At 41.9% G+C, this 121,896-nt stretch overlaps 3 protein-coding genes across 8 annotated transcripts; 2 read left to right on the top strand and 1 right to left on the bottom strand.

Moving 5' to 3' along the window:
- The first annotated feature begins 1,127 nt into the window (after positions 1-1,127).
- Positions 1,128-37,723, top strand: Prkaa1 (protein kinase AMP-activated catalytic subunit alpha 1). Of its 4 annotated transcripts, none has more exons than XM_038323565.1 (9): positions 1,128-1,254; positions 20,256-20,397; positions 22,361-22,454; positions 26,343-26,487; positions 27,481-27,568; positions 29,697-29,921; positions 31,508-31,994; positions 32,092-32,218; positions 34,416-37,723. In XM_038323565.1, exons 1-9 carry the CDS (start codon positions 1,128-1,130, stop codon positions 34,658-34,660), a joined length of 1,680 nt encoding a protein of 559 aa, XP_038179493.1. In that variant the 3' UTR covers positions 34,661-37,723. The 4 variants fall into 4 exon arrangements, with proteins under 4 accessions (XP_038179493.1, XP_038179495.1, XP_038179494.1 ...); XM_038323567.1 differs by lacking the exon at positions 1,128-1,254 and adding an exon at positions 11,777-11,886; XM_038323566.1 differs by lacking the exon at positions 1,128-1,254 and adding an exon at positions 11,806-11,938.
- A 3,482-nt stretch (positions 37,724-41,205) lies between these two features.
- On the top strand, positions 41,206-85,691 carry Ttc33 (tetratricopeptide repeat domain 33). Of its 2 annotated transcripts, none has more exons than XM_038322940.2 (5): positions 41,206-41,419; positions 45,252-45,473; positions 73,111-73,192; positions 77,557-77,688; positions 80,880-85,691. In XM_038322940.2, the coding sequence occupies exons 2-5, from the start codon at positions 45,253-45,255 to the stop codon at positions 81,231-81,233; spliced, it is 789 nt and encodes a 262-aa protein (XP_038178868.1). In that variant the 5' UTR covers positions 41,206-41,419; position 45,252; the 3' UTR covers positions 81,234-85,691. The 2 variants fall into 2 exon arrangements, with proteins under 2 accessions (XP_038178868.1, XP_038178869.1); XM_038322941.2 differs by having other exon boundaries at positions 41,419-41,536.
- A 6,945-nt stretch (positions 85,692-92,636) lies between these two features.
- Ptger4 (prostaglandin E receptor 4) lies at positions 92,637-103,411 on the bottom strand. Of its 2 annotated transcripts, XM_038323192.1 has the most exons (3): positions 102,907-103,411; positions 101,531-102,453; positions 92,637-94,411 (listed from the first exon to the last, which is right to left on the bottom strand). In XM_038323192.1, the coding sequence occupies exons 2-3, from the start codon at positions 102,404-102,406 to the stop codon at positions 93,821-93,823; spliced, it is 1,467 nt and encodes a 488-aa protein (XP_038179120.1). In that variant the 5' UTR covers positions 102,407-102,453; positions 102,907-103,411; the 3' UTR covers positions 92,637-93,820. The 2 variants fall into 2 exon arrangements, with proteins under 2 accessions (XP_038179120.1, XP_038179119.1); XM_038323191.1 differs by lacking the exon at positions 102,907-103,411 and having other exon boundaries at positions 101,531-102,579.
- Between the last annotated feature and the right edge of the window lie 18,485 nt (positions 103,412-121,896).

Here is a 121,896-nt window from a genome sequence, read left to right as displayed (position 1 = left end):
AGTGCTTTCCTTGGAACAAAGCAGTACTTAATGTCACTTTGATGTCTGAAGCTAGAAGATGAGGAAACTAGGAGACCTGGCAATTTTCATCCCGAAGAAAAATGGCTTTTTTAGGTTCTTAAAACAAAACAAAACAAAACAAAAAAATCCCTTCATGAAGACTGACCATTTTGTCCACTGAGATCGACAGAAATTGAAACTGCAAAACTGAAGGAGGCATACACATTTTAAAAAAAATGATAATGCAGTTGATTTTGCCTATTGTGTAACAGACTCATGTGAAATTTCTATTACATTTTCTTTGTAATTTTATGGCTCCGTTTATACCAACAATACAATCTTTTTTTTTTTAGTGCAGTGAAAGTGTACATTTCAGTGATAATGTAAAAATATTAATTTCTCTACACCACACGTTCGGGATAACATCCCTCTTTCCCGTATACACATACACTGGCACACATTCCCAGCCCGCTGCTCGCCACAGGGGAAATCTGAGGGTAGCAAATTTCCTAGGAAGGAAGACTCTCCCGACTGCTTGAGCTGTGCGGTGCCCAATAGTAGTAACCGGCTCAGAGTCTTTTTGTTTTGTTTTGTTTTTTCTTTTCTTTTCTTTTTTAAGCAGTGGTAAGTACTAAAAGTGCAAGTGAAAACACCCTGGGCTTCCAGATGCCACTGAGCTGAGATGAAAACCAAGGTTAGAAGTCAGCGGCAGGGCGGTGTCCCCTGCCATGTTTCAAAGCACACTGCACTGTCCCGGGGCAACGTTTCTGCATTGCCCTCGTGGGAATTACAGGGGGGACTGAACCCTCACCCGCAGACCCTGGAGGGGCCACTGGAGGGGACGCTAGGGAGCCCCCTCCACCCCCCCGCGCGCAGGTGGGCGGGCGGGCGCGCGCAAAGGGATGCGGGGCGCCGAGGCGAGTACCGGCGCCGCTCTCGCCGCCCCGCCGCCCAGCCCGCCAGGGGGAGCGAGTGCGCTCAGCGGACGGCTGCGGGGACTGCGGGGACTGCGCGGGCGGCGGCCGGCGACTGCGCCCCGCCGCGGCGCACCCGCGTCCCCACCCCCTCGGCACCCGCCCGCCCCCGGCGCGGCCCTACCCGCCCCCTCCGCCCCCTCCCGCGGCGCCATGCGCAGACTCAGTTCCTGGAGAAAGATGGCGACGGCCGAGAAGCAGAAGCACGACGGGCGGGTGAAGATCGGCCACTACATCCTGGGGGACACGCTGGGTGTCGGCACCTTCGGCAAAGTGAAGGGTGAGGACGCCCGGGCCGGCGCGGACCCCGCGGACGGAGGGTGACCGTGCCTTTTCGCACTCCGCATCCTCCCCCGCGCCCGCCTTCCGGGTCTCTGGGCTCCGTATCCCCGGTCCCGGCGGCGCTGGGAGCCCAGCCCGAGGCCGCCGCGGGCTGCAGAGCGGTAGGGTCCGCTGCGGTGGGGTGGGGGCGGTCGCCTTGGCGACGGCGCGGCGCCCGAGGGGCGGGGATGTCTCTGGGTTCAACTTTCCCAGGCGAGGGAGTTGGACACTGGGGCGCGAGGGGGCGCCTGGCGGGGACGAGGGGGTCTCATTTCGTTTCCTGCTCCCTTGTGCACCCTTGGTGCCTAGCTAGCCCATCGCGCCTTGCCGGTCCTCGGAGTTGTCGCTGCCTCGCTTTTAAGGAGGTTGTCCACTTAAGTGCTTGTCCAGTTTCCTGAGTCGAAATGTGTTCTCCCCAAAGTAAGGTAGCTGTGGCGAGATCTTTCAGAAATAATAATAATAATAGTGATAACAATAATGATGATGATGACCTTGTAAGGACTACAGATCTCCATTAGGACACTTGATGGATATGCGTGTGAACTGGCGTTGTGTTTTCTGTGCATGGTTTACAGCTGAATTCAGATCCTGTGCTTTAAGTGTTTTCATTTTCGGAAGTTTTGCGATTTCTGAGAGCCATACCTGGTAGGTAGGGCATATGTTACCTCCAGATGGTATTTATTAGCCTATTGATATAGATTCCGTTTATTCTCACAGTATATGTATATTAGTAATTTAGTGCACATCCTTTGGGCTCTGTGTTTGTTTTGGTAGAATCCCGTTACTGTGTTAGCAAAAGTACAAGCATTCTTGTCCACAACAAGCTTGCTCTCTAGCCCCCGGCTAAACAAGGGTAATTCTGATTGCTGCCCTTGTGAGGTGGACCTTTTTCCCCTTTAAAATATTTAAGCTTGCTATTAAGTATTTAGAGGAAGGAAGTTTGGAACTGATAAGAAATAATTATTCTTGCATTGGTTTTGGAGAAATAATACACTATGACCTGCATATGGTAAACTCTTAGTAGATAGTGATTGAATAAAAAGTTCATAGAAACACACAGTGAGCCAACTGAGCTCTGTTCTACCAGAAGGAACAGAAGAACCCTTCCTTCTCTTGCCCTTTCCTAGTCCTAAAACTTGGACGTTGCTGTGTAACACTCAGGGGAGCAAATGCATGAACCTTAGGAAAATCAGTTGCAACAATGTGAGAGAGAGAGCAGGCGAAAGTGTAGGGCAGTAGCAGGAATCATGATGGGTTCATACTAGGCCAGTAATTTGGTTGGTTATCTATCTATCTATCTATCTATCTATCTATCTATCTATCTATCTATCTATCTATCTATCTATCTATCTAGAGTGACTGTTACAGTGCTGCCCAGGCTGGCTTTGAACTTGTCATCCTTTATACATCAGCCTCTTAAGTAGTTGGCATTAGAGGCAGCCCTTACAGGGATCTGTTTACTTTTAGCCAGGCATGGTCCTCGTTAGCCGTTATAAGGTGCTTTTTCGTTTACAAGTGTTGGTAAGAAAATGCCCATCAGTGCTCTGATGGCGATAAGCCCATCTTGGACTCACAACGTTCCTTCTGGGGGTTCTGCTCAGAAGGTGGTGTCCGCAGGTCTCCTGACGCGGACCAGAGTGGGTCAGGCAGATAGGAAAGGAAGAGGTTGTTTTCAGTTTGGGGCTTTGACCTGTGAAGTGACTCGGATTTTCCCTGGAGTGACTCGGCTTTTCCTTAACCTTCACTTCTCCACCCACACAGTCTTCTCTTGAAATCCTATACTGTCAGTCATAAGCCTCCCCAAATACAGAGGGCCAGCATGAGTCAGAGGATCATAGCATCACGGTTATAATTAAACTTGTCCTGAAACCTGCTAGTTGATGTTGGTCTAATTATTCAACCAGTTCATTTTAAAACTGTTAAACAGTTGGGATATGATTTTTTTTGATAGTAATAATAGAAACCCTGATTTTTACTATGGTCCTCTCCATAGCAAGGAATGGCCATATGTCATTTGGTTTATGCATCTGAAACTGAGCCACATCCCAGCCCTAGCAATGTAATTTTGTGACTAAATTGTTAGTGATTATCTTGTTCTGAAAGAAACACTAATTAAAACAATTGGGTTACTTAATGATGACATTTGGAGGGGAAAGGTTAAACAGAAAATGGGGGTTGGGATTGGGCTTGAATTATTATTTTCAAGGTATCTTTTCTTCCCCCTCCGCTTGTCAAAGTGTACTACTCCTTTGCATGTCACCTCCCACCTCCCATGGAACTGTTACAGAAGCATCGATGAACGGAGTGTTTTTGCTACAGTAAAATGGCAGTTGGTGAGAGGTTTTATGGGTGGGATGCGTCTTCAGCAAGTCAGTTATTTCTGCATATGATCTGTTAGGTTGGTGAGTCCTTTCCATTAAACCCTTATTTCAGGTCATAGATACTCTTCTCTTTGAGTCATGAAAATGTCCTCAAGTTAAAAATTATATATATATGTGTGTGTGTGTGTGTCCATTAAACCCTTATTTCAGGTCATAGATACTCTTCTCTTTGAGTCATGAAAATGTCCTCAAGTTAAAAATTATATATATATAATACATATATTATATATATATATATGTATGTGTGTGTATAGTATGTGTACATAAACACCATATATGTGTGGCATGACTTAATCTTTACACTATAAGGTTAGGGCTGAAGAGATGACTCAGAGTTCAATTCCCAGCAGCACATTACAGATGGCTCATAATCATCTGTAATGAGATCTGATGCCCTCTTCTGGCCTGCAGGGTCGCATGCAGGCAGAACACTGTATACATAATAAACAAATACATCTTAAAAAAAAAAGATGAAGAAGAAGAAACTAAGGTTAGGCCCCAAAGGCAAGTTGTAGAGACATACGTGGTGGGACATGCTTGTAATCACAGTACTTGGGAGGCCAAGACAGGAAGGTTGTTATCTTGACAAGATACGGAGTTTGAGTCATGCAGGTGCTAAGGAGATCCTGTTTCTAAAAAAACAAAAACACAAGTTCATGTTGTAGAAGAATATGTATACTCTGATATTTATGTAGGTTAAGAAACATACAAAACACTTGTCTAATGCCAGGACAAAGTAATACTACCCATAGGGGCTGACAGTATGTACTCAGGTTAGCAGAGCAATTGAACTTGTGGGAATTTATTCTGTACGTGTGTGCATGTGCTTGGAACATTGTGTTATTTGTTACAGAATGTGTAATATAGAAGTTTAGAATTAGCTGGGTGTGGCACTCACCGCTAAACCCAGTGCTTGAGAGATACTAGGAGTTGAAGGCTAGCCTCTGCTACATAACAAGTTAAAGATCAGCTTGGGCTGCAAGAGATCTTGCCTCAAAAAAAAATGAACAACAGTTACAACAAAAAGTTTAGAAATGGGACTGGAGAGATGGCTCAGCAGGAAAGAGCCCTGACTGTTCTTCCAGAGGCCCTGAGTTCAATTCCCAGCACCCACATGGTTGCTCACAACCATCTCTCTGTAATGAGATTTGGCTCTCTCTTCTGGCCTGAAGGCACACAAGCAGGCAGAATACTGTATACATCATAAATACATCTTTTAAAAAGTTTAGAAATAACTTTTTATACACATACACACGGACATGCACATATTGGTGTATGTGGAACACTTGTGCCATGGTGCATATGTGGAGTGAGAGAAAAACTTGGGAGTGAATCTTTCTTTCTAGAGTTCTTTCTACCATGTTAGTCCCAGGGATCAGACTCGAGCATTAAGATATCTCCCCGGAACTCAAATTTTCCTCCCTCCCTCTCTCCCTCCCTCCATCTCTCTCTCTCTCTCTCCCTTCTTCCCTCCCTCCCTTCCTCCCTTCTTCCCTCCATCCCCTTTTCTATCCCTCCCTCCTCTCTCTCTCTCTCTCATTTTTTTCAAGACATTGTTTCTCTGTGTAATAGTCCTGGTTGTCCTGGAACTCACTTTGTAGACCAGGATGGCCTTGAACTCACAGAGATCCGCCAGCCTCTGCCTTCAGAGTGCTGGGATTAAAGGCGTGCGCCACCATTGGAACTAACTTTTCTAATAGGTAAATAATTAACTTATTTTCTCCATACACTTAAGGGAGAAGTAAGGAGTTCTGTATAATTTAGAGACGAATTTACCAGATATGCTTTCAGAGCAGAAAGCAATGTTTATGTATAGAAAGCAGAGGCAAATATGCCGCTGCGCATTGGTGCTTCTCTGTGTGTAGTTTGTCTCTGTGCAGATGTGCAGGGAACCGCTGTGGTCCTTGGTCCAGAGACAAGGTAGCCAAGGATGCTGTACTGTTGCACATCCTCTCTTCTTTCGTGCGTGCTCCACAGTCATTTTTTTTTTTTTTTTTTGGTTTTCGAGACAGGGTTTCTCTGTGGCTTTGGAGCCTGTCCTGGAACTAGCTCTTGTAGACCAGGCTGGTCTCGAACTCACAGATCCGCCTGCCTCTGCCTCCCAAGTGCTGGGATTAAAGGCGTGCGCCACCACCGCCCAGCCCACAGTCATTTTTAAATAAATAAAATTTATGATAAGAATGAGATGCTACTGTATTTTTATGGATTTATACTTACATAATAAAAATATGTCAGTGTGTGGGAAATGAACACCAAATTCAGAGTCACCTTGGGGAGAGATGAAAAGCTCTGGGCAGAATCATCTGGAACTTCAAATGTGTCTGTAATGTATTGTTTAAGTGGCTGGTACTTGAGTATTTGGTATGACTCTGAAAAAATAACTTTACTTTTTTATTTATTGTGTGTGTGTGTGTGTGTGTGTGTGTATTTGACACTGTGTAGATATTAGAGGAGAACTTTTTGGAGTTGTTCTGTTTTGCCATCCTGTAGGTCCTATGGCTGGAACTCAGGTTATCAGGCTTCAGGTTTGCCTGGCCCTTGGAAAGTTTTGATATGCCTGAAAAAATTCTTTTAAACTCCCCCCTCGATAGAATGAGGCTGTTTCCGAACACTTTCGGTGGAATTTTTTCTAATTTTAGAAAGGAAACGGAAATGGTTAGGTGACTAGAATGCTTCCGGGGACATTTCTATCTTCATGGCATCTCTTGCCTGCTAAAATCCTTTCTTTAAAAATAGGACCCTGTCTCAAAAACAAACAAAACAATAAATTAAAAAATATGATCTTGTTACACTTCAGCATTCCGGATCTGATTAGATCATTTGTTGGCAGTGTTTTGTAGTTCGAGTTCCCAGTGGAGGGCAGTAACGTAGTTAGCCCGCCTTTAGTTGAGTAACTTGCCGCACTTGGGAGGTAGACCCTATGGATGTGACTACGCCTGTGTTGCTGTTTGCTTCAAAGTAACGTTTTAGCCATGTTGGAAACATAGTAACAGTCTGAAACATACAGATTAAGTGTTGATAAGGGAAGGTGGGCCCCTCAGGGAATATATACTCTTGACAAAGTCCTTTTATTATGTTCGCTGATTGACGAGAACAGCAATTACTTTGACTCTGCCTGAGTTTACTCAATAGGGCATCTTTAGCCCAGTTTTGAGAAAACAGTTCTGATTCTGACTTTATGCCATTTCCCCCTCCCCTCTCAGTAATGGCTGGTAGGCGCCTTCTCATTGCAAGGGTAGGAGAGAGTGGATAGGTCGAAAGACTTGGGTTCAGAAGAGCAGGTGGATTTGGTAAGAATAGCTGTACCCTGACAAATTCCAGACCGGAAGAGGCCCAGTTTGTTCATCCTCAGCTTTGCAGACCTATGGCGAGGCCTAAGAGACTACGTTTTAAAAAGTTTTAGGCTGATGAAATGTTAATGTTGCCAGTCCTATCCAAGGTAAACATTTTTGTGTTCCTGGCATGCCTACTAGGGACTTTGTATTGCTGTAGCTTTAAATGACAGACTTAACTGGGAAGAGGGGAAAGATGAGTAAATTGAAGGAGGTGTCTACATTCTTTTGTTTGTTTGTTTTTTGAGACAGGATTTCTCTGTGGTGTAGCCCTGGCTATCCTGGAATTCGCTGTAGACAAGGCTAGCCTTGAACTATGCAGTCCCATCCTCCTCTGAGCCCTGGGGTGAAAAGTGTGCACCACCACGCCCAGCTGAGTTGAGATAATGCCTGTTCTAAAAGAGAAAATACTTTATGATCATCAGGGTTGAGACATTGCTTGTCTGTCTGTGTGTTTGTGTGTGTCTGTCTGTGTATGTGTGATATGGCTCTTTTTATTTTTTATTTTTGCAGGATCTCTCACCTTAAGTCAAAACATTCATTTAGTTAGTGTAGCTAGGCAGCCAGCTCTGGGGGATCAAAGGGAGATGAAGCAAGAGTAAAAGGACCTACTCCACACACCACTAACTGATGTACAAGTTAAGATCTAGCAAAGGACAGTGTAACCCTCTGCCCTCCCATTCGTCTGATTTTGTTGTACTGACAGCTGCCAGTGATAGACCACGAAGAAGTGAAATGAAAAGGAAGAGGAGGGAAATTCTGTGATTCTTTTTACTAGGGTCACAGCCTTCACATCCAAATCACGTGTCTTAACAGCAGGGATGGGGAATTAGGAGCGTCTCAGTTACTGTTCTGTTGCTGTGCAGAGACACCATGACCAAAGCAACTTACAAGAGAAAGCATTTTTATTGAGTTTTAGAGGGTGCACCCATAACCATGGTAGGGAGCATGGTGGTGGCAGATAGGCAGGCATGGCCCATGAGCCCTTACATCTGATTCATAAGCAGGAGGCAGGGAAGGGGGTGGCAGACAGAGACAAGCAGGCAGGCAGGCAAACAGAGAGACAGATAAACACAGACACACATTGGGCCTTGTGTGCGCTTTTGAAACCTCCAAGCCCACCCTTAGTGACACACGTTTACCAACAACATCTAATCATTTTCAAACAGCACACCATAAACCAAACATTCAAACCTCTACAATGAGATTCCATGTTTGACAGGTTTGTTTTGTTTTTTACTGTAGGGTTTCTCAGAGCCTTGTTAATAAGCATAGAGAGTCTATAGAAGGAAAAAATACACATCCTTTCCTAGGTTTGGGAGATCTTTCTCTGTGGAGGCTCTAGTCCTCTACATATTATGTACATATATTATACATAAAGTGCAGTCTATTTTTTGCTTAAAGAACATGACTTGAGAAAATCAATTTTAGTAGTTTGAGCTGTATGAATTTTTCAGCCAATAGGAAACAAAGCACCAGAAAAGGGGCCATGATAGACTGTGAGGGATGCAGCTTAACTTCAAAAGGAGAAAGACACAGGACCGTCGACAAAATTATCTAGTCATCGGAAGTCCTCTGGCTAACCAGTTCCCGGGAAAGCATTGTGTGAAAGCACATTGTATGTGTTTACCTAAGCTGAACATTTGTGTCCCTGTCCTCATGAATACTATATTCCGCTTTTGAAATCTTGTGCATGTATAGTCCAGTTTAGAAAGCCTTTTAAAAATAGGTCTCTTGTTATTAATGCTATTTTAAAATTTTATTATTTTTCAAATTATGTTTGTCTATATGTATGTGACTGCAGTACCTGAGGAGACCAGAGGTGTGGGATCCCTCTGAAGTTGGAGTGATAGGTTGTTGTATGCCTCCTGATGTAGGTGGTCCTCTGTGCTCTGAACTGCTGAGCCATCCCTCTGTCCCCCTAGTCTCATATAGCTTGGTTTGGCCTTGAACTCCCAATCCTTCTCCCTCCCTTCCAGAATGCTGGCTGCTTTTTAAATTGGTAAGCATGTCTCCTTGCTGGGGCTGCAGTAGCCGTGCTAAAGATTGGTGGCTTAAGAGAAAATTGTTCTCTTTCAGTTTGGAGGTCAGAAGTGTAAAGCCTGGGGTCCCCAGGTCTGTGCTCCCTTTGAAGGTCAGTGGAGAATGTTCCTTTCCTCTTAGCTTCTGCCTGCTGGCTCCTGGTTTTGCTTGGCTCGTGCTAGTGCAATTCCAGCCTGCTGCCACATGGTTAGTCTTGTGTGTGTCCTCCGTTTATGAAAGGAAGTCTGTAGATAATTGTGCTCACCCTGAGTCTAGCATCATACCATTTTGAGACCCTATACTAATTCCATTTGTGAAGAACTATTCCCAAATAAGATAGCTTACCGAGGTTCTAGGTTGAGGCGGATTTCAGCTCACTGTGTTCTCTGTACTGTTTCGTATTTTATTATTATTCATGTGTGTGAGTGCACACAGTCATGTGTGTGTAGGCCAGAGGAGAATGTCAGGTGTTGTCCTCTCTTGTTCTGTTGGTCAAGGTCCCTCCCTAACCTGAAGCTAACTCATTCTTTCAGCTAGGCTAGCTGGCAGCTCCTGGAATCTGCCTGTCTCGGAGTTCCAGACTCTGAGGTTACGGGCATGCATTGCCATCCTTGGCTTTTATGTGGGAGCTGAGAATTTCAACTCAAATCTACTTGCCTTCGAAAGGTCTCTCACAGTTTAAGCTTTCTGCTTTTTCTCTTTTCTTTTAAAGGATTTAATTAGCTTGTTTGTTTGTTTGTTTGTGTATTAATCAGAGACAGGTCTTTCCTAGCTCTGGCTGTCCTGGAACTTTCTATAAAGACCACGTTGGCCTTGGACTCATAGAGATTAAATGGCATTAATTCCAATTCTGGGATTGCAAACTGTGTGCCACCACCCACAGCTTCCTCTTTTTTCTTGACTTAAATTCTGCCTTAATTTTTAAGGTGATTTTGGGAGACTGTTTTAACAAAATGTCTTTACGGTGTATCTCAAGATTTTTAAATTAAAAAAAAAACTAGAATAGAAAGATTTCGAAATTGATAGGAGGCAGGATTTTTGCAGACAAGGCTTGTGTACTAAGATAGGAAAAAGATAAATGAAAGTGAAATTTTAAAATGATTTTTTTAGTATTGAAAAATTCAGTCTTATTTTCAAAACCACTATAAACTGAAGATGCTTCTTTCTGATTGTTCAACTTTTATATGTTTTATTAGAAGGATACATATATATGCATTATACTGTGCAATTTGTTCTGGACCATTTATCTTTTTTTTTTTTTTTTTTTTTCTGATCCATACAATGAAAGTTGAGACCTTTGCTGAGGTAGACTTTGTTTGTTTAGGGAGGCCTAACATTCAATTTTTACAGCCCCATTTTGGCCCAAGAGCTAGTTCAGCAGATGCGCTGTAATAGACTTGAGCCACACAATTGGGCATAGACTTTAAAATGGGTGCTTGCAATTCAAAGCCAGATCCGCCATCACCCCTGGGATGCCTCTTACAAAATCCTTTTAAATTGGTTTATCTAACTTAAAGCATACAACTCTCCAAAAGCCCACGGTTTTTAGATGCATGCTGCTTACGGCACTCCTGCCTCTCTCCCCTTCTCCCTCCCCTTCCCGCTTCTCTCGATTTCTTTTTTCAAAGGTAAATTTTATCATCATTACCATTATTTGGATATGTTTTCACTCTGTAGAGCAGGAGATCTTGAACTCAGAGATCCACATATCCCTGCCTCCTTAGAGGTGGGATTGATGGTGCCATACACCTGACTATTTTTATTATTATCATCATCATTATTATTCCATGTGTTTGCTGGGAATTGGGAATTGAACCTGGGTCCTCTGGAAATGCAGTCTGTACTCTTAACCACTGAACCATCTTTTCAGCCCCAGATCTTTTATTATTTTTAATTGTGTGTGTGTATGTGTGTGCATGTGTATGTGGATCTATGTGTGGGTTTGCACTTATGGGTGCTGGTGCTGTGCATGTGGATCTGTGTGTGGGTTTGCACTTATGGGTGCTGGTGCTGGCGGAAGTCTTGGATCTCTGGAGCTGGAGTTATCGCTAGTTGTGAGCGACCCAGTGTAGCTGCTGGTAGAAGCTGATGTGGGTCCTGGGAACTGAACTCTGATTCTCCGCAAGACCATTCATTGTGAGCTTCTAGCTGCTGAGCTATCTTTCCAACTCCCAGATTTATCTTTTTCTAAGAAATATATTATTATGAGCTGGCAAGATGGCTCTGTAGGTACAAACCCTTCTGCGCACGCTTGGCGGACTTGAGTTCTATCCCTGGACGCTGGGTGGAGGAGAGAGCTGACTCCTGAATGTTAACCTCTGACCTCTTCACGAGTGCTGCGGCACCAGGGTTCCCACGCTCATACATACATACCAGTCATGCAGTAGTAATACATAAAATAGTCTTTAAAACATGCCTGAAGAGTGTTATCACATTTCCTCTCTTAGAAGATGCAAGAAGTTTTTAAACCCAGTCTGAGTTTAGCTTTTGGCTGTCCTCTCGCCAGCTGCGTACCTGTGGATAGGTTATTGTGCCTCTGTTCCCTGCAGAGTGAAGTAACACCAGCCTTCCAAAGTTGGTGAGAGCCAGTTTGTTTGTGTACAAAGTGGATGTGTGGCTGACTAAAAAGGTGTATGACTTCATTGTATTGCACAATACAAACCAACAAGGCTTATATTACAGAAAATGGTATTTGTTTAAGAAGACTGTACTTGTTTAAACTATGGTCAAATGAGCCTGCTTTCTCCCCTCTGGACTGTTCCCATCTGTGGCCATGGAACTGTTTCTGAAAATTTTAGGTAGAAGGTGACATGGTCGTAAGTGTGTAACAGTGAGTGACCTGTTGAATATTAACCGGTGAGGAAATGGGCTGAACTTTGGAATCCAGAAATCTCAGGCTTGGAGTGAGGTGGGTTGGGATGGTGGGATTTAAGCCGATGAGAGGGTTGGTGGCAAAGGCTCTTGTTTAGCCTTGATAAGGATAGGCTGTTGGGTACAGGTGAACAGAAAGCACTAATCAAAGAGCTAAGAACCAAAATGGCTATTTGGGGGTTAAAATGGGTAGTTCAGGGCTGACTGAATAGGGATGGGGACTTGTTTGGGAATAATGGAAATGTATCTCTAAATACTACAATTGTCCCTGGTCCATTACTGTGCGCTAGGCAGTGTGATAGGTACTTCACAATGAGTCCTGTGCCACTGTGGCCACCCTTAGAGAACAGGAGGCTGCATTTACTGCGTTTTAACTTGCCTGCAGCTGGTGTCTGCTAAGTACCTTCAAACAGGAGCAACACCCAGGGCTACAGAATCTGCGCTCTGCGTACACACACTGCCTTCTGGGGTGGGAGGGAAACTGGGTGTGCAATCTGCCCCTGAGGAAGTTTGGATCTGCTAATGTGTAGAGTTGTTGCTTTCTTCTTGGATTTTTTTTAACTGAAAAGAATATAAAACAGTACATTGAAGAACAGTGGCTATAGAATATCTTTCTTATTTTTTCTGTAGCTGGCAGATGTAGAAGTCTGTAACTTTGCTTACTCTTCATTGATAGGAACATTTTTCAGTCTTTCTACAGGAGTCCAATGTATTGGAACAACAACGGATTAAACTGTTTTCTGAATTAACCATTAGGAGGTTTGCAGGCTTTTGTTTTTGTGTAATAAGCTGTAATAAACTGAGAAACATTTACGCGTGTTTTTAGCTTACTTCGTAGTTCAATTTGGAGCACGACATTTTTTCTTTGTAAATACAGTTCATCTCTAACTCTCAGGATACTTCTTTGGTTTTCCTGAGTGCCCTATTGGCTCATCCCGACATCCCCCTTGTTATGATTTATGGCGTGAGTGACCCTGGCGAATCCCATGGCTGGTAAGGGACATACAGGCCATGCAGAGAGCTTGGGTATGGGGAGTTTATTTAGTGGATATTGGAAAGTATAAGTGTATATTGTATATGGCCGGGGCGGGGGTGGGGTGGGGAGGAGAAAGAGAAGGACAGAGAGAAAGGGGCGGGGGCTGGGGGAGCGCAGACTCGGGACCGGACCGGGCGGGCGGGACCGGGAGCTGCCTTGGTGGGCAGAGAGACTGGGAATGGGTGGAGCTTGCCTCTTAAAGGGACAGGATACCCAGGTGACAGGGCAGGCCAGCAAGATCATAACACCCCTCACACGGAAAAGGAACTGTTGTGTTAGTGTTTTGTTAAATAGAGAGAAAAAGCAATCATTACCTTCTCCTTTGCTTACTTTCTGTTTAGTTCACTGATGTGTGTGTGCTGGGAGGGCTGAATGACCTTTCACTTCATGCTCGCCCCTTCCATCCCCCAGTCAGCCCTTCTCAGTTTTTCTTTGAATACAGTTGAATTTATGTGGCCTTTTTTTGCTTCATTTTTTGATATTTAAATAAGTTGCTCAACTCTCTTTTTAATTTATGTGTGTGCACGTGCATACGTGTCTGTGTGTGTGTGTGTGTGTGTGTGTGATATGTGTCACAGAGCATACGTGGAAGTTAGAGAACTGCTTTGTGCACACCCAAAGGAGTCTTTTTCTCCCTTCCCACCTTGTGTGAGAGGTCTGGGGACTGAACTCAGGTCCTCAGGCCTGGAGGGAAGCTCTGTTCACTGAAAACCGTCTTGAGTTGGTTTGGAAGTTAAGAGCTTGGATTCCCACACTTCTGATTGCTTAGGAGTGTGTTGTGATGTGCTTGGCTGGATATGGGCTTCACTCGGTTTGCCATTTTCAGGAGGGGACCTCTAGTGTTTGCGGGTGAAATACTATTCTTTCTCCTTATTACTAAAATTATATAATTCATTCCTATTCCTTGGCTAGAATGTTACCTTTATTCTTGTTAAATTCTTTAATTCTCTGTTTTAGTATCTGGCTGTAATATGTGTCACTGTGTCTTACTGCCTTCCTTTTTTTTCTTTTTTCTTTTTTCTTTCTTTCTTTTTTTTGTGACAGGGTTTCTCTGTAACAGCCCTAGCTGTCTTAGAACTAGCTCTGTAGACCAGGCTAGTCTCGAACTCACAAAGATCCTCCTGTCTCTGCCTCCTCAGTGCTGGAATTAAAGGTGTGTGCCACCACCGCCTGGCATCATAATGCCTTCAAATGACTCGAATCCTTCTGTTGTAGAATTCTCATTGTGCTCTATGTGTCCCTCTATGCTTTAAAAAAGCATGTATGTGTGTGTGAGTCTGTGCTCATATGGGTATGTGCATATATACGTGTGTAAATGTGTATGTGTGTGCATGTGTTTATGTGTGTGTTTATGAGTGTGTGCACCATGTTGTGTTAGTAGAGGTCAGAAGACAACTTTGAGGAGTTGGTTTTTTCCTTCTACTAGGAATTGAACTCAAGTTATCAGACTTGGTAGTATGCAACCTTACCTACTGAGCCATGCTATGCTAGGTTTCTTTCAGCCAGCCTGCCTGCCTGCCTGCCTGCCTGCCCGCCTGTCTGCCTGCCTCACTCCCTCCCTCTCTCCCTCCCTCCCTCCCTCCCTCTTTTTCTTTCTCCTTTTTTTGAGATAGGGTCTTACACATTAGCCTTAGTTGGCCTTGAACTCATGACAGTCCTCCTGTCTCAGCCTTCTAAGCACTGATATTGTAGGCATGAACCACCATATCTGACTTTTCTTTAAGATGTCAGTCTTATATATTACAGGCTGACCTTGACTGTCTATCTATTGATAACCCAGAACTTCTTATTCCCCCTTCCTTGGGCTAGAATTTCAAGGGTGCACCATCACCATCACCAGTGCTGGAGCTCAAACCCTGACTGCACTGTGTAAGCACTGAGTTGACAAGTGTAGCCCTGCTTTGTTGTTTAGAGACAGGTCTTGCTGTGTAGCCCAGACTAGCCTCGAATTCTCGGCAGGCCTTTTGCCTTAGCTCCCTAGTGCTAGGATTATAGGCGTGTGCCACAACTCAGGTTGTTCTTGTGTATGTACAAACATACACACACACACACACACACACAAACACATCCATGTGTTAGGGTTTCAATTGCAGTGAAGAGACACCATGGCCACAGCAGCTTTTGTAAAGGAAAACATTTGATTGGGCTGGCTTATAGTTTCAGAGGTTTAGTCCATTATCATCATGGTGTGACATGGCAGTGTGCAGGAAGGCATGGTGCTGGAGAAGGAGCTGAGAGTTTTACATCTTTATCAATAGGCAACAGGAAGTGAATTGTGTCTCAGGGCATAGCTAGAGCATAGGTGATCTCAAAACACACCCCTACAGTGATACACTTCCTCCAACAAGGCCATGCCTACTTCAACAAAGTCACACCTCCTAATGGTTCCACTCCCTATGAGCTTTGGGGGCCAGTTACATTCAAACTACCACAATACACACACACACACACACACACACATCTGTTTTTAGTTGCAGGTATACATGTATATTTAGGGATGTGTGTGTGTTGTGCAGACTAGGAGTCTACCTACTAGTCTACTAGTCTGTGGTTCCTCTGGCAGTGTCCACCTTGTTTTTGTTTGTTTGTTTGTTTTTGTTTTCCGAGTTTCTCTATAGCTTTGGAGCCTGTCCTGGATCTAGCTCTTGTAGACCAGGCTGGCCTCGAACTCACAGAGATCCGCCTGCCTCTGCCTCCCGAGTGCTGGGATTAAAGGCATGCGCCACCACCGCCCGGCTATTTTCCAGTATTCTTTTCAGGTTTGAGCCTGCCATTGCCCTGCTTTGTCCTGTTTTCCAGTCGTGGCTTAGTTTGATAGCTAATGGAGAAAGGATTCCCATTGGGCCAGAGCTTGTGAATTTGGGGGACAGTTGGACCCGATGAGATTAGGTGTCAATAAACTAGATCTCAGACAGAAAGTACTTCCCAAATTGGGCTATAACAGTTGCTGCACTTAATCACATCTAATTAGGATTCAAGATTGGCAAAAGCCACGTTAGAGATTAGAATGTTCTTGAGTTTGCACTAATTTTAGCATTTTCTTCTTCCTGTAATTTTTCCTTTGTATTTCCATTTTTCTAATATATTTATAATCCTATTTTTAAAAATTGCTTTATTTTTCAGCATTATGACTGCATAAATAATATCTTAGGGTTTTTATTGCTGTCAAGAGACACCCATGACCACGCCACTCTTATAAAGGGAACATCTAATTGGGGTGGCTCGCTTACAGTTTTAGAGGTTCAGTCCATTATCATGGTGGGGAGCATGATGGGAGCATGCAGATACGGTGCTGGAGGAGTAGTTGAGAGTCCTCCATCTTGCAGGCAACAGGAAGTCAACTGAGGCATGGGGTGGTATCCTGAGCATAGGAAACCTCAAAGCCCACCCCCACAGTGACACATAAATAGTAATTGCTAAACCAATACCGTAGCTTGTTTCTTTTTCTTTTCTCTTCTTGGTGTTTTGAGACAGGGTCTCACTATGTAGCTCTTGATGGCCTGGAATTCACTATGTAGACCAAATTGGCCTCGAATCACAGAGATCCACTTTTGTCTGCCTCTTGAATTCTGGGATTAAAGGTACGTGCCATTGTACCTGGCCTCATAGTTCATAGTTCGTTTCTTATAGAACTTTTAATTTTTTTCTGGCTTGAGTTAATGAATTACTTTGTTTTTTTCTGGTTTTCTTTGAAATTAAGGCTATTTTACACGTCTTCTAGTACCTTTATAATAAATCTTTGTCTCAAATAGTATTCCATACTTTTTTTCCTTCCTCCAAGACAAGGTTTTTCTGTGTAACTCTGGCTATCCTAGAACTCGCTTTGTAGACCAGGCTGGTTTTGAACTCAGTGCTACAGCTGCCTCTGCCTCCTGTGTGCTGGGATTAAAAGTGTGAGCCACCACACCTGGCTTTAATAATACCACATTCTCAAAGGTATAGGATTATCATCTCTCTTCCCTCAAAATGACTGTCTTGGGCCCCAGCTGCCTTCTGAATTCGCTGCTGTCTGACATCTGCTCCTTTAGCTTTTCTGTCATCACCATCTGGGAGTTTTCGTAGTTTTCCTCCCGAGTTGCAGTCCTGTTTTTGGGGGGTGGGCTCTTTTGGGGATAGTGCCATTTAAACTGCTCCTGAGCTGTCTTTGTAGCAAAAATAACCTTAAACTCCTCTCTCCTCATATGCTGGCATTACAGGCATGCATGACCACATTGAGACAGTGTTCCATTCTGTAGCCCTTGTCGGCCTGGACCTAGGAGTAATGCTCCCAAGACTAGGAAAGCCAGCATACTCTTAGATCTTCTTCTCTCTGTGTGTGGTGGTTTATTTTTTATTTATTTATTTATATATTTTTTTGAGATAAAGTCCTGGAAATTGCTTTGGCCTCAAACTTAACAGAGATCTGCCTTTCTCTGCCTCCCATGTGCTGGGATTAGAGGTGTGCACAACCAACCACCTGGCTCAGATCTCTTCTTAACTAGATATGAGGTCATTTTTGTTTATTTTTACTCTGATTTCGATAGGATCTATATTCTCCCCTAGGTTCCTGAGAAGGGGCACACACAGATATTAAACTTTTGGAGACTGCCTCAGTAGCAGATTCTGAATTCTTCTATGCCTGTTGACTGCCTGGGTTGGCATAGCATTGGTCAAGATGGACTCCCTTTAAAAACTATTTATTGTTTTTTATGTGCATGGGTATTTTGACAGCATATATATCTGTGCACTATGTGTGTGTTTGTGGTGTCCATGGGGGCCAGAAGAGGTTATTGAATCCCTTGGAACTGGAGTTATGGATGGTTATGGGCAACTATGTGGGTGCTGGGATTCTAACCTGGGTCCTCTAGAAGTGAAGGTGGAACCACTTAGCCATCTCTCCAAATTAAACTCACTTAGTTTTAAATTTCATATTTGAAAATGGGAACTACATGCCATAGAACTAAAACTGAAAGTAGATGGGCTGTTAATAATAGGAGAAGCATATCAATGCCGCAGGGGAGTTTATTTCATTTTGTAGGTGTGCATGTGTGTGTTATATGTGTACATGCCAGGCCAGAGGGTGTGGCATGCTTTATCATTCTCTGACTTTTCTGAAACTGGAACTAGGTAGCTAGTAAGGCCCCGTGGTCCCCGTCTCTGCCCAACTGCTCTTTTACCCCAGTGTTGGGGTTATAGGCATGTATCATGCTACATTCCCCCCCTCCCCGTTTTTTATTTTTTCTTTTCTTTTTTTTAAATTTTCCTGACTGATGTTAGTTTTTTTCATACAATATATTTGTCATATTCTTTTTTTTTTTTCTTTTTTTTTTTTTTTTCTTTTTTTTTTTTTTTTTTTTTTTTTGTCATATTCTTTTTTATTATTATTATGTATACATTGTTCTGCCTGTATTTCTGCCTGCAGGCCAGAAGAGGGCATAAGACCTCATTGCAGATGGTTGTGAACCCCCAAGTGGTTGCTTGGAATTGAACTCAGGACCTGGAAGAACAGTCAGTGTTCTTAACTTGTGAGCCATCTCTTTAGCCCTTCCCCTGGTTTCTCAAGATAGCGTTTGTCTGTGTAACCCTGGCTGTCCTGAAACTCATCCTGTATACCAGGCTCAAACTCAGATATTTTTTGGAATTTAAGGCATGCACCATCATTAAGTTATGATTCATTTTTTAATTTTTTTTATTTTATGTACACTAGTGTCTTGTCTGCATACATGTCTGTATGGGAGTGTTGGGTCCCCTGGAATGGAGTTACAGACACGTGCGAGCTGCCATGTGGTTGCTGGGAGTTGAACTCGAGTCCTCTGGAGGAGCAGTCAGTGCTGTTAAGTGCTGAACCATCTCTCCAGCACCCCCTCCTCTCTTTTAAAGCACGGGCTATGGAAATTGGAACTTAGGCTTCATACTCGTGCACCTCTCACTGACTGGGCCTGCAGGGCACTTTTCTGAGGGAAAGATGGAGCTATTCTATATCATGATTTTTGTTGGTTTATGTTGTTTTGAGACAGTGTCCCCGCGTAGCCCAGGCTTCTCCTAAGCGCTCAGTCCCGCTGCCTCTGCTGTCTGTCTGTTGGCCTAAGCTACCATGTCTGGATCCTTATCGTATGATGTTAATGGTGGCTTTCCAGTTTTTCTATGTGTGAAAAATTGGATTTTTTTTTACTCTTTTTGTTCTTTTTTTTGGGGGGGGGGAGCACCGCCAGCTCCCAAATAAATTACACATGGAAGCTTTATTCTTAGTTTTAAACGTCTAGCCTTTGCTTGGCTTGTCTCTTGCCAGCTTTTCTTTTCTTTTCTTTAGATTTCTTTTATTGCTTTATAAATATTATTCAAAACTTCCACCTCCTCCCATTTCCCTTCTGCTCCCCCACTCACCCTCCCTCCACCCCCTCCAGTCCTAAGAGAGGGCAGGGTACCCTGCCCTGTGGGAGGTCCAAGGCCCTCCCCCCTCCATCCAGGTCTAGGAAGGTGTGCATCCAAACAGACCAGGCTCCCAAAAAGCCAGTTCATGCAGTAGAATCAAAACCCAGTGCCATTATCATTAGCTTCTCAGTCAGCCCCCATTGTCAGCCACATTCAGAGAGTCCAGTTTGATCCCATGCTCGTTCAGTCCCAGTCCAGCTTTGCCAGCTTTTCTTAGACGGTCCCCTCTGCCTTTTCCTGCTGTGCTCTTCCCATGCCCTGCTCCTGCGCATCTCACTCTCACACCGTGGCTGCTGTGTAGCTGGATGGCTGCCCCTGATGCCCTCCTCCTTCCCGGGCTACTTCTTTGAACCTCTCAGATTTCTCCTTTTGTGTATTCTCTCTGCCTGCCAGCCCCTGCTATCCTTTCTCCTGCCTCACTGTTGACTGTTCAGATCTTTATTTGGCCATCAGGTGTTCTAGACAGGCACAGTACCACAGCTTCACAGAATTAAACAAATGGCACCATAAACAGAAGTAACACACCCTGACATGATAGTCGCAAGAGTGAACATCTGTGGAAAGTGCCATACAGAAGATAGTTTGATTTTATATATGCAGTAGTTTTAAAATGAAGAGTAAGTTAAAAGAATTTGAAGAATATGAAGGTATACAGGAAGAGGGAAGAGTTTCTCCCAGCTCTCCTGTAACTGTTCTAGCGTCCCTTCTTCCCAAAGCCATTCTCTGCGAGAGTTCCTGGTGTACTCCTGATTTAACCATCTAAACTTTCAGGGGTGTAATCTGGGGGAGACAAAGAACAAACATGTTCGAGTACTTTCTCAGATTGCTTAGCTTACTAGTATAATAACCCCAGCGTATATCGCCAATGAAACCTGGTGCTAACGTATTAAAATTATTCCTCCTGCAGTGGGCAAACATGAATTGACTGGACATAAAGTCGCTGTGAAGATACTCAACCGGCAGAAGATCCGAAGCCTTGACGTGGTCGGGAAAATCCGCAGAGAAATCCAGAACCTGAAGCTTTTCCGGCACCCTCACATAATTAAACTGTAAGTCCAGCTTGTCAAACCCGGTCCTGCCATCTGCCCATGCCCTTTGTTAACCTGCCCAACCTGGTAAACCAGAGAGAGGCCTGGCCTTCATCCTGTTTCTGAGACTGGAGGTTTCTTTCATATCCAGCCCCGTTGTGTGCCAATTACAAAGTAGGCCCATGTGTTAGTGTGGTTCCTGGCATGTTTAGTCTGCCCCTGTGTTAGCGTGGTTCCTGGCATGTTTAGTCCGCCCATGTGTTAGCGTGGTTCCTGGCATGTTTAGTCCGCCCATGTGTTAGCGTGGTTCCTGGCATGTTTAGTCTGCCCATGTGTTAGCGTGGTTCCTGGCATGTTTAGTCCGCCCATGTGTTAGTGTGGTTCCTGGCATGTTTAGTCCGCCCATGTGTTAGCGTGGTTCCTGGCATGTTTAGTCCGCCCATGTGTTAGCATGGTTCCTGGCATGTTTAGTCCGCCCATGTGTTAGCGTGGTTCCTGGCATGTTTAGTCCGCCCATGTGTTAGCGTGGTTCCTGGCATGTTTAGTCCGCCCATGTGTTAGCGTGGTTCCTACGTGGTTCCTGGCATGTTTAGTCTTCTTCTTCCTGTTCTCTGATAACGCTCTGTGCTTCTGTTTTTATGTAGAGAGCCAACTACTGATTTTTCTAGTAAAAGTTTCTGTAGTAGGAGCTGGGCCCTCTGTTTGGTCTCCAGTTCCACCCAAAGGCCAGAAAGGTGGCAGAAAATTCTTGACCTCCCAGTTTCTAGTTTCCACTTTCCACATTCTGGAATTAGGCTCATGAGCGACTGTGTGCTAGAAATAGTTTGCCCTACCCTGCTTGTGCTTGCTGACACACACATCAGACTGAGGAGCCTAGGATGGCAGGAGGGCACTGGAACTTATTCTTACCTCTGTGTCACCATGTGTGCTATAACTTAAAGTGCTTGGACTTTTCTGTTGAACTGGCCTGCTCAAAAACTGCTTGGTTTCATCTCTTATTTATTAGAGTGTTTTGAAATATCATATCTGCCGACGGCCCTACATGCACATTTCTTGCTTTGCCCTCTGGGCCCTATGCCCACTGCTTACTTTATAATCCTTGTTGGGATGTCCACGAGGCTTCCAGAGGACCTGGTCAAGTCTCATTCTTTATCACCTCCTGGGATCTGCTGGCCTCACCCTTTTCACCATAGTGGCCAATTGCCACTTGCCCCGGGATGAAAACTTAAGAGCATCACGAACAGTCCTGTTTATCCTCTTCACACCATCCCTCCATCTCTTCCTTCAGAGTGGACCTCTGGTGTCTTTCAGTGCTTTGTCGCCATCACATTGGTCTGGACCATCCCCCCTCTCATGGGCTGCTGGAGGAGCTCAGCTTCTTAGCATTCCGTCAGTTCTTCACACCTCTGCCACTTACTCTCTGACTGTGCAGATCATGTGACTGCCAGAATTCAGAACATCCCATAGCTTTTCATCTTTCTTTAAGTAAAAACCCGAAGTCTCTACCTTCCTGGCTTGTGACGTGCTGCATCTTTGGCCTCCAGTGACTGACTCCACGTCCTGTCTCTCTCCCGGCTTGTTGTGCTCTTGCCTTACCATGAGCATGCCAAGCAGGCTCCCACCTGGGCCCTTGCCCATGCTGTCCCCTCTGCCTGGTTCACCTTCCTCCGGGGTAATGCAGGTAATGCAGTCTGCGCCTTCCTTCCTTCAGGCTCTCTGCGGGTGTCCTCTGGCCTTCCTGGAGAGCTCTGTATAGAAGAGTTTGCTTTCCCTCCTCCATCGCATGCTCTGCACTAGGTGATGCTTATTTACTTTGTTTCCTGGCCCCCGGATCAAGAGCATCACAGACACAGGAGGCTGGCTTTGTTCCCACAGCCTTCTGGTTTCTAGCATAGTACCTGGTATATTAGGTGCTTAGTGAATCTTTATTGAATGGATGAATACACATGTTTTAATATTAGTAGATAATGTTTTCTCTCACCAGGTACCAGGTCATCAGTACACCATCTGATATTTTCATGGTGATGGAATATGTCTCAGGAGGAGAGCTATTTGATTATATCTGTAAAAATGGAAGGGTAAGCAGTTCTCATTTCACCCTCTACATATTTGTAACTCCCCTGTACCCCTTATCAGAATGTCAGAAAGCAATTTTCAGAGATCTGTTTAGTAACCAGGTCCTTAATCATATTTGTTTAGAATCATAGGCTACTTAGAGGTAGGAAGAAGGACCTCAGCGATGAGCCCCTGAGCCACTTATACAGACAGACGTGGATACTGAGCCTCCCGGTTAAGTACTTTTTCAAGGTCACATGATTTATTTGTGATAGAGTTTACTTAAATCCCTAAAATTTATAATCCTCAGATTTATTTTTGGGGTATAAAGCTTTTGTTTTTTTGAGACTGGGTCTCACTATGCCACCTTAGCTGGCCTGGAACTCTCTCTGTAGTTCAGGCTGGCTTCCACTGCATAGAGATCTCCTTGCCTCTGCCTCCCTAATACTGGGAATAAAGGTGTGCCCAGCCTATACAAACCCTTTTAATATGCATCTTAAAGCTATAAGTAATCCTTACAAAATATATTAAATACTCAAAGATGTAGGCCTGTTGTTCAGCCCAGCCACATTTAAGTTGCATTCATTCTTTGGTTCTGAACCCTGATGTACCTGGAACAGTAAGAACAGGCTTTGTGGAGGCCTTAGGGATTAGACTTGAAGACGTTAGCGTTGGGAGGAACTTTGGAGACATTTAAGTTATAGATAGGAATACTGAGCTCTGTCCCCTGCCCAAACTTGGCCTCGGGTCATCTGATTTGTACCTTCTAAGAGACCCACCCCTGGCACTGGGCAAAGACCTTCTCTTTGCTCTCAGTCTAAAGTTATATGTGTATTATTCATCATTCATTTTATATAGCGTTTCTCGGTAATCGGAATAGAACTCACTAACCAAGTTAATCTTTACTTACTTCTCAGCACACTTAGTTTCTGTTTAAAGTATTCCCTTTCTCATCCTTCAAGGCCCCACTCCGCTCCCCTAGAGGAATCTTCCTAAAATAATCCCTGCCTTCTCATCTTTTTGTTCTGTTTGTCATTTCAGTCATTTTGTGCTACGTTATGGGGATGCCGTTTTACATTTTGAGTGCTGAATTTTTGGCTGTCGTGTTTCTGTAGTTCAGATATCTGCCTCATTTTCTGAAATTGCCTTTAGACAGCCTTCCTGTCTGGCCTCACAGATGTACCCTTACCAGGTCGAGGAAGACATTTTGATTTTAATTGTCTTTCGGATCCTGAACTGCTGCATTCTTGGTGCTCATTTTATTTGTCTCCCCCCCCCCCCCCCCCCCCCCCCATGACTCTTTCTCAGATCTGGTGATTCTTGGATGTCCTCTTAAATTTCAAAATTTCAGAATGAAGTTCCAAATGCCAAGCTCATATATGTGTGAGATTTATTGATTGGTGGCTTTTCCCATAGGCTAAGTTGTTGGGAGACCTGTTATTTTGGGTAGGGTGAATCGTTTGCTAACAAGCATACGTATTTTTCTTCTTCGTGTGATTTGGTATTTGGTATTTCCCGTTTTGGTGATGGTGGTAGTTCAGCTGTCGGAACTGAGCCAGAGTTGGGGGTCTCTTCTGTTAGTGTGCTGGTTGTCACTTAGTACACATCTTCTTTACGATGCTTTGTTCCTGCCACGGTGTCGAGAACGGTCTGGCTTGGCTCTGCTAGAGAAACCAGAGGTCTCGCTCCCCAGTGGCGGGAGTTTAAAGGTTCTCACTGGGCCCAGCTGCCTTGTTTGTAGCCTACCCTCACTGTGCCTCGGAAGGTCCTGGTACATCTCGTTCCCCAGCTTCTCCAGGATTTCCTATGCACATGTGCTTATTTCTTCCTCTAGACTTTGGGTTTTGCATTTCTCTGTTTGCCTCTGCTGTCCAGGCACTCCTCTCTGTGGCTGCTTGTCTCTTGATCCTTTGTTTTAAGGGCCTGTGTATTGCTATTACATGCACAAAGACTTAGTGCGTGATGTTCGTGAGCTGAAAGATGCTTTGATTCTGCTCATCTCTTTAGTCTCTGCCATTCCTTGTACTATATATTTGTAAATATAGTATGTTTTAACCTTTGTAGCCTTTCTATTTATTTTACTTCTTTTTAAAAATAATTTATTTTTATTTCATGTACATTGATGTACTGCCTGCATGTATGTGTATGCGGGTGTTGGATCCCCTGGAGCTGGAGTTTATAGACAGTTGTGAACTGCCATGTGGGTGCTAGAAATTGAATCTGGAAGAACAGTCAGTGCTATTAACTGCTGAGCCATCTCTCCAGCAACTTATTTTATTTTTTATATTGTCTGTTAGTTAAATTTTCTCTTCTGCTTTCATAAATTTTTAAAATAATCATTGAATGGAACAAATAAAGGCATTAGATTGCAAATATACTAATACATTTTTCTTGGGGGAAGGGTATCTTCTATAGCAGTTTTAATTTTGCATTCCAAGAAATGCTGGTTTATCTTTTCCCCACATTATTGAATTGAATTTCCCCACCATGCATTGAAGGTGTAGATTTCTGGATTTAGAATGCTTGCTCATGAGCTACCACAGGATTGCATGGGAAAGTCCTTGTCTAGGGGACCCGCAGCTTGTTTATTTAGTGTTCTGTCCTGGAGTAGGGATATACCAGTGGTAGTTATCACTTGTTGAGCAAACGTCAGAAAATATGGGGGGGATTTTTGAAGATTATTTTTAAAAGATTATATTTAAAAATATTAATTATAGTGTAAGTTCTTCCCCCCCCCCCCCCCCCCCCCCCCCCCAGTTTTTGGTAAATGTGCAAAAGCAAAAAGTGCTGAGAGTTTTCTTTTGTTTAAGTAAAATATCTTGGGCCTGAAGAGACAATTCAGCAGTCATGAGGGTGAGCTGTTCTTTCAGAGGTCTGGAGTTTGGTTCTTAGTACCCATGTAGGGTGGCTCATAACTGTCTCTAACTCTTGATCCTCAGAATTCTGGCCTCTGTAGATACCCGTATGTAGATGTATTCTCTCTCTCTCTCTCTCATACACATATAATAGTTAAAAAAAATCTTAAATTTCAGAACACAGACTGTGGCTGTTTTGTGATTCATCTAGGGTGCTTGAGTGTTACTTCGTCATAGTCAGAAACAGTAGCCCATCCCAACAGCACTTTCTATATTTTTCTTTCCTTTCTTATCGATTAAATTTGTTCTTGGACGGTTTCGTCCATGTCTTCTGTGCTTTCTGTTTCTCATTCCATGTGCTCTCTTCTCTCCCACTCCTGTCATCCCCTTCCTCCCTACAGGCCCCTTCCTGACTCGCATGATTTGCATGATGTTTTGTGAGTTTGACAAGGACCATTTATTTGACTATGGGTTTGCATTTGTCCTTCGTAGCACATTTTGTATTATTCTGACCTTTTTTTCCCCACTGTTACACTGGTGTATTTTTTTAACTGTCTTTTTTAAAATTTTTTTTTGTCAATTAGAGTAGGGCCTTCCTTTCATTTCTGTATTAGGAATGTCTAACCTGTGTAGCATATTGAATGTGTTCAATACATATTTACTGAAAGAATGAAGGATTAAACATGACTAACTTAGAGTAGAAAGCATGCCTAGTTTCAGGTTGAAGTTGAAACTATTAGGACTAACCCATGAACTACAGAAGAAGACAGTTTTTTTTTTTTGTTTTTTTTTGTGGGTGTGTGTGTGCAGTCTGTGCAGGTGATAGGATCAGAAAGTTGAGCTGCTAATCAGGGTCCCCATAAATGCCTGGCATTTTAAGTTAGTGTTTACCTGTATTACTTCCTCATTTCGAAAGCACCTCATGGGTGAAGTTCATTTAGAAGGGTTCATACTTCGGAAAGTTCTGGCTGGAGAATTATAAGTAGGAAAAGTTTCCATTGAACCTTGCAATATTTAATCTAATGCATAGCTTAAAATACTTTCTATTTTTCCTAGTTGGACGAAAAGGAAAGTCGCCGTCTGTTCCAACAGATCCTTTCTGGTGTGGATTATTGTCACAGGCACATGGTGGTCCACAGGGACTTGAAACCTGAAAACGTCCTGCTTGATGCACACATGAATGCAAAGATAGCTGATTTTGGTAAGCACAGTTTGAATATTCAGTGAGCATGAGTGCTGAGAATCCCATCTTGTAAACAGGCATACAAAAGGGGAAAACAGTAAGTTACTCTCTTCTTCAAAACTGAGTATAAAGCTTTTTATTTTGTGCACATGCACACATGTGCATACGTACATACTCTTGTGTGCACATGTGCATGCATACACACATACACACACACACACACACACACACAGACTCATATACATGTCAAAGGACAGTTTTGGGGGTTGTTTCCGTTCTTCCACCATTGGGTCTTATAGCTTGAACTCAGGTTGTCAGGCTTGGTAGTAAGCACCTTTGCCTGCCTAGCCAGCCATCTTGCCAGCAGTACCATTCAGTTTGTGATAATAAATATTTCAAGTTGTCATTAAAGAAGTTATTATTTGTGAAGAAGGTAGCAGCTTTATTTCTAATATATTCTTTTGGTCAAGTGTGGAGAGAGTAGAAATTACGTGGAATGGACTTATTGAAAAAATTGAAATCTAGAAAGAAGAACTATATGAGGAAACTTTTAAACGTCTAAATACTGGAAAGTTGAATTTCAGATGTGGTCGCACATGCCTATAATTCCAGAATGCCAGAGGTGGAGGCAGGTGGATTCAAGGCCACAGTGGGCTATATAAATGGAAAGAGAATATGGGTTCGGGTGACCACTCTGGGCTTAGGTTTTGTTTTTATAGAACAGAGCAGGACTGGTCAAAATCTTTCTGTTTATCTGAGATTATTTTGCCTAGCCATTACTATATTGAAAGTTAAACATTTCCCATTTATCCTAGCAAGCAACGCCGTCAGTAGTTTACTATGTACTCATGAACCTCTAGTCATTGAAATACATTGTGCATTTGTGTGTAAGGGCAGGCTGTTTGGGAGATAAAGTCTGCGATCATGTTAATACAAACTTAGCTGTGTTGTTCAATGGACTTTCATTTTTGTCCTTGGGGAATCTTGAGTGGCCGTTGTTTGTCTTTTCAGGTCTTTCAAACATGATGTCAGATGGTGAATTTTTAAGGACAAGCTGTGGCTCACCCAATTATGCTGCACCAGAAGTAATTTCAGGAAGGTGTGTTTTATATTATGCTACTTATGATGTATTTGTAGTTGCTTTTTTTTTTTTTTTTAGATTTTGTTAGTCTGAATTGTCGTATTTGATACTAGTGAAGGAAGGGACAGGGTTTTCTTATCTGCAAATTTTGCATTTTAAGACTATACACAAGGAGCTGGAGAGATGGCTCTGTGGTTAAGAGCACTGGCTTCTCTTCTAGAGGACTAGAGTTTAGGTCTCAGCACCCACATTTTGGGTGGATCACAATTGCCTTAACTTACCTCTAGGAGACCCAACACTCTCTTTTGCTTTCTGCAAACAGTGGCATGCATGTGTATATCACTACAGACACACAAACACACACATGAATAAAAAAAGTTTTATAAAAAACATAGCAGATAAATTAGCAAATCCATTTAAAGAGGAAAATGTTGGTTTGCAAGTTATATTAAAATGGTTAGAATGAAATACTTTAATTTTTCTGCTGGAGGGAGAATTTCAAGCAAGTCAGTTGTAAAGGGAGATAGGTAGGTTACTGAAAACCTGACTATCCAACTACTTACTAATGAGAAATGGCTTACTTGGCAAAACAAAACAAAACAAAACAAAACAACAAAAACCAAAAAATGAGCATTCTAAGGGGTCCGTGCTTGTAATTCGAGAGCTTGAGAGGTTGAGATCATTCTGTGGAACCTAAGACACTGTCTCAAAAACAAACAAATCAAACAAACAAACAAAAACCAAAAACACCCAGACAGAAAGCAAAATGGAGTTACAAGTATAATGTAATGTATAGTTTCATAATTATTAAATAAATGCCATCTGTAGAGCAGCTTCATGTTTTATGAGGAAAGAAAGTGTTTTAGGAGATTGAATTAAAGAAGAGGTCCTCCAAAACCAGGAGTCAGACTGGCTGGATGTAGTGCATACCTGTAACCTGAGCACCGCGCATAGGCTGTGACGCAGGACTATATGCATAGACCCTGTGTCAAGGAAAAGCGAGGAGGAGAAAGTCAGATTTATTTGTGTTCAGTCTTAATCTGGATCTGCTAGACACTGAAAGATGAGAATGCTGAACTTGAGTGGGTGGTGGTGGTGCACGCCTTTAATCCCAGCACTTGAGAGGCAGAGGCAGACAGATTTCTGTGAGTTCGAGGCCAGCCTGGTCTACAGAGCGAGTTCCAGGGCAGGCTCCAAAGCTACAGAGAAACCCTGTCTCGAAAAACCAAAAACCAAAACAAAAAAAGTGGTGCCTTATGATCAAGCATACATAAAATGGGCGGTTAGTGTACTCTGTTTGTTGAGTTTGGATTGTCTTTCTTTGAGGTCTGGGTGAATAAGAACACTTACTTTCAATAAAGGGTTTTATTGATATTTATAATAATTTATTTGGTCATTTTAAAGATGTTTTTCACCTGAAGTCAGACTATGAATGGATGAGTCAACTTTTTTTTTTTTGTAGGTAGTTAAGATACTCATCTCCAGAGTGCTTCAGGAAGTTTAGAGAGCTCTGTGAATCTACTTACCGTGGCTACTTCCACAGCCTCGAGCTCTTTGAGCTTTGATGTGAGGGTTTTAGGAGAAATGGGTCAGGAGTCTGTGAGCACAGAATTTAATCTTGGCCCAGGGGGATGGCACAGCTGGTCAGGTGCTTGCTGCCAAGAGTGATGACCTGAGTTTGATCCCTGAAACTTATGTCAAGGTCAAAGGGGTGAACTAACTCCACCAAGTTGTCCTTCCACCTCCACACTCATTACGCACACACAGATATACACATGGCACACACAGGCATGTGTGCATGCACTTATATACATGTACAAAATAAAAGCTATTGAAAAACAGCGTTTTATCTCTGTGGCTCAAATCAACATTGAGCATGATGGTTCAAGTTTTGGCCTTATTGGTGGGATCCTTTGAGGGTCAAGGTAAGGTAGCAAAACAGTTTTTTCCATGGCTCATAATTTACAAACTATCTTCACTTTGAAAGGGTAATACTGATATTTATATCTTTATACATGATGTACAACTATAAACACCATGTTCTGATTACTGATTTCTTTAGAAATTATTTTCTTGTAGTCTTCATAAAATATTTGTGTTTGAAGAGGGTTGATTGTTGATTAATGCAGTTACATCCCCTATTCAGATTGTACGCAGGTCCTGAGGTGGATATCTGGAGCAGTGGGGTCATCCTCTATGCCTTGTTATGTGGAACCCTCCCCTTTGATGATGACCATGTGCCAACTCTGTTTAAGAAGATATGTGACGGGATCTTTTATACCCCGCAGTATTTAAATCCCTCTGTAATCAGCCTTTTGAAGCACATGCTACAGGTAGATGCCATGAAGAGGGCCACAATAAAAGATATCAGGTAATTCTAAGCCAGTGGGCTTTCCTACCGTTTTGAATCTCAAGACATGAGAGAAATTTCATTTTATTAATGATGTATTTTTTTCTAGCAATATGCTTTGAGTCCAGGAAACTGAGTTTTATTGGTAATGTTACATTGTATGTGGTTGAAACTAATAGTTTAAATAAGGCAGAACGGATGGTGACAGATTTGCTTTTCAAGTTGAGGTGAGCCGTTTCTCATGACACTCAGAGTGCGTACTGGAGACTTTGTCCTGCCATCAGTGCTATCTCATCCCCCGCCCCCCTTTATTTTTGTTTTCCTTAATTTGTTGATATCCTGATGACTAGACTACACATTTTTCTGGTACTGGAGGACAAAAGAAAGAAAAATTTTGTGCACATAGGGGTAATAAATGAGAAAGCATTAGGATAACCAGGAAGAGGATTATATGTGTATTTAAGCTTTGTTTCTTTTCATTTACTTCTTATACTAAAAGTCCTGCTGAAGCCAGGTGGTGGTGGCCTACACCTTCAATCTCAGCACTTGGGAGGTGGAGACATGCAGATCTTTGCAAGTTCATGGCCACCCTGATCTACATAGTGAGTTCAGGACAGCTAGGGCTATGTAGAGTAACCCTGTCACAAAAAACCTAAGCCAAACCAAACAAAACCTGCTGAAAAGGAGCTCCCAAGTGGCAGAGGGCATGGCTTTAACTCACACTGTTAAACTGATGCTGTAAAATATCTGTGTGAAAAGTACGTTTGCATGCTTTATGCAGTTTTTCATAATGAAAGTATGAGAGAAAGTGCTGTGAATGTTGGTGCACGCCTGTAATCCCAGTACTTGGAAAGCTCAAGCTGGGATGATAGTGAGTTCGATTCCAGCCTGGGCCACATAGTGAGATTCTGTCTCAAAAACCAGTCTCCAGTTGGAAACAAACATACACCATTAAAATTACAAAACAAACAAACAAAACCTGAGAGAACAAAAGAATGCTTTTATGTCTTTCACTTAGATGATAACCATTATTCTTTTGGGCGTTTTCCTCTGTGTTTTTGTTTTATGAGTTTTAGCATAATTCTTGATATGGTTCCCTATACTTTTACATGTGCAATTAAATAATATAATAGAGAATCATTCAGAGAATGGCCTTTTGAGTCATATGGAACTGGGTTGTGAGGAGGAGGATAGATTTTACATGTATGAATTGCTTAGCATAAAACTAAGTACACAGTAAGAACTCAGGATATTGTGTAGTGTTTTTGTTTCTAAGTTCTTTTCATGTAACATGGAACAGTATAAACAAGAGTATAACAGTGAAGCCACACAACATAATTTCTTTCTGAGCTGAAGAAAACTATTTTGTCATTTGAGTAGACATACCTTTTTACTTGGCTGCATCAGTCCTTCAGAATTAGTGGCAAGCTAGAACCTTTTCTTTAAGTATATACAATAAAGTGTGAGCTGGAAGAGGAAAAGAGTTAAAAGGTGGTAATATAGCGTGGGTATAAGTGTAAATTAATTCATACCCTAAGCTCTTGCAAGGTATTATTTTTATTCTTGGCTTTACTCAAAATCCTCCGCACACCGCTGTTTTCTCTTAGGGAACATGAATGGTTTAAACAGGACCTCCCAAAATATCTGTTTCCTGAGGATCCGTCATACAGTTCAACCATGATTGATGATGAAGCCTTAAAAGAAGTGTGTGAGAAGTTTGAATGCTCAGAAGAGGAGGTTCTCAGCTGCCTGTACAACAGAAATCACCAGGACCCACTGGCGGTTGCCTACCATCTCATAATAGACAACAGGAGAATAATGAACGAAGCCAAAGATTTCTACTTGGCAACAAGCCCCCCTGATTCTTTCCTCGATGATCACCATTTAACTCGGCCGCATCCTGAAAGAGTACCATTCTTGGTTGCTGAAACACCAAGGGCACGGCATACCCTTGATGAATTAAACCCACAGAAATCCAAACACCAAGGTGTACGGAAAGCAAAATGGCATTTGGGAATTAGAAGTCAAAGTCGACCAAATGATATCATGGCAGAAGTTTGTAGAGCAATCAAGCAATTGGATTATGAATGGAAGGTAAGAAGGAAAACATTCTACCTAACACATTTAGACAAAAGTCTTTAATAGAAGAATTGATTTGATGTACTTTGTTTTTGTCCATATCAAATGCTAGGTTGTAAACCCTTATTATTTGCGTGTACGAAGGAAGAATCCTGTGACGAGCACATTTTCCAAAATGAGTCTACAGTTATACCAGGTGGACAGTCGGACTTACTTATTGGATTTCCGTAGTATTGATGGTACGTACACACAGACCCACAGATAGACCTGGTTACCTAATTTGGTTTATAGTCATTTGTTTTGATTTTAATTAAAACTAAGCATGCAAAGTATTAAGTTTCAATATGGCAATACCTTTTCTCCCCCCCCCCCCTCTGCATGTGTGTTTTGGCGCACTCACATGTGTGCATGGGTGGGAGCAGCCCAGCTCAATGCGGGGTACCTTCCTCTATCAGTCTCCATCTTACTTATGAGACAAGGTCTCTTTCCGAAGAGGAAGTGGCCCATTAGGTCAGACTTACTGGCCAGCAAGCCCAGGGATCTTCTCATTTCCAGGCTCCAGTGCCGGGGTTACAGATGTGCACCTCCTGGCCTGACTTTTCCATGGGTGTGGGGATGGGAACTGAGGTCCTGATGCAGTCTAGTGGGCTCTTTATCCAGGGAGCCATCGATCTCCCTGGCCCCCAGTGTGACACTTTCCTCCATAGGCTTTGTTTTTATCCTCTCCCCCACTGCCTTCCCCATCTCAACCTTTGTCTCATGAAGCTTCCTGCCTTTTCCCTGGTAAGTAATAGTAAACGTGACACTGACGATTGTGAGTCCTATTATTGTTCCATGTAGAACAATGTTCTTTAACAGATTATCATTTTGGGGCTAGGGATGTAGTTCAGTAGTGATGTTCTTGCCTTGCATACACAAAACACTGGCTTTAGTCACCATTACCATTTCTCCCAAAGTAGAAAATGATTATTATCTTGTAAACTCTTTAAAAATATACAGTTTAATCCAAAACTGATAATTCTCTTTCATATTTCTGTCACTTTGTAAGGTTCATTTTGTCAACATAAATTTTTTATTTAAAAGTAAATGTTGATGTTATTGTAGTTTTATTTACTATTAAGTACTTTTAAAATTAAATATTAGATTATGGCTATTCTTCCAAATCACTTATACCAGTATCTACCGGAGGATATTTAGAATTATTACTTATAGACTCAAAGACAGCATCTACAGAGTATAAGAAAAACAGATAGATGCTTGAGCTATGATATACACTGACCAACCTGATAGTCTGCTTGTTGATTTATTGATTGGCTTTTTATTTGTTTATTGATTGATTGATTTTTGAGCCAGGGTCTTCTATGTAGGCTGGCCTGGCTTTGAAGAGGTGATCCTCTTTGCTCCATCTCTGAATGCTGGGTTACAGGTGTGCACCATGTACAGATGTCTGAATAGCAAGTCCCTGCCAGCTAACATATACCAATACAGTCTGAGATCAGGCACGTGTGTTATTTGTTTCTCCGTATTTAGATAAATTTTCAGCCTTAGTTATATCAATTCTTGGGCTTGACCAACTGTATGAAATTTACTGTTTCTATATTTGTTATAGTACTTCAGTTCTACTTATATTTTGTTCTCTGTGATTGTTCTTTAATTTCTCTGTGATTTTATTTTTAGCGATACTTTTGTGGTACTAGAGATGAAACCAGGACTTCTCATGAGTTCTAGCTCCAACTCTCTTTTTACTTGTTATTTTAAGGGAAGTCTACCCAGGTTGTCCTTAAACTCCCTAACTTAGGATCATCCTGCTTTTAGTTCCCAAGTAGCTGGGATTGAAGGCCTGTACCAGTAGGCCTGGTCTTTTCTGATTTTGCTTATCTGATTTTGGAATTGTTTCCCTGCTATGCTTTTAAGTGAATATGAGAGACTGCAGTGTACAAAGAAAGCACTGAACTGAAGTTGGGAGGGTGGAGCACCCGAGTGGCTGAAGCTTTCTGCTCATTTGTTTCTTTGAACAAATCACTTGACTGTTCTAGCTTTGTATTATATCAGTATAATAAATGGTTCTTGTGTGAGATGATTTCTGAGATACCTTCTATATTTCAAGTGATTGATTCTGTGGTTTTAATAGAAAAGAATATTACTGCTAGGGGATTTTTATTAAAACCCAGGATATTAGTTTCCTGGCTCTTAATCAGTGTAAAAGTCAAGAGTAGTAGTTTATGTACCTGTGTGGACTGGCCATCATAGGCATTCTTCGTGCTGTGTGTGGAGATGCTGAGTGGCTTAATCCAGGCACACTGCCCACATTTGAAAATGTATTTAAGATAAACGTGCTCCTTGGAGCTGGTCAGTAGTCTCACTTAAAGAATCTGATCCACACTGTTGGAACACTTGAGGGAGAAAGAGTAACATGTTCAAATTCTTTTCCACCAGATGAAATTACAGAAGCCAAATCAGGGACAGCGACTCCACAGAGATCGGGATCCATCAGCAACTACCGATCTTGCCAAAGGAGTGACTCCGATGCTGAGGCTCCAGGAAAACCCTCAGAAGTTTCTCTTACCTCATCTGTGACCTCGCTCGACTCTTCTCCCATTGACTTAGCTCCAAGACCAGGAAGTCACACAATAGAATTTTTTGAGATGTGTGCAAATCTAATTAAAATTCTAGCCCAGTAAACCTAAAACTTTGCTTATTTCTTTGATGCAATAAGCATGCATAATAAATGATAGCCAAACACTTCCACTTACCAAGTTATATATATGTAATTATAACTAAGGATTGGCCTTTTGGAATGCAGTTTGCACAGGGATTGGAAAATGATTGATAATTAAAAGCCTATGTGCAGAAATGAACTGGGACCATTCTGTTGTCCCTTATTCAGTAGGTACATATATCATACTAGACACAGAATGGATTGTAGGATCGGGCTCACTTGATTTTTTGACCATTTTAATTTGGTACAGCAGGGCTGTGCAGGCCATAAATTTACCATAAAAGCCTTCACATATGTTGATGTGGTTCATATTTGCTACATGAATTATTTGCCTAGAATCCCCATAGACCTTAGGTGATTCTGTTTTCTGGGCTCCTTAGCTTCTTAAATATTTACTATTTCCATTTCTAGTAACATTGTGAACTATTTCCGTACCCTTCTTAAAATGCTATTTTGTGTAGTAAGTCATATCAGATATAGACTCAATCTAAAAATTTTCATTAGCTTGTAAGCCTCCAAACCTAAGTTCACTTGTGCAGTTCCCCCTCATGTTTTGTGTATGAAGTGCTGCTTTGGATCCACGAGTCGAGTGCCCATACTGTACTGAATCATGCTTTTGTCACCGTCACAGATTCTTCTGGCTATCATGATGACAGTATTGAATGTCACTTGATTGTGTATTCTTAAAATTGATTTAGTGCATAGAAAGGACGTCTTTTATAAGCTTAGAATGCTTGGATTGGGTTTTTAACCCCTGATTTTATTCTGGGTGTTTTTAAAAAAGAACAATTGAAAGAGTTTAGTGCTCGCACGCAATCTGACTCAGTCCAACAGCCGCTCTTTGGCTGCATTTGCTCTTTAGGTCCATATATGTACAAAAACATAGATATGCATATATCTTTGAATGTATGTATGATTTTATTCTGAACCATTGAGATTTTAAGATATACATACCAGCCCTAAGCACTTAAAGTGCATTTTATGTGGCAAGTCATATCAGATACAGACTCAAAAAATTTTCTTTAGCTTGTAAGCCTCCAAACCCAAGGAATTTATATATTCAGAGGCTCTGAGTCCTAAGTTCACTTCTACAATAACCCCCTAAGCACTCTTAGCATCTTCTAAAAATAATGATATCGTCCTGTAAGGAACTCTTGAATCCATTATAAAATTAGTAATTTCCAGATAGTGCATGGTCTTTCATATTTATCTCTTACCTGTCCAGAATCCCATTTAAGTTATAGTCTGATTTCAGTTGTAGCTCTTTAATCAGGTTAATATTATTTTGAAAAAGTGTAGAAGAAATCAATTCTTCAAAATGGTCAAGTTTATTTCAGGTTTTAATTTTTAAAATATTAGCTGCTAAAGGAGTTTAATCTTTCTTAGATCTTTGATTTATATACCTCCCCATTGAGTGATAGCATAGCATAATAGTTGTAAATGAAGGTTTAAAATTTCATAAGTTTTATGAACTTATATTTGATGAGCTAATTATTCATTTCGTATTGTCCATATTTGGCTTCTTTTAAATTTAAGAAATTGAGTCCGCGGCTCTAGTTCAGTGGCAGTGCTTGCCTGGGGCACACCCAGTTTGTGGGTTTGATTCCAGCAATGCAAAACTACATTTTTCTTTAAACATCAATCATCTTCCCTGTTTCCAGGACAGACTTTTTTTCACTGCATTCATTTAAAGCCCCTCACTCCCCAACTTTGTTGAGCACTTACGTAACCAGATGGCAGTGAATTGGGAGGTCATGATAGCTTGCATAAAAGATGACTCTATAGTTTATGCACTGAATTCTGAACAAAAAATAGGATTCTTTTTGTTCAGGGCTTGTTTTACTCAACTCCAATTTGAATGCTGTATAAAGTAATGGAGACTCCATTTAAATGAGTTCCAAACTGTATTTATACCTGTGTGTGTGTCCTCTGTTTGGGGTTTACTGACGTCACTCGTGCTGTCCGAATGCAGCAGTGTGTTCCCGATGTGAAGGATGGAAGACTGCGTTTTTAAAGTTGCAGATTTGTAAATAGGAGTAAGGAATATCTCTATAAACTGCTGGGGGGGAGGGGCACAAAAGGAGGAACCAATGAATAGGACCTTCTAAAAATTGTTAATTTTGTAAACTTTGCTTCTTTTATAAGTTATTCTGTGATTCCTTTTAGTTACCGAGTTTTATTTTGAAGATATTTAAATATTGCACTTGTATAAATAGTATGATAAATGCAGACTATTGCAGTCATTTTTTTTAAGCTAGGATATTTGAAATGACAACTTTCAGTTAAGTATGTCAAGCTAGCAACAGAATTTTCACAAATGTAGTTTGCAAATTCTTATATTGAACATGTAAGGGGAGTTAACGCAAATGATTTTTAATCCTTTTTTATTATCTTTTCAGCAATTTATATTTTTTGTGATTTTATGCAACCATATTTTTACTTTGTCTTGACAACTGAAAGCTGTATAAGGTTTTGCCAGAAAAGTACTGTATACATAGTTTTAAATATAACAGATTTTGCTGGTATGTAAAAATTTTGCCATTAAAATTGATTTCTCACGAAAGGAACTTTTCTACCAAGTTGGGACATGTGGGAGCTTAATATATCTAATTTAAAATAATTTCACTGAAATAAACACCATTGCTTTTAATTTGATTATATTTTTTCTCAAGATGCTTTTGTAGTATTTTGGAGTTTTAGATAATTTTATATCAATTCTCTCCCTTCCTTACACCATCTTTTGGATCTTTGATATCATTCACAAATGAACTAACATGGCTGGGGTGTGTAAGATCTGTGTTCCAAGCGGCGTCTTGGGAATGAAGGAAAACCATGTCTAAATCTTCTCATTTTCTCCTTCCTCTCCCCCTGTTCATTGTGGGCTCCGACAAGATGAATGAAATCCACCCACAGCCTAGCTGTAAGTTGGTTGTAGGGTGGAGTCAATCTTTGTGCTTTATGTATGACTGCCCAGAGTATCTTGGTTTAGAAAGATGGCATAATAAAGAAAAACATTCATTTTTCACCTGGTATGTCTTTCTTGTTTAATCTAGGTGTGATAGGTGGAGGTTCACTGGTTTGCACACAGCTGAGTATGTGGGCTCCTTCACGTACTGAAATATAAAATAGGGCTTGATTATAGTTTAGTACTCAAAACACTGCTTTTCGTCTCCCGTAAATTTGTTTTGATTTCACCTAGAAATCAACCATCTAAACAAAATACTTAGATGCAAGCAGAAAAGCTGGAGCAGTTGTCACATCCTGCTCACAGACCCTGGGCAGCAATCTGTCACTGCTCGAATACAGTTGCTATTAAATCTAGAACCCATCGTCCGCTTGGGGCTTTTGCTGGGCTGCTGACTTTCTAAATACTCAAGACAGCAAAGCCGCATGGAAGAGTCTTATGAGCAGCAAAGTACTTCTGGAGAACTCATTTCTCTAGGCCTTCTCTACAGATTTGCACAAGAAACTGTCTTGTGGAACAACATCTACTAACACGTCCTAATTACTATGAATAAATAAAGTTCTGCTGTAAATGCCAATAAATAGTAACAAATATTGAGAGGGTGTTTAGTGACTGGGAGGCGGTTGCCAAGCTGTTACGGGAGTAGAGGACATCAAAGTTAAGTCACCCTGAGAGACCTAGAAGGCACAGGGCCTCAAGTACTATTCTTTCACCCAGATGGCCATTGTGAAACCTTCATGACAAACATGACCAAGACTCCAAGATAGAAATCCTGCTCCATCCGTCTTGTTAGGGATGGGTGGAGACATACACATATGCACTAAAGTACAAAAAATGTAAGTGCGGACTTGGTGGGTGTTTAGTGTTTCAGGGCATTCAGTGTTGCAATGAAGGTGACCACGTAACTTCCATCCAGGAGGAACACGTCCCACCACTGTGTCTATTGTGATTAATGAGTGAGGACACAGACCAATTCTGCCCCGTCGTGGGAAGAATACCAGGGCTCGGAAACACTAAAGCCCATCTTAGAGGCTGGCTACCAGCCATGCCCTGGTTATTTTGAGAATACTGGCTTCCTTTACAACTATTGAAAGTGTTAATGAATGTAGTCAAATTATAAATAAAAATTGCATCTGAGACCATTATCTCCACGTCTAGACGTCTTGGGAAGCTGTCAAGATCGTTATAATTTTATCATTGGCACAGACAGTGTTAGCTGTTTTTTATGAAACAAGAGTTCCTTTTCTAAGAAAAAAAATGGAGTGTGTGTGTGTGTGTGTGTGTGTGCATGCCATAGCACAGATACGGAGGCCAGACGACAACTCTCCTTCCACTCAATGCTCTAGGGATGGAACTCGTCATCACGTTCAGCAACAAGCATCACCCGCTGATCATCTCACAAAACCCCTTTGCTCATTTCAAGCAAAGGTCAAATACCCAAGTGTGAATAATCAGTTTGTCAGTGACTCCAAAAAAAAGTTGTGTTCCGCAAGAAAGTAGAACTTCAACTCATAATAGTCTTGAAGAACTGATTTTATTCTTAGTGGTGTGTATGTGATTGTGCGCAGGCACCTGCAGAGGCCACAACACAGTGTTGGGATCCCCTAGGGTGAGCCATCACAGGGTGGTGTTGGGAACTGAACTTGGGTCTCCTGCAAAGCAGGAGCCAGTCAGTGTTGTCAACCGCTGGGCTGTCTTGTCCAGCCTACTCTTCAGTAGCAGCAAAGTACTTGGTCCATCATTCAGAAAGGTCCTTGAGGAAGCCGGGATAATGGGCTTATTAAAGTGAGCCTGAAAGTTGGAGTCTCGCCAGGTACCACAGGCCTCATCTCAAAAGAAAACTGTACCCCACAGTTACGCTGTAGGGGGTGAAAGAGGACTACTGCGTCGCTGCCATTGCGGCTTGGCGTCGTTGCCTTAAACCAATGCAGCATTGCCGTCATCAGGGCACTTTAACAATCCGCCCCAATGTTCCCGTTTGTGAAAAGTGGCAGCATGTAGGAGTGTTGGGGATGGCTGATGGAAGGGTCTTAATTCATATAGGCTAAGAAACACTGGCTTGCATTTGTGAAGTGGTTTTTTGAGACAGGTTTCTCTGTAACAGCCTTGGCTTTCCTGGTACGCATTTTGTAGACCAGGCTGGCCTCGAACTCACAGAGATCCGCCTGTCTCTGCCTCCCAGAGTGCTGGGATTAAAGGTGTGTGCCACCATCGCCCGATATATCTATGTATAAAAAAGATTTTTATTATGGATACAGTATTCCGCCAGTAGGCCAGAAGAGGGCACCAGATCTCATTATGGAGTGTTTTGCCTGCATATTAGCATGGAGGCCAGAGGTGGGGGACAGATCCCTTAGCTGGAGTTATGGTGTGCTGTTTGGTGTTGAGTGTTGAGAACTGAGCCCTCTGCAGGAGCAGCAAGCCTTTACAGCCTTGAGTCAGTGCTTTTGGTGCCAGTGATGGGGGTAGGATTTTTCTTCCAGGGTATGTTTGATATTTCTGAGAGAAACAATTTGTTGGTCCTATTCGTGACTGGGGCATGAGGAGTGTTACTTAATGGCATCTCAGCACCCTAAAATGTTTCTCCCAACAAATAACTGACCGGTAAGAAATGCTACGTGCTGAGGTTGAAAAGGGGTAGTTTCCAAAAATGGGTCTTCCATTGCATAGCGCAGCTATGTGGATAAAAACTTAACGGTTTTCAATTTCCTCAGTATACACCAGTGTTAACATTTGCCTGTAATTTTCTTGTAAGAAATGGCCCAGTGCTACTTGCAGGCTGTGCTGTAGAGTCTCCCTGGAAATGTGCAGTTTAACCTTGGCCCTCCCATCCTGATCAGCTTGCGTCTCAGTTTTCAATTGCTGGGATAAAACACCACGACCAGAGTCTAATTGGGGAGGAGAGGGTTATTTCAGTTTATAGTTCCACATCCTATCACGAAGTCAGGGGCAGGAACTCAAGCAGGGCAGGAACTTGGAGGTAGAAAGGAATTGATGCCCTGGTGGAAGGCTGCGTACTGGTTTGCTCCTCCTGACTTGCTCAGTTTGCTTCCCAATATCAACCAGGAACCACCTGCCCAGAGGATGGTATTGGGAAGCAATGGTACCCTCCCACCCCCCTCCTACTCCTTCCCACCCCTTCCCACACCAATCATTAAGACAATACCCCCACAGATTTACGTAGAGGTCAGTCTTATGGAGGCATTTTCTTTCTTTTTTTTTTCTTTGAGGCATTTTCTTATGAAGATTCCCTCTTCCCAGCCATGTTTAGGTTTGTGTCAAGTTGACAAAAATAAATCAGCGCAGGTCCCTTGAACTTGTTTCTAGCTCAGTTTTTTCCTCTTTTTTCGGGGTCTCACTGGCCCTTACCTGCTAGGCTAAGCCCCTCACCTGATGACTGTGTGTATTGCAAAAGATTACTGCCCGAGCCTCCTGCTCCAAGTCAGCCACTCCCGGCCGCTGCTAGAGGGCGCGCTGGTCTGGTGTCCCTACTACAAATCCCATAGTACTTTGGGCGCCGCAGTGACTTCTGGGATCAGGGGGCTCGTAGAAGGTGCTGGCGGATAAGAAAGTCCTCTTTTCTTCTATCCGCCTTTCTGGGTTGTTCGAACGTCCCCGGACGACTTCATGCGTATTTCATAGAGAATTAAAACGCACAGGCAGGCAAGACCGGTTAGGGGGCCGGTGGGATCATTTCCGCTTCCGGTGCCAAAGGGCACGTGGAATGTAAACACGGGACCACGAAGTGGCTTTCAGGTAACTGGCTGCGAGCGAGTAGGCGGTAGAAGGCAGAGGAGAGGGAAGCGAGGCGAGAGGGTGCTGCGTGCGGGAGAGGGGAGCGAGCGCGGCCCGAGAGGTCCACGGAGCCCGCAGGTTTGCTGCTGTCCCGGGCGCGGGGCGCGGTGGCGGGGCTCGGTGTGCCGGGCCGGCGGCCTGAGGAGCTGCGGCTGCGGGCTCGTTGTTATTGTTCATTCTCCTTTGGTAGCATTTTGAGATAAACCTTGTCCCTTAATTCTTCGCCTCCGAATATGTCTCTTCTGCTCGGTGGGATGCTCTACGTCCCAGCCGGTGTTTTTCCATCCTGGGCGCCGCATCCTCTCACGCAGTCGGTGCATGAAGACGTTTACCCTGTCGCAAGCACCCGGCAGCTTGTGGCTGGGTCAAGAGTCAAGTCTAAGCGATCGCTGTGGGGATCATTGTACATCAATTTAGAACGCAGTTGTCATTGTTTAGAATTTTGATCCCACTCATCATCTTCTGTAGAAAATGTTGACTTTAACACCAGACACGAATCATGAATCAAGGCGAAACCTGTACAGTTGTGATCTACTCACTTGGTTTCTTACATCCTGGTGAAAAAAAGTGTTTAGGATCTTGGCGCCTTTTCCATCCAAGTCCAGATCTACCAAAGCCCCTCCTGTTAGGAGTTTTTAGTGATAAGCTAATTAAAAACACCATCTTAGAGGTACAAGAAACTAGTAGTTTAAAATGGAGACAGTTTAGTTGAGATGTAACTGGCCTGTTATTACAATGCCCCTCATATAGATTGAGTGACTCAGTAGCCTTTATTGTTACACACACACACACACACACACACACACACACACACACACACACACACGAGGGCCCCTCATTCTTTTTCTCCTCATCCTATCTTCAGCTTCTACTAACAGATTTGACCAGTGATTTACAATGAATTTACCTGCAGTAAACACACCAGGTTTCGGTTAATGTTAATATAGCTATTACACTCCCTGGTGCCCCAAATTGGTAATTGGTAAAGTAAGGTCTACTTGGGAACTTGAAACCAGAAAATGTGATCATCTTTGTCATTACTTTTAGGGATAGTCACAAATGCAAGAAAGCGACCACCACCACCACCTCCTCCTCTACTTATATTTTAGTATCTTTTGAAGGCACCCCAAGCATCCATTCCCCCAGGCTGTCTTCACTCTGTGCCTCTGGATTTGTGATCCATAGTAACCATTCTTCTATTTTTAGCCATTTCCTGGTCTGCTCCTGGGATATATAAAGTGATTTTTCAGACAGAGGAAATACATTTCCCCATGACATGATGAAGCCAAGGAGGAAGTTCCCATTGTCCTAATTCTCCAGTGCAGGTTATACTCCACAATGCACTCAGGATTTCCCAAAATTCACTGCTCTGTGGAAAGCACATGGTTTACCTGCATCAGCCCATGTGCTTGGTGATTGCAGTGACCGCATGCATTTTCTCTTGTGTAGTAACAGGTCTGTGGCCCACAAGTTTCTCAGTGCTGATAGTAACTTGGGATTTTGTGTGGGAATGACTTTTTTCCACCCTTATTTTTTCCTCCTCCTTATATTCCACTTCAGTCACGTGCATTAGTAACGGATTCCTTTATACTGCTAGAAACTTACTGTTGCCTGACTTCCTCCCTCTCTTAATACCGATTGTTTGATAATATCAAGACCTCTGAGTTCATTGCTTTTTGTTTGTCTCCAAGGTTACAGATTCATCTAAGAATGGATAGAGTCTTAGACACTCCTGAATATACACAGCATATAAACTACACGTCATATAAGATATACACATTTATTTATCTTGGTTTTTCTTTTTTAAAATTTTTTTCCTTCCTTCCTTCCTTCCTTCCTTCCTTCCTTCCTTCCTTCCTTCCTTCCTTCCTTCCTTTCTTTCTTTCTTTTTTCCATTCAAAAATTTGCACTTCCCCCTCTCCTCCCATTCCCCTCCTGCTCCCCCACTCCCCCTCCTTCTTTCCCCTCCCTCCTTAAGAGAGGGCAGGGAATATCTTGGTTTTTCAAGATAGGATTTTTCTATATAACAGCCCTGCTGCCCTGTGTAGTGATATTTTGTTTGTGTTTTAATAAATAAAGCTTGCTTGAAGATCAGAGTGCAGAGCTAAGCCACTAGAGGCCAGGGAGTGGTGGCACACACCTTTAATCTCAAGACTCAAGGCCACCCTGAGCCATGCAAGATTGAATCTGTCTAAGAAGAGAAATAGAACTCACACAAAGGTGATCCCAGCCTTTGGGATCCCACGCCTTTAATCCCAGCACTAGGGAGGTGGAGACAGGAGTGATACAGCTGGGCAAAGAGAGGTATAGAAGGAGGAGGTAATAGCTCAGTGCAGTCTACTTAGTCTGAGAATCACCCCTTCAGTCTCAGCATTGGTAGATGTAAAAGGTCTCTCTAATGGCTTACTGTTCTGCTTCTCTGATCTTCAGCTTTAGCCTCTATATCTGACTCTGGGTTTTTATTAATTAAGACCAACTAGAATTTGTGCTACAATCCTGGAACTCACTCTGTAGACCAGAGATCCACCTGCTAATGCCCCCCGAGTGCTGGGCTTAAAGGCGTGGGACACCACCACTGGCTCGGATTCTTGTGTATCATAAAGTACATCCGTGTAGCTAGGGAATTACTGGATTTATTAGTTAATCCTGGCAGTGAGTACTGTTGAAGACTTCCAGTATTCATCTTTATTCTATCAGCTGCCCTTTCTTTTCCTTAGCATTAGAACATCATGATAGATTTACAAAGCCTATATATATATATATATATATATATATATATATATATTTTTTTTTTTTTTTTTTTTTTTTTACCCAACAGTTTTGTTGAGTCATTTCCTGTTTATATCTTTAAAAACTATTCTATAGCCAGGTGTAGCGGCACATGTTTGTAGTTTTAGCACATGGGAGGCTGAGACAGGAGGATCATGAATCCAGTGTGAGCTAGGGTTTTTAGTTCTAGGACAGCTGTATTCCGATTCCTGTTTCTGAAACAAAACAAAAAGCACTCAAACCTAGAAAACTTCTGTTAGGGAAGATTTCAATATCTATGAAAGGAGAGGAATGAGCTGTGCTTCTTCTGTGCTTATTTCTCAACTTCATCAGTTACCAATTCAGAGTGATCTTATTTTGCCCACTCCTTGGCATTTCTCACTGTTGATGACTTTGAAATAATTTCTAGGTACCATTCAATTTTATAATAAATACTTTGTTCGTGGTTCTCAAAGGAAAGGGTTTTTTTAAATTCAATCATACTATTAAGACAACTGAAAAATAGGAGTGACTTATTTTGTCCAGCCAGCGTTGTGGTTTATTCTCTCATACATGAACATTCAATGTCGCTTTGTTTCAAGTCGGCAGTGAAAGAAGAAATACACACCAGGTTCAGTTTCCTCTCTTCAGCTCTTAGCCGAAGGGCCGCCGTCCTGCCTTCTCTCTTTCCCATCCCTTTCCCTGTTATTCATTTCCTGAACAGTTCTGTTTGCTTCAGGTTCTGCTTGCCACTGCCACATCTGATGTGTTACTAACCTGCTTCAGTCTGTCGTGGGTTTTGTATAAATTTTCAGAGGCCTATTGGGATCCAGGGTTAGTCTGCAAAAACACACCATTTCCATTAGGAGATGAGGTTAACAGTAGTGCCCAGGTGCCATCTGTGAAGCCTTACACTTGTTGCTGGTTATCCCCTTGATTCATGAGGAGATGCTAGCAAGGCTGTGGTCTCCTTTTGTCAGTCTGTCTCCACCTGGTCATTAGAGTACCTTTGCAGCATTTTAAAGCGGCTTCTGAAATTTTCCAGAATGGCTTCCTTTGGGTGGAAGAGGAAGATTGGTGAGAAGGTATCCAAGGCCACATCGCAGCAGTTTGAAGCTGAAGCTGCCGATGAGAAGGATGCGGCTGAGAACGAGGATGGGAGCTGGGTTCATGCCAGCAAACGGAGGAAGGAAACCCTCCAGGAAGGCTGCAGACTGAAGAGCAAGCAGCTGAAGGACGAAGGCGCTAATCTGGCTGAAAAGAAAAGGTATGCATTTGGATGATGATGATGATGATGATGATGATGATTGGTGGAGCTAGTTTCCTTTTTCTGGTTCATGGTCTCTAATGGAACAAAGAACTATTGTCTTAGAGAGGGTTTCTATTGCTGTGATGAAACACCCTGACCAAAACCAACTTGAGAAGAAAGGGGTTTAGTTCTTCTTTCTCTTCTAGGTAACAGTCTATCATTGAGGAAAGGCAGGGCAGGAACTCCAGCAGACTCCATGGAGGAGAACAGCTTGCTGTCTTTCTCCTCTTGGCTTGCCTTGCCTGCTTTCTTATACCATCCAGGACCACCAGTCTTGGGGTGGCACTACCCACAGTGATCTGGGCCTTCTCATATCAAACATCAATCAAGAATATGTACCACAGGTGCTGGGTGGTGGTGATGCATGCATTTAATTCCAGCACTCGGGAGGCAGAGACAGGTGGATTTCTATGAGTTTGAGGCCAGCCTGGTCTACAGCGTGAGTTCCAGGACAGTCAGGACTGTCCCACAGAGAAACCGTGTCTCGAAAAACAAACAAGGAAGCAAACAAACAAACAAACAAAAATCAGAAAATGTAGCACAGGCTTGCCCACAGGCCAATCTGGTGGGGGCATTTTCTCAATTGAGATGCCTTCTTGCCACATGATTCTGGCTTGTGTTAAGTTGATATAAAACTAGTCAGCACAGCTGTATCTTATAGATTCACGTTTTATATATCTGATTTCATTTTAAAAAAGATGTTTCAGGCTCACTTGCAAAATTCCCATTTTCAAGGAAAATGAGTTTGTAATAGTCACATTAAGATGCATGTACTGCTTTTTCCTCCTTTGTTTTGTCTAGGGGAGTGTTCGTGACGCCTTAGTGCAGTGTGTTGCTCAGTAGGGAAAAAAATGACTGAATTGTCCTTTTGCTTTTTCTTTGCTTTTTTTTTTTTATTTTTTGAGACAAAGTCTTACTGTGTAACTCCCCTGCTCCCCGCATCAGTCTCTGAAGTGCTGGGGTCACAGAGATAATGCAGCCATACTGCTTGCCATTGATTTCTTGTATACTTTTGTAAACGTGGTGAGTACTCAGGAACTTGATTATAGTATCTTTTTAAAAACAATAATTTATTTAAATTTATTATATGTGCATTGTTCTAAAGTTGTCAGATCCCTGGAACCTCATGGGTCCTGGGAATTGAATTTGGGTCCTCCAGAGGAGCAGACAGTGCTCTTAACTGCTGAGCCATCTCTACAGCCCCTGATAATAGCATCTTTTATTTATAGTTTTTCCTTAGCTAAATTACATATTTTTTCCCCTATGTACCTCTTCTCCCTTCCCCCTATTGATTTCTTACCTTTTATCCTCTTTCCTTTGCTTAGAAATTTCAGTGGGAATGAAAATTCCTTCACAAGTCAGTGGAGAAAAGACAAATGTTTCATGGAGTATGTTGGAAAACAAGATCAGAAGAAGATAAAGGTGGACCTTTATTAATAATGCCACATAAGAGACAGGGCCTTGAAAAACTTAAAGTCTAATCAAAAGGAAGATTGTCTTTATTTTTGAGATTAGGCTCCTATAACCCAGGTTGGCCTTGAACTTCTGACCCTCTTCCTGTCTCTATTTCCCAAGTACTGTGATTACAGGTGTGTGCCGTTACATCTCGTTTTCTCTGGTGCTGGCAACGCTAGTCAAGCAGTTTACAAACCAAGCTGCACCAGTAAAGTGTAAATATAAAGCTTACAGGTAATAGGAGAAGCCTCAAGTAGGGAGAATACTTTTAGCAGTGTTTGAGACAGGATGACAAGGTCTTACTTATAGCTTAGGCTGGTTGGGGCTTGTGATCTTGTTTCTCCCTCCTGAGTGCTGGGGTCATAGACAGGTGCCACCATTCACCGAGCCATTACAACTTTTTACTGTGAAAAATGTTCTATCTATATTAAAATTGAAAGAATATTGCAACGCTATATTCTGTTTTCCTAGACAAAACTTTTTATTATCATGTATTAGCTCTACATAATAATGGGTTTCATTATGGCCATATTCTATGTGTATGTAATGTATTGTGGTCCTAGTCACCTCCTGCTAGCCTCTCCTATCCCCTCCACCCCCAGCTCCTGATGATCTCCTTCCCTTTCCCAGGTAGTCCTTACACCCTGATGACCCAGTGAATTTCATTAGGGTTGCCTATAGGTGCATGGGGTAAGTGGTTATTTATAGACATTTGGTTACCTTAGGGTTGCCTATAGGTGCATGGGGTAAGTGGTTATTTATAGACATTTGGTTACCTTAGGGTTGCCTATAGGTGCATGGGGTAAGTGGTTATTTATAGACATTTGGTTACCTTAGGGTTGCCTATAGGTGCATGGGGTAAGTGGTTATTTATAGACATTTGGTTACCTTAGGGTTGCCTATAGGTGCATGGGGTAAGTGGTTATTTATAGGCATTTGGTTACCTTAGTGGCTACACTCCTGATGCAGGCAACCAACTCCCTCCTCTAGCAACCATTAATGACTTGCAGATCTTCAGAAAGTAGGGCCTCATGAGCCCTTCTACTCAAAAATGCTTGATATTTGCTTTAGTACATGCACACACACAAACACACACATGTGTACATGTGTGGACATACACATACAAATAATTATGTATTTAGTTTTTTTTTTAATAATCTTTGAGAGTAAGTTGCAGACACCTTTCATTCAGCACTATTCTCCAAAGAATAAGAATATTCTCCTGCCTGACATGCTATTATCAAATATATGAAGATTAACAATTCTGTAATTTTAGTTTATACTTAGATTTTTCCAACTTCAGGAATTTCTTTTTCTATATATACCTTTAAAACCATGGCTTAAATAGAGTTCATAGATTGTATTTGGTTATTGTGTTTCTTTATTGGTGTCTTTTAATCTATTTGGATCCCTTCCCCTTTTTTATTTTTTATTTTATTTTATTTTTATTTATTTATTATGTATATAATATTCTGTCTGTATGTATGTCTGCAGGCCAAAGAGGGCACCAGACCTCATTACAGATGGTTGTGAGCCACCATGTGGTTACCGGGAATTGAACTCAGGACCTTTGGAAGAGCAGGCAGTGCTCTTAACCACTGAGCCATCTCTCCAGCTCCCCTTCCCCCTTTTTTAAAGGTTTATTTTTATTTTATGTGCATGAGTTTTGCCTGCGTATGTATTTGTATACCAGGTGCATGCCCAGTGTTCATGGAAGCTAGAAGAAAGCACAGGAACTGGAGTAAGAGGCAGTTGTGAGCTGCAGTGTGGGTCCTGGGGACTGAGCCTGCGTTTTCCTCAAGAGTGTCCAGTGCTCTTAACCACTGAGCTTGCTCTCCAGTTCCTCCTTTAATTTTTAAATTTTTTTCTAATTTATTTATTTTTATGTATATGAGTTTTTTTGACCTATTTGTTTGTATCTGTACCACATTTGTACCTAGTGTCCTCAGAGGTTAGAAGAGCATGTTGGATCCCTTGGAACTGGTGTTACAGATGGCTGTGGGCCACCATGTGGGTCCTGAGACCCAAACCTGGGTCTTCTCTAAGAGCACCTCTTAATCTCTGACCTTCTCTCCAGCCTCAGTTTTCCTAGTAATTAAAAAAGTCATTATCCTATTTAATATGTATGGGTGTTTTGCCTGTGTGCATACATGTGTACCTTGTCCCTTCAGAGTCTGGAGGAGAGCACTGGATTCCTTAGAACCGGAGCTGCAGATGGGTGTGAGCCTCCATGTGGGGCCTGAGAAAAGAGCTCTGGTCCTCCGGAAGAGTAGCCAGTGTTTTTAACTGCTGAGCTGTCTCTCTAGTCCCAAGGATCCCTTTCTAACCATCTAAGAGTTTTAAAGAGTAGTTACCAACTTTTCTTTTTTTCTTTTTTTTTTTTTTTAATTTTTTGAGACAGGTTTTCTCTGTAGCTTTGAAGCCTGTCCTGGAACTCGCTTTGTAGATCAGGTTGGTCTCAAACTCACAGAGATCTGCCTGCCTCTACCACCCAAGTAATGGATTAAAGGTATGGTGTGTGCCGCCACCACCCAGCTGACTTTTCTATTTGATTCTTCCCTTGTGTCTGTATTTAATTTATTCCTCCGTCTCACGTACTTTTTGTAAATTGTTAGTTGGATGTAAAGATTTGATGGAGAGTAGTCATTTTTGGTAAACTTTGTGCTGGATACCTCATCCTGTAGGGAGATAAGTAGCTTTAGATGGCCTTCTGTTGGAGCAGCTGTAAGAATGACATTGTGCCTATATCTGTTTGCTTTGAGAACGATTCAGAAATATGTTTAGTTAAAATCTTTTTATTTTGAAGCTGAGGTGGTATCTCAGGTGGTAACTTGCTCGCCATACAAACTTGAAGACTGGAGTTTGATTCCCCAGCACCTACATAAGCAGCTGTTTCGTGAGAGATGAAACATACACAAGCGTGCACACATGCATGCCACACGCGTGAGCCTGCTTCCCTCACCTCAGATCGGGAACCTGAGACAAATCAAAGGACAGATACCACCAAAATCTAGTTTGGTGAACCATGAATTTTATAGGAGTTACTTACAGAAATATGGGTGAGGGGTTACTTACAGAACTAAAGGCAAAATGACTCAAAGAAAGCTGCATCACCAAAGCCCACCCCCGCATGGATGACAGCTCACAAAGCTAGGAAGCTGGAGCCCACTGCACAGTCCACAGGCAGCTCAAAAGTTTGGAGAATGTTTTTCCTAGGGGCCTCTGTTGGTTTAAGCCTCTTCCAGGTAGCTCTGTTGGTGTCTGCTTCCAGGCTGCTGGTCTGGTCTCAGAGTCTTTGCAGACTGACTTGTCTGAGAGGGACTCTCAGCTTTAATTACTTTCTTTGCCAGGAAGAGGCCTTGGGGATCTGGTCAGTTTCAGGGACTTCCTGAGGCTATTTCGAGTGGTTTACCTTCCTGCTTACAGTCCTTCCCTGCAGCATGAAAGGTTTGAATCTTGGAGGAAACTGTCACTCAACAGTCATATGTCCTGGCTTGTACTTTTAATCCTAGTATCGAGGAGGTAGAGATAGAAAGGAAGATCATTGGAGCTTGCTGGCCAGCTGGCCACATCAGTGAAGTCCTAGTGCGAGACCCTGTCCCAGAATTGTGATGGAGGAACAGTATCAGTGCTTGAACCTGTGGCCTCCATGTGCACATACACACATGAGTATACACCCGCACATGAGTCACATGAATACCCCGCTACATACATATAAAGATAAAGAGTTGTTTTCCTTTTTTGTTTTATGGATCAAATCTTGGTCATTTTTCCTTGGTGAAGAAAATACCTTAGAAAACTTAGTGTTATTATTCTGACAACTTTTGATATATTTTCACTTACTGTGATTCTTATAAGATGTATAAGTGACCAGAAGGAGTAATATCTAGTTTTTACTGTATTTATTTTTTGGCCAAGGCCTTTTGCATGCTAAGTTTGTGTTATATCCCTTAACTGTACCTCTACCCCAGGAGTGGTATCTGTGAGATAGAATGCTGCTCATATCACCTCAAGATGTGATAAAGTTCGGCCTGTGTGCTGCTGACTGTATCATCCGTGTGGTGTGAAAAATTTGATCAATCTACTAGGGGTCACACCCTTAAAAAAACCGAGTTATTTCCCAAGCAGATACTAGTTGCCAGTAGCTCCTCAGCTAGGAGGTAGAAATAGGTGACAAGAGATGGGGGAGACAGTTCAGTCAGTAAACACTTAATTCAGTCTGGCTCCCCACTCTTACAGACAGATATGCATGCACAGCCACACACTTTCATGTACATGTATGCACACACGTGTCCACCTCTCCTCTCTGTGTTGGGATTCTGTCTGACATGAGCCTGTGCACGTCGTAAGCATGCTGTCATAACTGCTGTGAGTAGCTACGTGTAGTATTGAGAAGATACTTTGCCTGTAGTCATCTACATACCTTAGACACTTCCTACTCCCTTTCTGCTGAGATCCCGGGCCTTGTTGGGAGCAGGCAAACTACAGGAATGCTTTGATTTTCTTCCTTCTTTTTTCTTAGAACTGGTAAAAGAAATGATTTGAGGTATTTTTGCCAGTTATTTTTATACTAAATGAGTCAACTGAGGCAGTAATATACTAGTTTCTAGGTCTGCTTTTATTTTTGATTCTTGGGGAATCTTTTCCTATATTTTATTAGAAAGCATAAGTCGTGCATCAACTATGTTAGCATCTCAAATTGCTAGGGACAAAAAGGTAGAAATAAATAGCAATCAACATAAATCAGGTTTTTATTTGTTTTTCTATCTTTCTATCATCTGTTTATTTTGAGATGCCCTCACTTTATAAATATAGCTTTAGCTGGCCTGTAACACGCTATGTAGACTGACCTGGCCTCAAAGTCATAGAGATCCACCTGCCTCTGCTTCCCGAGTGCTGGATTAAAAGTGTGTGCCATCATGCCCGGCTTTTTGTTTTTGAGATAAGGTTGCGAACGAGGCAGGATGATCTCACACTCAGGTCAGTTCTCCTCTTGTAGTTCGCAGAGTGCTGGAAATGCAGGTGTGAGCCATCGTGCCTGGCTGACTTCAGTTAAGATCTTAACAGCATAATACTAGCTCGTGATTGTTGTTTGTGGACCATTAGGGATAAAGAGTTTTCTCTCGCAGAACTTCGCAGATTGACCGACCATTGGGTCTTAGAAGAAAACCAGTTTCAAGTTTTTCACATTTATGAAATTGCTTCTACAACATCTATTAAAACATCTTTAGAAATTCCAGTAAACTCCTGTTAAAGTTCATTAACACCACAGTAGTGTGCAGAGGGAAAAGACATTGATTACTGTCAGGACATTCCTGTAGGATTTTCTGAGGTCTCAACGTTAAAGATAAACAAAATAACTCGTGTTTTCTGCTCACATCAGAGCATTGAGTCACATCACTAAAATCAGCCAGGCGGGACGCCTGGTTTTGAATGGAGAACACTTTAGAATCATGAAAGGGCTTTTTGCCTGTTAGCATAATATAGTATAATTTAGAATTATATAGGATAATCTATACATAGCTTTGGAAAATAAGGAGAATTAAGGAAATCTAGTGGAATTAAGTAATTTGGCTCTTCAAAGCCAAGCAAGGATAGAAGTAATGTTTAAAATCCTAAAGCATCCTGAAGTTGTTTAAAAGTAATGTAAGGAGCAGCAGTGAAATTGAAACTTAAAAACAACCACACTACCCAGCATCACTACCCAGCATCTTCCTAGCAAAGCAGCTTTATAATTTTCACTGCCTTACACCACACTTGCCTTGCATTTCTTTGTCGACACAATTTCATGTGTGTGCATACATGTACATGCATATATGTGACTGTGACTGTATATGCATGTTTGTCTGTGTGAGTGTAGAGCCAGACTGAATTAAGGTCCTCCTTCCTGTTCGACAAGCATGTACTGACTGAGCTGAGTCCTCGGCCTCGTCACCGTAGTTCTTCTGTGGTTGTGTGAGGAGCTCTTTTCTCCCCTTTCTGGTGTTTTCCTGCCTTTCAGATTTCTGCCCATGTCTTGTTCAAAGCTCCTTTCTGGTAGGCGGTCTGCTCTGCGGTAGCACCCTGGGCTCCCTCTTCCCCGGCTCCTTGGTAGGCAGCCTGCTCTGTGTAGCGCCCTGAGTACCCCCCCAATATTTTTTTCTCTTTTTGTATTTCTACTGTTTTGAAGTTACTTTAAATACTAAGTTACTTGTTTATATGTCCTTGTGATTTTCTTATGTTTTTTTGAATTCTTTATATTTTCTCACTGAGTTTTATTGAGCATATAGAGTTATCTGAATATATTAATATGGCCTTATTCAAATAGGTTACTATCGTCTCTTCTCTAGTGAAGGCTTTACTCTTTAGTATCTGTCTTTTATGGCTTGTTTGATCTTAACAAGACTACTCTTTTCTGCTTTATTTTTAAATTAATTTCATTTTTAAAATTAATTAATTTTTCCCACTCCGGTTAGTTTCCCCTACCTCCTTCCTCTCCTCCCAGTCCCTCCCTGCAACCTCTCTCCCTCTCCCCATCTACCCCTTCTCCCTTCCCTTCAGAAAAGTGCAGGTCTTCCATGTATATCAACAGCCACAGTTTATTAAGTTGCAGTGAGACTAGGCACCTCATTAATGCTGGACAGGGCAGCCCAGCAGGAGGGAAGGGTCCTAAGAGCAGGCAGCTGAGGTAGAGACAACTTCTGCTCCTTCTGCCAAGAGTCCCACAGGAAGATGAAACCACACAACTGGAAGACATGTGCAGAGGGCCCAGGTCAGTCCCATGCAAGTCCTCTGGTTGATGGTTAAGTCTCTGTGAATCCCCATGAGCCCAGGTCAGTTGACTTTGTGTGTTTTCCTGTGGTGTTCTTGGCTTCTCTGGCTCCCATAATCTTTCATCCCTCTCTCCCACAAGATTTATCAAGGCCCCCCGAATGTTTGGCTGTGGATCTCTGTATCTGTTCCCATCAGTTGCTGGGCGAAGCCTCTCTGATGACAGATCAGGCATGATCTAGGAGTATAATTATTCTAGGAGAATATCATTAGGAATCATTTCATTAAATTTTTTTTCTAGTCATGTTTCGTTCTATCCTAGGTCTCTGAGCTGTCCAGCCTCCAATTCCTAGTTCTCCAGGCATTTTCAAGAGTGGACTACCTCTCATAATGTGGGTTTCAAATTGTACCAGTCATTGGCTGGCCACTCCCATAATTTCTGTACCACCTTTGTTCCAGCGTATCTTGTAGACTGGGCAAATTGTAGGTCAGCGGTTACATATTGTGTCGAGGTCCCAGTCATTTCGCTGGCAGTCTTGCCTGGCTACAGGAGATGACTGGTTCAGGCTCTGTTCCCCCATTGCTAGGGGTCTTAGCTAGGGTCACCCTCATGGATTCCTGGGAGTTTCCATTGCACTAGGTTTCTATCTCACCCCAGAGATGTCCCTGTTGGCAAGACTACTCTTAGATTTATTTTACAATTTGAATTTTTTCTCTGTAGTACTAATGATTCTTCATAATAGAAGACTGAGTTACTTTCTGTTCATCCCCAAGGTAGTTTTTTGCTTTTAAGACAGGCTACTTAGTATAGTGGTTAAGAGTACAGATTTGAAGTCATTTTACCTCTATTCAGATCCTACCCTAATTATCATCTCTTTCTGTATAAACTTTGGGCAGGTCATTAGCTTCTCTGGTAGTTTCTGGTTTCCTCATATATAAATGATGATACATGTCTTAAAGATTATTGAAAAATTACAGAGCAAGTCCATGTAAAGAGAATGTAGCATGTTATGTCACCCCTAAGTAAATGTGTGGTAGAATCTCTGTTTTTATGTTACTGGTTTATATCATACACTGCTAAGCTTTCCAGAAGTTAGTTTCTCCAGATATTTACTTGTAGACTTATTTCTAACTAGGATTTGCCTTCTTAAGCTCCCAACATTTTAAAATTGGTATATAGTTTCAACCACTAGATGGTGATACTTGCGTAGCTAAGTGACTAATTTTTCTTTGTTCTCGTGGCACAGGTGTATATGTGTGTGTGAAGGCCAAGAGTGATTATAATTCACTCTGAACATCATTTAGGAAGGTATAATGACTGAAGTGACTTTGAGTGTTTTCACCACATGATGCATAAGCTCTGATTCCAACCTCAGTGTATTTAAAGTCAGTGATTTTGCTTCACATCTCTAGAAAAAAAGTGGATGTAGTCAGTGTGGTGTGCTTATTTTCCTACTCTCATGTCCTTCAAATATATTGTATCTGTAGAGTATTTGTCTTTACTCTGTTGTAAGGAATACCAAATTCTCATGAGGGATTCATCCCTTCTTGCCTTTGCAGGAACATTTCCCTAAGTATCTCCCAGTGTCTTTGTGTCATCTGTTCCTCCCTTTTATGCCTTCTCTAACTTACTGGCATGCTTTAAAACAAGGCATATTTGATTCCACACGTTCTAGCAATTCTTGGATCACTTTTGCTACAAACGCATTTTCCTGATGTAGTATCCTTTTTGACCATTTAGATTCTGTTCCCATTAATTCACTGAAACAGTCATACATACATACATACAACTGTCATACAGACTGAGCAGGTTATATTTAGAAATACACACACACACACATACATGTATTCATGTAGCAAATAATGAAAAAAGAGCATGAACAAGAAGGCCCATGAAGAGAGCAAGGAGGGGTATATGAGAGGGTTTGGAGGGCAGATAAGGAAGGGAGAAATGATGTAGTTATAATCTCAAGAATAAAAAAAAAAGGTCATCAGTGTTCCTAAGCTCATGGTGGCCTCAGATTCTCCATGTAATGAGGCTGGCCTTGAACTCTTGATCCTTATGCTGTCACATCTTGAGTCCTGGGATTATAGGCATGTGCCATGATGCTTGGTTATTGCTTTTGTTCTTTAAACTTGTGTAGTTTCCTTCATTTAGTGTTTGAATGCTGACAGTATCAAATATGTGTGTCCGTGTTGTCCTCCCATCGGAACCCCAGCTGTTGAAGTGTCTTTGTACCTGCTTGGATATGTAAAATGTATCAGCCTTAACAAAGCAGAGAACAGCTGAGTTTTTACCCAAACATCTGCTGCTTTTTCATGTAGGTGAAAGGCACTTGCATTTTCCCCGGTTGCCTATTATGAGTCAGCTCTCCTGGCTTACTCCCCCTTGTAGAGCTGTTCTGTCCTGCTGGCCTGTAAGTCACTGCTTGCCTGACAGCTCTCTGTTCCTGTAGCCGTGCCTTTCTGGCACTGTTATAGACTAGTGAGCCTCTCACTAGTCCGTAATGTAATGTTGATAGAAAGGCCATCACCCCTTGACACTGACCAGATGAGACTGACTTGGTGAAGTTCTAGAGAGAGTGGTGAAGGATTAAGGCTGTATGGAACAGGCTTTGATTTGTGGGAGAGCAGCATATGAGAAAGAGCCTGTAGATTACCTTCCTTACCCCAATACACGGGCTGCTTCCAAGGCACAGTGAATTCATAGGTGTCTTTGAAGAAGTTTCTCAAAGGAGTGGTCATCTAGTTTATTTGTAGAGCTTTTGGCATCTTCTTGTAGACCTTGTGTTTATCCTTCTTTCCTTTGCCCTGGCCCCCATCTTGCTTACTTGAGATACCAGTTAAGTTAGCCAGCAAGCTTTGACCTCGGACTTTATTCTAGATTCCTTTCTTTCCTTCACTCCTCATGCCCAGCCCAAGTTGAGTTTCCTACACCACATATGCTCTCTTACTCACTTTCAGTTTTCTCTTCAGTTATCCTGGTCCATTTGGTAGTTACCTTGTCACTGAATTTCTTAATAAACCTGCATTGGTTTCCTGATGTCTGGATAAGTTTTTATATCCTAATAAATTATTCCTCTCCCTTGATCTTGACATCTTTTAGAAGTATCAATTATGTCAGTGCTGATAAAGCCTATGAAATCTCCATCACACCTACATTAAATCAACCCTTCCAGCCATAGCCTGTTAGGTGTTTCTGTGATCATGGCTTAACCTACTTCTCTAATATTGCTTTCCTTTCCTTATAATATAACCATACTGGTTTGACTCTTCTGTCCCCTTAACATGGAGTGCTTAGTCCTACCTTGGGTTCTTGCCTTTGTCTGGAGTGGAGTTTCTCCAGATTTTCAGATTGTTGTCCTCTCTTGTCATTTCCGGTCTCAGTTCATATGCATTCCTAAGAAGAATCTCCTGTTCCCCCATTGTCTCATTGTGAGAAGACTCTTGGTTTTAAATCATATATACATTTGGACCTTGTCTTTTTCTCCGTGTCCCCTTCTTCCCATATAGTATTTAGAATGTTCTAGAGGAATAATAGAGACCTTCGTATCTTGTAGAATGCAGCATTCTCAGTATCTAGAATGCTACCTCACCCAGAGAAAATGACCTATAAATATTTATAAAATATGCCATTAACTAAATAGCTCATTAGATTTGAGCGGTAGTAAATTAGAAATGTAATTGGGAGCAAAGGAACTGACCACTGTGACATTTCCATCTGGTGAGTGAGCATGCTAGCTAACTGAGTTGGCTTGGTCACCAGCTGTTCTTTGCTTCGTTGTGGGGCATTATCTCACCCTGCCCTGTGTAATCCCTGAGCTGTTCTCTCTGCTTCCTTCCTTGTGCTGAATTAGTTCCATGCTCTTAAGGCTGCCTTTAAACTGGCTGAATCAGACTTCAGTCATTTATTAACCACAGTGACTTTAAACCAAGTTTTTATCTTTTAATGTTTCCTATCCAACAGCTGCAACAGGGCTGTGTCTTTTCAGTTTGTTCCAGACTGAAGTTGAATTAGGAGATAGGCTACGGGGTTGGGAGAGACCATTGATTGACTTACTAGGTGCCAACTTTCTAATGCTTCCCAAGTGGAGGAACTAAGTGGTGCCACCATTTACCTGTAGGGCAAGGAAGTGAAGCAGAGTGGGAAAAGAGAGTTGGAGGGAGCCCAGCGATCTGTCAGGAGTGAATTACTTTTCATTGCTTGCTTCACTTTAACCACTGGGAGCCAGCTCATTTGCTCTTTAAATATTTGTGTACTTAGGCAAGAAAAGCCTCATCTGGAAGCATTGATTGTATTTTCAAAATAAAAGTGCTGGGTGAGGAGAAGACATGCTTTTCTTTTTGTTTTGCAATTTGTATTCCATACAAATCTGTGAGAGGTGTGTTTGCACATGTACATGTTTCTGTGTGTATGCATGCGTGCATATCTGCCTAGTGCAGTAGAAGGAGTTGTGGTTAGTGTTCTCTGTGTACACATGTGTGCATATCTGCCTAATGCAAAGAGTAAGTAGGAGTTGTGGTTAGTGTTCTCTTAAATTTCTTAGTTTATCTTGCTCTTTGTATATGAACAACTTTCTTGGATGATGATAAGATAAACCATCTTCCTTCTCAGCAGTAGGGTCAGTGACATTTTTGGACAGGACAACCCTCTGTAGTACAGGATTGCTGTTTTCCTTACAGGCTCTGAACATCCTTGGCTCTGTGTGGCTCCTGCCACTAATTCCTTAAACTCATAGTGACAGTTGAAAATACCTCTCTGAATTCCCATAAATGACATTGTGCTGTGTTGTAATAACTGCCTCTAGTTTATTCAGGCAGAGTGTAGAATTTGAAGTAAAAAGAACATTTGGCTAACATGATGAACTTTCATCAGTAGCCAAGCCAGGCAGAGATTGGTGAGCAAACCATTGCTTGTTTTTTTTTTTTTTTTTTTTTTTTTTTTTTTTTTTGTTTTTTCGAGACAGGGTTTCTCTGCAGCTTTTTTAGAGCCTGCCCTGGAACTAGCTCTTGTAGACCAGGCTGGCCTCGAACTCACAGAGATCCGCCTGCCTCTGCCTCCCGAGTGCTGGGATTAAAGGCGTGCGCCACCACCGCCCGGCCATTGCTTATTTTTGAAAGTAGAATGTTTTATTCTGACAGAGCCATGGTCATATTTGCTCATGTCGTGTCTGTGGCTGATTTTATGGCACAACGGTAGAACTGAGTAGTTGTGACAGAAGCTATAGTCTACAAGTCTACAAAGCCCACAAAATGTACAATATTTGCTAGCTAGGGCTGTCGCCGTGTCATCCCTGCTCTAGAGACCAGAGTCCTCCATGGAGCCAAAAGGCTGGAAAGATGCTTGGGTATCCAGGAGCCACGGCCTCTCTGTCACACCTTGTCTCCCGCCCTCCTGCCTTCCTCTTTCCCTTTCTCCTCTTCGCCCTCTGTCTTCTCTTCCTATCCCTAATCTCAGTTCTCCAGTCATAGGAGCCCTTATACTTTCTGTTACTGAAATAATGGGATGGGATAAAGTAAAAATTAAAATTCCTTATTTTATTTCCGGGAAGAACTTGTTTTAACGCCCCCTCATCACTTCCTGTCCTTTGTTACCGTGTGTTCCACGCTTCTCTCCCCTTTAGAAGTCTCACGGGGCAGGTAGGAAAATGGGGTAGATGGAGATGGAGACTGATATTAGTGTCTTCTGTGTGCACAGTAATTTTCTGTGGCTTAAAAGAATAGTGAAAAAAAAAGGAACAAAACACCTACTCAGGCCAGATGTGGTGGCACAGTCAGAAGGAAAAGGCAGGCAGACTTCAGAGTTCAAGGCCAGCTTGGTCTACAAAAGCAAGTTCCAAGCCAGCCAGGGTTAGAGAGTGACGTCCTGACTCAAAACAAACTAAAAATCAAACCTACTCTGATTACCAAATTAATAAAAAAGTATACAGAAGGACTAGAAAAATTGGGAGACATTGTTGAGGTAGTTTTAGAAGGCACTGTGGGTTTGTAAGAGCCACCTTACTTACTCGCTTTGGCAGGTTTCATTAGTGTAGCTTGGGACTGGTCTTGTAGTTGCTCTCAGCCTTTGCTTTGTAAAAGGAGAGTGAGTCATGCCAATTTTTATAGGACTTTGAGTAGTAAAATCAGTTGTATGTTAAATAATTGTATTATCTCAATCCCTTTCCAGAAAGTCATAAAACATAATATACATTAACAAGTAAAAAAAAAACTATAATATACTTTAAAAATGAGTTACTATGGAGTCAGTCAAGTGGTACTCATGGCTGGTGAATTGAGCCACCAGGAAGAGCAGAGTATTTTAATTTACTAGAGACTTCTTTATACATTGATAGATGAAGAGGGGAAAGACAGTTCTGATGTGGTGTTCACTAGGAGCTCTGTGCAAACAAAGACATAATATATGACTGGTTTCAGGGTAAAACTCTAGCTGAGCAGAGCAGAGATGTGGTAGGCTGAATAGACAGAAGATTGGGCAGAATGGAAGTGCAAAAGGAATGGTATTTGCTACCACTGTATCTTAGAACATCTATTGCTGTAGTATTTGTAAGCAAAGGAAGGATTGTTGTGAATTCCAGAGAGGGAACAGAACTTTCAGATTCCAGCTCCTCATGTTGTCAGGAGTTATACACTAACATTGTTTGGAAATGCCTGGGATTACTCAGTCTACCTAAAGAAGCACAAGCACTTAATATTCATGTGATACTTTTTGGGTAAGTCATGAAAACTTAGTGCTTAATGGTACCAACAGAGTATTTGATACTGTATATACCATTTGATACCATATATATGCATCTATCTATGTGTGTGTGTGTGTGTGTGTGTGTGTGTATGACCTCACACAGGTATATATAACCAGAAGTTAGTGCTGTTTCTGGCTTTTGACTGGCTCATGTTTTTTTCCTCTATTTTCCATTTCATACAGTCACATTTCTAATGTTCTGCCAAAATGCACTGTACATTATGTTACATATGGATTTTGTATTGTAAGTTTCTGGATGTAATTTACTAATCTTCTACTTAGGATTTTCATATTCAATAGATGTGAAAGTATTCAGTAATCTTCAGGACAGATTCGCTCTTGTATCAAAAATGCGCCTTCCATCTATTGTTAAATTCTCTAAATGAGCTGAACTGATGGTAGGCTCCATCACTAACCCAGGTTAAAGTTTTTAATTGTGAAATTTAACACTTTAGATTAGGTAGAGGCAGCAGGTTTTTGGCCTGTTCTGTATCATCCCATACTATAACATAAAAACTCTAGACTACTCCCGTATCTACCTTTCTCCTCCAGGAATGATGATCTCTGTTAGGGGAGCTGAGTACCAATGCCACTGCCTGAATAGATTTTTAAAAAAATTTAAATAACATTGTTTTCATTTATTTTACATATTGACCACAGTTTCCCATCCCTCCTAGCCTCTCAGTGTCATCCCCCCCCCCTTCCCATGTACCCTCTTTTCTCTACTCCTCCTTCTCCATTCAGAAAGGGGCATGTCTCTCGTGGACTTGAACAAAGCATGGTGCATCAAGTTGAGGCAGGCCCAAGCTCCTCTCCTTGCATCAAGGCTGGGCAGTGTAATCCAGCAATCTGTTCTCATTGCTAGGAACCTTACAAAGAGACTAAGATACACAACTGTCTCACACATGCAGAGGGCCTAGGTCAGTTTCATGGAGACTCCCTGTTGGTTCAGAGTCCATGAGTTCCCACGAGGATAGGTCAGCTGTCTCTGTGGGTTCCCCCATCATGAGCTCCCTGGCTCTTATATTTCCTCCTCTCTTTCTTCAGCAAGACTTCCAGAGCTCAGCATAATGCTTATCTGTGGATCTCTGCATCTGCTTCCATCAGTTTCTGGATAGAGTATCTCTGATGACAATTAGGGCAGTCACCAGTCTGATTACAGTAGATGGGCCAGTTCAGGCACCCTCTCCACTATTGCTAGGAGTCTTAGCTGGAGTTATCCTTGTGGATTTCCCAGGGGTTTTTCCTGGTGCCAGGTTTCTTCCTAACCCCAAAATGCTACTCTTCCCATGAAGATGTCTCTTTCCTTACTCTCCGTCCTGTCTCCAACCTGCCTCCTGAACCTAACCCCTGCAGACCACTTCCTCAAGTTCCCATCCCTTCATCTGCCTGCCCCCACTCCAAGTTTACCCAGGAGATTGCTTCTGTTTCCCCTTCCAAGAGATATTCAATGCATAGAACAAACACAGAAACAAATTCAGATTTTCAAATTATTCTATAAAGAGAAGTTTCCATAGTGCTATAAGCAGTATTTACCAGAATAATTTTGATAACCATTCAGTTTGTTTATTTATTGTACATGTGCATAGTGGGCACATGCCATTGTTCACATGTGGAGGTCATAGGGAAATCAAACTCAGGTCATTAGGTTTGGGGAAAGTACCTTTATTGCAGAGCCACCTTGCTGGCATGTTCCTAGAATAAATTTGATAAGGGGCTTTTCTAAGGAGAAAGGGATTGAATTTACTCTGGGGAGGGAATGAATTCCATTTATGCTTTGCCCTTTGCATACTTTGTGGTCTTATCATTAAAAGAAGACAAGACAGCTTGCTTATTTTCTTCTTTTATTTGGTCAAAATTATTCTGTGATATTGGTACTAATTTCTGCTGACTTGGTTTTCCTGACATTTATGTGGGAAGTGAATGCTGGCAGTAAATATATTTAATTGTTCCATTATCAGAAGTCAAACTTGGAGGATTGAAACTGCCTTCTCACGTCTCAGAAAAGCCGCCTCTCATAGGTGTAAAGACTAACAGGACTGTGTGGTTATGGTTGTGCTAAAACTCAAGTTTCTTGCACTAGGTAGAAACTGCCATTGCTTTGGGAAATGGCCTCATGCAGTGTTGTGCACACCCTCATGCCATGTCAGCTCTTTCTGCTGATCTCACAGTTAATCTGTCGTAGATGATTTGGTTCTGCCCATACTTAATTAGAAACTACTGAGGGCATATTTACCCATTTGTGTAAATAAGCAGCCTAATTACTGGAAGTGGACTTATGATTAATCTTCTCTAACTGTACAATTTCAGTAAGAGATATCTACTGAAACTCAGAGCAGTTTAGGATTTATTTTAAGACATGTTTATACCTTTTCTTTGCCTAGTAGGACCATCCGAGACCTCTGATGCACTGTCTCAGGTCCAGTTTTCTGTCTCCTATATGCGACTCTCTTATCTGTGTTTTAAATTTACTTACTTACTAATATGTATTTTATTATTTTTAAACAGTATTATTTGCTTTTGAAATTCACATATTATGCATTGTATCATTTCTATCCATTACTTCTACCCTCCACTCCCCCTATTCATCCCACCCCCTTCCACTAAAATGAATTTTAACTGTGGTCCATCCTTGCTAGTGGATAAGCACAGAGAGACAAAAACAGGGAGTCTTCTGATAAGTATATTCTCAGCTGAGGTCAAACAAGGCTATGGTCTACCATTGCTCCAGTTGTTACTGTTGTATTTGGTATCCTCTTTGTGGTATTTAGCACCATTTTTCATAGTTTTATGCTTTTTGTTGATTTATGTGTGTTTACATTCACAAAAAGATGTAGTCCCTGAGTGCTATATTATTTAAGCAGGTTTATTGGATCATATAAAGACACGATATTAAATGGAGGAGCAGGGGTAGGGCTGAGTGAAGAATGCTTGTGAAGGTTTGCAGGTGAGAAGAGCATCAAAGCAAGGGGAAAGGCAGAGTAGTGTCTCGAGACAGCCAGGAGGTCTGCAGGCTGTGAGGATGGCTCGTTACTAAACAAGCTGTTTCCCAGCTCCAGAAATTAGTTTGTTAATGAGAAATTAATGATGCTAGTTTTAACTTAAAATTTAAGCATCTGAAACTTCTATTTCTTTCTATGCTAAAAAGGATTCTTAGTGGATTAACATAATTGTCCTAATTTTATAGTGTGCCTGTAATTGTATGAAAGTATTAATACCAGTATCAACACTAAGACTAAATATAATTTAAGTGCTATTTTTAAATTTCAGGACCTGCATGTTTCTTTCTTTTCATTTTATCTCTACCACTGTGCTTACAACAGGCTGAATTTCATCCTCCTCTCCCGAATAATATCAAACACATTCACAAATATTCATGTCTGCTCTTGCATTCTCTCTTTAGAATATTTTTTGTTCAGATTTTCATATGGCAAGCTAATTTTTGTCTTTCAGCAATGACCCAAATAATACCATTTCAGGCAGGCCTCTTTAAACTACTGAGACAGTGTGGGTTACTTTTAATCTTCTAATTGTCTATGTCTTTTTTACAGCAGTCATATTTATTCAATTACTCATTTGATGTCTGTTTTTTGTATTGGAGTGTAAGCTCTATCAAAGTAGACATTTTGTCTCCTTCATTGCTGTGTGCCCAGCCTGTAGCTCCTAATGTGTGTTGAGTATATATTTGATTGACGTTGTGAATGTGAGGTCACATCAATCTGTTCTGATGATGTTCTTAACAGGATTCACCATGCTTTGTTAGACACAAAGAGTTCTGAAAATTGATTTGGTCAGAAGTTAGAGAAGTAATGTTTTTGGCAGAAAGGTGACTGAGATTTGAGTTTGTTGAACTAGCCAGTCAATAATATCTAGGCTATACAGGCAAGGGTGTCCTGCCATATGTTGGAATCAAAGAAAAAGTCTAGAGTATTCATAGTATAGTTATTCAGGGAAAGAAAAGTCCAGGCAGAGGGAACAACATTAAAAATGCCCTATAGCAGATGTTTGCCTGATGTACCTGAGGAATAGCAGAGTATGACCAAAGTATAATTAAAGTGTATCATGGAAAGGAGTCAGGTCAGAGACAGAAAAGGTCGCCAGGCTTTGTAGGCCTGGTTAAGGATTTGGACCTTGTCTCAGTCACTGTTCTGTTGATTTGAAGAGACACTATGACCAATGCCACTCTGTTGGCAGAAGCCGCTTGTTCGTTCCCAGCTGCCCAGACCACGAAATAGTCACACAGAAACTATGATTTGCAATAATGTTTGGCCAATAACTTAAGTGTATTTCTGGTTTACTCTTGAATCTAAAATTAACCCATTTCTGTTCATCTGTGTATTGCTGTGGGGCTGCGGCTTACCAGCAAGCTTCTGGCATGTCTGTCCCCAGTGGCAGCTACATGGCTTCTCCTGACTCCACCTTCTTTCTCCCAGCATTCAGTTTAATTTTCCCTGCCTAGCTCTATTCTACCCTATCAGAGGTCAAAGCAGTTTCTTTATTCATTAGCCAATAAAAGCAACACATAGACAGAAGGACTTCCCACACCACAGCTCTAATAAGAGAAAGCATTTAATTGGGGACTTCCTTGCAGTATCAGAGGTTTAGTTCATTTTCATCATGTCAGGGAGTATGGCGACATGCAGGTGGGTGCTAGAGAAGTCGCTGAGAGCCACATTCTGTGTGTGAGAGAGAGCACAGTCTTCCTAATCCTTCTCATCTTTTCAAATAGTACCACTCTCTGTGACTAAGCATCCAAATATATGCGCCTTTTGGGGCCATTTTTATTCAGAGCACCACCGGCATTTATTCTCAATAAAGTTGAGAATTATTGGCTTTCTCTTGAGTTTCTCTGCTGTGCCCTACTGCTGCTTAATTTCCCTGTATTTTCAGTTTGCTCCTCCCAGAGTTTTCACTCTCTAGTTTCCTATTTTCAGATTCCACAAAGAAAAATCTGATAGGTTCATGTCAGTTGGACCAGGCCACAGAAACTATACATAGTCAACTAGACATTGGATTGGTTTATTTGGGTTGCCTATTTCCCTTTGTTTCAGTCAGCTATGGCCTGGGTGGAAAAACTTGTGGTCACCTTGCCTTGAAAAAAGGAGTGGTTAAATCCAGTTTTTGATATCTATCAATAAAAGTACGATATATTATATACATTCTAGCATGCTATAGGGAATCATTTTGTGATCTAAAGACATGAAGAAATGTTTCATATGCATATGAGAAGTACAATACATTAAAAGCCCAGATTTGTGATTTATTGTTGGTAAAGGTAGAGCTAGTAGAAAATACTCAGAATTGTGATGACACTTCATAAACTTGGGGTAGAACTGATAGATTGCTCATCCTTCTGTACAGCCCCACAACCATGCTCATATGAGCAGCACTGATTGGACTTAATGGGTTATAAAGAAGAGGAGGTAGAGGAACAAATCAGGAGGGGGGATGTTGGGGGTGAGGAGTGCTGGAAGAAGCAAAGGGAGAGGATATGATCATATGTCATTGCGTACATGGAAGGAATTCTTAAGAAAAAAAGAAAACATAGTAAATACGATATTTACAAAAGATAAAACTGAGGTGAATAATGAAGTTTGAGTAATGAGCCGTAAGATGGCTGTACTGTTTTCACATTATTAGAAAGTAACTCCTAAAGTTTGAGTAGCCTTACACCTAAAATTAAACATAGTGTTCAGGTAGGTGTGTTAAAAGCTATGAAGGAGCTGGACTTGGTGGTACACACCTTCAATCTCAGTACTCAGGAGGTAGAGGAAGGCCTGTGTGAGTTTGTGGCCAGCCTGGTATGTAGTAAGTTCCTATCTTAAAAGCCTTCCAAAAAGCCAGTTCATGGGATACCTTTCTCAACCTTGTTATAGTGGGGAGGGACTTGGTCCTGCCTCAACTTGGTATGTCAGACTTTGTTGATTTCCCCCAGGGAGACCTTACCCTTTCTGGCGAGTGGTGGTGGACTCATTCAACTTATATTCCATTTTTACATCTGTGTCTTCTTGTGTCTCCAGTGTCTTAGAAACGTTCTTAGATAATTGATTAGCAAATTGAATAGATGAGACAAAGCAACTGAAGCAACTGCAGTAGTAGTCAGCACAACAACAAGAGCAGAAATTTCTGCTACAACTAATCCAACAGCGTGTTTCTATCTACCTAAAGCTTTCTTAATTTCTTCAATTGCTTGTAACCCGTTGTCATCAAACCATGGATCATTCACATGCACAGGCAACATTACAAAAGAAGGTTGTTTTAAACCAATACACGGTCATCCACTCCACTTGAGAAATACAATCAGGGCATGATACATTAAACACAATACTATTTATGGAGATTTTTATCTCTTCCACTAAAAGAACATAAGGCATTTTGACATAAGCCAAAACAGTTCCTTTTGGGGGGCAAACAGATTTTGTGGAACTGGATTGTCCTGCCACTGTTCCCATGGCAGCAGCAAGTTTTCAAACATAAGTCTGTGAAATTTTGTATTGGAATACCAGATTCTACCTGACAGTTCTCGATTCCAAGATTCTGCTGCAGATAAAGGATAAGAGTCACTACAATCTTAATTTCCAGACCTGTCAAGAGTGTACTGAGCTGTCCTTTAATGGGATAATACAAGTACATTGTCTCCACAACAGAGTTCTGTTAGACTCTTGCAATTCCTTTGTGTGTGGAGGAAATCGGGTGAAGTATCATTTACCCAGTTACCTTGAGGAAGTAATAACTTGGTGTAATATGTACATTGTTTATCATGTCCCATTATTAGTTTTGGAAGCACTCCAAGGCCACCTCTCTAAAGCAACATTCTTCACAAAACATACAGGAATTCCTTTGCCATACCCAACATAAAATTTTCAGGTAATCTGGAACTCTTGTGTGTCAGGTCGATCTAAAAGTTGTGTTATCATTGACTCGACCACAGTCTCTTTTCCTTCCCAAACAGCAGGATGTAAACTAGGTGGATCAGGAACATAGGCCCAGTAGGTCTCACTCTTGTTGAAAGGAGCAGCGGGGCTGCATCCCGCCACCCGGCTAGCTTTACATATGAAATAATTACACAGAAACTGTATTCTTTTAAACACTGCCTGGCCCATTAGTTTCAGCCTCTTATTGGTTAATTCTCACATCTTCCTTTAACCCATATCTAATAATCTGTGTAACACCACAAAGTGGTGTCTTACCAGGAAAGATTCAGCATGTCTGACCTGATGGCTGGCTTCATCGCATCTGGCATCTCTCTGAGGAGAGGCACGGCGGTCTGCCTAATTTAAGAGAGGCGTGGCATCTGACTGAGCCATCTACCTCACTTCCTTCTTCCTGTTCTGTCTACTCCACCCACCTAAGGGCCGGTCTATCAGATGGGCCAGGCAGTTTCTTTATTAATTATCCAATGAAATCATCAGATAGATAGAAGACACACCTACATCAAATGACAAAAGTCAACCAGAATTAACATGGCTAAATCTCCAACATTTTTTATAGTTTCCCTTTAAGTTTAGCCTCGCACATAGAGGAATTCCTTTTCCTGTATCATTTCAGTGTCGTTTGTCCCCTCGTCCTTCAGACAACATACAAAATCTCCATCAATGTCTCCTCGTGATTTCTTCCGTTGTCCAGAACATTGCATAGATATATTTCAAACAAGAGCCAAAATATATAATATATATGTATGTATGAATCACAATAAGAATAACTTGAATTTGCATTAACTCATAAAAACCTGCACCAATGTGAGACTTTTGAAACTAGAAACAGTTTCCTTTATCTTAATCAATAATAATTTGTACCCAATTTCCTTTAAAGATGATAAGTATTTGTAACCCATTTGATCTAAACAATTAAAACCCATATATTTTTCTTTTCCTGTGGGAAAAAAGCATAATAATGCATAAACATAATGCATCTTTAACATTTACTTTAAAATCAGTGCTTTCCAGAGTACACAGGTTGGTATAATTCAACATTTTTCAAGCAGTGTCAGGACACAGAAGGGTTAAGAAGGGAAACTGCTGGCCTGCAGAAGAGATCTTTAGTGTTAGCACAGTGAAGAAGAACGTGGCTTAGGAAAGAAAAGAGGGGGAGCAGCATTGGAGGGCACAGAGTGTGTCCTTGGCAGCCAGTATTCCTTAAAAATTTTTTTTTTTTTTTTTACTTCTCTGGCCACAATCTCAGATTCTCTGTTTCACATTCGTGCAGTTTTTCAACTTGTTCAAGCAGTCAATTTCCTGCTGCACAATTCGCACGAGCATGTGGTATCTTCTCTGCCCACCTGAGCATGTGCACCCCCCGCCCTCTGCAGGAGCTGCTGACTGGCTGTGGACCAGAGAACAACAGAGGGAGGTGGCCTTTGCCATGCCTCTCCTTAGAGAAGTTTTTCTTTCTGGACCCAAAGTCCTGGAACTGATGAATAAAAATGTATAGGGGACAAGAGGCAGAGGCTACCTGCCTCATCTCCAGGATAACAAAGAAGGTCAGTAGACAACAACAGACAGTAATGACAGACAGACAGGTACCAGTACCACTTAAACTTTTCAAAGAAATGAACACATAAAACAGCAACGTAGTAACAGTCAAAACACAGACCAAGACAAAGAGCGTTCATTCATTCACCCAAACCTTTTTAAATCTCTAGACTCATGCTCCCTTCTGCAGGGAACTAGAGGCACACATCCTTTACACATATCAAAAACTGAAACAATTGCTGTGTTCTTTCTTAGTACCCTTGACCTTTAAAATATCTTTAAGTAAATATACAAATTCTAAAAATCTACACAGTTGTTGATGCAGTCTGACTTCCTATCTTGATGTTCCTGGGTTTGTTGTCAGCAGTATACCTTCTACTAGAGTGTTTTTTTCACATGGGCTAAATCAGAAGTCTCTCACAGCCCTCAAGGTTATTGGAAAAAGTAGAGCAGGCAAGCTTGAACCCTAATAAAGAAGCTGCTTTGGCCTGTGGCAGGGCAGAATAGAGCCAGGTGGGGAAAACTAAACGGAATGCAAAGAGAAAGAAGTCGGAGTCATGGAGACACCGTGTAGCTGCCGAAGAAGGATGCTGGAACCTTACCGTTAGGCCACAGCCTTGTGGTGATGCATAGATGAATAGAAATGGGTTAATAAAGTTGTAAAGGTTAGTTAATAAGAAGTCTGAGCTAATAGGCCAAAGCAGTTTCTTTATTAACCAATGGTAATAAAGCATATTCACAGCATACAGAGAGAATCCCACATGACCTGGGATCTGCACAATGTGGAGGACTCCCTCCCTTGTTCCCCTGGGGGCTTCCTGTTCTCTACTTAGCCTTATCTGGAGGAGTTCTCCAGGCCTGGATACCTGACTTATCTCCAGGATGCCTTTTTTTAAAAAAAAATTTATTTATTTATTTTTGTTTTTTGAGACAGAGTTTCTCTGTGTATCTGTGGCTGTCCTGGAACTCTTTCTGTAGGCCAGGTTGGCCTCGAACTCACAGAGATTCTCCTGCCTCTGCTTCCTTGACTGCTGGGATTAAAAGCATGCTCCACCACCTGGCTCAGGATGACTCTTGACACAGTTCCCTCAAATGCTTTCCCCCCTGCTGCTCACATGGTAATTAAGTGATGTGCACTAGCTGTTTTCATAAGGCCGTGCTGCCTCTAATCCAGCTATATGACAGGAGCGTGCCACCTAATGCAAATTAGGGTTTGCCCCAGCTACTACCCAGATCCTATATATCCCCTATTCTCTGGAATAAATTTGAGCTGGCTCACTAAAGCTGTCTCCCGGAGAGCTTTCTCAGTGGTGTTCACAGGCTGTGTAAAGCTCTGTCACAGCTTCTAACCCTTTGTCCTCATGGACTGGTGACCAACAGACTGTGAGGAAAAAGGGAGCTCCACAACCTTTAATGACTATATAGGCAAACTCTGTAAAGCACACTCCCCAGGTGTACTCTGCTTTGTCAGGTTGGTGTGAGTAACTTGCCGATTGCCTAGACTGGCCAGTAAGTCCAAGGCATTCTCCTGCACACCACTAATGTGACAGGCTTGCTGCCATGCTTGTTTTTATATGTGGAACTGAACTCTGATCCTCATGCTTTGGCAGCAAGCACTTTGCTGATGAGGTCATATCCCCAATCTCTGATTTGGATTTTTATATATAGTATACTTTGCTTAATGTAGTGGACTTGTTCTGAGATGTGTATCATTAGGCAGCTTAATTGTGTGTACACAGTAGAGTATACTTAGAAAAACTTAAAGGCTACTCAAAAAGGATGCCTAGTGAGGAAATAGGATCAAGTTGTGGCTTAGCATTTGGCTCTGATGTTAGAATCGTTGCTTTCACATCCTGCTTCATGTAGCTGCAGTGTTATCTACCTTTGGCAAATTAGCTTCCCTTTTAATCTTCAGCTTTCTTATTTATAAAATGGAGATAATAATTAATGCCGCCTGGGGTTCTGGTGAGGGTCAAGTAAAATAATGAGTGTAAAGTAACTGGCATTGTGGTCAGTGCTTAGAGACTGTTAGCCTTTGGTAGTGTATAATTGATAATTAACTAATCACTGTCTTTTCCAAGTAGTATGATGTGAAAATGAGAAATATATTTCAAGCCAATGTAATTATGCATGTAAATAAAAATAATTAGGATAAAAATAAAAAACCTGAGTGGTTTAGGACGTCTCTTGATGTGGCTTTTGATATTGTCAGGAGACTCAGTGATAACGAAGAGTGTGCAGTTTTGCTTTGGGTGTAATGTATAGTGATCTCTTACAGTAAGCTTGTTCTCTGAAGTACTCTAAAATAGCAGTAACACTGTGTGGGGTAGATGGGAGGTGAGTGAGTCTGGAAGAATGCTTACTGAGTACGCATGGGGACCCAGTCCAGATCTCCAGCACTCACCTGACTGACATGATGATGTGTACCTGGAACCCCAGCATTGTTGGCTGAAAGATAGTGGATCCCAGGAGCTCCCTGGCCAGCTAATGTGATAGAAATGGGATGTTTCAGGTTCAGAAAGGACCTAGCTCAAATGAAGAAGGCAGGAGCAATAAAGGAGGATACCTTCCTATGACCTCCACACACATCAACACTTGCATACATCATCCATCCATCCATCCATCCATCCATCCATCCATCCAATCAATAACAGTTATCATTGAGTATTGTTCATACAGAACACATATGAGGAAATGAAGGGTCTGGAAAACAAGTAGCAAGAAATGATTTAAGAGAATTTAGTGCATGATAATGCTGACTGTGGCGTACATTGTCAGTGATTCACAGCCCTGGGTTGCAGACAGGTGCAGGTGGTTGGAAATAGGAATAGTGCTCAACAGCATTGCCTAGGGAGCAGGAAGGTAGCGCCACAGTGGCAGGAGTGTGCAGCTGGGACTCCTCATGTCGCATGTCCTGGTAGAAGAGGATAAAGGGTTGTGTACTTTGTTTTGGGTCAGCCCCTAGTGATCTATTTCTTAAAGGTTCCACAACTTTAGTGCAACCATCTGGACTAAGTGTTCATATAGACACCTTTAAGGGACATAACACATTCAAACCACAGCATACTAGAAGTCAGTCATCTGCGTATTATTTTGGGTGCATTTCACCCATCTATTAAGCTTGCCATATATGTATATTTATGAACAAAAATAGATAATTGTCCTTTCCATGACCAAAAGCAATTTGGGGAGGAAAAGGTTTATTTTACATTTCCACATCAGTGTTTGTCATTGAAGCTTCAGGGCAGGAGCTGATGCAGAGGCCATGCAGGGGTGCTGCTTACTGGCCTGCTCAGCCTGCTTTCTTACAGAACCCAGGACTACCACCCCAGAAGTGGCCTCACCCACAATGCTCTTGACTCTCCCCCAACAACCATTAATTAAGAAAATGCCCTACAGGTTTGCTTACCTACAATTCAGTTATATGGAGGCATTTGCTCAGTTAAGGTTTCTTTTTCTCAGATGAATTTAGATATGTCGAATTGTCATAAAACGAGCCAGGACAGACTGCCATCTCTATCAAGTAGATTTCTGTAGGAGAACTTAGGCATGGTTGCAGATATTTAAGACAAATTAGTTAGAGTACAGATGCCATCAGTGAAGTTAAATAAAAAAAGACATTTTGGTAGTGATTTCTCAGCTCACAAAGCTCTTTTAAAATGTATTTTTATTATTACTATTAATTATGTGTTTATACCTGCTATGGTGTGTGTGTAGGTCAGAGGACAAGTTCGTAGAGTTAGTTTTTTTTTTTTTTAACCTTTATGTGGGATACAGGGATTGAACTCAGGGGCTAGGCTTTACCCCCTGAGCCATCTTGCTAGCCTGGGCTCCAAAATCTTAGAGATTTGTAAGATCTCTTATTTATATTTTGTCCTTTTCTCTTGTTTCTTTTTCCCTTCATTTCTTTAATTTGCCTAAGTTTTTTTTAACAGTATTATCAATTTCTAAATAGGAAATTTTCTTAGTAATTATTTCAAGTTCCCAGTTTTCAAATTTAACATGTACTCTCAAAGATTTAGTTAAAATGTGAAATTAAAAAAATTTGGGTGGTGGTGGTTGAGGCCAGCTTGATCTCAAGAGCAAGTTCCAGGACAGGCTCCAAAGCTACAGAGAAACCCTGTCTTGAAAAACAAAATGAGTCAAGGTGATATGAATGCCACGTTAACAATTACAGGTACCAGGAGGCCATCCAGAAGTGGGACGAAGCACTGCAGCTGACCCCAGATGATGCCACCCTTTATGAGATGAAATCACAGGTACCAACCATAAGGAATTTGATTTTACTGTATAATTAGGCTGTGTTTGTTTGGCGAGCAATGATAAACAAATATGTCTGCTCTCGTTTCTCTCAATACAATTTATTTTTAAAAATATTACTTAAAATGTTGTTTATAAAGCTAGAAATGCATTTGCTTTTACAGTGAGGTCAACTGTTATTTCAACTTAGCTTTGAGAAGATATAACATGGATAAAATTATTAGTACATTTTTTTAAATACATGACAAGTTTCTACTTTGGTTGTAAATTAATTGTCTACCAGTAGCTAATTTTTTTCACAATGAGGATGCATTGTATTTGGAATATGTGTGTGTGTGTGTGTATACACATATAACACACATATACATACATATAGGTATATGCATACACATATGTATATATGTATTTAAGTGGTATGGATCTGCTGCTCCAGCATACCTAGAGCTACTCCTTGTGGAGCTTGTACTAGTCACTCAGTGAAGATGTTTGAGGAAACCCAGAACCTAGACCTAAGTCTAACAAATGGAGGAGGAGAGGTTGAAACTGCCTTTCATGTACAAATTGCCCATCTAATGTCACTTGATTATCAATAATTTCTACTTAAACAGATCTTTTTTGGGGCATTCATTTCAGATTTATTAGATGCTTTGTATAAATCAAATTTGAGAGCATAAAAGAGCCTAGTAAATAAAACTATGGGAAAGAGTTCCTTGTCAATTCTTATTCCTAACAAACAGGATCAAACCCTCACTATTGCAGATACTGGAATTAGAATGATCAATGTTGACTTGATCAACTACTTTGGTAAAGTTACCAAAAGTACATTTGTGAAAGCCTTTATGGGTGCTTTGCAGGCCAGTGCAGATACTTTTGTGATTGGTCAGTTTGGTTTTGGTTTTTACTGTGTATTTCATTTGCTCAGAAAGTGACTGTGGTCACCAAGCATGTAATGGTGAGCAGCATGCCTGGGAATCTTTAGCGGAGTGTGACAGTAAAGACTGTCACAGGGGACCTGTGAGCCTTGGAGCAAAGACTACCCTATCTCTGAAAGAAGACCAAACAGTTCTCAGAGGAAAGAGTAATAAAAGAGATTATGAAGAAGTGTTCCCGGTTTATTGGCTAACCCATTGCTCTCTTTGTGGAAGAGTATGGTGAAGAAGTCATTGATTATAAGGCTGAGGACAAGAAGCCTGGTGACAGACCTTCCTTAAATAGAAGTTGTTCATGCAGGAGAAGGAGGAGGAGGGGATAGAGAGGGGTGGGAGTGAGGAGGAGGGGATAGAGAGGGGGTGGGAATGAGGAGAAGGGAGGGGACGGAGAATAGTGACCAGTAAAAGAAGATTAAGGAAAGGTTCATCGATCAAGAAGCACTCAACCAAGCAAATCCTATTTGGACCAGAAATCCTGCTGACATTATTAATGAGGGGCATGAAGGTTTATAAGAGCTTGACCAGTGATTGGGATGCACACTTGGCAGTGAAGCACTTTTCTGTTGAAGGACTTTTGGAATTCTAAGTGCATATTTTTTGTCTTGAGACATGTTTCTTTTGATCTATTTGAAAACAGGGGGAAAAAGCATAACATTAAATTGTGTATATGCTATTTCCATCATGTCTATCTTTTATAAAGAGTAAATAATTCCAGAGTATCTGATTGTCATTACAGGACTGGCAGACTCTAAATAGGGAGATATTACAACTGTGGTAAGTTGTAACAAAGCAAAACTTGAATGTTATCAAAAAGAATTGCTCAAAAATTGCTTAGAATTGCTCAGTGACCTGGCAGAAGATAAAACTTTTATGAATAGTTCTTGAAAAATATAACTTAGAAATCATTGAAGACTCAGAATTGTAAGAGGCTTTCAGAACTGTTACAGTGCTCCACATCTGCCCTGGGGGTGAGGTCGTTTTCCTAGGATGGCCATAGTACCAGCAGTACCAGCATAAAGGAAAACTGGAAAGGCATCTGTTTTGGCACAGGTGAGACCAAGTACTTTGTAACTACTTGACCTTGGTGAAACGTCTCCAAAAGCTTAGAGAACTGGTTTAGAACTGCAGCAGCTGATAAAGCCCATTGATAAGGGCTGCATCCAACAGCTGAAGTGATTAGAGCAGGGGAGCTTAGTGTCAGTCACCAAAGAGGGAGGGAGCCAGAAGATGAAGAAGAGCGAAAGAAAGAAAAAAAAAAAATAAAAGAGGAGGAAAAGTCAAAATTTCTACTAAATTATGGAAAGACATTTTGGAGATAAAGGTAGAAAAGGCAGTCATATCAAACTTACTGGTAACTTCCCCAGGCTGTATGTCACAACCACATATGAATGGACAGCAAACATTAAAGAGGACAGCCTTAAGAGACAAATCAACGGTGAGTTACATGGCAGCAATGACACCTGTGGGTGCACCCTGACCACTCCATTCCTGAAAAGCAGGAGGTGGAGGCTGACAAGAATGACCCATCTCTGAAGTGTCTGGTCATCTTGCTGCATGAAACTGTACTTCTGGCTTCTGCTTTCAGTCTGGAAAGTCTCCAGACACATGCTAACAGGATTCGGAGGATGACCAAACTGGGTCTAAGATGACCCTGCTGCTGTAACTGAAGAGATGCCACCCTGGGAGGAGAAGGGGGAGGGCAACTTCGTCAGAAGGAACATGTAGCTACATCTTCAATACTCACCTTCTTTTCTTCTGTTTTACAGGGGTTTTTGGTTTATTTTTGTTAATATTTAAAATAATCGTTGTGACATGATAACTAGGGAAGATAAGGGTTCTTTCTCCTTAGGTATTAAAGGAAAGTTAGCAATACCTTTTCTGGTTTCACCTTGGCTTATTTGAACAGGTTAGTGGAACATTTGTTATTGGAAGTAGGATAACCTGTTTCATGGTCGATAGCAAGCTGAATTCCTAGACCGAATCTCGCCACTGAAGTGTTCTGAGATAAATTTATCTTGATGTTTAAAAGAAATTTTAAAATGCCTTGAGTTCATCTTCTAGGATCCCCTTTTCAACATTTCCATCCCCTCTAGTTATTTCTGCATGCACCAATCTTACATAATTCAGTATGTAAGCTAAATCAACTTGATAGGAGGAATTCCCCACAGGGCTTGTTGCCCAAAAGAAGTACTGAGAAACAAGGCATTAAACCTCCCTAGGTCTCATAAAGCCAACCCAACAGTAACTAAGTAAGGCTTATGGATGGAAGTGGAGTTCCCAAGTCACATCTGCCTAAGAGGTAAATACAGATGAGATGAAAAGAAACTAAATTGCATAGATCTGCGCAAAAAGGCTGCGAAAGATGTGATTACCAGTTAAGAAACTGGCATTTGTATTAAATATGCATTTCTAGTACTTAGTGGCGACTCTCTATATAGAGAGCCTCTGAGCACCTGAACTAGTTATCTAAGGAATACTGACTGTCTCAGACAGCCGGGTGTGGTGGCACATGTTGCCATCCCAGCACTCTGGGAGACTAAGGCAAGGAGAGTCAGGAGTGCCAGGAGCTTGAGCTCCATAGGGAAACTCTCAAAATTAAAGCAGCAAAACAGCCTCTAAAAATGACTGCAGTTCAGCCTTGATGTATATTAACAAGTATTTTTAACACATAATACTCCAAAATGAAGGTCATATGCTTTAATAGCTTTATTTTATTGAGGAAGAACACAAATAAATTAGTTCCACTGAAGCAGGTTCCTTAAAGCCCTTCATTTGAAAGCTTTCACATTCAGAGCTAAAATATGTGCAGGTTAGGGGAAGATTCATGGGAACTATATGAAGAGTTTAATTTAGAACCTTTTAGAATGATGTTCGTGTCAAGAATGTTCCAAAATGTTCATGGACTCAAAAGATACAAATGAAGTACAACTGTTTCCAATGGGCGTTTGGGTCTCTAGTTCTGTGAATTTTCTGATATGTGTGGCTTAAAAGCCCAGTTGTGAGGCCTGCAGGGTGTTAATTCTCACAGCAGGTAAACTGTTATTGTTGGATGACTGGTTGAACGAATTAATTTATCTAGGTTTAACAGTAAGACTTGTGTGCTTCCTAAAAAAATTATACTGTACTAGAATAAATGAAAGCTGGCCTTCAGACAGCCTTGGGCTGCTGTGGCTGGAGCACAACCACTGGGTTTCCATCAGATGGACATAGAGACACTTTATATTTTCACTTATTTGGGGAGTAAAAAAAGGTCCAGAATTTCTGATACTGAATGTAAATTAGGGGATAAAATCCATGGAAATGCTGTATGCCGGATTAAAATATATTTTGTAAAGGAAAATCATTGCTTGCATATAATTACCTACCAGTAGTTTGCTAGTTTATACTGCATAAGCTCATGACAGGTTTTGTTTCTTTTTCTTTTTGGCACATAGGTCCTGATGTCCCTTCATGAAATGTTTCCAGCAGTACATGCAGCCGAAATGGCTGTCAAGCGTAACCCACATTCATGGGAGTCTTGGCAGACTTTAGGTCGTGCTCAGCTTGGATTAGGAGAGATAGTCCTGGTAAAGAAATTTAATTGTTATAATGCTCAGATTTAATTATATTTTGATTTTTAGAAAAAGTTTCTTCTATATGCATGTTGTATATTGGGTATACCCTTTACTGCCTCATCTTGTGTTCCTGTGTTCTCTCTATCCCCTTTTTTCTCAATTATCCCACCCTGTTAGTCCACATTGTTCCTCTACATAAATTTGCTTTTATTTCCATTTAATATATACATAGATTGTTTTATGTGACTTTATAAAATCTAGGACCAATAGGTGACAGAAAACATATATTTGTCTTTCTGAGACTGACTTAATGTCCTGAATATGACTGTCTCTAGTCACATTCATCTTCCTAAAAACAATATAACTTCATTCTTTATAGCTAAAAAATGCATTTTATATGTATACCCACCACATTTTCATTTCTTATTGTATACCTGGGCTGTTTCCTACTTAGCTCTTGTGAAAATTGTGCATAAATATCAATGCGTAAGTATCTCTGCAATGTGTCTATTTGGTGTCCTTTGAGTAAATACCCAGGAGTGCTGTAGTGGGATCAAAATTGGGTCAAATAATAGATCAGTTTCTAGTTTGTTTTTCCCCTTAAAACCCCTCTATGCTTTTCATGAAAGATTCTCACTGAGTTTTGATTTGTGTTCTCTGATAGCTAACGAGGCTGAACATTCTCTCATGTTTATATTGGCCGTTTGTATTTAATCTTTTTCTAATTTGACATTTTAAAAATAATTGTGATTACATCATTTTCCTTTTTTCTTTCTTTCCTCCAACCCTTCCTATATCCCTCCACTTGCTCCGTCTCAAATTCATGACCTCTTCTTTGTTGTTGTATCTGTGTGTGTATGTGTGCTTATTATATGTGAATTCACAAGTACATAAATATAATCTGCTCAGTCCGTTTAGTATTAATTGTGTGGTGTGATTTCAAGGCTGACCAGTTGGTATCAGATAGCCAGTTAGGGAGTTTATTTCTGGGGATGACTATGCCTCCCTCTTTCAGGATTCCTTATTCGCCTGTAGTTCTTTTTCTAGTGGTGGAGCCCTGTGAGAATGACCCCTTCCATGTTACCATGTCTGTTGGTGTTGTACTTGGTCTTGTTTAGGCATCCATATTGCTGAGTTATGATGGATGAAGCTTTTCTATCTTTTCTAGGAAATACAGTCTCACAGCATTTTTCCTAGTTCTATGACCCTTAGTCTTTTGTTCCTTTCTTCTTGATGGCCCTTGGGCCTTAGTTTCAGAAGTTGTGTTGTGGCTATGTACTGGGGCCGGGAACCTCATGATCAGTTGTTCCTTGCGTTTTGACCAGTTGTGGTTTTCTGTAATGGTCTCCCTGTGTTGCAGAGAAGTTTCTTTGATGAATGGTGAGAACTACACTTATCTGTGGGCAAAAGAATAAGCATTTAAAGTGCAGTTATAAATGGCGTTGATTTATTAAAGTAGTAGTAGTGGTTCTCCTCTAAGATCTATGACTCATTAGCTCCAGGAAGTTGGCTAGTACCACTACCAGGCCTTTTCCTTGCTGTTGAGCTGACCTTAAATCCTATTAGATAGCTATTGGTTACCACCAAGATATGAGGTGCGCCCTTAGGGTGCAGTATTTTGCCATGATGGTGCTTGTTCTTGTTCAGAGGCATCACAGCTAGATAGGACTTTTGGTTGCTTCCCTTCCTTAACACGTTATTTAGTGCCTTGTGGTGCTATGAAAGCTTATCCTCAGGGAGCAGACTTTGGAGTCAGATCTAGCTCAGATCTTGAGTCCTGTATCTGGAGTGCATGATTTCTCAGCAATAGTGACTTAACATTACACCTCTGAGGGGCAACCAGAGGCAACATCAATAGCCTATAATGTCTTAGGAGTCTCTAGGATTACCCTGACCAACACCTCATGCCCAGTACTGGAGTTTCTCTTACAGTCTGTGACTCTTGTAGGGAGCATTATTAGTCTGAATGGCATAATACTCTTTAAGCCATATATGTGTATATGTGTATTATATATACTAATATGCCTTATTTATATTTGTTGTTGATTTCATATATTGCAGCTTTTTGGAGCTTATTAGTCTTCACAGTTTTTTTTTTTTTTTTTGATTGAGATTCACTATTTTGTCCAGGCTAGCCTTGTCCTCGTTGGTGCAAGTCGTCCTCCTGTTTTAGTTTCCTGAGTAAGCTAGGACTCAGGCACCTGTCCCTGTGAATGGCAGTTCTGATAATTACCTTCTGGCAGTTCTGATAGTTTTCTTGTGGAGTCTTTCTATAAGTAAGATAATGTCATCTGCAAATGGGGTTAATTTTACTTCTTTCTTTCCATTTTGATGATTTATATATATTTTCCTAATTTTCTGGCTTAATTTAAAGTTCAGTTTTGAACATAAATGGGAAGGGCATACCAACTTGTCTAATACCAAATGATCAGCCCTGAAAACACATGCAAGTAACATTATATAGACTGAGGAGGAGGTTATATTTAGGAATATATACATACATATATGCATAACAATTAATGAAAAAAAGCAGTGTTGAATTTTAAAGAGTAAGAAAGAGCATATGAAAGCATTTGGAGGGAGGACAGGTAGGGAGAAATGATGTAATTATATTATAATCTCTAAAATAAATTTAAAAAAGAGAAACGGGAAGACTGTCCTTGTTCTGATCTTGCAGGAAATCACTCAGTTTTCACTGTTGAATGTGATGTTGGTTTTGGGTGTTCTATTGCATGGCTTTTATTTTCATGTATTCCTAGATTGTTGACTTTTTAACCACAAAAAAGACACTGAATTTTGTCATATTATTTTTTTTCACCTATTGGGACAAATCCTGTGATTTTTATCTTTCATGTGTGTTGTTATACCAGTTGTCCATGTTGAACTGTGTGATCCACCTCTGAGGGATAAACCTTATGTGATCACAGTGTACAATTCTGTTAAGGTGCTCAAGCCCTAGTACCAGTGCCCCTAATTTTAGCCCAGTGGTGTTTTCTCAGTCTTTTCCCCTCACACTTGTATTTTTCTCTACCATAATTATCTAGACAGATGGCCTGTCTTTTGTGCTAAAATTAACTGTAGTAGTATGCTAGAGTAGACATGTATGGATGCATATATACCCGTACTCACTTGTACATATATAATTGTAGCTAACATGGTGATTTTTAGAAATAAGACAAATGAAAAAAATCTTTTTTCCCCAGGCAATTCGAAGTTTTCAAGTAGCCCTCCACATATATCCAATGAACCCAGAAATATGGAAGGAGGACCTTTCTTGGGCAAGAAAGCTCCAGGAACAGCAGAAAGTAGCTCGGAGGATTGAAAAAAAGGAAATTCCACCCGCAGGAACAGACATCTCCTCAGAGTCAATCCCTGACTATGACTTTGAAAGCGACGAGATCGTTGCTGTCTGTGCAGCTGTGGCAGAGAAACAGAAGTCGGTGTCTGCGAATAAAAGCATGGTCATCGTGTCAGCCTCTGGGACTGTGGAGATAGTCAGCGAGGAGGGAGAGGGCGCCTCCACCCCAGATGGCGCTGTCTTTATCAAAGCCCGATGAAGCATACGCGGTGAAAAGATGTTTGAATCTAGGGTTTTTGTGTTTGGTTTTGGTTGCTACTTAATGCTTAGATGACATTCGATATCCACCTTGGAGGAGGAGGGCAAAACTTGAGTTTTTCAGATGAAGCATATAAAAATCAAGTAGTGGAATTCTTTAGTGATTGGACGAGCAAATTATACTTAAGATTAGCATCTTAAGTGAAATGTGTTTTGACTGATAAGCATTTGATTTGACTGTTGGGAGAGGACATTTGAAGATACAATTTGGGAATTGTGTTCTTGAATAGAGATTAACTTGACAGGCAGTGTTATTACAATGTAGACTTGCAGACTTTTGTTTTATGATAAAGGAAGTGTGTGATTTCTCTGCCTCCAAGGAATCTGCCATTTGTCTCTTTTTCATTTTTCTTGCTGCCTAGTGCAAGCTTAAATATTTCTGACATTCATCTTGATTCAAAGTTATCATTTGGTTGTATTTGATGTATTTGAAAGTTGCCTAAAAATGCATGCAAATGTGTGTATCCTGAACATTTCCTTGAATTTTTGTTCTAATTTGTGCTTATGTTTTGACTTTAAAGTTAAAGGTGGTAACTGTTTGCTTCAGTACTTGCTAACTGTGAATACTGATGTCAGAGTGACATTTCATTTCATTGTTAAGGTCAAGTCATCTTGTCACAAGTCATTCATTTGTGAAGGTGAATGGCATTTGGAGATTGTCAGTAAATTCTGCACTTACATTATCCTGCTCAAAACAGAGTTTCTTTCCTTTTTTCCTTTTACAGGGGAGGATGTAGCTAGGCCCCCAGCATGCTAGACTAGTACTCTGTTGCTGAGCAAAATCCTCCTATTTCTTTTCTGAATTTTACAAGTATGAAGAGCCCAGCAAACAAATAGTAAGACAGGTCTTCCTTTTTAACTCAGGCTAGCCTCAAGACTCTTCCTGCCTCGGCACCCGGGACTACTGGGAGTACAGGTGGGAGCTGCCACAGCTGACGAGTACTTCTCGCTTGTAACTTTGCAGTGGACAGTTTATAAATGTCTTTCCAGAGACACTTTTGTGGAAGTACTCAATGAAATGAAAAAATAGTTACAGTTTCACATCGGAATAAAATAGCAGTTTTAAAGTAAAAAGACGTTGATATTATTAGAGTGTCAGTATATGACTGACAAGCAGGGAACTGGGATGTGGTTGGTAGTGTAATCCCATGTGTGGAGCAGGTATGGTAAGGAAGCAAATGCCTCTCATCCCAGCCCTGTCGAAGGCAAGGCAGAGGACTTGTAAACCCACGGCCAGCCGGGGAGACACGTAGGAAGACCTTGTCTCAGAACAAAACAAAAACTGGAAAATAAAGCAACCAAAGAAAAAAGCTTAGTAAAAATCCTCATTCACAGTCACAAACCAATACTATTATTACCGTGGGTGACTGTTTCTATTATGTATATTGTAGTACAAACAAAACATAGGCAACTATCAGGTGCTGTTCTTCCTGAGACTCAGGAAGATATAATTGATGTAATTTTTTTCCATTAGAGATGAAAGTTATTTCTGTTGTGTTATGAAATCTTAACAAAACCAGTTGGAACATGTAATTATGGGCAGCATTTTTGTGAGGATGATATGTCTTAGAAGGTATTTTAGGGGAATGTTCATTTTTTTCTTTCTTGTTGGAGAAATCAGCAGTTGCTTTAAATAGTGTTATATCCCCCTAAATTCTGTCATCCAGAAATAAGCCCTGGATGGAGAGGTCAGCTTTAGAATGAGTGAAAAAATAAATACTTTGTTAAATAGCAAGGGATCTTCTCAGAGGACTGATGGCTAGAGGAGCGAGTACGTCCCATTTGCTACGTTACATATGGATATCTGTTTATTGTATAATTCGTGAAAAAATAGCCTTTCCCTTGTGTCTCGGGAGATTTTCCTCTTCGATTTTGAGAATTAGGTAGATCTTATTTTTCTCTGTGTAAAAGTGTACACGAAACATTTGTATGGCTCCCTGCGTGCACTGCTTAGTCAGTGCTAGTCATTTCTAGGAAGAACTTGTCTTTGTTTGGGAACGCTCCCTTTCACTTCCTTCTGATTTTAGGAAAGATTTTTTTCATAACCTTTTATCTGAATGAAGTCATGGCTTGCGATACTGCAAGGCAGTTGTCAGTTACAGATTGCTCTTGGCATGGAGTCTGTGCCTCAACCTCAAAATAGGCAAGACTCCACCTGGCCCGCGTGCTGCTTCCAGACCGCCGAACCTGTCGTCGCACCTGTCTTAGTGTTAGTGGGTCACGCTAGTCTCTTTGTTACTCAGACCTAAGATGCAAAATAGACAAGATGAGGAGAAAAAGGGAGACTTAGTTATGGAGAAAGGCTCATTTTTCCAGACCACCAAAGGTACTTTAGCTAACACTTCCATGCAGGAAGAGAAAACCACATTGGTTATTTTGCTGGGACGTGAGTAATGGTATGGAAAAGTTTACTAAACTTGTTAATTAGAACAATGTGTTCTTATGAACCTGGAGAAAAATAACACTCATGATAATGATATAATCATGTTTAATTTTCTTAAACAACAGTATTAGTCTTAAATTATATCGAATATGATTTGTATGGTTCTAGTTTCAAAATTGTATGGTATAGCTACTTGTTAAGAGAATTAGAATAGAGACCATACCTGAAAACTTGAGACTCCTGTTAATCTCTAGAATGCAGGCACCTGGGTGATAAAGTGTTGTATTTTAAATTAAGTTATGCGGGAGGCATTTCAGAACTCCTATCTACCACAGCTGGGGCCCATGGACAGCACAAGATGGTGACAGCGTAAGCACGCAAGTATTCTAGATTGCTCTTGTTGTTTGGCTAAAACTAATGAGTTAGAAGGGATTGTCTTAGAAAACCGATACCCATGATTGTAGCAGGACCGCGCAGCCCCGTCAGTTTGCAGATTATGCTTCATGCAGTGACTCACAGGCTGGTTCCCCTTTCCCAGCAATAAGGGAATTATTAATCGGCTCTTTAATTTCCTTCTGTGGGAAACCCTTCAAAACCTGCTCTGTGAGAGACACTCGAGGCTGTGGTTTCACGACATAGCGTGCGTCTGGATGAGTTAGGAGTGAACACGAGCCATCATCATCATCATCATCTTCAGTGTGTGTGTTAGAATGTGATTTTCTGAGATGACTTTAACCCAACAAAGGAGTCTCTGATTGGTGCCATTTTAGCATACAGAAACTCTCTTTTCAACCAGTAAGAAAACATGACAGCTTGTGAATGGCCTCTTGACCCATGTAAGTTAAAATGAAATGAAGGAGATCATATCTGAAGTCACGTATTTAGCCACATGCAGTTGAGTTGGGCCACTATGAATGCAAGAGCCACAGTGACCCTGGAGCACGTGTGCAATGCCTTCTTGAGTGTTATGAGTGAACTACCTGTATTGTACTTGGAGAGCCATGGAAAGCTGATACATGTGCACTTTCTTGGGAAATCCTGATCCCCTCCCACCTCCCAAGGAGAGGAAGGAGCGTGGAAAACAGGGCTGGACACGCTGGTCCCTTTCTCCCTTTTCTCTGAGTTGGTCATGCCTCCTTTCAGCTACATTGTGAATCTAGCAGGAAAGGGGAAGCCTGTGCTTCAGAGCTGCCCATAGCTCAGCGAGGCCTCTCTAGGTCTGGGTTCGGCCATTATATGCTGTCATTTGGTGTCATCTCCATGTCCCTGACTTGTCTTTTAGGCAGTTAGGCCACGAGGGAGCACAGATCATTTGGGATTCCCTTAAGCCCTAATAAAGATCTGAATTTATTTCAAATTAAGTATGAAATTTAGCAGGAGCAAAATGTCAAAGTCCTAATTTTTTTAAGTTGTGGAGATCTTATTGAAAATAATAATGTCTGTTACAAGGCACCAGGAAATTTTGCTTATACTATTTAAAAGTCTGCTGCCTGGGACTAGTAGTAAACCACAAAGTTGAAGGAAGGAACGCGCTCACCCACTTCTGTCGGTTTTCTTACATGACGGGATCATTCAGACAGAGGAAAAGGCAGCCGCTTTAAGTTTGCAGTTTGAAAAGTTCTTGACAAACGTGTGAATATCTGCTTATCTCTGCCCTCCTCTGTGAGTAGTTCTGTGCCCACCCAAAAGGTCTCTACAAATCAGAAGTGTCTAGTTCACCTCTCCCCCTGTACCCTGCACTATTCAGTGACCTATCTGCTTTTGTGGAATTACAAATGAATAGATCATAGAGTATGTACTCTCATGTCTGGCATATTTTGATTAGAACTGTGTATTTTGTTCTTCCATGCTCAGTTGATCCCTGATTTTTATATGTCAGTAATATTTTCTGTTCTGTTCTGTTCCTTTATTATTCTCTTTTGGGAATATACCACAGTTTGTCTAACTGCTGGTGATGATGAACATTTAGGTTGTTTCAAGTTTTGCTTTATGAATAAAGCTGCTTTGTACAAGTGACACATTCCGTTTATGGACGTATGCATTACTTTCTTTTGGGTAAATGCATAGGATAAAGGCTGATTCTTGCTGTATGTGGAGCATATTATATGAAGCCTTTAAGGATCTCCCAAACTATTTCCCCAAATTTCCCTTATTTTGTATTTTCTAGCAGTTGCTGAAGAAGTGTTTTCCCACACATTTGTCAATCTTGGTATTGTCCATTTTTATCAGTCTCTCCAGGTTAGTGGATGTTTTTGTTCTAAGTATGTATTTCCCTCGTGATGTAGGGCTGCTCTTCCTTCCTTCCTTCCTTCCTTCCTTCCTTCCTTCCTTCCTTCCTTCCTTCCTTCCTTCCTTCCTTCCTTCCTTCCATCTCCCTCCCTCCCTCCCTCCTTTTTCTTTTCTGTAACAGTGTTTCACGTATCCAGACTAAACTGGCTTGCCCTTGCTCTGTAGTTGACTGCTGTGTCGTTAAGGATGAACCTGAACGACTGCTCACCCTCTTGCCACCTCCCAAATGTCGGGATTATAGGCATCGACCACACCTGGTTTACCTGGTGCTGGGACTGAAGCCAGGGTGGGTAAACACTCCCAGCTGGCCTGCATCCCAGTCTCTGAGTACCATCTCTCCAGCCTGATCTTCTGGTTCTTAACAATCTTTCTGCCCCTTCTTCTGCAATGTTCCTTGAACTTTAGGTACAGGAGTGTTTTATAGATGTAGCCATTGGAATTGGGCTCCACAACTGTGCATTTTGATTGGTTGTGGTTTTCTGAAGTGGTCCTCCACTTTTACAAAGAGAAGTTTCCTTGATGAGGGGTGAAGATTACCCTTATTTTTGGTTAAAAGTCATTTAGACTTTAGTTAAGGATTATGCTGGTTTAGTAAAGTAGTGGTTGAAGGTGGTTCTCTTCTAAGAGCCATGACTTTGTATTCCTGGGTAATTGACTAGGTTTCCAGTTCCAGGCATGATATCTCTTTTGTTGAGTGGGTTGTTAAGTTTAATTAGAGAGCTGTTGGTTCCTGCCAAGGTATGTGTGCTGGTGCCATATCCTTAGTTATCGTGGCCTGCTGGTCATCGCTGTGGTTCATAGGCGTAGCTGGGTAGGACTGTTGGCTGTCTCCCTCCTTTAGAAGCCTCCATGGTGCCTTCTGGTGCCAGGACAGCTAGTCCTCACGCCAGTCCCAGCTCAGGGGTCTCTGGGCTCTGTTTCCAGAGTGCATGGTGTCTCCAGCAATAGGGACCACTTCCCTTCCACCTCTGGTCCCCCATTACTTTAAAAAGGAATTAGTCATTTTTCTTTAGAATTTTTCACATTTTAGATTTTGATTATTTCATCCTACTTGATACTATTAATTTTCATCTGTGTTTGTATGGCTAATAAATGGGTTCTTAGTTCTGGAGGCTGGTAAGATTCATTTTCTTAGCGGGGGTAGAGGAGGAGGTTTATAGCCTTGACTACTTCTACCGGAAGTTAAATATTTCTAGCTATCACTTCTTAGTCTTATCAGAATCTATTGCTTGCCTTTGTCTGGTGTGATTTCCTTGTTGCAGGGATAAAACACCTCACAGAGAAACCTGAAGAAGGAAGGCATTGTTTTGGCTCATGATTTGAAGATACAGTCCATCATGGAGTGGAAGGCAGGGTGGCAGCAGCTTAAGGTAGCTAGCTAGCTGGTCATGTGGCATCTGCAGTCAGTAAGCAGAAAGAGCTAATGCAGGTGCCCAGCTTGCTTCTCCTTTCTGTTCAGTCCAGGATACAGCCGATGGGATGGCTCACCCACATTCAGGGTGGGTGTTTCTTCTGCAAACATCTCATTGATATACCCAAAAGCCTGTGTCCTAGATGATTCCACATAGCATTAAGCTGATGAGCTTAACCATCTGATCTAGGTCATTCTTTCGACATAATGATAGTGATAATTCTGTTTGTCTTTTGGTCCCAGAAAACTCTAAAGAGACACTCTGTGAGTCAACTGTATTTTCTTTCTCTGGGAAATAATTTATATAGTAAAGCCATTTAGAAGTAAAGACCTGACACTTTTTCTTTTTCATTTAAAATTTAAAATTTGAAGTTAGCATACAGAATGATGGGTTTCATTATGGCGTTTTCATATATATGCCACTATGCTTTGTTCTTATTCTTCGTTCCTCCTCATTGCCTCCTTTACTTCTCCCTTCCCTCCCCAAAACCATCCCCTTTTCTTTTTTCTTGTTACATGTAGTCCATTTTGCCCCACTTGACTTCCCTTAAGGTATCTTCCTTCTCATAGTATCTAGTTACACACTCCACACCTTCTGCAGACAGACACCCCTAACACTCTCTCTCTCTCTCTCTCTCTCTCTCTCTCTCTCTCTCTCTCTCTCTCTCTCTCTCTCTCTCTCTCTCCTGCATATGAAATAAAAGTATTTGTCTTTCTGAATCTAGCTTACTCCCCTTAATGCAGTGCTCTCTGGTTCTGTCCATGTTCCCACACAGGTCTTTCTTGTTTAACATTTAAAATAATAGGTGGTTCCCTAGCGTTTTCCAGTGGTGACCAATGAACTGTTTAGTGTTGTTGCATCTTATAAAGCCATGCATTAAGACATATTTTTTTTGATGTATTTCGGTTCTTAAACCTGCTGTGCAAGTTAATTTTCAAGGTGGTTGTATTAATTTTGCACTTCTGCCAACCATGTGGGAGATTTTCTAAAGTGTACTCGGTGTTCTCTAACTTATGTTCTTACTGTGTTTTAATTCGTTTTTTAACAGTTAAGACATTGTTTTTTTTGCTGCAGGTAAGTCTAGCTTATGGTATATATATTTACTGTCTCGCTTGTAATTTATTATGATGTGGTTCATTCTAAAGTCAATATTTAGTGACTGTATATATGATTGCTACATGGAGTTGAGTTAGACTGTAGTACTTATCTTTCCATTCCTGGACCCCTCTTTGTTTTTCCTGGAGTCAGTAAGCATCTTGATTTTTGTTTTTAGTTTTTTTCTATGTAGATATTAGAAAAGTACCCCAACTGTATAATGGATTTACAATTTTCCTTTTAGTAATGCTACATATCAAACAATCTACCTTAAAAAAAAGTCTTAGGGATGGCCTAGAGTTCTTTCCAACTCACTTTACTGTGTTCTTGAACTGCTACAGAGCAGTTCCTGAGTGCTTTCATCATTCATGGAATTCGGTTTATTTTTTCTTTGTAATAAGTCCTGGTTTATTCTTCTCTGGAAAGAAAAGTAATGATTTACCTGTTAAGATTGTGAGTGAGTGTTGTCTAAGGCATAGGTAAATTTGGTGTTCTCTTCTGTCCCCTTCATCCATGGTGGGGACTGGAGAGAATGGCAAGGCAAGGTATTGAATGAATGAATGGATGGCAGAGATGTTGACGCTGATCTGAGAACTGGAGATCCAGTTCTCTTCCCCTCTTCCTTTACCCCATGTGGTTCTAGTTTAGCTCTAAAGCACCAACTGTGGCCCATGGCAGCTTCATGCGCAATGAGATCAATTGGTCTCTTGTGTTGTAAAGCTTTGCTATCTAGTTCCTTTTCCCATGCACCTGGAAGGCAATCATGAGATCCTAACTTCAGAATCAGGCTCCAGTGTGGATGTGGAGTCAGGAGGCATGAGGCAGTGGGAGGGTGGAGAAAGTATCGTTTGTTTTTGCTCTGAAACTAGTTTAGGTAGTTTATAGAAAATGTCTTGTATAGCATGGATTTTTCTAACTCCATATTCAAGACTAAAAAGTATAGCTAACAGTAAATATCAGTGTGCCTGGATTTTGCCATGGTCCTTCATGTTTTGTGTCTCCAAGAAGAAACCTGTAGAGAGGAATGTTTGTCATTCGGGAAAATCACACTGATTCCGTGACTCCAGACCAGTTGCCGTTCAGCAGCTCTAGCAATTACATTTCTTCTTGAACCTGACCTAGTTGGTTACATTTACCTGCTTGTTTATCGTGTCGTACTGGGACGAGATAGGATTCTATACCAGTCAGACAATCCACAAGTGCTCTGTAGCAAGAAACAAGAAGAACAAATAGTCTTTACCATTGGATTGTTAAATCTTATAAACCACATGGAGTAGATGACAGAAAAATGGTGGCCTTCTTTGGCTGTTCTTTAAAGTATATACTAGACTCAGCAATAAATTAAATTGTCCATCTGTCAAGTTCATTTGTTGACTTTCAAATTCCATTCGGAGATAAAGCTTTTATAGGAAGGATACCAAGCCGAGGTCCTCTCTGGTGTGCCTGGTGTCTTTATAATGGGCTTGTATGTGTGAGTAGAGATGTGTACACAACGTGGAAATACAGACAAAGGCCATGTGAGAACACACTGGGAAAGTCGTTGTCTATAAACCAACAAGAGAAGTCTCACTAGAAACTAGCCCTGCCAGCACCTTTATCTTGAACTTCCAACCAATAGAACTCCGAGAAAATAAATTTCTGTTGGTTAAGCCATCTAGTCTGTGGCAGCTCTGGCAGATTATCATAGCCATATAAACCACTAAAAATGGAAAAAAAATCTCCAATGGACATTTCTCTAAAATATAAAACTAGTCAGTAACTATATGCATGTACTTTCAAGATATCATGATTCATTAAGGACATGCAGTTAAACTACTTCACACCCGTTAGATGGCTATAATAAAAATACAGTAATAAGTTTTGCAAGGTTATTGAAAAAAATCAAGGACTTATACATTGTTGGTGGGAATGTAAAATGTTTTAGTCATGTGGAAAAGAGTTCAACATTGCCTCAAAATCCTGAACTTAGAATTACTATATGTCCCAGCAATTTCAGTTATGAGCCCAAAAGTCTTAAAAACATACACAAAAAAGTTCTTAGCATTATTTACAATAGACAGAATGTGAGATCAGTGCAACACTGGTCAATTAGTGTGTGGATTTTAAAAAGTGGTATGTCCATTTCATGGGGTATTATTCAGATATAAAAAGGAATAAAGTATTGATTAATGTTGCCGTATCAACAAATCGTGAAAATGTTATTTTGACACAAAGATGGCCAACAAAAATGCCAGTTACTGCATTATTTCCTTTGTATAGAAAGTTCATAATAGAGAAATCAATAGGCATATATTGGTTCTCAGGCTAGGGCTGAGAACAGTGTGGACTGATTGCATATGGCATGTGATTTCTTCCTGGGATGATGTAAATGTTTGGGAATTGGAAATCAGTGATGGATGTATTTTTAAGTTGAATTTACTAAAACATTTTAAAGGATATGTACTTTGAAGAATAAATGTCATAGTATGTGAATATTTCAGTAAACAAGATTAAGCCAAGTCAGTGTTCTTGGTACTGAACCTGAAGTAAACATGGGTGAGATATGTCTTACATATTACTAATGCTAATTCATGAGTGAGGTTATGCTTGCCCCAGGGACACAGATAAAGTGATTATATATATATATATGTATGTATATATATATATACATACATATATATATGTATATATGTGTTAATTTATATTGAAATCTAGGGATGGGTGATCTCTGTGGATCATGGTCATGGAAGTAAAACAAAATTCTTATTCCCAACACATTGTCTGAAACCATTGTTTGTTGGGCATTCATTCAGATGATGATAGAAAACATTTTAGAAGTTAAGTCTGCATGCTCCTTTATTGCCATCCTTATCTGAATGCCAGAACCAACAGGCCTGCAAAGATGGTGTCTCGCTTTTTTGACACTATCTAAAATATCTTTAATATTTGCAAATAGCAAACCCTGACCTCAGGCCTAGAGGCTATTGCTATCCTAAAACTGGCAGCATCATTGTCACCCAGGAAAGCTGAGGAAATGTCTGTCTTACTGAATCAGAGACCTCTGCTGGGTGTGCATTTCTGTAATCTCGGAGTGCCATAGGGGTGACAGGCCAGCCTGAGCCATGTAGCAAGATTCTGTCAAAAAAGACAGACAGATGGACAGACAGACGGGCAAAGAAAGAAAGAAAAAAGAAGAAGGGGGTGAGAAGGAAAAAGAAAAGGGGGAAGGAAGAAAAAAATTCTGTAGGTTCTGTTGATGACTTGTTCAGGCTACTGTCTCAGGAGGGCTGATATGCTGATACAGAGAAAATGCTAATAGGAACTGTTGATGTCAATAGTTAGAATTATTTGGATACCGAGCATGCAGCTAGTTAAGTATAACATTGCTTCTCCCACCAGCAACATAAACTGGTGACATTTAGTACTAACTGTCTGTCACTTGGATCACGGTTCCTCAGTACCATTTGTTCTCCGCTAAGCAGATATAAGGCTTTATACTATGGTTGACATTTTAATAATAGCACTGTTTTAAAATGTTCATCTCATTAAGGGGGTAATTAATCTTCCTATTTCTTTAGCCAAGTTTAAGGTGGACACTACCTCCTGAGGGTATGTCTCTTGGCCAGGTGTTTGACATGGCCAACCCGTCTCCACTCTGCACTTAGAGACAACACACTTCTGTGCGTTCCCTTCCTGTGTGAAATTGATTCTTGGCTGCCACGAGCTTCTGCTGGGTCTACCCACCTGTTGAAATCCTCATGCAGAGAGACGTGACTTTTCCTTTTTCGTCTTCTCTGTCTTGTTCTTTCAGAGCCCGAGTGTGCTTTTTCTGGTACACTGACTGGGCTTCCTATTGAAAGCTCTACTTCCTACCGTGTGGCTGCTGCCTGCCATGTGGCTGGCCTCCATGCCCACTCAGCTGAGATGCCGTGGCCCCTTCTCTCTTCTCTCCTCCTCCTCTGGGCAGCTGGTAAGATTGACAGCTTGCTGCCTTGGAGTTTTTCTTCAAAATCTAAGTGTCTTTACACTTCAGACAAAACAAAAACAACTACAAGAACCCTTTCATTTTAAAAGGATATAGAAGGCACCCCCAAACAAAACAGCAGCAAAAACTCCCATACACCGTTTCCCAAATTGAGGCCGTGGAACGCAGATCAATACAATTATTTATTGTAATCTCCGGAATAATTTCAGTCGGTTCAGCTGCTCTTTATACCTTCCTCAGTGTCAGGCTCAGAAGTCAGTCACAACCAAGCAATTCACAAGAACACATTAACAAAACATGCTTAATATTTCTCGGAGAAAGTGCCTCCGAGCACAGGCACAGTATTCCTGGGTGTCACACACAACTGTCAGTTTCTGTTGACACACAACAGAGTGGAAACCACGCCAGAGTGCCATCTTCCTCTTTAGATTTGAAAGGACGCTGTCAGACATTCTGTTGGCAAGTAAAATTACACACACTTTCAGGACAGAACAAGCCACTTAGACTTTTTATACTACACACTTCAATTATGGGCAGCTAGAGACTTTAAAAAAGTATGTTACATCTTTAAAAATACCAATTAGTGGGGGCAAAGGTTGAAAATATTTACCAGCAATGTTAGGTATTCCTGAAATCACAGTTTTCTGGATAAATAAATGTAATATTATATTTCTAATTTTTCTCATATATAGCTTGGAAAATACATTTTAGGTTGTTTAATTTTCACATCTTAAATAATCTTTCTTTTTTCCTTTGATGATGCTAAACTCTTAAAATTTATATCTATTTTATAGATAATAGTTTCATTCTGTTTTCAATACTTTGGCCTGACTTGTTTATGGAAAAAAAATAACATCGACAATATTAGCTGGTTATACTGGCAGGAGAGGGCGTATCATAATTTTTTTATACCTTGTATTAACAATAAACCTTCTCACAGAGAAGAACATAAATACCTTAAATTATATTTCTAACAATAAAAATTCACATTTCATGCTTTAGTGAGACACTTAAATCGGCTGTAAGATAGTCCTTTGAGTTTGGGGTAGAGCCCTTCCAGTATCCGGACCTCCGGTATGTGCCAAATCCAAAGTTCTGATGTTCTGAAAGTAGCATAGCTTCTGCCATCTTCCTATCCAGTAGAAAAAAGGTGGCCAGCTGCAGCCGCTGCGATCTTGAGTCACATCAGAGTGACGGCCAGTGTACATCAGGCCTCGGCACTCAAGGGGCTCGCCTGCCGCACTGAAGAGCACTCAAACTCGAATGTTCTCTGCTAGGAGTCGCGGACAGAGACGGCCCTTCCGAGTACAGTTAAACACGTGTATGTCTATTGCACAGGACTTTGTAAAGTTCCCCAAACAGTGCTCCCCCAACCCCTGTAGCTACTATATACATTTTTCAGATAAGTTCAGCGTTTCACTGGGGAACGTGACTTGCAGAGTGTTTCCTTTAGAGGCAGGCTCCTCCCTGCCGCTCCCACCAACCTCATCCACCAACAAGACGCTCTCTGAGTCCTGGCCCTGGGAGGAGTCTGAGGTCTCTGATATTCGCAAAGTTCTCAGCGAGGTGGTGTCTGCTTGGGTCAGGCCCATGCCATGCACGCCCGGAAGCAAATTCCTGCCTCCCAGGCTGCTTTCGCTTAGGTCTGGTAGGTACAGGAGAGTCTGAGATGTGCTGCTGATCTCCCTCAGCTCCCGGGAGAGGAAGGAGCGGGAGTGGCTGGACATGGCAGAGGATGTCCTCCGACTCTCTGAGCAGTGCTGCGTTGACCCGTCTCTGCCGGACCCACCTATGCGGCAGAAGAGGCACTTGATCTTCTCGATGGCTTTACTGAGTACAGTCTTCCGCAGAAGGATGTAGATCCAGGGGTCCAGAATGGGGTTCACGGAAGCGATTCTGATGGCCTGCAAGTCGGGGTTTCTGCTGATGTCTTTCACCACACTTGGCTGATATAACTGGTTGATAAACACTCGCACCTGCTCAAACGAGAGGCCCACGTTGAGATTTTATAATTAAGCAATTTGGCAAAACACTTTTAAGTGCTGCATTTATCTTTGCAGTGACGTGATGTAGCTGCTCTTACGTGGTAATGCCCACTTTCCAACGGCAGTTTACACAAGTCAGTTACTATATATTTTAAAAGAGACTTTGTAAGTCAATTAACTATGTAATCATTACAAAATTACCAAGGCGCCCATGCCTTTACATTAAGAGAAAATACTTCATACTTTTGAACCAATATCAGTGTCTCCTGTTAGCCAGAATGGCCAGGACATAGTTGTCCTCTGTGGCACTCCCCGCTCTCCATAATTAATCTGGTGTTGCTGTGTCTTGAATCCAGACTTTTTTTCTACTCCATTTCCTCAACAGCATTTCTCATGGAAGATAACATTGCAGTAGCCAACCAAATAACATTTCCACCTCCAATCCCTCCTCCATACTGCCCCCAGATTATTTCTGAAGTATATGTCCTTTTATGCAGTTTGGCTGCTAAAAAAAAAAAAAGCCTCCCATAGCTCCCCGTGAGCTATAGTTTTGTGAATCTTCCAGATAGCATTCAGCTGAATTCAGAGACTATTCGACTACTCTAATGAGAACCCACACCCTCCTCTGCTTCGAAAGCCTCAAAAACAAGCACGCAAAAAAGTGTCTTAGTTTCCTCCTTCCAGACACTAAAGTCCAAGTGATCCATGGTAGCTGGGTGAGTTCCTCCTTTGTCAACTGATGCTTGTTACCTGGACCTGGAAGGGTGGTGTGCGTGTGCATATGTGTGTGTGTGTGTGTGTGTGTTTGAGACAGGGTAATTTTTTGCCATTCTGGCTATCCTTGCCTCAACTTCCCAAGTGCTGGGATAAACAGGCATAAACTAGAGACCTGAAAGTACTGGACTTTTCAAGCTCTCTCCTATCCTATTGATAATCAGGTCTGTTCTGGGCTCTAGTCTCCAGATGAATTTCATGTGGCGTTATTTGTTCTCCCAGGCTGGATTTATGTTTAAAATTTATTCTTAGTAGTGAGGTCATCACTAGAAAATATTGCAGTCTGTATTTTACTCACACCGCAGTTTATGTTTTAGAGATGAAGGAAGTGATGCTCCTGAGCCTGTTAGCAGCAAGCCCGGTCTGTGGCAGGGTTTATGTGAACTTGACACTTCAACCTCTAGAGGGCAGTGTTGCTCTACTTTAGAGCGGCTAAGTACCTAGCATCTCTCGGATGCATTTTGCACAGGTACTTTACAAGAAGCTTTCAGAATAGTTTTGTCAAGTTTGGACTTTGAATTTCATGTATATATGCATAATATATAATATATTGTATATCATGTATTATCATCTATTATATATTAACATTAACATGTTTTTCTGCTGGTTGGCTCTCCACAACCTCAAAGGAAACACAGTTACCCCTGAAAAGAGGAAACTTCTGAACAGTTAAAACAAACAAACAAAAAAGCTGTAGTTACTTAAAGCAATTCACATTTTGTTTCCAAATTTCTGTGATATTCAAAAAAGTCAATGTTGTGAAAAATTAATGATGTTTTTATTATTAAAACTAAAGGAGCAAGGGAGAAAGCACCTTTGTATTTCATTTTATCTGCGGCCATAATCGAATCTGACTACCGCAGAAGGGAATGAAAGAAGCTATAATTTTTTAAGTTCTGTTCAGAGTTCTATGGGGGCTGGGTGCTTACATTAGCACAGGCCCCTGGATCTCATCACTTAGTGCCGTTCAGGGCAGCATATGGAGAAGACCGAAGTACAAAGCACAGCCTTCTGGGCTAGGGAAGGTGCAGGGTGAGAGCACTTGGCTAGCGTGCATAGGCCTCAGGCTTAGTTCCCAGATCTTCAGAATAAATTCAGTACATACACCCCAATTCTAAATTCATATACAAATTCTCAGAAGTCAATCAAATTACTTTCAGAGAACCCAAATGGATGAGCTTGACTTTGCCTCCTAGTCTCAGGTTAGTTTCGAACAGAGTAAGGAAAAAGAAGCAGAAAACAAAACCTGAGGCATTTAATAGCGCTTGGAAAAAACACAGCAGCTCTGGCTTCACTTTACAAGCCACCACTAGCCCTACAGAATGAGTCCCAGGACAGACAGAGCTACACAGAGAAACCCTGTCTTGAAACACCAACTAACCAGCCAACCAACCAACAAAACACAAAACAAAACCAAATAAAAAAAACCCAACATAAAGCAAAACACAGAAAAGCCCTCTTGCTTTCCTGTCCCTAAAGAGCAGCGACAGGCTCGACAGGAATACCACGGCAGCACTTTCCTACGCTCCTTCGCCAGCAAGCCCTAGATGCTATATAAATAAATAAGTTCGGGCAGTCTGCAGTTACGGCAGCATGTGTTGCTGATAAAACAGAACGTCTGAGTCAGAGAGGGGAAAAATTCTGAAAACCTTACTGGATACAAACAAGGCCCCTAACTTTCTTGCCTTTTGACGATGAGCAACTGCAGACTTGGTGGATGTAACCTGTGCCTGCTATTGGCAGGGACTCCAGGATTCTGAACTGCTGAAGACGGACCAGACATTCTGCTTAGGAGCACCAAAACAGAACTGGGAGAGGACGCGATAAAACCAGAAGGCCACTGCAGCACAGTTAGTGGGAGGGCATATGGTAGTGTGGTGAATGCCCATGATCTGTTCCCAAACAAACGACTCCATATTTTGGCTGTGGCCTTTACCATTTATGCGTAAAGATTAGGGCCCATTGTTGTAGCCCAGGATGGCCTGAAACTGGCTGTGTAGTAAGACTGATCTTGAACACCCAAAGCTCTGCCTGCCTCTGCTTACCTAGTGCTGGGATGAAAGGTGAGCACCACCAGTTCGGGCTGTACGTAAATTCTTACAGTGCTTAGTATAGGGCCTGGGGATTTAAAGTTTGTTTTGTCACTTTCTGCTTTCCTTTTCATATAGATGTGGAAACATGGCCACTCTGGGCTACTCTGATTGCTCAGGTCAAAGGTAGCTTTGGGATATAGTTCATGGCTGCTGTTAAAACATGTACTTCCCACTTAATAGTCTGTTTCTAAGAACGTTCGACTGAGATGTTGGACTCTTGACTAGACCCGTGCAATAATTAGTTTTCTGAATTGAGATGCGATCCAGTAAATGGCAGGCTCTGTCACTGGATCTGAGCATGCAGGCTACTTGTTCTGTTCCAAGCACATGAATGGAATTGTCTCTGTGTACCCTGTTATCTCATGGCCTTGTGAAGAGTCCAGAATTGACACAGCTGTTACTAGAAGTTCTTACCCACTCTCCCCCCCCCCCTTTAAAGACAGGGTCATGGAAAATGTTCTTGACTGGGTGGCGGTATAAGAGACTGTATTTTGTGTTCCTTCTAGCTCACTCACTGGCCATCCACTGCGTGCAAGGTACTTCATCCCCAGTGGCTAATATCTACATTGTAAAAGTTTTTCTTTTCCTCCTAATTCACAGCTTCAACACTTTAGCTCTAGGGGAGAAAAATGTCATGTTATAAATGTTTAATAAAACCAAAGCTTGAGATGTCAGTAAAGCTGATCAGAAGAACTGAAGAAGGAGGCACTTCCAGCCACCCAGTTAGTCGCTGTTCTTCATCGGTGCCTGGGGAAACTGAGGTGCTAAGTGGGAGGAAGCTTCACTGAGAAGATTGCAATGAACTGTTGGGAAATTGTTTTTATGTGCTATTCTGCAGTCATCCCAGCACTTCTCAAAGGCCTGCCATTTCAAGCTGTGACTCAAACATTGCTTCTAGGAAGTTCTTTTAAAAAATTAGCTACATTTATTAGAAAGGGGATCAAATGCCTTTGATTTTACTATAGTGGCATCTAAATTAATCAATTTTTCCTGTGCATGCGCTTTTTGTTCATATGATCATTTAGTGGGCCCCCTTCCAGTTCCTGCTTACAGTTTTATCTGCTTTTATAAGCTGTTGCAGATGCCTTTATTAAGGCAACTTATTTACAGTAAACAAAGAAAGAAACACAGGAAACTGCTTCCCTAAGGACGTAAATTTACCTTACCAAGACAGATGATTAATTTGCCATACTACTGGCAGCTCAGAGGAAGAAGAACAAAAAGTGGAGGGAAATGCGGTTCTAAACCTGACACCCTAGCTCTTTAGCCCCGAGGCAGAAGATCTGATTAGAACTGTTATCTCAACAGTAGTATTAGTACTGCAAAATTAAGTACCAGAAATCGATCTAGTTTTGATGGCATGTTCCTACAGAATGCAAGATACTTATCTTAAGCATGTACTTTCGTTTCTTTAGCTTCTCCTGCTTTTGAAAAACAAAACAAACCCAACCCCACGACAAGTTATAAATAGCAGAAAGGACAAAATGACAAAAACCATATTCCGACCAAATGTTGTTTGTGCTGCACAGGAGTGTGCTCATGCTTCCTCTGCTCACTGATTGTGACCCACGGAGAACTCCGCAGGTGTGGCACATCCATTATGCCCACCACGGAATTCTCTGCCTGCCTCAACTTTAGTTTCCAAGGCTCCGTTTTGCACAACAAATTAAAATTTGCTTTTCATATTAAATTTATTATCAACTGTGCTGTAAGAGCTAATCTGGCCTCTTCCCACGGTCCAAAAGGTAGACTCTTGCCTGCTTTGCCTTCCCTCTGTATTGTATGTAGCTCTCCCAAAGTCCAAGCAAGCTGTGTTTGCTCCGCCAGGTAGCCTTTCGAAAGCCCTGAAAATGACCCAGAGGGCTTCATTTCCTCCAATGGAATTAGCACTCAGTTTTATTCAATAAAGTTAAAAGCAGGTGCTTCACCTTCCGTTTCAGGCTGAAAGTATGCCCAGCCGCTTTCACGGGCAGGGAGCTCTCTGAGCTTGAATCTCATTTCTTCTCTGAATATATGAGAAACCTGGGGGCGGGACTGTACAATAAGCCAAGAAAGACGGTAACTGAAAGTTTTTTTTTGATTATTTCAATAATTACTGAATCGTGGGTGAGTATGTGGGTTCTATGGCTTCCCATCACTTGCCACAGATTTTAATTTAAACTGGCCTCTGAAAAAGAAGATTTATTTATTTTTTGTAGCTCAAACTCAAGGCTAGAATCGGAAGCTGCTCTTATTTCCTGATTAATTCTTTCTCACAAAAGCATTCGGGCTCTTGACCAACAGGAGCAGCCCTTAGCTGAGCTTAGCTGAGTCAGTCCCAGCTTTCAAATAGAGATGACTTAACATCCATACCTAGTTCTGACTTCCTTTAGACTGGACGGTATTTTTCATTCGCTAAAATGTAATTAACCTGTCAGCCATAAATATAGTTCCAGGTCCTCAGGCTTTGTCATAAGTGGCCCTGAACCTGAGGGCCGGGTCAGCCCGTAGAATTAGTTCTGTATGCCTCTGCGGATGACAGAGAACACTTTATGGGTAGCTTCATGTGCATCAGTAGCGTGACATGCTCACTTGTAACCAAAACCTTTAGAAAGTATGTGCGTGGTTACTAATGTCCTAGCTCCATTCCTCAGTTCCACGAAGTGGACGTCCTGTGAATTACAACTGTTCACTTGGTCATTTACTGTCCCGTGAAGTAGGAGGCAGAGAGGCTCGAGGCAGAAGTAGGGTTCTTCCCTTCCAGCTCACACTTTAGTTTGGGTTGACATTGCAGACAGTAAAATATATTTATGTGGCTCAAGTGTGACTTAACTCTGTAAATTACATTAGGTTCTGGGATGGCTTGCAGGCCCTGCTGGCCAGTCATATTGACTTCTGTTTATACAGATTGGCAAGAAGCTACTGTATGCTGGCTCTCAGCCACCACTAAGTTTCTTCCATTTACAGTCACTTTGGTAAGAGATAAAAATATTTTTATATCAGAGATCCCTAGTAGTATTAACGAGCGAAAGAAAAGAATAATAGCCCATTAAATTTATTTCCACTTGGTTCCAGTAAACATGGATAGTAATTTCTTTTTGAAGAGGTGGTTTAGAATTTCCAGGAATGCAGTATTTGGAGAGACAGAACTTGGAACAAGATAAATTTTAGACGAAGAATCACGTTCTAACACTGACCTGTTTCTAGTGCATTCTACCAAGAACAGGTAAAAGCAGAGACCTTAAGAGGCATCTACCCCTCTCTGTTTATATTGTAAGCGCTACTGAAGGCAATTTTAAAGAGTGTGTTGCCTCAAAGATGAAGTGCACCAAAGCACCAACGGACACTTTCTCCACAAAAGCCCAAATTAGAAGTGACTGTAGTATGACAGTCGTGGAGACTGGTGGCCTAAGGGAAACCATCTGCGAAACCGGACCTCTCCTGGTCACTGAGAATTAAAATGCAACGCCCGCCCGATCACATCAACTTGTCCATACTTCCCAACTCCACCGTGCTTTCTTGGCTTGCAAAAAGAATAAGGAACTTGAATTTGGACGTTACCCTGTTCCAGTGTCTTCTCAAGCATGACATGGTTTTGTGTGTGTTTGTGGGGGCGGGGGTGGATGGGTGGGGAGGCACTGAGGGAGGGGAGTGGGGAGCAGCTTGAACGTGTCTGCGCGACTATTCTAAACAAGTCACTCTTTCTCTTCCGTCCAGCTTTTAAACTAAAAAGCATCTCATGTATTCTAACTTTAAAATGCTGCATAATCTAGGAAAGAGCAAACAAAAGGCCTACAGAAATCAAAACACCCAAACCCACAATTCCCCTAAGGGATGAATTCAACAGGGCTTATCACCCCTGGTTTGCAATGTTCTGGGGGCCACAGAGTGGAGCGCTAGAGTAAGTAACCCTATGGTGAGTTGTTCCCACCCTCATCTGACTGAGCCTGCAAGTGAGGGTTCTGGGAAGATACAAAGCAAAACAACAGGCTGTGAGGGGAGCGCAGGGGGCTGTCCAGGGGACCGCAGAACCCATGCTTTCGGGGAAAGAATCTCGGGGGACCTCGGGGGAAATCACCCGCCAAGTCCTTAGGGTCAGGACTTAGATGAAAAGCCTGGGTCTACTAGGGAAGCCATGAGCAGGTCCCAATCCAGACCTGGAGGAAACTTGTCCCCGCCAAGGACTCAGGGAGAAGGCGGGGAGCGAGGGGAGAGAGGTGGATGCAGGAGAAGGACCGAGTGGACCCCAGCCCCAGACACTCACCACCAGCGGAATGGAACAGATGAGCACCACCAGGGAGGTGGCGATTAGTAAGATGACCATCTGAATCTCCGCGCCGGCGATGCGCCGGAAGCTCCTGCGGCGGCGAAAGTCGCTGAGGCGCTGCAGGGCTGGGGAGGCACCCGCGTGGCCCCGACTGGCCGCCGAAGCCACTGCTGCGGCGGCTGCCGCGTGGTGCTGCTCGGTGCCCAGCGAGGTGCGGCGCATGAACTGGCGGTGCATGCGGAGCAGAGCGCCGCACACTAGCACATTACAGAGCACGGTGGCTAGGATGAGGAAGGAGCTGAAGCCCGCGTACATGTAAGAGAAGGCGGCATAGGCCGTCACGTTGCTGGTCCAGTCGATGAAGCACCAGGTGCCGGGGTACTGTCGCTCAGACCTGCCCAGGCCCATGTTAGGCAGTGCGCAGAACAGCACGTTGGATGCATAGACCGCGAAGAGTGTGAGGCCGGCCAGCCGCTTGTCCACATAGTGGCTGTAGAAGTAGGCGTGGTTGATGGCCAGGTAGCGCTCAATGCTCATGGCACAGATGATGCTGAGACCCGACAGGCCAAAGAAGAGTAGGATGAAGGTGCTGTAGTCACACAGTGCCTGGTCCCCGGGCCATTGGCCCTTCATGTAGGTGGCGATGGTCACTGGGCTTACCAGCAACGTGCCTAGTAGGTCAGTGACAGCCAGCCCACATACGAGAGTGTAGAAGGTCGTCTCCTTCTGCTCCTTGCGCGACTTGCACAGCACTATGATGGCCACCAGGTTGCCCACGACCCCGAAGATGAACATCACTGCAGGAATGGTCACTGGGCTGTTCAGCCTCTCCGAAGCGGAGGAGAAGGACGCATTGACCCCAGGAGTGGACATGCTGGTGGTCAGTATACTGTTCACAGCTTTGGAGCTCACGGTTCGATCTGGAGATGGTGAAAGACAAGGCATGGAGAGGTGAAGCCACTTACCACTTGCAAGGTGTTCGACCCATGGCCAAAATTGCTACGTCGATGAGACAAGGGAGAGAGAGCAACCGGATCCGACTTCCTGATCTGTAGCCACTTACTAACTGTGGCTACTCAAATCCCCAAGCTCTGAATGCGTCCTGCCAAGAGCACCACTCTGCCGACATTAATATTTATAAACTGATAACTGCCTTTCCCGCCTACCGCCCCCACTCCCAACTCATTCCATCGCCGAGATGAGTAAGACCCTTCTCAAGGGAAAAGTGACTTGCTAGTGCTATTGACGACAGAGTCGATAAAATTCTCATTGAAACAAGTTATGGACGATTTGGGAAGCACATTCTATTCTTTGGTTTTCCGAAAGAGCCTGGTTCCTGGGCCATCCATGCAAAAACGTTCATCCCAACTTACCTGTAGGGTGGGTTTAGGAGCTGGGTGCGTCCCAAGGCTCAGGCCGCAGACGATCTGGACCTGCCTCTAACCTCAGCCATCAGTTTCTTCCCGCTCAGTGCGGAACTTGTCAAGCCTTTGCCCTCCTCAGAACCCGGTCTGCCAACTTTCCGGAACTGAGGTCAGAGCTTTCAAAAAGCTTAGAAAGCAAGCGAGGCTCAGTTGAAGACGGGTCTTGAGTTTCTTGATTGATTTACCTCTCCCCAGGGCGAGTCTCAGCTTTGCAAAGCCCGCAGGTCTGGTGCGGGAGGTCAGCGTCCAGGTGTGCCGCCACGCGCGCAGGTGGAACGGAGAGTAGGTCCGGGTTCCCTCCTCCCCAGCCGCGGGCTGCAGGGACAGCTACCGGAGAAGGCGGCTGCCGTTGAGGCCGCTCCTTGTGCTCTGGGGGCGGCGCGGGGTCCCTTGGGCCTGGGGCTCTGATCTGGGGCTGCTCATCTTCCTCTCCCGCTGCCGGGTTTCGAGCTTGGCTTTCGCCCTGGACTCTGTACAAACTTTTCTCCTCCCCGCAAGTTTCCCTGGCGAAGGCGGAGACACTCAGCGCGCGGCCCGGGCGCCCATTGGTTGACACGGAAAGGGCGGAGCGAGTCTCCCTAAGGCACCGCCCGGGAGCCTGGTGATAGAGGGCGGAGTGGAAAGCCTAGGGAGGTCTGCAGGGACCCGAGGGGGTGCCACCGCGCTGCGGGGGTGGCTCCAGTGCTTTCCCTCTTTGAGAGATACTGAGAGCACCCAGGCCGAGCCCCAGGGAAGTCCCTGCATGCGCTTTTGCCACTCCTAAACTAAGCATTTAGTGGGGATGCTGCTGGGACCAGCGTCTGGTCTACGTCGCTCTGCGGGATGGAGGGCATTAATTCTCTCACCTTCCACCCGCGGACCGAACTTGTGGGTCTTGGGCTATCAGGACAATTGCTTTAGGATTCTACCCGGGAGCGGCAGAGCGGATATGTGGGTGTGTGGTTGTATGTGGGTGTGTACGCCCGAGCGCTCCGGGTGAGACTTGGCAGACGCGTGGGTGGACGGGTGGGTAGGTACCAGGCTTGGGCGGGGAGACGACGATGAATCCATCCTCTCACCATAAAAGGAGTTGGCAGTGCCCTAGCTGCCCTCAGTAGGGCGCCAAAGCGGGGGCGGGGAGGAAGGCGAGCGACACCGAACTGCAACTTCTCCTGGCTTAGGTGGGAGAGCCCTTGGGACTTTGGAGAGACATGGTGGCCGCAGGTACACCTGAGACTTTAGTTGAGGTCCCGGGATTGTTTAACTGGGAAAGCAGTCTTCCTCAGGAGGACTTCTGAGCTCTGAAACAGGGGTAGACTGGGCAGCTTCCGCTTTCCTGTTAGCGTTCTGGTAGATGCCATCACCTGCAGGATGAGATGAGGTTTGATAAGTAAATAAGCAGATTTTCCAGGCGTTGCCTCTTCGTTAACTCAGAAAAGGTCTATTTGTCTTTCCTTATTCTTTGGTTTATAGTTTGTTCGGCTTATTTGATGAGGAACAATCATTTCTTAATTATCTACTTTTCTTCTAGAAAACAGAATTTAAGATTGGAAAACATCAAGGCCAATTAAAACCGCCTCATTCTACTCTCTAAAAACGACACAATATAGTTTTCCAAGCAATTCAGATTCTTAGAAAAACCTCCATCCTGCTGAAGCACGCATGCTTAGCATCTTATACAGTAACTAGGTGGGTTGAATCTTAAGTATCACTTCATGAATAAAAAAAAATCTGCTAAGAATAATTTTTCTGATACTTTAGCTAGTCTCAGTAACAAATGAAAAACAAGAGAACCAAAGAGCATAACCGATTATTAGCTAACTTAAGTTTATAAAAGTACCCAGAATTTTGTTTATTTGCATAAGGAAATGTGGGCATAGTGTTATGGCATTATCTGCGTGTAAACCTTTGCATCATGAACATCAGCAGGGAAGGCATTCTTAGCTGATGGAAAAATCAGTGCTGGTGGTGGTTCATTTTTTTTCCCAGTGTGCTGTTACTGCTGTGTAGTCATTTCTGTTGTCTGTACGTCCTTCGGATAGCAATCTCTAGAATGATATCAGCACGGGACACAAATCAACGCCAGAAGAATAACAAGACAGAAACTGTAACCTGCACCCTTGTTCCTCACTAACCACATTGCATGATAGTTACTCGTGTTAGCTGGTTGTCAGAAAACACATGAAGAGAGGACGTTTCCCATAGCCTGTTAATATACTTCCCCCCCCCCCCCCCCCCCCCCCGCCCGAAGTCCCTGAAAGGAAAAAGTTAAGATTGGTGTAGTTTGGGCTACAGCAGATAGTTTCAGTCCACACAGATGGTTTTGGCTAAACTAGATGATTCACAAAGCAAGCCCAAACTCACAAATATTGGACAGGGATTGGTTGGGAAGGGATTGGTTGGGAAGGGGAAGGGGACAGACACAGAGATAGGAGCTAAAAGAGGGTATGGGAAGGGAATAATAAGAATGCATTATATACAGTTATGAAATTGCAAAGAAAAATTTGATTTAAGAAGATTGGTGGAATTAATTTTTCACAATGGAAAGTATATTAAGCTGGGCATTGCAGTATAGACCTGTATTCGCAAAATTTGGGAAACTGAGGTAGGATTGTGAGTTCAAGGCCGATCTGGACTTTATCATAAGAACTTTTTAAAAAAAAAACCTAAAAAGCAATATTATTAAGTGTCCTGAGGTACGATGTTGAGAAAATCAGTATCTCTTACTAGATTTGTTATCAACTGAAGCATTTGCTTACTAATCCTTTAAACTTTCTTCCCAGTAGCTTTAAGATGATGGAAAAACAAGAATTCAGTTCTCAGAGCTAAAACAAAATGCCATGAAGCTTATCTACACCTTCTTTGGTCCACTATTTTAAAAAGTACAATGCTACCTCTGATGTACTGCAACTCTAAAGAGGTGCCTGCTCGTCCTCTTTAAGATTTGTTTATTTTCACTGTGTTGAGTGTTTTGCTTGCATGTTTGCTTGGGGACCACTTGTGTGCCTGCTGCCTGTGGAGACCAGAAGAGATCATTGGATCCCTTGAACCTGGTGCTACAGAAAAAAGGCTGTGAGTTTGATGCTGGGACTCAAAGCCAGATCTTCTGCAAGAGCAGCAAGTGCTTTTGTCCCCTAAGCCATCTCTCCAGCCGTGGTCACCATTCTTAGAACATAAAGTTAATCTTCAGAGATTAAAAACTGAAAGTTTGGTCTTCAGCCATAGTGACCTCCAACACATCTATGCTTAGGAAGCTAAGCAGGGTCAGGCAGGGCTAGTACTTGGAAAGGGAGAAATTGGAAGTTTGGGAAACATTTTATTTCCTTGGTTTGGGAAACTGGGGCAGTGGAGTCCAGTTTCCCTCACATTCTGCCAGGAACTCACGTTGCAAAAGGGAAGACTTGCTATAATCATGTGGGTAATTCTTGTTATTGTTTGTATATTTCAATGACGAGATCTTTATTCTAATCTTTGTTCTTTGTTTTCCTTGCCGTTTCTGTCTCGTCCCTACCTCTCTGCATTGAAGGTTCAGTTCTTTGGGACTATCATTAAACCCTCCCTGAAGGGTTGAAATCATTCAAGAACTGATTGTGTGATTGTCCTGTTCCGGTTAATTGTCTGACTACTCTTTCAAATAAATAACCTAAAGTGAAAAGCCATTTAAACCCAAAGGCTGTGGTAGGCTGCTTCACACATGTACTTCAACCAGCTTGTGGGGGAACAGGTTTGGATGTCCCTGGATGAAAGGGACTATGGGACAAGCCAGATTCAGCCATCAGGATTGGAGAAAGGAAAGGAATGACTTCTGGGCAGGAAGGGGAATCAGGTATGCCCCAACCTGCTTTAAAATTTATATTATTATTATTATTCCAACATAACATTTTTATTGGTTCTCTGGGAATTTCACATCATGCACATCGATCATAATGACATCCTAGTCCTTCCGTGTCCACCCTCACCTTTGTGACTGCCCCAAAGAGTAAAAATAAAAATAAAAAAATAAAACAAAGAGGCAACAGAAAAACAAGTCCAGTTTGTGTTATCTATATACTCACAGAAGCATGGTTACTTTATTATTTTTTTGACTACATATTTGTGTGTGTGTGTGTCTGTGGCGACGATGAGCATGCGCTAACACTGGAGGAGGTTTGACGCTTTAGCTATGCTCTGGAACTGGAGTAGCAGGTAGTAGTGTTTGTGAGCCACCTGACATGGATGCTGGGAGCCAAACCCTGCTCCCCTGGAGGAGAAGCAAGAGTTCTTTTTACCTGCTGAGCCATCGCTGCTGCCTCTGGTCCCGACCCTTTAATAAGTTCTCAATGCACTCCCCAAGTGCTAACTTTAATATAGTTAAAAATAACAGGATGTCTGCACTGGCCTTGTTTGTTTTTGCCTGCCTCTCGTGACTCAAAACAGGGTCAAAGGCATCTATCTGGCTCAACAATGCAGTCTCTTTAGACACAGTTGGCTTTCAGGGGGTTCAGTGCGCTACAAAAATGACGCTGATTGGACACTGGGTATGGCTGTGGCCCTAATGGTGGCCGCCCCTCTTTAGTCATGCATTGCAAGTGGGTACTCCCCTAATTGTCTTCATTTTCTAAGTGTGAACTCCTTGCTGAGTCTATTGCCTGGAGCCGTGACACATGTCAGTGCTATGGCTGACTCCCCCACTATCTTTCTATGTCAACAAACCACACCATGGAGGCTGCTCATCACGAGTGATTGCTTCAGGCTGCCTTCTGCTCCGGCAGCCAGTTGCACTTCTCAAAGCACTGGCTTTCTCTTCCTTCATTCCCCTTCTGGTTTTCCTTCAAGTACTTCTGCCACACCTCTGTTGTGGTTTAGGCCAATGGCACCCTTTGGTTGCTGCCTGTATTTGAAGGTCTGGACGAAGTGTACACATTATTAATTCAGGGTTCGTTTCCAGAGGATGGAGGGGCTTTGCAGTATGTTTCAGTTTATATTTTTTCTCTCCAAAAATCTCTGTTTATAACCCTGTAAAAGATACACAGCGATGGGGACTTACCTTACTCCACTTCTGGGGAGTAACCGAGTTAAACAGTAAAAGGTTTTATGGTTTGGGAGACTCTTGGACAGCCCTGGCTAACAGCTCAAACGAGGACTTGTCATGTCTGGTGTTTGAGTTGTTGTTATGGGATTTTTGACTCTTGGAGGGAGCACCACCAGCCTAGATGAGAAAGGTTCAATAAAACTACATATTTATACACGGAATTATGCAGGCAAACATGAGCTGAACAAGGATGACATCATAGACATCTAACTGGATGGGGAAAACCCATGAAGCCTTAACCCTACATAGCCATAAGCAACTGAGGAACACTGGGAGCAGGAGAGGTGGTGTTCCTCTGGGAAGGACACGTTAATTGGTAGTCCAGTGCCAAGCAACACTATGTGGACTGAACAGGTTATATTTAGGAATATATATATATATAAAATGTATATATACACATATATATCCCATTATATACATACATATATATTATATGCCTTCAATATCAATTAGTGACAAAAGAGTCAATTATTTGAAGGAGAGCAGTAAGGGGTGTAAGGAGGATTTGGAGGGAGGAAAGGGAAGGGAAAAATATTGGAATTAAATTATAATCTCAAAAAACAAAAAAAGGAAAAAGAAGATATACAGCAACTCACCAGTTGGTCACCACCACCGGTGTCATGTGCGGCTCATCATGGCCCACGGCTTTTCACTTTCATATCTGCGTTGCTGCATGGCTTCATGAGAACTTCCTGGAGGATGTGAGGTGGCTAAGACAGTGTCTGACAGGAATAACCAGGCCCCGTTCCAGCTTCCTCTTACACACACGACTGGATGTTAACCCACATCCAGTTAACCCGCATTGTCTTTGACGGTCAAGTGCAGCCCACGAGACTGGGGATGTCGCACACAGAGTGACTGTGTTATACCCAGGAGACAATGGTTCAAGGCCCTCCTCCACAGCATCTTGCTTTTCCGTTTTTCTGCTCTTTCTTGATCTTTCTTGAAAGGGGTGACGCATACTTATTCTCAGCACCTTGATGAGCCATGGATTTTTGCGCTAGTTAATGTTTGCTGCCAAACATGGGCTTCTCTGCCCAAGGTCGAGAGCTATCTCCTCTAGTCTGCTTCCTCACTTTTCTAACATGGTTTTTATAAAAAGAGTTATAAGTTACAAGTTACAGCTTGCTCTTTTGTACATTTACCCACACATTCACCTTGAGAGAAAGATTTCTGATTCAGTGGCTTCAAGAATGTTTTTCTTAGCAGAAAGTGTGTGTTCTTTGCAGCTAATCACAAATGAACTGTCAGGAGGTTGTGTGTGTGTGTGTGTGTGTGTGTTTGTTTCTAGGATCCTTGGCAAATCATTGCCTTTGCAAAGCTGCTATCAACCTATGATCTTTAAGTTATTATGTTAATTGTGTGATATTTTACGTAGTAGGGTGGTACTGACATCTCATCTCCTTTCAACCTTTCTGAAAGTTCACATTAAAAACACTATGGAATATCTATCAGCATGCATAAAACTCAAGTCCAAATGGATCAAAGACCTCAACATAAAGCTAGCCACACTGAACCTCATATAAGAGAAAGTAGGAAGTATACTTGAACACATTGGCACAGCAGACCATTTCCTAAATGTAACCTCAGCAGCACAGACACTGAGAGAAACAGTTAATAAATGGGACCTCCTGAAATGGAAAAGCTTCTGTAAAGCAAAGGATACAGTCAACAGTTCAAAATTTAGCCTGCAGAACGGGAAAAGATCGTCATTAACCCCACATCAGACAGAAGTCAGATTTCCAAAATATACAAAGAACTCAAGAATTTGGTCATCAAAAGGACAATTAATCCAAAAAAAAAATGGAGTAGAGACCTAAACAGAGAACTCTCAACAGAGGAATCTAAAATGGCTGAAAGACACTTAAAGAAATGCTCAACATCCTTAGTCATCAGAGAAATGCAAATCAAAACAACTCTGAGATTCCATCGTATACCTGAAAGAATGGCCAAGATAAAAAACACTGATAACAACTTATGCTGGAGAGGTTGTAGGGAAAAGGGAACACTCCTCCATTGCTGGTGAGAGTGCAAGTTGGTATAACCCCTTTGGATATCAGTGTGGTGATTTCTCAGAAAATTAGGAAACAACCTTCCTCAAGACCCAGTAATACCACTTTTGGGTATATATCTGAAGGATCCTCAATTGCACCACAAAGACGTGCTCAACTATGTTCATAGCAGCCTTGTTTGTCAGAGCCAGAACCTGGAAACCACCTAAATGCCCCTCAATTGAAGAATGGATAAGAAAAATGTGGTACATTTACACAATGGAGTACTACACAGCAGATAAAATAACGACATCTTGAATTTTGCAAGCAAATGGATGGAGCTAGAAAACATCATTTTGAGTGAGGTAACCCAGACCAAGAAAGACAATTATCATATATACTCACTCATAAGTGGTTTTAAAACATAAAGCAAAGAAAACTAGCCTACTTATCACAATCCCAGAGAACCTAGACAACAATGAGGACTTTAAGAGAGACATACATAGATCTAATCTACATGGGAAGTAGAAAAAGACAAGCTCTCCTGAGTAAACTGGGAGCATGGGGACCTTGGGAGAGGGTTGAAGGGGAGGAGAGAGGAAGAGAGGGGAGCAGAAAAAAATGTAGAGCTCAATAAAAATCAAAAAAAAAAACACTATGGAAGCTTGCCCGCAATGCTGCTCTCCCCTGGTGAACATGCTCTGCAGCAGGGATGCTCCTGTCATCCTCCAGTAGTCGATCATGAGCCACGAGTCAGCTACCTAGGAACTCTTCCTGAATAATCTTCACAACTAACCTTTAAGGGACACTAGTCATGCACCAGGAAATGTGTGAAGTACTTATTGAATCATTCCCCTTGTTTCACAAATGAGGCTAATGTGACAAAGAAGACCCAAGCAATTGTTCTCAGGTCACGGAGTTCAGTAGTGCTACGACAGGGAGTATGTGTAACTTACCTCTGGATGATGCTGTCCTGCTCTTAACTGCTTCGAACCCATCCATAAAAAAATTACACAGCAACGACAAAGGAAACGGAAAATGCAGCATATCATTAAACCAATAAAGGTGAAACTTTTGTGGACAGCAATGGCATAGTCATGCTATTCTACCTGTTATTTCTACGTCCCCAAGAAGCTGTTGCCAGAAACAGGAGGTACGAAGCCCTCAATTTGACGGGATGGCCTTGTATTTTAATTTACTGTCTTATATACAAATAGCTACCTCTTCTGAAACTGCTGGCAGGATTGATACCGATTTATGTGACAGTTAAACAATTGAATTTCCTTGTGACTCTTTGGTTTATTCTGTTCACAAACACATAGTCAAAATCAACTTTGCAGCGTAAGTTGGGCCTGTGTCTAGTGACAAAGACTCATGCTTTCGTCAGTGTTAATATGGAGATTCATTGCATAGGTGCAGGCTATATTCTGGGACTGCATTTAACTTTTAACTTTTTCTTAAATAAATATACAAATGGAGTAAGTAACAGTATAGCCTTAATTTCACAGAATATAAACTGAGCCTTAGAAAGACATTCTTCCCGATGGCAGTGGGAGTAAAGGGGACAGAAAGTGGTTTCCTAATTGCTGTTATAGGGAGACATTTGTGTCAGGAAGAAATGGGCCTCAGCCATCCTTAGCTGTGTGAATTTTATATAGATTAACTTCCTGAAAGTCTTGTGCGGTTAGTTTCTATGGGGCATACCTTCTAGGTTCCTTGCTCTGTCAGCAAATGTCATTGCCATAGCCACCTCCAATAACAGTAACATAATCTCTCTCTCTCTCTCTCTCTCTCTCTCTCTCTCTCTCTCTCTCTCTCTCTTTCTTTCTCTGAGTGTGTGTGTGTGTGTGTGTGTGTCTTTCCCAACTTGTTCTATTGTCACCCAGGATAGCTTTGAACTCCTGCTCTTCCGGACCTCGCCTCTCAAGTCCTAGGATTACAGATGTTCACCCCATGCTTGGTGTATGTGATACTGGGGATGAAAACCAAGACTTCGTACATGGTAGGCACACACTTGACCAGTGGAGCTGCATCCCTAGCTCCTCCCTGTTCTCATCATCACTAAATTGATCATATTTGCTTATTCACGCCTTTCACACATACCATGAGTCTGTGCACAGACCACTAAGCTGTCGGTTCGCAGAGAAAATAGACTTGCCACCTGCATCTCCGTCTAGATGTAAATGCAGCAATAAAATTTCCACTTACTCTTTTTTTTTAGAATTAAAAGCAAAGTATTTAATTTTTATTTGTGTGTATATGTATGAACCTTTGTGAGTTTATTTGCACCAGATATGTGTGGGACCCTGCAGAGGACAGAAGGGGTGCTGCGTCCTCTAGAACTGGAATTATAGGTGATCATCAGCTTCTCTGTGGGCGCAGGAAACCAAACTCTGGGACACACACAGTATAATAAGAGCATTAAAGACCCTAAGCCACTCAGCCATCTCTCCAGCTCTCCACCCCTCCATTAATTCTTATTTTATGAGGGAAGAGTAAGAATAGATATGACGAATCAGCATCAACTCAGGGATGATATGGAGGGTGGAATCGATCATCCAAGTTTTGTATTCCTCCTGTGCACATTGGAGACATTACTAATAAATAATCTCACAGCTCCTTTCAAGGGTTATTCAGATTTATCGATTGAGTTTACTTATTTGTTGGAAGGCTTAAGTTTGTAAGACACTTCCTTATTAATAAAGTAAGTTAGCTTACTGCAGGAAGTTGACTCTTTGAAAATGATAAAAAGAAACTATAGTTTCCTTTTGCTTCTTTCATTCACAAATATTGGGACTATGTTTATAAGGATAACAAATTATTCTAAATGATAATGGTTTTTCTCATTTAAGGACTCAAGAAGAGAGCTTGTAACCTTTTGTAATTAATATAGCTTTGAGCATGATTTCAATGCTGGCAAGTGCTTCACCACTGACCTTGACTCCCAGTTCAGAGGGATCTCGCCTGCAGTCCCCTTGGTTGGAATCTTGAGAAAAATACCTGTTAGTCAAGTTAGTCTTGACTAACTTCCTTCTACATGACCTGTATACTACATCGATTCAAAAAAAAATTATCTTTCTGACATAAGCATCTTCATCTCGATAATGTTTTGTGAAGATTTTCTCGTCTGGGATGTATCAGTAATTGAGTCCTATAAGCTATAGCCTTTACACATGAGCACGTGTATGTTGCTTTATAAAGCAGTGGTAGGAATATCTGTATATGTGCCACCCAGCTTAAATAGAATGTTACCAGACACTTTTTTTTACAAATATAAACTGCTCCTCTCCAGTTTATATTTCCAGTTGCTTTGGAAATTCCGTGAGTCATTTACTTGCTTTTTAGTTTTTGTATGTTTCAAAATTTATTTTTGGGTTAGCAATAAAGCAATGGGTTTCAGAGTGGCAGTTTTATTCGTATGTGTCACCAAACTTTGTTCTCAACTGCCCTCCAGTGTTTTCATTTCCCTCACTAGGTCCCTTTCTTGTGTTTTTCTAATTTTAGTTTAACTTAGCCTATATAAACGACTCCTTAGGTTAATGCTAAAATCACCTAGTAATTCACCAACTATAATTACTATTTTTATATTTCTTTTAATTTTGAAATTATAATTGTATGATTTCTTTCTTCCCTTTTCTTCCTCCAAACCCTCCCGCATACCCCTCTTTTCTCTTTCAAATTCCTGGCCTCTTTTCTCATCGATTACTGTTACATATTCTTCATATAACCTGCTTAGTCTGTACAATGTTTCCTGTATGTGTGTTTTCAGCGCTGACCCTTTGTTATTGGGTAACCAACCGGTGTGCTCTTCCCTGAGGAAGCCTGTTTCTCCCACTCTCAGCATCCCTTTGCATCCCTTTGCGTCCTGTAGTTCTTCGTGTAGAGCTGAGGCTTTGTGGGCTTTCCCTGACCATCTTGACACATCTGTTCAGGTCATGTTGAATCCTGTTGGTAGGACTCTATGGTTGGAGCTTCTGTGATTCTTTTTACAGGTTGCTATCTTTGGTTAATAGAGTGCTCTCCTATTGAAGATTAGCTCCTTGAGATAGATTCTGAGAAATGCAATTACCAGACCAGGAGGACAATTTTAAGAGCTTTGGATACGTGTTATCCATGGTTTGCTTCAGCTTATATTATCACAAAGCAGCGTCTCTCAGGATACCAGTTAATACTTCAGTAGTCCACTTGAAAGACAAGAAGTGGGAACAGCAGGAGGGTAAAGCACCCGCCGCCAACCCTGCTGTGGTTTGAATATAAACTGTCCTCCACAGGCTCCTATGCTTGAGCATTTTGTCCCTAGCTGGTGGGGGCTCTGTGGAATGGTTATGAACTCTCCCAGCAGGTAGAACCTTGATGGATAAACAACTTTCACCGAAGGACAGGCTTTGTGGTTTTATAGCCTGGCCCCATTTCCTGTTCTATCACCCTACTTCCTGTTCTGTCATCCTACTTCCTGGGTGCCCGTGAAATGTGATCCCTTTGTTCCTTATCTGCCAGGATGGTTTCACTGCTGGACTCCTGCTGCTATGTCTTCTATTCTATGGGGGACTATATCCCTTTTGGAACCGAAAGCCAAGATAAACTTGCTCTTTCCTAATTTGCTTCTCACCAGGGTATTTCATCACAGAGCTAGGAATGCAACCGATACACCTAACAACCTGAGTTTGGTCTCTGGGATTCCCAGCGTTGTCCCCCGACAGCCACATGTGTGATATGACACCTACAAAATAGCAACACAAAATAAATGAATAAAAATGTAAAAAGAAGGAAGGTAAGGAGTGTCATATGATACTATAACTTTCAGTAAGGCTGCAGTTTTAAAAAATCAACCCTATTTTTGGAAGAAATAGCCATACAACACAAGAGTTTTGCCTGATGGATTCTCATGGGAGAAACGTCACTTCATAACTAATACTTAAATCAAGAAGCAGAGCATGGAGCATCCACTCAAGAATGCATATAATATTTTTATCGAGAATTTTCTTTAGTTTTGAAGTACTGGCTTATGATTCATTTTGTTTCTATGGCCCCAGTCACCCTTTCTATGTGTGCGAGTTTGAAGCTGTAAAACGAATTTAGCAGTTGCAGAAGCTGTGTGACCTGAGTGATAGTTTTATTGTCCAGGTGACACAACCTAGAGACACCTGGGAAGAGGCTCAGGACTGTCTAGGTCAGGTGGGCCTGCAGGCGTTGCTGTGGGGGAGTGTCTTGATTACATTGGCTAAGGTGGAAGGGTTAAGTCCACCGTGGATGGCACCATTCCCTGAGCTTTGGGTCTGAGACTGTTTTGAATGTAGAGAGCGGATGGAACACAAGAAGACATGCAGACATTGACTCTTTGTGTTTTGTTTGTTTTTTTTTTCTCTTGAACTGAATCAGCTGTTTCAAGTCCCTGTCTTAAATTCCTAGAAGTGTTGGACTAGGAAGTGTTCTCAACCTTGCTAACACTGTGAGCCTTGTATTATGGTGACCCCAACCATAAAATTTTGTTACCACTTTATAGCTGTAGTTTTGCTGTTGGGGTGAATTCTAATGTAAATATCTGCTATGCAGAGTGTCTGATATGTGTCCTTCAAAGGGGTTGCCATGCACAGGTTGGAAACAACTGGTCTATGACCTGGAGTCGTAAGCAGAGTAAGTTCTTCCTTGAAGTTGCTTGTCAGCTGTCTGCTCACCTAGAAAGACACTTGGCTTGGTTTCCTTAATGCCTTTTTATTTTCGTGTGAAGCTTGTCCTGACTTCTTTTAGTATGGCCTCCATTAATTAGTGTGACTTTATGAAACATCACAGATTCTTAAATCTGCCAGACTGTGACACACCAGTCTTGCAGTTCCTTAGAATACAGCTCTTGGTCATAAAAAGATGACTGGTGGGTATCAGTTACTTCCTGCATGTTTTCTGGGATCTGACTGGCCGTCTGAGAGAGAAGACTGAACTTGGCCTCTTGCTGTTGAGAATCAGGAGTGAAGTTTATCGGCTTTACCTTAATTAAACCAGTGCGGCAAGACCTACCATATCATTGCTCCTTTGTTACTCTTGGCAACGTGCCCATTTCTCCCTTATGACAAATTACCCACCCTTTGGCCTCTGATTATCCCCCAGGGAAACAGACCATTGCTTTGTGAGGCAGAAGGGGAAATATATTATAGTTTAATTTTCAACTGCCGGGATTGGCACATTGTGTCAGGAACAAATAAATCTGAATCGTACTTATCTAATGTTTAAGCAATTCCATGCAGCTTTTATGAGGACTTCACGGAAAAGTGTCAGCAGTTAAGGCTGGTGTCCTTCTCTGGCTGGCAGATGCCTAGATTATTGTACTGGCTGCTTTTTAAAAAAAATTTTTTTGTCAGCTTGAGATTTTCATATCATCTGGGAAGAAGGAGCCTCAGTTGAGGAAATGTCCCCAGCAGACTGGACTGTGTAGGCAAAACTATGGGGCCTCTTCTGCATTAGTGAGTAATATGGGAGGGCTGAGCCTACAGTGGATAGTGCCACCTCTGGGCAGGAGTCCCTGGGTTGTATAAGAACAGGAAGTCAGTAAGTAGCATTCCTCCGTGGTCTCTGCTTCAGTTCCTGAACACTGACCAACTCCGTTCCTGCCCAGAATTCTCTCAATAATGGACTGGGATGTGGGAGCGTAAGATAAACAAGCCCTTTCCTTCTTGAGTAGCTTTTGGTCATGGCCCTTATCACAGCAATAGAAAGCGAACTACAACAGCTATGCAGGCATGACTGAGTCGCTGGCCTTGCGGGGAAGGAGCCATTTTGTTTCAGGGTGGGAGACATTGGCGTAGGGTGAGGAAGCAGCCTACAGAGTTCCACAAATGTTTCTACAAAGACCGCTTTGACTGTGTAAAACATACTGTATGGTGTGCTGGGTGTTGTGGTATACTCCTGTAATGCCGGTACTTGGAGGCCAACGCAGGAGCCGCTCAAGTTTGAGGCTAACCTGGGCTACTTAGTTAGACTCAATTTTGAAAAACTAAACTCCGTTTTTGAAGAAAACCGGCTTATGGTAGGTTGCCTGTGGTTTCATGGGTGGTCCTACACCCATGCACACATGGGAAGCACTAATTGAACTCAGCGGGTTGTTTAAAAAGGAGAAAAAGAAAAAGTCGTGAGCTTTGGCGGGAGTTGTGGTGGTGGGGTCTGGGAGGAGTTGGAGGCAAGCTGTGATGGAGCTGAGAAGGAGTTGGGAGGAACTGGAGGGTGTTGTGGGGAGTATATGTGGTCTAAATACATCGTATAAACATATGAAATTATAAAATAAGCATGGAGGAAAAGTACCTACAGCAAAACAAAACAATTTTTACTGAGTTAAAGATTGACATATAAGAGAACCGTCCACATTTAGGGTCTACAATATGATGACTTTGAAGACAAATACCCACGAAATCATCACCACAATTAATGCTTGAAACACACCCACAAGCTGCAGAAGTTTCCTCCTAACCTCTAGTTAGTTTTTTGACTTTAAAATATTTCATTCATTTTTTGAAATTTTCACATCCTATGCAACATGTCTTGATCGCATCCACCCATGGCTGCCCCCATAACATCCCCATTCCATTTCTTTCTAACTTCATGTTCTCTGTTGTTGTTCTCAATAACCCCTTGAGTCCAGTGAGTGCAAGGAATGTGGGGCTATTCACTGGGGTGTGGCCACCTCCCCATGATCAAGTCCTAAGGGACAGTGACTTTCCCCCTTCATCAGCCATTGGCTGCCAAAATTTACTCCACCAAGGGTGGGGATTCCAGGGCTACTCTCCCAGCCATGCTGGGATTTGGACGGGTTTGATCTTGTTGAGGTACCACAAGTGCTGCATCCATTGCCACATTGCGTCCAGCGGTCTGCATTTCACAGTTCTTCCCCATCTGTCAGCTCTTCCCTTCTGTCCACCCACTCTCCCACCGAGTGGCCTGATCCCTCCATAGAGCAAGGTTGACACAGACAACCATTCACAACTGAGCACTCATTGGTACTTAGACTAGATGCTGTTACATATATGAGTCTCTGAATTAATCACTGCCCAGGGTAAAAAAAAAAATAGCTTCTCGGACCAAAGTTGGGAGCAACACAAAAATCTATTTCCATAAAGTTTCTTTCTATATCCTTGGTTTTGGCTAGCCCACTTCCTGCCATCTTCTTGTTAAAAACAAACCAATTGTCAAACCAATTAATCATGTGTTTCTCCACTGATCTACTTTGCTATTGTTCTAAAGCCTTGCGTTTATCTTTGGTATGGTTGACTAGAAAAGAGAAGAAACGTGACATGAAAAGAAAGGCATAAAACGAGCCAGCAGAAACAAACCTGAATTCTCGAGCCTGTGCCTCAATGGAATTAGCTCTGTGGGAGAGCAGAGCAAGGTTCTCCATGGTTCCATGGTCGGCTTGTCCTGCAGTAACAAAATACCACACCTGGTATGGCTTAAACAAAAATAAATGTACTTTCTTACTGTTATGGAAGCTGCAAGTCTTAAATCAAAGTATTGGCAGGTTTAGATTCAGACACATCTCCTTGCTGTGCTCTTTGTGGGCCAGGCTCTTTGTTCCTTGCCACTCGTTCCTGTGTGCCTGTAGCTTCTGTGCCCCCAGAGGCTCTTCCCTGTTGTGAGAATCCTAGTGACACTGAGTTAGAGCTGACCCTAACACATGTCACCTTGATCCCTCCTGGGAAAGCCTTGTCCCTCTTTACATACAGTCACGTTCTGAGGCTGGGACTTCAGTTTGAATTTCAGAGAGTGGGGAGCACAATCCAGAAGGAAATTCTTGCAGGGCTTCTTATTATTCTGACAGAATTCACTGAAAATTAACTGAGGATGAAAATGACTGCAGACGCTCAGACAGAAAATAACTGGAGATAGATATTGAAGAACAACGGGTAATTACAAACACATTATGCAAAGAGCACATTGAAATGAAGTGTAAGCAGCTTTGGGCCGCACAGTGAATACGTGGCAAACAATGAATGAGAAAAGCCGTGCATCTGCAGCCCGGGAGAATGGACTTGTCAAGGTTGCTTGTATCTGTCATGTTTGCGTGGTTTGTTTTGGAGTCTTCCTGCAATTTATAGCCAAAGGGATTTATGGTACTTCCTTTATTATTTTTGGAAGAAAAGCAGCCATGGAAAGAAAGTGTAAACATTAAACAAAATGAAGCTCTAATTGAAGTTGTTAAGGAAATATTTACCTGGTATCTAATTCATAATCTTTTAAAAATGTAATCAAAATATTTAATTAAAGTAGGCATCTAGTAAAACATTTCTTTCATTTTATTAAAATCTGAAAATCAATATTGCCATAATTATAATAAAATTACAAAAAGCTTTTGTAGATTTTTGCCTTTTATTAATTTCAAATTAAAAAAAAATCTTTAGTACTTGGAATGCTGACTGTTCAAATACTTCTAGAAGAACTTTAAAAAAAAATGTATTCACTGTCAGCTTGTCAATTTGACATATACCATACATTGCCCTTTAAAAAGACATTACATTTTTAAAAAATGTTTAGCACTTGTTTTTGTCACCAGGGCAGAATGACCGTATCTAACACCTGGCATTGTTCTAAGGCTCAGCATATGATAGTGAGCTTGTGAATTAGATTACTTTTGAGGTTGTGGGGAAGACAAAATTTCTCACACACTTAACTGGGCCTTGTCAGATTTTGTAAAGTTGTTAGTTGAACTCCAAAAACTGTGAGCCTGTTGACTCAGTCTTTATTTATTTAATTTGTCACCCAAAGAATTTCCTCAGACTCCAAAATACTTAAGCTTGAAATTAAAAAGAGGGAGGGAGGGAAGGAGGGAAGGAGAGAGAGAGGTAGATATATATATATATATATATATATGTATTGTTAGGTATATAGCGGCAAACATGCTGCTGCTGGGAATTTAATGGGCATTTAATACTGGTCTTACAATTATTTGATATGACAACTCTCGGCAAGGTACCTAATGTGCTTGTGTGTCGGTCCTTGTCTGTGAAATTGTCTGGGATTGCACTAATGCCCACTTTTAGTGTCGCTTCAGGATTAAATGGAGTAGTCGTCGTGAGTGCTCGGAAGGATGCACGCCCATTGTTAACTTGGTGTTTTTATTAAAATCTGAAAATCGCTATTGCCACGATTATAATAAAAGTGCAAGAACTTCTGTAGTACTTTTGCCTTTTATTAATTTCAAATTAAAAAAATTTCTTAGTACTTGGGCATACACTCTGCCACCCCTCTGCAATGTACGGCTCACAGTTAAACAAAAAACAAAAAAGAATTTCAGTGACAAACTTTATTACATAACAAATGAAACTTTTGATATGGGGGTATTAAGACATGGTCTCCAAACCGAATCTGAGAAAGGTCTTCACCTGAGCATCTCTGAGTCCAGTCATGTCGTCTCCCCAGATCTTGAACAGCAAGTGTTATGTGCGGCCGATTCTCAAAAACTGAGCTGGTGACAGTGACATCTAGGGAGGATTGGTTGTCATTTCAGAGGAAAGAATCACTTTAACCATCTGAGTAGTTCAGAAGGAACTTTTTATGGTTCAGCAGACCATAGATGTGCGTCGTGTGAGTTATTGAACTTGGAAGCTGCCGGTCGTCTCAGCATGGACATGGTAACATCTCAGCACCGTCAGGGCAACTTTCAGCAATTAAAAAAATTACATCCCTACACTCATGGGTCTTGATTGATAGCAGAGCTAGCCTGTGGAGGTTGTCTCCTCTGATGGCTAGGTTGGACCACCAAGAGTTTATTATTGATTCTGAAAATATGTGACTTCTACAGATTTATAAACTTATTGCTTAGCTTCTTTGGATCTTAGTTTCCCAATGAATAAGTGAGGGGAAAGAGGTAGATTTTTTTGAATGAAAATTTTTTTTCCATACAATATATCACAATTTCCATTCTCCCAACTCCTTCCAGATCCTACCCATACACCAAGTTCCATGTGTTCTTTTTTGCTTTTTTTGGAAAACTAACAGGCAAACAAATAAGAATTAAGAAAAAAAGAGAGAAAACACAAGAAACATATACATAGACACATGTGTATACACACAAAAACACTAGCATACAACCCCACATCACATTCACATGTGTAGACAAAAGCACACCCACACTTGCATATGTGTGCACACATGCACAAACCTATAAATATACAAAAATGTGTATCATAATATAAAAACAAAACACCATTAAGTCAAAAATGTCTAAATAGAGCATTATGAGATGAAAAATCTCCAAAAATACCATTGAGTTCATTTTGTATTGGCCATCTACTGCTGGGCATGGGGCATACCCTTAAGTATGATTAATATTCCCAGTGCAAAACCATAGAGAGAACGTGACAATTTCATTTGATGTGACAGTCTCAAAGCTACAAATAGAAAATCTGGGAAATAGTTGACTAGTAGTCTAGAAGACCAAAGCCATGTGCCTGTTGTATTCTGCCCTACTTCCTGCTTCCTTCTTTCCCCTGCATAGTTCCTTTATAAACAATCACACTGGCTTAAGTTGTTTAACACCAGGCAGAGCCCTGCCTTCTGAGACTATCAAAGAGACAAATCAAAGATATGATTTGTCTTGGAGCTAGAAAGAAGGCCTTTTGGATAACCACAAATATTTGATTGTAGCACCACACTTGAGGATTAAGATGCTGCTGGTGATACCAGTGTTGAGTGAGAACTTATTCAAGGTGTTAGATTTGGATCCAATGAACAAGCCGAATCAGATGCAAGTGAGAGATGCCGTTACACGTGCTTTTATCCTAAAGCGGGAGTTAAGCACTTAAGCTCCCTCAGGCCCTGATGCATGAATTATAAACCAGATCACAAATTGCCTTAAGTGCAGTAGCTTCTCCTGCTGACTCACTTTCTTTTCAAATGTTCCTGAACAATGGGGTGAGG

The sequence above is a fragment of the Arvicola amphibius genome, chromosome 3, assembly GCF_903992535.2.
Source record: "Arvicola amphibius chromosome 3, mArvAmp1.2, whole genome shotgun sequence".
Taxonomy (NCBI): domain Eukaryota; kingdom Metazoa; phylum Chordata; class Mammalia; order Rodentia; family Cricetidae; genus Arvicola; species Arvicola amphibius.
Note: the sequence above shows the minus strand (reverse complement) of the source record. Positions and strands in the feature narration are given on the sequence as shown.

Excerpts from the sequence above, each read along its gene's own strand:
- Prkaa1 (XM_038323565.1), top strand. The coding sequence starts at position 1,128 with ATGCGCAGACTCAGTTCCTGGAGAAAGATGGCGACGGCCGAGAAGCAG. Across the intron at positions 20,398-22,360 it reads CACCCTCACATAATTAAACT|GTACCAGGTCATCAGTACAC; the intron begins GTAAGTCCAGCT and ends TTCTCTCACCAG. Across the intron at positions 27,569-29,696 it reads CCAGAAGTAATTTCAGGAAG|ATTGTACGCAGGTCCTGAGG; the intron begins GTGTGTTTTATA and ends TCCCCTATTCAG.
- Ptger4 (XM_038323191.1), bottom strand. The coding sequence starts at position 102,478 with ATGCCTTGTCTTTCACCATCTCCAGATCGAACCGTGAGCTCCAAAGCT. Across the intron at positions 94,412-101,530 it reads TCTGTTCCATTCCGCTGGTG|GTGCGAGTGTTTATCAACCA; the intron begins GTGAGTGTCTGG and ends TCGTTTGAGCAG.
- Ttc33 (XM_038322940.2), top strand. The coding sequence starts at position 45,253 with ATGGCTTCCTTTGGGTGGAAGAGGAAGATTGGTGAGAAGGTATCCAAG. Across the intron at positions 45,474-73,110 it reads AATCTGGCTGAAAAGAAAAG|GTACCAGGAGGCCATCCAGA; the intron begins GTATGCATTTGG and ends TAACAATTACAG. Across the intron at positions 73,193-77,556 it reads TTTATGAGATGAAATCACAG|GTCCTGATGTCCCTTCATGA; the intron begins GTACCAACCATA and ends TTTGGCACATAG.